The sequence below is a fragment of the Arachis hypogaea genome, chromosome 3, assembly GCF_003086295.3.
Source record: "Arachis hypogaea cultivar Tifrunner chromosome 3, arahy.Tifrunner.gnm2.J5K5, whole genome shotgun sequence".
Taxonomy (NCBI): Eukaryota; Viridiplantae; Streptophyta; class Magnoliopsida; order Fabales; family Fabaceae; genus Arachis; species Arachis hypogaea.
Window position 1 is genome coordinate 8,073,833 of NC_092038.1, and position 144,179 is coordinate 8,218,011.

Consider the following 144,179-nt stretch of genomic DNA (forward strand, 5'->3'; position numbering starts at 1 on the left):
CAACCATAATTTAAAAAAAAATCATTCAAACCGTAAAAACGCAAAAAAAAATGGTATAATTCAATTTCAAATTGAATAAAATGGTAAGAAAAAATTGAAATGAACCTATATCTTTTCTGGACATTAACAGGTCAGTATCTTGTATTAGTAATCGTATATTTGTCTGTAATTAGAATTCAAACAAAGAACTTTCTAACTTAATCCGTTGAAAAAAATGTATCTAACAGTAATAACAAATATAATTTTCACATTGAAGATTAGGACGCGGCTGCGCAAAAACAGAGTCACTTAATTAGGATTGAGGAATCAAAATTCAAAAGAAAGACCAACACCATGACTAATCACACTTGGTTTCTCATGGATGAATAAAATGAAAACACATTGTAAGTAACAGTGAAATTTTAGAGAATGAAAAACAAACTTTTGTTGGGTTTTGCTGACAACTACTTTAAGGAATTTTTATTTTAAGATTCAAGATAAATTCTTATTTTTCAAAGCATTCAGTGTTATTATTTTTTAAAAAATAAAACATAAAAAGATTTCACGAGATTAATTAGTAGAATTTTTTTTTTAGAATATTATTAATGAATACTCTAAAAGACATTTGTTAAGAATATTATAAATTAAAAAGTTTTCCAACAAAAAGTTATATATTTTAAAATTTTAATAATTAAATGTATTAGATCCTAGCAGGTTGGTCGAAATGACGGAGTGCATCTGATTTTATATGTGACAAAAAAGTGTCTTTAAAACTTAAAAGTAAATTCTATCGCACTGCTATAAGACTGGCTATGCTTTATGGTACGAAGTGTTGGGCGGCCAAAGAGGAGCACGAACATAAGAAAAATATAGCAGAGATGAAGATGTTGAGATGGATGAGTGATCATACGCGATTGGATAAAATAAGGAACGAAGATATAAGAGAGATAGTTGGAGTAGCACCCATTGTGAAAAAAATGATAGAATCGCGTCTCAGGTGGTTTGGACATGTGAGAAAAAGACCGACAGAACACCCAATCACAAGGGTGGATGAAATGGAAGATGGATAAGGGGTAAAAGGCAGAGAAAGACCTAAGAAGATTATCTATAAGATGGTCAAGTAATATCTACATGTAAACAATTTCTCTGTAGATATAATACATAACAGAACTCAATAATATCGTTTGATTTATATAACCGACCCTATCTAATGGAACAAGATTTTTTGTGGTTGTTTTTGAATTTTTACTCTACTAACAAGGCAAATACCTTCTTATTAATTAAACTAGTAGAGGACTTAAGAAATTAATGACGGATAGATTCTAAAGATAGTTTAACTCAACTTCGACAACTCAAGATTTTGGTTTATTTATTTTCTTCAAAATAATATAAAAAAATATAGTAAATTGTTGCAAATATATTAATTAAAACATACTTCCGATACAATCATGTTAGGTGAATATAAAAAATCATCCACCTAGAATATATATTAAAATAAAAATATCAGAATAAAGTTAATAAAATTTATTATTTTTTATCAATAATTAATTATTAATATTTAAAAATATAAATTAAAATATATATTGTTGAATTATTAAAATAAAAAAAATTGGATTAACGATAAAAAATAATGGTAAAAAACAGTAATCCTATCTATTTCCATAATCTTTGATTAGAGTTGGATACTGAATTCTCTTGCGGACTTTGGAAATTTGGTGTAATAAAAGTACAAAGGATTAGTTTCTGTGGATATATTATATAAATGTAAGAAGTTTCTATACGTATGACATTTGTTTGGTTGTTTTTCAATTAAATATGAATGCCTTGTTGTGTTTGTAATTATTAAAATATTCTCCATTTAAATATAAACAGAACAAATAGACTTCTACCAAATGTAAGAGAAAATTTTACACGTAGCTAGGTCGAAGATGAAGATTTGTGTGTATATATAAGGAGCAAAGGCAAATGGTTTGATCTTTCACTTAACTAGAGATATATATATATGGATTTACTTCTTTCAAGAGGAGTTAACAGTGCCATGATGAATGCTATATTGTTCCTATTTGGAATAATTTTATCCTTCCCTCAACTACAATTTACAGGTGATCTCATCAATACTGCTGCTTTATACATATATCTTTCTCTTCCTCTAATTTTTTTTTTCAATTGTCTGCGATATCTTTTAGTCCAATAAGTCAAGGATTAATTTATCATAAATCAAAATTTTATTTAAAAGTTTGTCGCCAATAAATTACTTTTCTTCCTCTAATTTAATCCTAGTTTAGTAGTTTATATCCCAAGGAAAAAATATTTACATTTGTATGTTTAGATTTTCATTTGAAAATTTTGTTATAGATAAAACTTTTCTCTCTTGTATACAAATCATAGTTAAAGTATTTGAAATGAAAGTAATTATAGAAGTACGTACAATTATATTAAGTATACAATAAAATCAATCATTAAAATCAGTTATCAATAAAAAAATTATATTATAATATAAAATACATATTAAAAATAAATTATATTATATGTGTATTTATATATAAATATATAATCACTAGTTTAGTGACTGATTTTTTATATATTAATAATAGTTTTGCTAAAAATAACTCATAATTGATGTCTCACTTTATTTTTGAAAGTGACCTAATTTAAAATTTGGTATTTGTTTATTTGGGGTGTATCTTGTTTCCTATTTATAAGTGAGTGTGATTGTTTAACTCTGTAAATATATAATCTGGAGTAAATTATCAATTTTTTTTTGTGTACACGGACAAATCTATTTATAAAAGAAATTAAAAATTATATTATAACTATAAAAAATAATTTTTGATGGGCAAAACTATTCCAATACTAAAAAATTTTCTAAAATTTTTAAACTACTCTACTTAATTACTTAACCTAATTTCAAATTTCTAATTCCTATCTCTGTGTATATACATGTATTATTTTATATATTTTTTATATATATTTTATATTTTAATATATATTTTATATATAAATAATTAATTTAATAAATAATTTTTTATATGCACGTAACATGATTGATTATGCAGAATACAGAAATAAAGCAACTTCTATTACCAATTTGACGTACTTATCAGTTGTATCACTCACAACATGCTCACATAATAATCACATAATTTTTGCTTAATTATGATTTATGATATGCAGAAGCACAAATAGGTGCATGCTATGGAAGAGATGGAAACAATCTACCACCTCAGCAACAAGTCATAAACTTATACAAATCAAAAGGAATCACAAGAATGCGAATATACGATCCAGATGAAGCAACACTCCAAGCTCTCAAAGGTTCAAACATAGAATTAATACTTGGTGTCCCCAATGACAAGATTCAATCCCTCACAGATTCTAAAACCGCCACAAATTGGGTCAACACAAATGTTAAACCATATTCACCAAGTGTCAATTTTAGGTACATTACTGTTGGCAATGAAATTGAACCTAGTGACCCTTTATCAAAAAATGTTGTCACAGCAATGCAGAACATTCAGAAAGCAATTAATTCGGCGAATTTACAAAACCAAATCAAAGTGTCAACAGCAATAAAAACAGATCTAGTAACAAATCCTTACCCACCTAATAAAGGTGTTTTTAGTGATCCTGCATTACCATATATAAAGCCAATTGTGAATTTCTTAGTTCAAAATGGTGCACCACTTCTTGTAAATGTGTACCCTTATTTTTCCTATGTTGGTAACGAAAAAAGCATCAGTCTTGAATATGCATTGTTTACTCAAAAAGGGAAAAATGATGCTGGGTACCAGAATTTGTTTGATGCAATATTGGATTCTGTTTATGCTGCTCTTGAGAAAGTGAATGCACCCAATTTGAAGATTGTTGTGTCTGAGAGTGGTTGGCCATCACAAGGGGGTGTTGGAGCTAGTGATCAAAATGCAGGAACTTATTATAAGAATTTGATTAATCATGTTAAGGGTGGAACTATAAAGAGGCCTAAGGGACCAATAGAGATTTATTTGTTTGCTATGTTTGATGAAGATGTGAAGAAAGGTGCTGAAACTGAGAAACACTTTGGTCTCTTTAGACCAGACAAATCTCCTAAGTACCAAATCACTTTCAATTGAAAGTTGAAACTGTTGCATGCATGTGATTGTACTTTGGTGCATTTGATTCTCTGTTTTTTGTAACTCTTATTTATTTAAAATTTTATATGTATACAAAACTAAGTTGCAAAATAAGGGTATTTTTGCCCACTTGGCTTTACCCAAATGATAAAAAACTCAGGTGTAGTTAAATTCATATGAAGTTGATAACTGAAAACTGTTTAATTTAACTGATTTGACTAAATTTTTATTTAATGGCTCTCAGTTATTAACTTCATGTGAAGTTGAGTGCACATGAATTTTCACTTTAATTATTATATTTTCTAAATACAAACACTTGGCCTCAATGTTTTTTATTTATTTATTTATTTTTTCCCTGCTGAACGAAAGAATCTTTCATTGCCTTCACGTTTTTAACTAAAATGGGAATAAAAATGATGAACAAAATTTTAGCAATAATTCATAGCATGCGATAAAAGAAAGCCTGTAATTCCCTATACTTTTCTTACTGATAATTATCAACAAGAGCTTCCTAAAGTCCTAATATAAATACACATTATTTTGCTGTCATAAGTAGCACACTTGGGGACAGAAACAGAGTCTGTATTGTTAACAGGTCATTTTGCATTGTAGTTATTTAACTTGAATATGATTTGTGATATGTTAGAAACTTTTTTAGATATTTAAGTCCAATCTAAAATTTATGAACTAATGAGCCTGTTAACAAATAAAAAATTAAAATTGAATTAAAAATTTAAATGAATCTAAAAATTATTAATGAGGTACAAATATTTTTTATATATTTATTAAAAAAATTTATAAACAGATAATAAATAAAAAGTAATAAAGTCTTTAGCCTTTTAACATGAGGTGTTGGCATGATAAAGTTGAAATGTATCCAAAGATGTGATATTAGGGCATGAAATTATTTTATCAAGACAGAATGGCCAAACCAAAGGCCCCTAATATTCTCAATACACATGTACAACTCTTCCTTTTGACAGGGATACATATGTATTATTTTGTTTTTAAAAATATAGAAAATACCGACTCATTTTTAAACACTCCTTGTTAACTACACAACTATTGTTATGTGTTATATGAAAGGTTGGGATTTAATTATTTTGATGGTTTTATAGTTCCGTTAAATTTTTAGTTAGATCTTTATATATTTTTTTAATTAAATCTTTTATATTATTTTTAATTTTATAATTAAATTATTTTTATATAAAAAATATTAAAATTAATAATTTTTTTTTCAAAATTTATGCGATTAAATATCTAATTAAGTTTATAATTATAAATATTTTTAATTTATAAAAAATATTCAATTAACTTTAACATTTTTTATATTAAAAAAAATTTAATTATAAAATTAAAAACAATGTAAAGACCTAATTAACAAATATATATATATATATATATATATATATATATATAAATCTAATTATACATTTGATAAAACTATACAAATTAACAGAATAATTAATAACATAATAATAATCAGGTTAATCATATTAAGATAGACTACATATATTTCTTAAAAAAAAACTAAAACTAAAAGCTATTTTAGTGTTTATGAAGAAGTTAAAAAAATTACTTCTCTTATAATAAAAATTTTTTTATCATTTTTTTTAAAATAAGCACTTTTAGAACTAAAAAACCAAACACAAAATAACTTATTTATAAGTTACTTTTAATATAAGCATTTATTGTTTAAGCTATTTTTTCAAAAGTAACTTAATTAAGTTTTTTATCCAAACTAGGCCTGAGTTATAGATAAAATGAATTATTATAATCGACAGTATAAATCTATCTTATTAATTTAGTGAGAAGTTAATTATATGAAAAATCGGATATTCTTAAAATGGATGGGAATAATGAATTTATATTAGTTAATAAGTGCCTTATCAAGTATTCCTAAAATATTTATTAAAGTGTTAAATATTAAAAAAATTGTATTAAGGAATATTATTATACTCTTAACTTACACTCTTTATTAAATCAATATCAATATGTCACATAATTCTTTTAATAAAATATTGTAGAAAAAAATTATATAATTAAAACTAATATTTTAAAAATATTTATAAAAACACTTGTATTTAAATAACTTGTGAAAAGATAAAATTAAAATTAGCGTATTTAAATATATAATGAGAATTTTAAATTTATAAAAAAAAAGAGAAAAAACTAATGAAAGGACTAATTTGGTGCATGACATTCAATTTCACGGACTAAAATGAGTCATTTGATGCAAAGTAAGGGAACTAATTTGGTGCACATGTAACAATGACATAGTGGATGACACGTGGACAAATAGTATTGCAACACGTGGCATAATCTGACATGTGACAAAATAGCATTGCGACACGTGGCATACACATCCACGTCAACATGCCACGTGTCGTTGACCGACACGTCATTATACCGTTACACGTGGCTAAACCATAAGGTAACACGTGTCACCAAATGTCCACATCAGCGCGTCGTTAACGAAAAACAGGTCAGGGACTACTATGGTACAATTTTTCTAATCTCAGGGACGTAATTAATGCAATTGGAATCTCAGAGACGATTTTGATGCACAAAATCAATCTCCAAGACCACTATAAAAATTTACTCAAAAAAAGTATCTTGATAGAGTACCTGTATGACTGCACTATGTATTCATTAATTTTAATTCTATTTATGTTTATGTTGTTTTTTATATCTTGAAGTACTCTTATTTATATGCGAGAAAGCTGACAGAAATGATATTCCATATATTGATAAGAAATAAGTGTTTGTATCGATGCTATTTTTAACCCTTCTGATTTTATAACTTGGAATATTAGTTTTTATTATGTGTATGATGGTTTTATATAAATATTTGAAATGTCATAAAAAATTGTATGTTCCTATGATGGTAATGAATTTCATTATGTTATAAAAGTGTTGAAGAAGTTTGAGTATGATATGATTTTTGTTTGCCATTTGATAACATCATGCTAAATTGTATTGAACTATTTGTACAGGTTACGCCAGAATTTGTGCATGCTTTGAACTGTTAAGTTTTTGAGTTAGAGATGTTATTTGAATTTTAAGGAGCAAACTCTTTTTTAATTTTCATATTTGATATTCGATCAATAGGATTATATGATTATATCTATTAACGTTGATAGATGTATGTTATTGATTAGAGTCTATGCACTGAAGATTCTCAGTTGATTTTGTTGCAACTCTTGTGATGTTGTAAATATTTTTCTCCAGCTAAATTTAAAATTATATATTGAATTTTTAAAAATTTTTTTAAAAAATTAAAATTTAAGTTTACCGTTAGATTTGTCATTGGTTAAATATGTCAATAACTATTAATTTAATTATTAATAATAAATGATGTATTACTATTGAATTTAACAGAAAAAAATTTGACGGTAACAAGCTCTAGAATTTTGCCAACTAAAAGTTTATATCCGCTGCTAAATTTGTTGGTAATTAGCTATGGACGAAAAAATCTGCCGATAAATAATTACCGATGAGGTTTATACCATCAAATTTATTCCGCCAATAAATCTGACGATATCCGACGATTTTCTTGTAGTGTGGGGTACCCACCACGGGAAGTCCATGAAACCAAATAGAAAAATTCAAGAAAAAATTATTCGACATTCAAGGAATGAAAATGATGACTCTTGATCCTAGAATCACAATTTGTAAACTTTGATTAAAAAATCTAATTCCCAAACTCATAAATCGGGGTAATAACTTACTAGCGATAGAAGTTATGGTCAAAGTTCAAACTTTATAAGAAAAGTAAGCAAAATAAAAAGTTATTCCACCTTAAAGGATGAGATATTTGGATTAAGATATGAAAAAAAAGACATACTAGACTTGAGGGTCTGTTCTAGAATATTTCTATAAGCCCAATACTAAGAACCGAGTTCAAGAGTATAAAAAGTTTTAAGAAATTAGTTTGATGATTAAGTATTCTTTGGGATTCCAAACCATATGTTACAAAGAGAACGTTAACTCCTCATAACTCATTCTAATGTCTAATAACTCAATTTTATGAGATTAATTGTTACATTTTAACTATCATTCTACTATTAAAGGAGAATGTTACAACAATAACTATATATAGACCTAAGAGCATCATAGAAAAGGAGACCACAATAAGACATCAAACATTTTATGATGAGAGTAGTTCATGAAAAGAGAAGCTCATAACATCATAACCTCGTAATATATGCACTACTCCAAATACATACACTAAGGTATGATTTCTAACTTAATTTCTCTTGTGACCCATGCTAACTTCAGCGTCGGAGTCCTTATAGGAACACTCCCCACCATCGGGACATTAGAAACTCGGAATAGGAGGATGACAATAATATCGTGTCTCCAACCTACTTTCTACAATTTTGTTCAGATAATTCCTAAATATGGAAGAGTAAAAACTCTTCTGAACAGAATAATAGAAGAAAACAAAGATATTACCGAAAATGAAAGAGCAATTGATATAATAATGATATTTTCTTTTAGTATATATATATTTTTTACTGTAAATAAGTTATGAAATAAAAAATAGGTAAAATAAATTTGAAAAGAATAAAATTGTGGTTTTTTAATAAATTGAAGAAATATTCACGATTATATAATTGATAGTGGGTATATAATTATTAGATAATAAAATACAAAAAAATATTAATAAAAATATTAGATTTGATATTAAAATAAAAAATATAAACAATGAATAAAAATATAAAATTTAAAATAAAAATATTTAAGATCAAGAAAAAAATAAGAAATTTTTTTTGGTAAACAACTATTCAAACATTAATATGACGATAAATTAAATTAAACGACATATATTTAAATTAATTAAATTAAATAATTGACATCATCAATTAATTATAATTGAATCAAATCAAATAAATAATTGATTATAATACTTTTAAAAATTATTAATCAAAATATATAAGATAAAAATTTAAAGCAAATTAAAACAAAATCAATTTATTTATTATAGTTAAATAAAATTATTAATATAATTAATTATTTATAATTAATATATTTATATAAAACATTAAGTAATTTAATATTTATTTCAATAAAATTAAATAAATAAATAATTAATTAACATATTTAAATAAATCAAATAAAATAAATAAAAATATCTTTAAAAATATGTGACGTCAGTTATGCTATTAATTGAAAATTTTGATTTTAATAATATATAATAGATATTGTAATACATTTTAATAAAATATTTTTAATCCAAGTAAATGAATTAAAAGTAAACATTTAATTAGAAACAAGAGAAGCACTACATTGTACATATGCATCTTACTATTTTTTCTTAAGGTTGTGCTAAATAATCAATACAATAAAGGGTGGAAATACTATTGTCATTATTGTGGTTGAAAGGAGAGTGATGGGGGGCGGCTAACATATTAAGGGTTGAACTTTGAACACGAGTATGGCCAAACGATAGCTATGGTGAGGACATATATGTATTGGTAATTTATATATAATATATTATAAAATACATATAATATATAAAACACTAAATATATTGTCATTAATTTTTAGCATGGATAAAACATATATTTTTATACTATTTGTATACTAAAATTAGTTATTAATATAAATTATATATTAAAATATAAATTATATATTTAAAATAAATTAAACTAATAATATATATATATATATGTACATAAATATATAGATAAATATATAATAATTAATTTAATGATTATATATATGTATAATTTTTTTTGTTGTTAAAATGATATTTAAAGATTTATACCACTTACAAAAATAATTCAAAAGATATGATTGAAAAATTTTAAAATTTTAAAACTTAACATTTATAACCATACGTTTGCTAGATACAAAAAATACTTATCATTTATAAAAAAAATTTATTACTTTTATCATATTTGAATCATTAAAAGTTTATTTATTATTAGTATTTTTAAAATTATTTTTGTTAGCCTTATAAATTTTTAGATACTGTATTTTGATAGTATATCCTTTTTATTAATATAAGTTGGCTGCTCCTTGTTTAACACGTATGCGACTATTCGCTATTCGACCTAGCTAGCTCCATCTAGCACAATTGATTAATTCATGCAATTATACAAAGCAGGTCGTTTCAATTAATTGACTGCGCTATAAGTGAACAAAATTGAGCTCCTTCAAGTTGAACAGAATGCCCTTCATCAATTCTCATATATTTGTTTCTTTGCTCCGTGATTGACGGTCACAAATTTTTTTTTTTAACGAAAATATTTAAAAGACAATAAAAATCAATTCTCATTACTGTTTGTTTAATTTGTGACGTACCCAACTTGTGTGGACTCTTTCCCACTTAGCCAGCTTGCATGCAAATATATATAGAGATAGAGAGATGATCAGAGGGATCAACTCAGAGCATTAAGTGTTTGTTTTAAGAATTGGTTTATATATCTTTCACATACAATCACGTAGAGATATATAATGGATAAAACCTCCATGACTGCTATATTCCTGCTTATTGGAATCTTTTCCTCCGTGCAATTTGCAGGTATATTAGTTTCTCACCCTCATTTACATTTTTATCTATGGTTTCTCAAATAATGTGGTCTATATATGACAAAATATGATGTGATACTACATTATTATGCGTTACAAAAATGGTATGTGAATATAAAAAATCAGTTATCAAATCAATTATTATATATTTAGATATAAATATATTGACCATATTACGTGTATATTAAAATTAATTAATTACTAAAATTAATCATCGGTATAAAATACATATTAAAATATAAATATATATTAAAAGTAAATTAAACTACACATGTATTTATATATAAATACATTAGTAGCTGATTTTAGTAGTTAATTTTAATATATAAATAACATTTTTGTAAAACTAATTCATTTTTTTGTATATTTTATATTTAAATATATATTTTATACAGATAATTAATTTAATAACTAAATTTTTGGATCAATTATCTCATTTTTAATTAAAATGAACATAAAACCCTTCTTTTTTCACATGTTTCGTATCTAATTGTATGTTATGAGTTTCAATTTTAGCGTTTTATTTGTATCAATTTTATTTTCAATAATTAAAATGCAGTTTAATTTTATTCTATGTGCTAATTCTGTCTATCAATGATAGTTTAACAAAAAAAAAAACATAAATAAAAATATAAGGGACTAAAATAATTAAGTTTTTAATTTAGAAAACAATTTTAAACTATGTTTAAATTTGTTTGAAAAATTGAAGTAAAAATTAATATAAGTTAAATATTAGATTTTAAATCAACCATTTCACCCTATTTGCCACCAATTTTAATGTGTCACTAAAAAACTGTCACAAATGAAAATCACACATTTTTCATTTTTGGGTTGCAGATGCACAAGTTGGAGTGTGTTATGGAAGAAATGGAGACAACCTACCAAGTCAGCAACAAGTGATAAACTTATACAAATCAAATGGAATAACAAGAATGCGCATATATGATCCAGATCAAGCAACCCTCCAAGCCCTCAAAGGTTCAAACATAGAATTAATCCTTGATGTCCCCAATGACAACCTTCAATCCCTCACTGATTCCACAACCGCCACTAATTGGGTCAACACAAATATCAAAGCCTTTTCAGATGTCAAATTCAAATACATAGCCGTTGGTAATGAAGTCGACCCTAGTGACTCTAACTCACAAAACATTCTCCCTGCAATGCAAAACATTCAGAATGCAATTAATTCCGCAAATTTACAAAGTCAAATCAAAGTCTCCACCGCAATTCAAACCGGCCTAGTAACGAATTCTTACCCGCCAAGCAACGGTGTTTTCACCGATTCAGCATCGAATTTCATCAAGCCAATCGTGAATTTCTTAGTCCAAAATGGTGCACCACTTCTTGTAAACGTGTACCCTTATTTTTCATATGCTCAAAACCAACAGAGCATTAGTATTCAGTATGCTCTGTTCACTCAACAAGGTAACAATGATGTTGGATACCAGAATCTGTTCGACGCAATACTCGATTCTGTTTACGCGGCGCTCGAGAAATTAGGCGCCAATAATTTGAACATTGTTGTGTCTGAGAGTGGGTGGCCATCAGCAGGGGGTGTTGCTGCTAGTGTTGATAATGCAGGAACTTATTATAAGAATTTGATTAATCATGTTAAGGGTGGAACTGTTAAGAGGCCTAATGGACCAATTGAGACTTATTTGTTTGCTATGTTTGATGAAGATTTGAAGACCGGTGATGAAACTGAGAAACATTTTGGTGTCTTTAATCCTGATCAGTCACCTAAGTATCAACTTAGTTTCAACTGAAGTAAAGACTCATATGTTGTCTTTATATGAAGTTGATATTTGAAAATTATTAGATAAATCAAATTATCTAACGATTCTCAAATATCAACTTTACGTGAAGACAAATAAACCGTTAATTTTTACCTTCGATTGAACATTGTGTTTTTGTTTGTGTTGTCTAGAACTACAATAAGGGTATAATAGTACTTGTGCCCATGGCAAAAACAGATCAATAATGTAATGTACTATATACAATTTGTAAACTTGCAATCCAATAAATACTAATAAAAACTATATATTGTTGTTATATGTTTCGAGTATTAGGCGTTCAAAGTATTTATTTTTTGATTAAACATAAAATGGTTGGTAAAAGTTATAAAATAAGTGATTAAACTCATCTTTAAGCTTGTTCTGTTTGTTTATAAGGCCTTTTCTCAAGTAAATAAACAATCTAGAAAATCCAAGATTAGGCCTCGAAGTGGATTTGAATTGAGACTACGTCAAGTTCTTTTGAAGCCCAACATTATGATCATCGATCGAGAAGCATTATTGGGGAAATGGATTCTCCATTTTTTTAACACTTGAGAGAATAAAGTGTGATCTCTCATCTTTAATTCTATAAGTGAGATCAAAAATAAATAAGAGAGAGAATAATGAATAGTTAGATTAAACACTTGACACCATCTGATTTTTTTGCCATTAGAGAGGATCCACTCTCAATTATTGGTGACTGTGGTGGCCAATTCATGAAAAATGTAAATTTTCCTGGCCATGTTTTCCAAAGTTATTACCTTTTGATTAACTTATTGATTGAGAAAATTAATAATATTCGTATAGAGTTTAATCTTATATCCAAGGTTTTCTGTAGATTTTGCAAGTGTGCCACCTTTTTTGTCTTGATTGTGCCACCTTCTTCTTGTCTAGTCTAATCTAATAATATATATGTCCTTTAATTTCAAGTATGTATGTATGTATGTATCTATGTATGTATGAACTTGTTCAATGAAGATGAAGTCTGAACGAAATCTTTCATACATCCTAAATCCCTAATCCACGCCACAATTTTGTTCTTTATCCTGATTTTAATCTATTGAAAAGACTCACATACATATTCAATCAGTGCATAGAGTGTATTCATTACAGAGGAAAAAAAAAGAAAAAAAGAAAAAGAGAAATTCACTTATTTGTTTTTTCTCATTCTATATATACTTAATTACTTATAATATGTATTGAAGTAAGCATCTTAAGCTATACATTTTTTTCTATGTATGTGTTATAACATGTCAATTTTTTTTGAATCATGTTCATTATTTAATTATTATATATGAATTTAGTTAATTAATTATTGAATAATGAATATTACTCAAAAGAATTGAGATGTTACATCTGCGTCTTTTTATTTTATTTTCTTGAATAGAATAGTTAACATCTAGATAGAGATCGAAGAGATTGGGTCCAAATAAAACCAGCTATGAGTCAATAAATTTTCCACATTTTGTTTGAAAATAACATCTTTTATACACATGTTTGCATTATTTTACTAATAATTAAGAGTGAAAATACCACTATTAATGATCGATTTGAAGAAAAAAATGGTACCTACACAGCCACCATAAGATTGAACTTTCAACATTAGCATACCCCGCATAATAGGGAAGATGTAACGTCTAAATTCTAATGTGTTAACGTGTCTTTGTATGCGACTATTCGACCTAGTACATATAAATGCAAAGGATGCATGTCAATTTAATTTGTTGACTACATAGCTAAGTGAACAAAATTAGTGACGTTTGAATTTGATTGCTTCCACATTGTGGCTAGTTTTAGTAGGTTGGAACTTGGAACATTTCAATTATTCCTTCGTGTTAGGCTGAATGACACAATGAACTACACTAATGGATGTGTTATATATTATTAGAATAATGTTAAGGAAAAAAATAATACAAATTTATCTTATTTAATTTAATATTCATATATATAATATTTATAATTATATATTTACTATATTTAAAATTACTTATTTATTTAATCAATAATTAAATAATATAAAATAAGAAAATAAATATATTTAAAAAAAACTCTCTTTAGTTCCGAATAAATTATGAGTTCCAAACATTTTCGTATTATTATTGCTTCCTAAGCAACTTATTAAAGTCATCGGTACTATACGGAACTATAGAATATAATAAATTTGGATATATCAATTCAAAGTGAGACATAAATTTAATTAGCATATAGTTTCCATGGAGTGATTGACGGGGCACTAAAATTAAAGTCTTTGGCATCTACTTATCCAAATCAATTCATGCCAACCCTTTGCCACCACCTTAGCCCTATATAGAGGTACGAATTTTGGAGCAAAAGAGACATATCGGAGTGTTGAGTTTGGTTTATAATTTTCATATAATACAATTAATGGATATAGAAATTTCAAGAAGAAGCATGGCTATCATATTGCTGCTTGTTGGAGCATTGTTCTCCACTTTAGTAGACTTCACAGGTCTGAAATAATTGTATTATTTGTATATTTTTTTCTGTTTTTAAACGTTAAATTAACTCTTTTTTTGTTCTATTAATGGTAGAAGAAAATACACAAGTAGTGTAGGTTAGGTTTTCAGAAAAGAAAAAGTACAAAAAATATAGTTTATATAATTTAAGAAAAAATATAGATAGATAATGAAAATACTAAACAATGTGAACAATAGATATATCGGATGTTCATTTCACTAAGTGTGCGAATGGTTATTCTAATATTAAAATTTAGGCAAATAATTTGGAGATATAATGTGTTTTGATTTAATTGGTAATTGTTCAGCATGTTGTTCAAAAAAATTATTAATTACCTAGTATAACCTATAATTTAATTATACATTTACTGTTAGTTGTTAATGAATGCAAAGAAATTAAATAACACACTCTAATATTGCGCTTTTTTTTGCTATGTATATAAAAAATCAATGACTAAATTAATTACTATGTATTTATATCTAAATATATATTATTTAATTTATTTTTAATATGTATTTTTATTTCAATATATATTATATATTGTTATTGATGATTTAATAACTAATTTTTAGTGTACGCTTATCATATACGACGCAACAGGTGCACAATCTGTGGGTGTATGCTATGGTGGAAATGGAAACAACTTACCAAGCAAGCAAGATGTGATAAATCTATACAAATCAAACAGAATAAGCAAAATGCGGTTATATTATCCAGATGAAGGAGCCCTTCAAGCTCTAAAAGGATCAAACATAGAAGTGATAATTGGTGTCCCCAATGACCAACTCCAATCCCTCACAAATGCAAACGCAGCCAATAATTGGGTCAACAAATACATTAAACCCTACTCCTCAGCCGTTAAGTTCAAGTACATCGCTGTAGGCAACGAAGTTCACCCAGGTAATAACCTTAGAATGTTAAGTTTGGACTTTGGATGACTAAGACTCAGTTTACCTAAATTTCTTAAATAAGTTCTTTTAAAAAATGGTAAACTTCTTAAATAAGTTCTTTTAAAAAATGAGATTAAAATATAAGGATTTTTATTAATAATAATTTTTAAATAAGTTATTTTGTATTTGGAAAGTTATTATAAAAGTCTTTGTTTTAAAATTGTGCATTAAATAGAAATGATAAAATAACTTTTGAAAATAGGAGAAGTCACATTTTTTAACTTTTTCAAAAGTTCTTAAATAACTTTTTGAAAAGTTAAAAGTTTATCTAAAAAATTGTACCAAACACTATTAATATAACTTTTTATAAGTAAAAAAAAAGTAGTTTTTTGTTGTTTTCCATACGGACCCTAAATAATTTTTACATATTTTAATATTTTTGGTGAATGTTGAAACCATTTATGCAACAGGTGATGGTGCAGCAGGATCTGTTCTACCAGCAATACAGAACATCCAAAGAGCAATTTCTTCAGCCAAATTACAAAAGCAAATCAAGGTATCCACAGCAATAGACACAACCCTTTTGGGAAACTCATACCCACCAAAAGATGGTGTTTTCAGTAACAATGCACTTTCATACATAAGACCCATCATTAACTTTCTATCAAGCAATGGTGCACCACTTCTTGCAAACATTTACCCATACTTTGCATATGTTAATAACCAACAAAGCATTGGTCTTGACTATGCATTATTCACAAAGCAAAGTCCAAATGAAGTTGGATACAAAAGCTTATTTGATGCACTTTTGGATTCTCTCTATGCTGCTCTTGAGAAAGTGAATGCACCTAATTTGAAGATTGTTGTGTCTGAGAGTGGTTGGCCGTCACAAGGAGGTGTTGGAGCTAGTGATCAAAATGCAGGAACTTATTATAAGAATTTGATTAATCATGCTAAGGGTGGGACCCCAAAGAGGCCTAATGGACCCATTGAGACTTATTTGTTTGCTATGTTTGATGAGAATCAGAAGCAAGGTGCTGAAATTGAGAGGCACTTTGGATTATTCAGACCTGATAAATCACCAAAATATGGCCAACTCAATTTCACTTGAAAATATATAGGTTGGGTAATGATTATAGATACAATAAATGGTACCTTGATGCACCTAATAAGGTTTTAGGCCAATAATAATGTGAATGGTGCCGCTTGTGATTACTCTGCAAATGTATGCTTGTCTCTACAAATAAAATTGAATAATATTTTAAATAAATCCAAGGAAAAATTAGCAAAAAATTTGTCTTTAATTACAAAGTTTAATTATTAAATTAGTCAAAATTTTATTTATTAAACAAATTAGTTTTTGTGTCAAATTTGTTAAAGAATCAGACAAATTAACTTTTATTATTATTATTATTATTATGTTTGGTATGGTAAAAATATTTAAAAATAGGACAATTTAAATAAATAAATCAAATTGATTTTGAATTTACGCAATTGCAACTTTCTAAAACAGGTTACATCTTTGTTCTGTTTTAAATCTATGTAAATTGCTACATGGTGTAGCGGTTTACAATTTGCACGTAATTCACTGTAGGATAGCGCGGATTACGTTAAAATTCGTGCAATGCAGAAATCGTTACAGGGTGTCACAGTTTCTGAAGGAACTGGGCCTTGCATAAACCGCTATAGGGTCTAGCGGTTTATGAAAAAACAAGGGTAGCATAATCCGTTGCATCCTATAGCAGATTATGTATACGTGGATTCTCTATATATACTAGGGGAAGGCAATTGTGAAGAAATAGAGTATCATTTTTACAATAGATAGTGAGGAGAGTTTCCTAACTTGTGCATTACTCTGAAAAAATTCAAAAAAAAGTAAAAGGCACGCTGTTAAGTTTACTGATAGAGAATCACCGAGTGTATTTATCCGGTCATCGAATACCTTGTCAGAGCTAAAAATTAGTATATTGTAAAAGTTTGGGGTGTGTGGGATCAAGGGGATAAAGAAGTTATTTTACAAGATCCCTATTGCTATTGTGTCAACTAGTGTGAAGTATGGTACATTTGTGATAGGGTCCGACGAAGATATGCAGGTTTTGTTTCTTTGTCAGCGAAGTTTTTTGAAAGCGAGAATACACGAGTTGTATACTAAGTTGGAAGTTGGTGTCGACAGTTTTAGGACATCAGCTCCGAATCCTCAATCGACTTCGTTGGGGGGTGCTTCTACCTTGATGCCTGTGGTTGCACCTGCTTGTCCTGGTTGAACCTCTATCTATTGCAGTTGGGATGGCTAGTTCACCTTGTCTAATTCCTGAATTTGCAGGTGAGGGCGAATCGGATCTAGTTGAAAATGCAATGTAAGAGAATGATTAGGATGAAGAACCTGTTGACATACTTGGAGACAGTGATAAAGATACTCGGAGCAATCCACTTATAAAGCATGACCCATCAAGTTTCGACACATAGCAGCAACATCCTTCACATTTCTCAACCTTGAACTTGGAAGCCATCGGCCAACAGCCGGACGTAGATTCTACCTTTGGGGGTCGAGGATTGCATGATTGAACTGCTCCTATGAAATTTCAAATTGGCCAATATTTCCAGAGTAAATAGAAGCAGTGTTGAGTGCAAAGAATTATAGCATCCGTCGTGAAGTTGAGTACAGAGTATTAGAGTCAGATCATCTTAAGTACCATGGGAGATGCAAGGAGTTCGATAAAAGATGCACGTGGTTGATTCGTATCACACTTCGGTAATAAAATGGTACCTGAAAAGTTAGAAGGTACAACGGACCTCACACTTGCTTGGCTACATCGATTTCAAGCAATCACTGGCAGCTTGATTATCATGTCATTTGTGCGAGGATCTTTCCGTTCGTTTGAGCCGATGATGCAGTTACAATAAAGGTATTGCAACAAACTATATAAGTAATCTATAGATTCAGGCCTACTTATAAGAAGGTTTGGCTGAAAAAGCAAAAGGCAATAGCACAGATCTATGAAGATTGGGAAGAGTCTTATGGTGAGTTTACGTTAATAACTTGAAACAAATAAATGATACACTCAGTGCATTAAACGATATCTGGATGCCAATGAAAAAGTAAAATCGTCAAACCTATGCGGTCTCAATGTGGGAAATCGCCAGAAGATCTAAGACTGTAGTAGTTGAAGAAGACCAGCCAAATTGGTGACATTTCTGTTGGCCACTCGACACATGCATCTATACAACCATGCCAATGCAGCTGAACTCCAGCTATAACTATCCATCTCGTCAAGCTTTGCCACAAATGGCAACCACCGAAGGTGAACTCGATTTGCACTCTTGTCACCAAACAGGTGGGTGAATAGCAGCATCATGATGTACGTACGTGCATATATGCGAACAGTATCATCACTTGCATCAGCTGGTAGAACCCAAAACCTTTCATGGAACTATGTGAAATGGACTGTCATCTGCTTGACTTTAGTTGGCGGTGGCAGCTCACTGAATAACTTCTGAAATCCCTCCCAAACTGGTCTGCCATTCTCCATATAGTAATCGAAATCACTGAGGTACCCACTAACGGCTTTTCCATTTACGGGCAACCCCAGCTAATACGCCACATCCTGTAGCGTGATGGTGTACTCTCTTAATAGCATGTGAAACGTGTACATCTCAAGATGCTACCTCTTAATAAATGCGCTTACCATAGGTTCATCCAACCAGCCTAACCAAGTGATACAAACTAGACTTTTTCAAATAAGGTATGATTTGCTCATGCAGAGGCATATTCTGTTGCCTTCGAAAGTTATACATACACCTACTTAACGGCATCATATGATAAAAATAACCATATCCTAATTAAATCGATTCTAACACTTACAAGCCTAAACTATAAATTATTACTAAAAATATCTTAATATAGTGCAAAAACTACATAGCTGTTATCTATCAAATTTGTTAGGAGTGAGAATAAAAAATATAAAAATTTTAATATATTAAAACCTAATCAATAAATTACTGATAAAAAATACTAATCTTGTTTGATTTTGAATAACAAAGGCACGTTTTTCTCACAGTAAAATAATCGCTATCATACTTGATTAGAAACAGAAATTAAATTCAAGATACTAAAACTTATCTGATTCTTGTTAATTTTTAATTAATATACATTAATTAAATATTTAATTTAATTTTCTTAAAATTGTATGCTAAAAATTTTATAAGTTTAATTTTAATAAAGTAGAAAAATAAATATGGCCGTCTAAATAAAAATATAGAACGAATGCTAATGTATTTTAAAAGGGTTAAATACGATTTTGGTTCCTAAGATATAAAGTTAATGTGCAATTTTTGAATTTTTAAGTCTAAATTTTGAATTTTAAATCTTAAATTATAAATAGTAAATTATAAATCTTAAATTCTATATTTTAATTCTTATACCCTAAATACTAGATTTTATATTCTAAATTCTAATACTTAGAAGAAAACAAAATAACCTCTTCATTGATGCATTCGACAATGTGAACAACGCCGTTGAGCCGGTACAAGCAATTTTCGTCCGTCATGGTCCCAGTCTCCTCATCGCTCTCTCAAACCACAATTTTCTCTCTCAAACCAAATGTTTCATCTCTTTACCAAATGAAGAATCCGTTGTTGGTTATTGCGGTTTTATAGTCAAGTTACACATAAACCGCAATACCCTCTAGCGAATTAGGGTAGCCATTGTTTCTTCATAAACTGCTGGACTTTATAGCGGTTTATGCATTGTTAAATTTGTTCAAAAACTGCAACATCCTGTAACCGCTTTTGCATTGCAAGAATTTTAACGTAATCCGCGCTATCTTATAGTGGATTACATATATTTAAAACAGGACAAAGATATAACCTACTTCAAAAAATTATAATTGTGTAAATTCAAAACCAATTTGATTTATTTATGTAATTTGTTCTTAAAAATATAAGTATAAACATCTTACTTTATATTTATAAATAAAAAAATCATATATTTTTAGTTTTGAAAAGTTAAAAGTATTTTAAAAACATATAAAGAAGAGATCCTTCAAACTTTAAAGTTAGTTTATATTTATCAAATTAAAAAATTTAATATAATTTTATATATTAATAAATATTTATATTTATTTTTAATTAATTATTAATTAATATCAAATTCCATTCCCCATCAAAATTTTCCGTCAATATATATCTATTCTAGTAATTTCAAAGGTGGTCTTTTTACATTCATTTGATTTAACAAAAAATTTCATAACAATACTCTATCGATATTCGATATAGAGAAAATAGAGTCTATCTCAATAAATTGTTCACATCTTTTATTATGCTTTTCTTCTCAATTATTTTTATGAAAAATATTACGTAAACAATCATGCATAAATTAATATTTAATATTTTTTTAGTTAAAATTTATCAATAATTTTAATATTTTATTTCATATTTTTTTAGAAATTATTATTATTATTATTATTATTTTATATATTTCAATGAATCAATCATCAATAATTTTAATTCTATAATAAATTACATTATGACTTCAAACTTATTAATTTAGTGTCAGTGTGGATATTTCTCTCTTTTTAACTATTTTAAAAAAAAGTAATATGTAATCAATATGTAAATTAACCTTTAATGAATAATTATGTTAAAATTTATTAATAATTTTAATATTTTATTTTATATTTTATTTTTGTAAATCAATAATTACAATATTTTATTTTATATTTTTTAAAAAATTATCACAATTTTTTTGATATTCTGTAAATATTATATATAATATTTTATTTTTCTATTTGTGAACGTAAATTTTTAAAACTAAAATATTGACTTGATATGTATGTTGATGCTATTTTTATAAAATATATATTTTATATCACATATTTTTCATAATTACTTTTATTTTATATATAAAATCAACGCGACATATATTAATATAGATATTTGTGAATCTTAATATAGTTAATATTTAATATATTAGGTAACAAATATATTTCTATAAAGATTATGTGGAGAGATCCAAGTTTTAGTAATCCTGCCAAATGGTGATTCAACATAGATTCTATATTTTAAAACCAAGTTAATTTTGGAGTAACTTTGTGATAATGAAACCAACCAGCAAAATAGAAACTGTTTTGATATTACTCCTTTACTTTCAAAAACTCATATCCTTTAAGACAAAAATATTATCCATTTAGAGATGGAGCCTCGACTGCTATCAGATTTTGTTCTTCAATCAGACTTGAAGTGAGAATAATAATGAATTTTTTATATTTTGCCCCTTTCCTATTTTCTTATAAAGTTGTCCTACAAGAAAAAGACCATAGCAATAGCATCGAGAAGTTTTTGTATCAACCAATCGCACTTTTGTTACTTGACCAACCATCAGGAGAAGCAAATACAACCGGTACACTAATTAATAAATTGATGAAATATATTTCCATAAAGATTATATGGATTATATATTGAATATTAACTATATTAAAATTCACAAATATCTATATTCACAAATATTCAATATATATATACCACGTGGTATGTTAAAAATTATGTGGAAGATGTCTAGAGTTATTAGATCTATTTTAGTTTCCTGTTTGTCCCTTTGGCAATAAAAGAAAAAAATGTTGTGAATCTTAAAATTTATGTCAATGATATATTTTGCATAAATTATTAATGAATCTCATAGTAATTATTAACTAATTTATCAAATACATTTTTGATAAGTTTGAAAAACTCTAATTTAAATTGATGATGATTAAATATTATTAACAGCAAAATTATTAATTTATTAAAGTATGTTAATTATAATAATTTTTGCTGTGCAATTTTCTTTATGGGCCGAACAGAAAAGAACAAATTTAAACAAAGCCCATTAGAAGAATTTTCTTTCGGTCTAGATGTTAAATTATTGAGATCATGGTGGCCAAAACAGTGTTATTATTAATTGGGCCAGCAATTGTGATAACAAGCCCAATTAAAGGTCTTGGTATGAGACCAAAAATGTTTGGTCCGAAATTAAAAGGAAATGGGGCACAATATTATTTTATTCACTTAAAAGAAACCCATTCCTTTGATTATGTGATGCATGCTTCAACGGATATCACCTTTATTCCTTGATAGAATCCAAATTTTATTAAATGGAGTTATTGCAGACCTTGAAACAATGAGAGAGAAATTGATTTGATGGGAATCATTATGATTAATGCTGTACGCTACTCAAAGCAAGGGAAGTAAAAGCAACCCTTCAATATGTTACATTTCATTTAATTGCTTTTACTTTAACTTCACATTCTCTCTCATCTCTTTCTCTCTTCTCTTTCGGTCATGTCACAGCAACCATGGAAGCTACATTAAGCTACACTCACCGAAAAAAAGAAGCTGCATGCATCAAGACCATCAAGTTAATGATGGCAAGAAAAAAAAACCAAAAGTATGCAGTGGCTGAGATAATCACCAAATGTAGTAAGATTTGGTGAGGTAATCTCGGATCCTTCATACTCAAAAGAAAGAAGAAGATTCGGCCAGCAAGGAAGAGATTCTTGGAGGCATGGCTTGTCTCTGATTCTGATCAACCACCACAGGAAGTAGTTAGAGTGGCGAAGTGATGGAAGAGGCAGAGATTGGAGCAGATGAAGCCATCATCATCATGAAGCATCAAGGGCCAGAAATCCATCTTGGAGAGGAAGCCAAGGATGGAGCGCTCGGATTGATGAAGAGTGATGACCAAGGAAGGACTAGAGGTATTTGCATGTTGGTTTTTGCATGAGTTTCCTCTTCTCTCTCGATGGCCGAACCGGTTTTGTTTTGAAGGAAAAGAAGCTAAGCTCAATTTTGTGTTTCAACTGTGAAGGCTTCACTTCTCTATAAAAGGAGTGAACAGTCATGGTTTGATTCAAGGAAAGAAAGTGAGAGTGCAAGGCACAGAAGTCTCATAGCTACCTAAGCTTACAGATTTTTTTCTCCTTCAATGTATTCTGTTTTGTAATTTTTCTGTTTAATTTTGTCATGTCTTGAGTCTCATAGAAAAAGACAAACAATGAGGTTTGTATGAAAAAGCCATAGAGCGGAAAAAGACAGAGAGTGCAGAATTAAAAGAAAAAGCCATAGATGTCTTAGAGTTCTTTTGTTCATCTATGTTGTGTTTCATGATTCTGTGGGAATCCCCTTGTAAGTTGGGTTAGCACTTTACAATTTGTAATCTAGAAGATTATAGTAAAATTCCATCATGTTTGTGATGGAGACTGGATGTAGGTTGCACTGCACTTAGCAGCTGAACCAGGATATATCTGGGTGTAATCTTTTCTCTCTCCTACTCCATTTCTGTTTCTACTGCATAGGAGCTAAAAATAAAAAATGTCACGTACCAAGTGACGAGACAAAATGAAAAAGTCTCGTGACTAGGGACGAGATAAAAACAGAAAAGTTTCCTCTAAGTTCAGCAAGTATTAGCAAGCAGAAAAAGGGGGCTAAGATTCAACCCCCTTCTCTTAGCCACTGAAACCATCAATTTTTTTAATAAATATAATGTTCAAAATTAAACACTACAAGAAAATTACGAATATCGGTAAATTTACTAAAAAATCTATTGATAATTTATTTATTATCGAATTTAACAGCAAAATAAATTAAATTTGATGGTATAAATTTTATTAGTAGTTGTTTGTCAACAAATTTTTTTTTGTTCATCACTAGTTACCAGCGAATATAAACTTTGAACTGGCAAAATTCTAAAACTTGTGATCATCGAATTTTCTCTCTATAAATCCATGCTAAACTTAAATTTTAATTTTTTTAGATTTTTTTTAAAAATTAATACCAAATTAAGTCCATCATAATTCAAAAATAATAATCCTCCATCGTAATACAAAAAAGTAAAACATAATCATTCGTCATAATATAAAAATAATCCATAATAATATAAGATTAATATTAGAATACGAGATTAACTCCAATCTCTTTTTTTTTTTATAATTGAATACTCTAAGAACATCCAAACAATTTAAACACTTACATCAAAAGCAACAAATACCATATAAAACAGATCAACCAAAACAAAAATAATCATAAATGTATTCTTATCCTATTCAATTCATTAAACAAAGGAGACAAGTATATATATATATATATATATATATATATATATATATATATATATATATATATATATATATATATATATATATATAATAGATCAACCAAAACAAGATAATTACAAATATATCCTTATCTTATTCAATTTATTAAACAAAGAAAACAAGTAGCAGTATATATAAATATGACAATTAAACAAAAAATTAAACAAATTTTAAATTTCAGACAAAAAAATTCAACAATAAGTACATAAATAATTGAATAAATAGAGATACAAATTCAGAAAATTAATAATTTTAAAAAGATTTTAAACAATTGAACAAACTCTAAATTATCAAATGTTGAAAAAAATAATTAAAAAAAACTAATCAAAGAAAGAAACTTAGTATAGAAGGTGACGACTGACGGAAGGATATCGTGACGAGTTAGCAATGACGAAGTTGCTGGATGTGCTTGAAATGCTACATGGCTCTAAACCTGATTACTACTCTATGTTAAAGATCTTTAGATGTGCTTGCTATCTTCACATCTAACCTCTCAATAAACACAAAATGAATTATCGATTTGAATTATGCTTATTTTTAGGCTATACTCCACAGTCAAGAGGTTTTAAATATCAAAATAAACAAGAAAAGATCATAGTGTTAGAAATGTTATTTTTGATGAAAATTTGTTTCCACCATATTCTACTATGTTTGATAATTGCATTAATTCTACTAACTCCTCTGTTTCATGTAACTCAGAATTATATATCCTGAATTACATAGCGCATATTCCAAAATTAGATGCCTCCCTTCCTCCTACTTGGTTTAAATCCAACCAATTCTACTTCTATTTTTCAAACCTCTAATCAGAATTCTCACCTTTCTACCTCTACAAATACTTCTCCTCATCCAAATTCAATTGTATTCACAAACTTCACCAACTCATACTACTTCCACATCTTTACCTCCTTCCACCATTCCCATACGTACCTGCTCATGAAACCCAATTACCAGCAATAACTCAGATTCGAAAATCTCAGAACACCCACCCTATGCATACTAGATCCAAAATTGGCAAACTCAAACCAAGAATTTTAGCTACTACTCTTTCCAAAATAGACTTACTTAACAATGTTCCAAGAAATATACCTCAAGCTATTAACTGTTTACACTGGTATAAGGCCATGTAGGAGGAGTAATGCATTAATGAAAAATCAGACATCGCATTTAGTTCATCCCCCATTGCCATTAAACGAGTTTCCGATAATACTATCAAGAAGCAAGGGTGCACATGATCCGACCCGATCCGAAGATTCAGCCAGGCTCTGAATATTTTTAGGCACTAATTTGGTATAATTTTATCAGGTCTATGACTAGATAAGGGTCTCAAAATTAGATCTGATCATTATTTCAAATCGAGTCCGGATCAAAGCGAACCTGATTTCACCTGATCCATGTGCATCCTAAAGGAACTAAAAAAAGTATATATGTTTTAAATTAATTTTAATATTATGTTATATTAATTATAAATTTATTATTTTATTTTTAATCACACTTGTTGAATTAGAAAATAGATCAAAAAAGCATCAAATTAGAATTTATGAACAAATTCAAATTTAAATATGGATATCAACTTTTCGATAACAAATTTCTTCTTTACAAATAAGCGCATTAACATCCCTATCAAAAAGTATAAAGGTTATTTAGTAGCAAAGGGATGCCACCAAATTGAGGGATTGAACTACTCCAAGATTTTTAGCCCGATCATTCACCCTACTACACTATTTGAGTTATATTTTCTATTGCAATTTTTAAGGGATAGATTTTGCGTCAGTTTGATTTCAATAACGCAGTTTTTAATGAAAACTTGCATAAAAATGTCTATATATCATAACCACAGGTTTTATCTCTTCAGATTCTTCTCTTGTATGTAAATTAGACAAGGCGATCTATAGCTTGAAACAAGTACCTCGTGCTTGGTTTAATAAATTACACACTACTCTTTATAATTTTGGTTTTCATAACACTAAATCAGATTCATCCTTGTTAGATTTACTATTCATTCTACTATATCTTTATTAGCTTATGTAGATGATATAGTAATTATAGGAGACAATAATGATGAAGGATTTGGAAACTTTACGTAATTTTCTGAGATTAAAATTTAATTTTCTATCTAATGAATGGTGATCTTTTGATCTCCATATCTCACAAGCTGAGTACATTAATGATTTATTACGTAGGATTCTAAATTTTTAAAAATTAAATAATTAGTTATTTATGAATGGTCATTATATTATATTAAGATTTTATTTTAAAAAATTATTTTTAACAAAAATAATTAAATAAAATTTTTAAATTTTTAAAATATAATTTAATTATGATGTATTCTATTAATTTGAATTACTTATTAAAAAATATTTTAATAGATAAAATTTAAATTAATTTTTATAAATGTTATTATTATTATTATTACTACTTATTATCATTATTATATTATTATTATTTCCTTATTTAATCTGTATTTGGCGAAGGCCATAAAGAAACCAAAGAAAAGAAGCAAGGTGGATTTTATAATAAACAAACGATTTCTGACGATTTTTTTTCGATAGTTCGGTCAAAAAATTTTTCTAAAATTTTCATTGATTTTGATTTCGTACGGAAGTAGAATTTTGGTAATTTTATAATAATGAAATGTGAATGTTGATTTTGTTGATTATTGTTTGAGTTTGAATGAGTTTATGTTAAATTATTGTTGTTGCTTGTGATTTGTTGGTTTGGCTATGAGGAATAATTCAGTTGTGATTGTTTTAATCATTTTGGGACTATTGTGATGTGGTATTTTGAAAAAATTGGCAAGATTTGACGACCGAGAGATTAAATTAAAAGCTGTGAAAAATCGGTAACCGAAGAACTCGAAAAACGAATTTAAAATCAAGTATATATTTTGAAAGATCACAAGAAAAGATTTTAGTTTTAAAAGAGTATTTTTCACCAATACAAATATTATTTTTGAATATGAAAATGTAGTTTGATAAAAGATCGGGATTAAAAGATAATAATTATATAAGCATTGGGGGTATTTTGAGTAAATAGGATATTTTATAGGAGTTTAGAATTATTTCTAGAGATATAAAATTAATTAGTAACTTTTCTAAATATGAAATTAAAATTAATAATTTTATAAAATATTGGATTAAAAAGTAAAATATTTAAAATCTTGAGGTTGGAATATAATTTCTAAAAGCTTACAGAATAGAACGTTAATAAACAAATTTTGATATAAAAATAATAATGTTAATACTCCTTGATTATTATACTAGCATTAATTGTATCAATATAATATATTAGTATTTTATTTAAAAATATTATTTTATTTATGATATATAAAAAGGGTAAGCAGAGAACTGTCCTAAAAGTTTTAGAAAGACAAATCTAAACTAAGAATCTTTGATTTTCTTTCTATAAGACACGTAGAGAAAGGCGAGGGAATAATGCGAAAAATAATTTATATTATGGAATGATAAGAAAGAAAAGAAAGAAAGAAAGAAAGAACAAAAAGAAAATGAGATAAGCATAGATATGGTGGTGAGTCTACCGAGATTTGCTTTCCAGAGATACATCGACCAATCTAGAAGATGGTCGCACCTATAAGACAGAGATTGCTTACAGAGGTTATGTTTGTATACATCGGCTCAAGAGAGTTGCACCTATAAGACAGAAATTGCTTACAGAGATTATGGCACTCGAAGCCAAACTCAGACAAAGGTTGTTGGATTAAGTAGGAATATAATTTAATAAATAATAGAGAATAAAATAATTAAAAGAACAAATTAAAAGAAACTAAAGGAATCTCTACCACAGGAGAGCAGAGCACAGAAAAGAAAAGAATGTATTAATTGAAAAGATCTCTGCCACAGGAGAGCACAGGACAAAGATAAAGAAAAAGCTTTAAAAGACGGTCTGCCACAGGAGAGAAGATGCGACCTTGTTTGAGCCTTAGTGCCAAATGTATAGTGGAGACGCCCACACACTGAGAACTGTTTTCCAGATGTAAGCATTTTGAAATACATTTAAAAGTCACACTATATGCGGCTTGGCCGTAAGACTTATATGCACATTGTATGTATCTGGAAAATCATATCTGGGACTTGTGCTCGGGTAATGTCGGGAGCGGGTAGGCAACCGACACATGAGCTCATGGCCTGCGATAGGAATAGACATGCATCATACTTGTTTGCGCATATTTGTTTGTGAGTGTGTTTTCTATGATTGTGTGTGCTTGTGACTGGATTCTATGTTGAATTGAATTGTATTTGTTGACTGTTATTGTTGACCAAATATATACCAATGAATATAACTATACACCCCGACTCTACTAAAAACTCTCCAGTTCTTACCCTCTATTTCCACCCCCTTCAACTGCAGGTGCGAAGGTTTAGTGCGGAGTTACAGGAGTATAGAAGATTACATTTATACGTTAAGTTGTTAGATTTTATTTTTTCCCTGGTCATTTATTATTTTGGTTTTAGAGGGGTAGAATTTGTATTTGAGAATCTTTGAATAAGTCTATGTATTTAATGCTATGTGAATATATATTTTTGTGATTAAGAGGTTTAAAGTCATTATTTTTAATCATCTCTGAAAATACACAGCAAGAAACCAAGTTATAAATGGGAAAAGAAATCAACAAGAAACAAACAAAGCAACACAGAAAAGAAATCGACCACTACCCAACTCAGCTCGGAGAAGTGAAGGATCTCCTACAAATTTCTTGGTATCAAGATGGAGAGGCTGCCCCAGTTCTCTTCCAACACAGTTACAAGGGCTTGTTCAACCTCATCCAACATCTCCCAGAAATATTCGCGAATGTTCAATATTAAATAAAGATAGTATATAATAGAAAAGTTTAGAGGTAAATAGCGCTCAGATTTTTAATACGATCATAAGCTACTAAAAATTAGGGTGTTACATGTTAAATAAAGCTACTATGTGTAATTCTAATACTATGCCTACCCCTATGATGCCTTCTTCAAAATTGACTCTAGAAGGCATTGATCTGTTTGAAGATCCTACATTGTACATATTAATTGTAGGTGATCTTTATTATGTTACTCTCACTCACCTGAAATCCCATATCCAATGAATCAGGTTAGTCAATTCATGCACCAACCACATCATGGAGTACACAAAATGTTTTGATTTTTGGCTCTTAGCCTTTGCAGATGTTAACTGGACCATAAATATTGATGATCGATAATCTACAAGTGATTACTATATTTTCTTGGATAATTATTCAATTTTTCAGAGTAGCCTCAAGCAACAAACTATAAACAGGTCTTCAATAGAAGCAGAGAATATCGTTGTTTGGCTGATATGACAACAAAACTTGTGTGGATTCAGAAGCTTTTGGAAAAAATTTGAGTTCACTCACCCATTGCATCCACCATCTTCTACGACAATCTTGGAGCTGTACTTTTAGTCGAGAATCCTATTCTTCACAGTAGAAATAAGCATTTTGAAGTGAACCTCCACTTTATTTTTGATCGTATTTTTAAAGGCCACTCTCATGTTGTTCATATTTTTTCTCATGCACAAATTGCTGACATTTTTACAAAAATTCTACCAGCTACCTTATACAATAAATTTATGTCCAAACTAAAGGTGTTTTAAAAAATTCCTCTTTAGTTCGAGGAAGGTGTAAAGAAAGGGCTCAATTTTTTTGATATGGTGGTTTTGTGTGTGCTTTCTCCGGATATGGAGGCATTGGGGTGCAATACAAGGATGTGGGGCAGCTTTTTCATTACTTTTGGGCCAACAACTCGGACCGTCCGAGTTGTTTGAATTTCAATTTTGGCACAGCAAATCGGTAGGTCCGATTTGTGAATGAAGAGATGCTGTAAATCCAGATGAAGTAAATCGTAGGGTCCGAGTTGATAGAGGAAAAAAAAATTTTTTTGTTGGCTTAAATATATTTTCTAATAACAATAATAATTAACTTTCTAAGAACGATAATTACAATTAACTACGAATAAAGTAGCACACTTTTAAAAATTAATAATAACCATTCGGTTTTTATTTATTTATTCCAGTTTGCAAGGCCACAATAATATTTAATGTTCTAATAATTATAAATAATTAAATATTTATCAAATTTTAAAAAAAAAAAATTATACAAAAATTAATAACAATTCCGTTAACATTTTGTACTTTATTTTCTACATATTTTCATATTTTCCCTTCTTTCAAAATTATAATAATTATAATAAAAAAATTTAAAAAAATAAAAATAAACTATTGCGTTTTTCTTTTAAACTGCAACATAGCCCCGTCCAACAATGTTCATACCATCAACACACTAACAATAATAATAATGAACATACTAACAGTAATTATTTTTCTCCGAAAATCATGAAAAATTTAAAGAAAATTATTAGAAATAGTCCTAACCATTCTATGCCTAATTCTAAGTTCAGATCTTAACAATAATAACAATAATTAAATTTTAACAATAATATTTATAATAATAAAATTTAAAAAAAAAATAAACTTACATACAGAATGACTAAGATAGTGCATTATATGAAGTTCAGAGCGATCAACATCTTTAGATTTATTTTTTTTTGGCATTTTGTTTTCTTCTTCACCATGCAAACCCACCAGCAGCAGAAGAAGAAAGCACAACTATAGAGTTTTGAGGTTCAAAATGAAAGCTGAATGAAATAACTCGGATGGTGGGTGAGACTCCTTAATGCATCCATCACTTTTGTCTGTGGGGCAACTTCTTGGGGAGCTACAACTGCTCGACGCGTGGCCACCATGCAACAAAACGGACCATCCGTTTTCTCGGCACCAAATCGGACCCTCGGTTTTGCGAAATTATTGTCGCACGGTCCGATTTCTGAAAGGCCTGACACCACATCCTTGTTAATCCCTCCCGGTTCCCATAACCCAGTAAAGCACACCCGTTTGATCCATATAGAAATTAAAAAGTGTAAAGAATACAAGTGTATTAAAAGTCACTTAAGATGTATAAATTGTAGGCTTTATCTCAATTGTGAAAAACTCAAATAAAAAATCTAATAATAGATTAAGGCTGTGTTAGGTTTAGCATTAGAAAGAAAAGAAGCACGTTTGAATGTATTGAACGTCTCTTTTTTATGTTTGGATGCTTTTTATGCTTTAAACGCCAAATTAATTTTACATTCTTAATGTGTATTTATAAAAAGTAGGAAATTGTAGCTTCTGTATTTAGAAAATTATGCTAGGATTGAATTTATTTTTTCTTATCAATTTTATCTTTTATTTTCTTGCTTATAGTCTCTTTTAATACTCAAATATTTAAATATATAATTATATTTTTTTATGAAATTTTTATTTTTGACTTTGTATAAAAAAATTTATTTTTTGTTTGACTTTGTTAAAATTTGTAAGTATAATTTTTGTATATTAATTTATTATTATAATTTTGTTATAATACAAATTATTGATTCCATTAAAAAGAGCAAAGTAAATAAAAAACTAATTATAATTAATAATAAAATCATTAATGATTAAAATTTATAGTTTAAAATAATAGTAAATAAAAGAATACTGAAAATACTAAAAAGATTATAAGTAATATAATTTAATAAAATATATTTTCATATATTTTTTATATATTATTTTTACTTTTGAAATAAAAATATATTTTATCAATTTTTATATGTTATTTTTATTTTAATAAGTAAATATTAATTTTATTATAAAATTAATTAATAAAGTCTATTTAAATATCTAAATTAAAATAGTAGAATAATATAAAAAATTTATTTAAGTTGATGTCTATTTTAATAATTTTTTATCTAAAAATAATTTTAAATAGTATAATCCAAACAACATTTATTTTATTATAATCTATTTTAATATAAAAAATACCAAATATAAATTATTTTAACACAAATTTATTTTTTATCAAAATTAAATTTATAAAATTAATTTTATACAAACTTCCGTTTATAAACTATAATCTAAACCGACACTAAATTTTTCAAATCATCTCTCTTTACGTCTCTGATTTTTGCCAGGTGTCTCTGCTCAGTTATACTCTTTGAACTATTCTCACAATAGTTTTATAGAAAAGTCCAAACAAGTGGAGCTAATGGGTTGCAAATTCCCTGCTTGGAACAAGATGGGCATAAGAAGTTGTGGATAAAACAGATTTTGTTGATCATGATGTTTTGTTTACTTTAGGCTTACTAACATGCCAAAAATGGCCTCAACGTAATAACTAGCCATTAAATAATATCTTAGCCACACCATAAAACATACCATCCTGGTAGTATTAATATTGTAATTAATTATTGTTTCATATGAAGTTTAGTCATTTAAAATAAAATAGAAATTTAGTGAATGTTTATGAATACTTTATATTTCGATATGTTATTATTATTATTATTAGAATCATTAGAATATTTGTATATTTATTAGTATGATATTCTTAGTAATTATATATATTATGTATTTATTTTTTTCTTTATTTTTTTATTTTTTCATTGTCTATAACTAAGTTGTTTTATATTCCATTTTCATACAACAAAGATACAAACCATTCTCTCTAATCTTTTCATAATTCATATGTTCTTCAAGAGTAACGTAACAATGCTTTTCATGATTTTCTTTGGATTTTTATTGTTCATTGGACTGGAATTTACAGGTTTATAATTAAATTGATATTTACATTTATCTATTTGATAAATTTTTTTATGTTATTTATGTGTTTAAATATTTTTCATTGATGTCTTGATATTAATGTATATATATGTAGGGCGGAGCTAGAATGAAATTTGGGAAGGGACCAAAGTTTAATTTTTCAATACAAAGAGATTAAAAAAAATTAAAGAAAAAACTAAACCAAAATTTATACATTATTTATAGAAAAAAAAAATCTAAAATTCAGGGTCATTGTCCCTTTTATCATATGAGAGGCTCTGCCCCTATATACCCTATATATGGACTATATATTAATTATATCACTATTGTTTGTTTTATTTTTTCTAACTAGATCCATAGATACAAAATAATTTTGATATAATTATAATATTCCACTTATTCAATAACTCAATGTTCACAAGGTTTTTTATTTAAATGATTTTGATACAATTAATACTCCAGTTAATTAGTGTACTATCAAGTAAAGTTTTAATGTAAATGATCCTATATCTATGTTATATATTCATTCTTTTGGAATCACTAATAATTTCTAATTCAATTTGATATGATGTAGCTGCACAATCCCCTGGAGTATGTTATGGAATGATTGCTGGCAACTTACCATCAAAGAAAGAAACCATTGATTTATACAAATCATTTGGAATTACTAGAATGCGTATATACTTTCCAGAAGCCGAAGTCTTTGAAGCCCTAAAAGGTTCAAACATAGAGTTAACAGTAGATGTTGCAAAAGAATCTCTTCAAGCTATTTCTTCTAATCCTAATGCAGCAAAGGATTGGGTCAACATAAATATTGTACCCTATTCAAAAGACATCAAATTCAGATACATCACGGTTGGCAATGAAATTCACCCTGGTGATGTTGAAGCACAATACGTTTTTTCCGGCATGCAAAACATTCATGATGCACTTGCATCGTTCAATTTAGGCCAAATTAAAGCTTCCACTGCAATTGATTCAAGCCTACTTGGAAAATCATACCCACCTAGTGATGGAGCTTTCAGTGATGCTGCTAATGCTTACATGCAAAAGATTATTAATTTCTTGGTGCCAAATGGGTCACCACTTCTTGCTAATATATATCCCTATTTTGCTTATGCTAATAATAAAAAAGATATACCATTAGAATATGCTCTTTTTACTCAACAAGGTAAGAATGATGTTGGGTACCAGAATTTGTTTGATGCTATGCTGGATTCAACGTATGCTGCTTTGGAGAAAATAGGTGCAAATAATTTGCAAATTGTTGTGTCTGAGAGTGGCTGGCCAAGTTTTGGTGGAGTTGGAACTTCAATTCAAAATGCAGGTGCTTACTATCAAAATTTGATTAATCATGTTAAGAGTGGGACTGGAACCCCAAAGAGACCCAATCAACCTATAGAGGTTTATTTGTTTGCTATGTATGACGAGAATCAGAAGCCAGGTGCAGAAACTGAGAGGCATTTTGGGCTTTTACATGCTGATAAATCACGCAAATTTCCACTTAATTTCAAGTGAACTAATTATTATATATCAGGTCTTCATCATATGTATATATATATTATGAAATAAATGTTTAGGTGATCCTAGCAATCTAAGCAAAAACGAGAATATTGTGAGTTGTCTCTATGTAATATACTAATATGTATCAGTTTCAATCTGAATGAATAATTCAATAAAGGATCATGTTTATGCTTGTAATAATTTATTATGTTATAAACTATAATTTAAACCGACACTAAGTTTTTCAAATCATCTCTCTTTGCGTCTCTGATTTTTGCCCGGTGTGTGTGCTCAGTTATACTATTTGAACTATTCTCACAAATAATTTTATAGAAAAGTCCAAACAAGTGGAGCTAATGGGTTGCAAATTCCCTGCTTAGAACAAATTCGGAATGGAAAAGTATAGGTAACTAACAATATTTTTGAACAATGTGTGAATAATATGAATTAATAGGGTTAAAAGAGTAAATTTAAATTAGTAGCATTAAATTAGAATGAAATATATCTTTATTTGATTGGTGGTTATTCATGTTGTTCAAAATAATTATTGTCCCTAGCATTCCTCGTTCGGAATAAGAAGTTGCCGATAAATCAGGTTTTGATGATCAATAATGTTTTGTTTACTTTAGGCTTACTAACATGCCAAAAATGGCCTCAACTTAATAACTAGCCATTAAATAATAAAACAAAAACATACAATCCTGCCATCCTGGTATTAATATTGTAATTAATTATTGTTTTATATGAAGTTTAGTCATTTAAAATAAAATAGAAATTTAGTGAATGTTTATGAATATTTTATATTTTGATATGTTGTTATTATTATTATTATTATTATTATTATTATTATTATTATTATTATTATTATTATTATTATTATTATTATAATATTCTTAGTCATAGTTGTCAGAACCGAACCGGTGATCGAACCGGTAAGGTCACTGGATTACTAGATTACTGGTTCAACCGGTGGGTTACTGGTCGAACCGGTTAACCCGGTATAATTAAGTAATTATGTAAAATTTAATTATTTTTCTTTATTATAAGTACTTTTATTTTGTTTTTATAAAAATAATAATTATTTTTAAATTTTAATACTTTATTAATTAATTTATATTTATTGTATTATTGTATTATTATAAATAAAAACTTACATACAGTTAATTTTCATGTGAAGTTGGTATTTAAAAACAGTTAGATGATTTGACAAGTTTAACTAAATATCATCTAACGATTTTCAATTATTAACTTCATACAAAGATAATTGCATGTGAGTCTTTACCTATTATTATATGCTACAATTATTTATTGAAAAAATAATATTAATAGATATCATATAATCATAAAAAGAAAAAATAAATTATGGTTAATAATTTTTTTATCTTTTTAATATATATATATATATATATTAATAAAATTTATAGTTAAATAAAATATAATTGATTTAAAAATGAGTGACTTTAAAATTAAAATTAATTGAATATAAGTAAAATAAAAAATTGCTATATGTATTCATTAAAAATAATATTAATATATTATATAATTATGAAAATAAAAAATAAGTGAGTTTATAATTATTGTTAAATAAAAATATAATTAATTTAAAAATGAGTGAGTTTATAACTAAAATTAAAATAAAATAAATAAAAGTAAACTATTTGATGGAAGATATCTGTATATATTATAATTTGCATATATATTAATGAAAATCAACACAGCTCAGCGGCAAGGAGAGGTTTCTATCTTCCAGTAGACAGAGGTTCAAACCCCATATCACACATTTTGGATAATTTGCCTTTCAAACGGTTCGATCAGACCGGTCTTACCGAGTTTGACCGGTTCTCACCGGTTTACTCCGAGTTTGATCGATTCGTTTCGGTTTTATACCTTGTACGGTCCAAATATCAAATTGGACCAGTACTAGATCCGGTTCATCAGTTTTTCGGTCGAACTAGTCGGTCCGGTCCGGTTCGGTTCTGCTAACTATGTTCTTAGTAATTATATATTACGTATTTATTTATTTTTTTTATTGTCTATAACTAAGTTGTTTTATATTCCATTTCCACGCAACAAAGATACAAACCATTCTCTCTAGTCTTTTCATAATTCATATGTTCTTTAAGAGTAACGTAACAATGCTTTTCATGATTTTCCTTGGATTTTTATTGTCCATTGAATTGGAATTTACAAGTTTATAATTAAATTGATATTTACATTTATCTATTTAATAATATTTTTTATGTTATTTATGTATTTAAATATTTTTCATCAATTGTCTTTATAATAATACGAAGCTTAAACTAATTTTATCAATATTATTAATGTATATATATGTAGGGCGGAGCTAGAATGAAATTTGGAGAGGGACCAAAGTTTAATTTTTCAATACAAAGAGATTAAAAAAAATTAAAGAAAAAACTAAACCAAAATTTATACATAATTTATGAAAAAAAAATCTAAAATTCAGGGTCATTGTCCCCTTTATCATATGAGAGGCTCTGCCCCTATATATGTACTATATATTAATTATATCACTATTGTTTGTTTTATTTTTTTTCTAACTAGATCCATAGATGCAAAATAATTTTGATATAATTAGTATTCCACTTATTCAATAACTCGATGTTCACAAGGTTTTTTATTTAAATGATTTTGATACAATTAGTACTCCAGTTAATTAGTGTACTATCAAGTAAGGTTTAATGTAAATTATCCTATATTTATGTTATATTATTCATTCTTTTGGAATCACTAATAATTTCTAATTTAATTTGATATGGTAGCTGCACAATCCCCTGGAGTATGTTATGGAATGATTCCTGGCAACTTACCATCAAAGAAAGAAACCATTGATTTATACAAATCAAATGGAATCACTAGGATGCGTATATACTTTCCACCGAAGTCTTTGAAGCCCTAAAAGGTTCAAACATAGAGTTAATAGTAGATGTTGCAAAGGAATCTCTTCAAGCTATTTCTTCTGATCCTAATGCAGCAAAGGATTGGATCAACACAAATATTGTACCCTATTCAAAAAATATCAAATTCAGATACATCACGGTTGGCAATGAAATTCACCCTGGTGATGTTGAAGCACAATACGTTTTTTCCGGCATGCAAAACATTCATGATGCACTTGCATCATCCAATTTAGGCCAAATTAAAGCGTCCACTGCAATTGATTCAAGCCTACTTGGAAAATCATACCCACCTAGTGATGGAGCTTTCAGTGACGCTGCTAATGCTTACATGCAAAAAACTATTAATTTCTTGGTGCCAAATGGGTCACCACTTCTTGCTAATATATATTCCTATTTTGCTTATGCTAATAATAAAAAAGATATACCATTAGAATATGCTCTTTTTACTCAACAAGGTAAGAATGATGTTGGGTACCAGAATTTATTTGATGCTATGCTGGATTCAACGTATGCTGCTTTGGAGAAAATAGGTGCAAATAATTTGCAAATTGTTGTGTCTGAGAGTGGCTGGCCAAGTTTTGGGGGAGTTGGAGCTTCAATTCAAAATGCAGGTACTTACTATCAAAATTTGATTAATCATGTTAAGGGTGGGACTGGGACCCCAAAGAGACCCAATGGACCTATAGAGACTTATTTGTTTGCTATGTACGATGAGAATCAGAAGCCAGGTGCAGAAACTGAGAGGCATTTTGGTCTTTATCATGCTGATAAATCAGGCAAATTCAACCTTAATTTCAAGTGAACTAATTATTAGTACTACTAATACCTAATAATAGTTCCACTTTCATCCCTTTAATAAATGTTTAGGTGATCCTCCGTTTCAATCTGAATGAATAATTCAATAAAGGATAATGTTTATGTTTGTAATAATTTATGATGCTATTTTTATGGATGCTATTTTTTTTTTAATATTTAGTTTGCTATCTTCCATATCCATCACTAAAAATTTGACACTTTTAATATGGTACCACCTATGTATTTTCTCAAATAAAGTGCTTCATTTTTATTTTTTTGAAAACAACAAACTCTTTTCATAACTTATTATGATTGTATTTTGTAAAGTTGCATAAAATTTTTTACGCTGGTCAATTAGTTGCTGCATATATAAGGTGTGATTCGAATTTTCGAACACTTGCATAAAAATGTTAATAACCATAAGACCCATGACGAGAGAGAAATCGTAGGTTAGGAATTTTCACAAAATAATTTTGTTAAAGTATAGATCCAAACCAACAATTAACCCTCAATCAAAGTTTAATTTGTTTGTCACAAGTGCAAACCAATAATAATAACCGAGAGTATTAGATCTCAGATCGTCTCTCAAAGGAATTACAGTGAGGTATACATGTTATCAGTTATGAGGTTCAAGTATAGTTATCAGAACCGAACCGGTAATCAACCCGGTCATACGACCGGGTCACCGAGTTACTGGTTCAACCGATGGATCACTGATTCATCCGGTTAACCCGTTCATAACTAAAAAATATTAAGATTTTATGAATAAAATTAAAATAATGTCTTAAAAATTAAAATATAAATCTTTACAAACATTAATAATTCAATATCAATTTTTAAACATAACTAATGATGTAAAAGAAGATAACATATTAGTCTTTAATACAAAATACTGTTTTAATTTAAATTAACAAAGACGAGTGAAAGATAACATAATCGGTAAATCCACAATTTGTTTACAATGACCCCAAGCAGGATTAATCTTCTCTCTATTATTATAAACTCTATGATTGTCACAAATACTAAAAATAAGAAAGGGCTAGGTGTCCATGCCACCAACCAACTCCCGAAAGAAAAACAAGAGCTTCCCCGATAAACCAGTAGAACTTATCCCTGGGGACCAAGAACAAGCTCCAAAGAAGAGGAAGGACTTCTCGCAATCTTAGGTACAATGGCTAATTAGAAAGCATTTCCATTCGAGCAAAAGAAACACAGCAACACACAACAACTAATGATAATCAACAACCACCAAAGTTCACTAATGATAATCAACAATGAATTTAACTATTCAATCAAAGTTCACTAAAATTTTCTCAGGTTCAACAAAAACTCTAAAAAATCATACAACAGCAACAATTGCCAGATTCAACAATAATTCTAACCAAAATTTACATCAAACCAGAGAAAGAACAGAAAGAACAGCAACAACAACTCTAAAAAATCAACATTCAACAAACAGAAAGAATAGCAAAAACTCTAAAATTTGCTCAGGTTCACCAAAATTAACATCGAATCAGCGAAAGAACAGTAGCAACAACTCTAAAAAACTAACATTTAACAAATCGAAAGAACAGCAACAACTCTAAAATTTGCTCAGATTCACCAAAATTAGCATCGAATCAGAGAAAGAACAGCAACAACAACTCTAAAAAAAAACCAACATTCAACAAACAGAAAAAATAGCAACAACTCTAAAATTTGCTCAGGTTCACCAAAATTAGCATCAAACCAGAGAAATAACAGCAACAACTCTAAAAACTAAATAAAACAGCAAAAATTCATTTTCAACAACCACCAGATTCACCGAAATCAACATTGAACTAGAGAAAGAATAGGGTCGAAAACTGGAGCTCGCCTGGTAGAGAAGACGACGACCACCACCACTAGAGGGAGCAGATACTGCTTCACTGGTTTCAACGAAGCGAATGCAGGGTCACAGACTCACGGTGAGAGATCGAGAGAGCGATGAGGTGAGAGACCCAGAGACTGAAAGTGACGAGTTGACAACGCCGAGGGAGTGACGAACTGACGATGAAGGGAGAGACGAGGTGAGGGTGAGGGGTTGCCGGTAGAGGTGTTCGCGGTGCGGTTTGGTTCCATTTTTTAGGGAAAAGTCATCTGATCCAATAGTGTAATTAAACTGCGGTTTGGTTTGGTTCGATTTTTTTATCGAAGCCATCCGAACCAAACCAAACCAATTAAAATCGGTTTGGTTTGGTTCAATTTTTTCGGTTTTTGAATCAATTAACAAAAATACATCACGATTAGCAACGCTTTGGGCAAGGCTAATGAGTGATGGCCCCTTCACTATAATCCGTACCAGTCAAATCAGAGAACCTGGAAAGGTAGCAAGAGTAAGATTAATAACACATGCAATGCAACACAAAAAAAACCAGATATCTCTCAGAAACCAATAGACAGAACTTCCAAGTACTTATAAGTGTACCTTCCTTCAAAAAAAAGCATATAATAGTATATACATTTCCATGCCACCTTTATGTAGCAACTTTCTTTGTTTACTTGAATATATCTTTGTTTTTCATGATTTTCACATATTCACACCTTGCTTTTGATGCTATAGAACTCTCATTTAATTAGCAATTAAATATATTTGTGTATGAACAAATTTATATGGCACAATATTCACATGCCTTCCGATTTCCAACAATACACATTTTGTTATAATAAATAGTAATTCAGAAATTTGCTAACTTTTACAAAGTCTTTCTTTTCTCTTTTTTTTATATAAAAGAATTATACAGCATATATTACTAAAAGTGCAGAACATCCTAAGAAATACCATACCCTTGTTTAGCTAATTCTTGGAGAAGCAAACCATTGCCTGTCCCAATGTCAATTACACTCCAACTAGACAAAACTTTATTTCCTAATTCACTAGCTTCAGCTTTGACATCATCAACATGATTTGGTATGCAGCCTTGAGAGATGTCAACGCACAAGACTTTTGTCCAAGATGCAACTACTTTCATCACATCAGCCCCAAACCTGCACATGCAAAATAAAGGCAGAAAAAATAAATGAAAGTTAAACAAGTCATAATGTTCATCATTATAGATAGCGCAACAATGTATCACTACCAAAAATTGCCCATAACAACAATGTTCACCACTGCCTAGAAGTTCTCTTAACCAAATTAACCAACTCACAACAATAAATCAATAACCAGTAATGAATCAATAACCAACAAGACAGCAACAATACCAAATTACCAAGTCAGCAATAAATCAATAAACAGCAATGATCAAGAATAAAGTGAACAAAATCTGAACAATAAACTGATGGCCCTAAATTGAATAAGAAATCCATAACAAGGAAGACCAAATTACCAACATAAACTGAACAATAAACCATTAACCAGCATTCCAGTAATACCAAATTATCAAGAATAAAGTGAACAAAAACTAAACAGTAAACTGATAACCCTAAACTGAACAAGAAATCAATAACAAGCAAGACCAAATTACCAACATAAACTGAAAACCAAACCGAACCATAGAGAAAATAGCAAAACAATTTTTTTTTGTTTTTTCGGTTTTCGGTTTGTTCGGTTCTCGATTTTTCGATTCGGTTCATCGGTTTAGTTCGGTCCGGATCGGTTTTGAACACCCCTAGTTGTCGACGTTGAGATCGAGAGAGTGATGAGGTGAGGGTGAGGGGATGCTGGCGCAGAGCTCAAGAGAGTGACCAGGTGAGGGTGAGGGACTGCCCGCTGCCGACGCCGAGCTCGAGAGAGTAGAGACAGAGAGACGAGGGCTTCAGAGGGGGTAGTTCCACTCTGAGATGCCAGGGAGTTAGGGTTCATTCAAAGAGGAGGTGGGGTGGGTCTGAAACGATGTCGTTTCAGGGAAGAAAAAATAAAAAAATATAATAAACATGACCCGGACCGGGTTGGTCACCGGGTTCGCATGAAATCCGTCGGGTCAAACCGGGTTCGACCGGGTCTATTGCGTGAATGGTTCAACGAGTGGCTCGGTCCGACCAGGTGACCAGGTTTCCGGTTGAACCGTCTGGGTCGAGCCAGGTTTGATAACTATGGGTTCAAGGGGGATGGTTTACAAGTAAGAAGACAAGAATTTAAATGACAACAAAGTAAATCAAACAACTAAAGATAATAAATGCTAAAGAGGCATTCATGGCAAGGATTGAGAATCAATGTTTTCTATCCTAATCATTAATTATAACACAATAATTAACAAGAGATAAACCTATTATGTTATCTTCACATCGGAAGAAAGTCAAATATGCCTAGTTAACCCCAATCCATAAGTAATTTTAATGGAAACAAGATTAACTAACAACCCTAGATCACCAATTCAAATTGGGTATTAATGACTCAAGATTACCAAGCTCCTCTTTCCAAGCCAAAAATGCTCAAAATCTACTCTAAAACTAACCGTGCATAAAAAGAAAAGCATATTAAATTGCAAGAAATAATAAAATCTAGAACTACCAAATGCAAGAAAATAATAGTAACAACTCAATTAAGCAACAAGGAAACACAAAACATCAAATTGCATTAAAAGAAATTGAAATCAATAAGAGTTCATAACATAAAAATGACAAAAGGAAAATTAACAATGTAAACTAAGAGAATAAAAATGTAAGAACAAGAGAATGCAAGGAAAACTAATTGAAAACAAGAATTAAACCCTAAATCTAAGAGAGATTAACCTAAATCTACCTTAATTATATTCTAGAGAGAAGAGGGAGCTTCTCTCTCTAGAAAACTACCCTAAAATATGTTTCTAACCTAATCTAATTGCTCCCCCTTCATCCTTCTTGAATTTGGCCTCTAATACTTCATAAATGAGTTGGATTTGGGCTGAAAGAGCTCAGAAATTGCCCCCAGCGTATTTTGTTTAATGAGGTCACGTGACAAACGTCATGCACGCGTACACGTCGTCATGACACCAAATCCTCATTTCTTCATGAATTCTCCACTTTGCATGCTTTTTTTTCACTTCTTGAATCCAATCCTTGCCTCTTAAGCCTGAAATTACTATCAAACACATCAAGGCATCGAATAGAATTAAAGAGAATTAAAATAAGCAAATTAAGTGCCTAAAAAGCATGTTTTCACTCTTAAGCACAAATTAGGAAAAATTCACAAAACCATACTATTTCATTGAATAAATGTGAGAAAAGTTGATAAAACCCTCTAAATTCAACACAAGATAAACCCTAAAGATGGGGTTTGTCAACCTCCCCACACTTAAACCAAGCATGTCCTCATACTAAACCAAGAAAGATACAAGAAGGGGTATCAACATTTATTCAATGCAAGTAAACTATCTATATGGAACCTATCTACATGCATGCAAGTACTTGGTCAAAATAAGAGAATTCCCAAGAAAGCATGTATAAACATAAGGGCTAAAGCAATCACAATCAATCAAATCCATAATTGAATTGAGTTATTGAAAGGAGTTTACAAACTTTCAAGATAAGTGATGATCATGGGTGAAAGCATGTAATTGAGCAATCGAACCCCTCATCGGATGTGTATACGCTCTAGTCACTCAAGTGTATGGGGTTGATTCACTCAATTCTCCTCTAATCATGCTTTCTAAAATTTGTTTTTCATCTAACAATCAACAATTATTCAATGTATACATACAAATATCACGAGGACTTATCCATAGGTTGTAATGGGGATAGGGTCAAGGTAAGGATATATATGGTTATTAAGTGAGCTTGAATTTTGAATCTTTGATTAACCTAAGCTCTTACCAAACAGATATAACAACCTATACAATTCTAATACAACCTAACTACCCATTCTTCACTTTTTCACACACTCATGCATTCTTTTCAACCATAACACATATGCATTGTTATTATTACTTTACTTTGGGATATTTTGTCCCCTTTTTATTGCTTTCTTTTTTCTTTTTTTCTTTTTCTTTTCCTTTTTTTTATTTTATTTTTTTCTTTTTTTCACAATAAAATATATACAAAAGTATCAACGCATATGGTTTAAACATTTAATGCATGAGTATGTACCCAATTCTCAAAATTTTCAATGAAAATACAAAAAATACACTTTTATCTCAACCAATGTTCCCAAGCTTTCTCACACTTGAATGATACACACGCTCACTAGTCTAAGCTAATCAAAGATCCAAACAAGGGACATTTATTATTTTTCACTTAGGGGTGGTGATGTGCTAAAATTAAGAATAAAAGAGAACTAAAATAAGGTCAAAATTGGTTAGTAATAGTAGATAAAATGGTAAGGCCATTTGGGTAAGTGAGCTTCAATGAAATAAAGGCCTGAATCATATAAATGCATTCATATACCAAATAATGGACATAAAAAATCAAACAAATCAAATACTACAATTATAGAAAGAGAATAATACACACAAGAAGGAAAATAGTAGTTATATGATGTAACCACATAATTAGACTCAAAAACTCACAAGTTTATGTGTTCTTAGCTCAAAAACAGGTTCCACAATATATAATTCAAGCAAATTCAATGAAAATTTTTTCGGGAAAGTGAATGCACCTAATTTGAAGATTGTTGTGTCTGAGAGTGGTTGGCCATCACAAGGTGTTGGAGCTAGTGATCAAAATGTAGGAACTTATTATAAGAATTTGATTAATCATGCTAATTTGGTACATCTACAATGATGACATAGTGGATGACATGTGGACGAATACTATTGTGATATATGACACAAACTGACACGTGGCCAAATAGTATTGTGACACATGGTACAACCATCCACATCAACAAGCCATGTATCACTGGTCAACACATCATTATACCATTACACGAGGATAAACCATAGAGTGACACGTGTCACTAACAGTTCAAATCATCAAACCAAGTCATCACGCCGTTAACGAAAAATGGTCAGGGACTAACATGGTGCACTTTTGTCAATCTTAGAAAAGTAATTGGTGCAAATGGAATCTCAAAGACGATTTTAGTGCACGATAACATTTAGATGCTTCTTGAAGAAATTTGACTTCACTCACCCATTGAATCCACCATCTTCTACGACAATCTTGGATTGGAGTTGTACTTCTAGCCGAGAATCCTGTCCTTCATAGTAGGAGTAAGTATTTTGACGTGGACCTCCACTTTATTCGTGATCGTGTTTCTAAAAGCCAGTTTTATGTTGTTCATATTCCTTCTCATGTACAAATTACTGATATTTTTACAAAAGCTCTACTAGCTACCTTGTTCAATGAATTTATGTTCGAACTAAGGATGTTTTCAAAAACCCCCTTTAGTTGAGGGGGTGTAGAAAATACAAATGTATTAGAAGTCACTTAAGGTATATAAATAGCTAGGATGTTTTCTAAATTATCTCTCTTTGCATCTTTGTTCTCTATGAAGTGCCTCTACTAAGTTATACTCTTTGAACTATTCTCACAATAATTTCATAGGAAAGTCCAAACAAGTGGAGGTGTATCGTGTAATCCCTCAAGAGTTATACAGCATAGCTGCGAAAGCCTCCACTTCTGCTAGATTGGCTTTTTTCTGCCTTATCTTCTGTCTATGTGAGGCCGCTCGAGTCTGCATTGATCGAGACACCCTTATTGACGTCGACAGGCCGATCACTAGGAGGGGTATGGAGTATGCGAAGGAGTAAGCCCGAGCACCGCCTCAGGCGCCATTTCCCTCCTCGGCCAGAGCAGCCTGAGATGCCTCAGGGATATTACTTCCCTCCACTAGGATCAGTTGATAGCATCTATTGGGCAGCTGACATCCTCCATTGATCAGTTGAAGTTGGACCATGAGGGCCACTCTGCTCTCCTCTAGCAGCTAGTGGAGGAGAAACAGAGTTAAAGGTGGGATATGAATGAGCCGAGGCATCATTTTGGATCTTGGAGAGGTTTTCCAAGAGGGAGCGGCCACCATGACGAGACGAATGTGGTTGAGTTTCTTTATCTACTATTTATTCTATTTTGTATTTTTTTAATTATTATGTCTTATTTTCTGCTAGCTATTTAAATCCTTTGCATGATTAGTAGTATCTTTAGTTTTTCTAGTTTAGTTAATTAATTTAGTAATTTATGCTTATTTTGAAAAAATATCTCATGTATTACTCACTGAACTTGAAAAATCAAAAGAAAAACAAAAGAAGTAGTATAATGTATGAGACTTGAGTCATATATTCTGAGTTGTCTTATTTACTTTGATGTGGTGGTATTATATGTGATTCTGAATGTATGAATTTAATAGTGCATAATCGACATTGAAGTTAAGAGTGTTGATTCCTGAGGTACAAGAAATTGATCCTTGAAGCAAAACAAACAGCAAAAAGAGAATAAAAAGCAAGGTCCAAGGCTCTGAGCATCAATGGCTAGGAAGGTCAAATATGATTAAAAGCTCAAAGAGTTGTTTTCCTAACCATATGCTTGTGGTGTGAATGTGTCAAGTAATCCTTGAGACAGAGCATTAAGAGTCGAAACCAAGTGCAAATACAGAGTATGCCAAAGGCTCTGAGCACCACTGACTGAAGAAATAAAAAGAAAGATTAAAACTCAAAGAGTTCCCCAGTCAAGTGCATGTGGTATTTTTGTGTCAAATAAAGTTTGAGACAAAATATTTAGAGTCACGGCTAGGCTCAAGGTATAAAGCACCAAAGAAAAGATAAGAAAGAGTTGTATTCAAGGATTAACCAAAGGTTAAAGAAGAAGAGAAGCCATAATATCATCCGAGTACAAGTTCTAAAGGACATTGACATTTTTGAGCTTCAAAGGATAGTGAGATGCCAAAACTACTCAAAATCACAGTGTCATTAACCCCACTCAGTAAATGGACAAGAGCTTAAGTGAAAACTCAATTCTTAGTCAACTTGACTTCTCAGTTCTATATTGTTTTTAGTTGTTTGAGGAAAAGCAATAGTTCAAGTTTGGTGTTGTGATGCGTGAGCATCTTTTCTTTATTTTCTATTTATTTTAGATATGAATTTATTGAGTTTTAATTTGATTTTAATGTTTGAAGCCTATTTGGATGCTACTTTGAGTTGCTTTAGTGTTTTAATTATTTCAGGTGAAGCTTGGTTCGGTTTTTCAGAATTCGTGTTCAAGAAAAGAGAAGAATTTTGAATCTGCTAAGTTGGCGCTAAACATTGCATCTAGCATTTAGTGCCCAAGGGCTTTGGAACATGTGCAACTATTCTGCCAAGTTGACGCTAAACGCGGACCTGAGTGTTTAGCTCCAGGAGCCTTGTGATTCGTGCTAAGCCTCTGCATCATAGGCGCTAAACGCCGGCTCATAGGGCGCTAAACACCGAACCTGACGTTTAGTGCCAGGAAGTCAGAAACAAATTAGGAGCCACTGCCACCTGGGGAGCTAAACGTCGATTCTAGCGTTTAGCGCCAATCATGCAGATCAACCTCACCCAAATGAGCATTTTTAGTTGGATTTTTCTTTTAATTATTATATTTTATTTTGTTCTAAGTATTTCTATTCCCAAACACAATATTTTGGGCTTTAGTAATTATTAATTTATTTTATTTTCAAATTAAAATTAGGTTAGATATAAAATGAAAAAGATTTAGCCCTTTGGACTCTTTCGATCTCTTCTCTTTGACTTCATTTCGCACTTTACATACTTTCAAATCCTAGTTTTCTCTGAGTCATGAGCAATTAAACCTCCTTGGTTAAGGTTAGGAGCTATGTTTATTCTATGGATTGATACTATTGCCACTCTATTTTAATTAATGTATTGATTTAATTTCAAGAATTTCTTTCGTTCTTCATCTCATGAATTTGAGTATATTGGAAAATAACTCTCATTCTACATGAATTCTTATTGATTCTTGAAAAAGTTATCTTACTTGAATACTAGCTTGAAAGTAAATTTCTCCTAAACCACTAATTGCTTGGACTTAACAGAATACGTGACATATAATCCTCTTATATGTGGGTAATTAGGATTTTTGTAGCTAATAAACTAGAATTGAACCTAACCCTCTAATCTATATTAAGTAACCAAGAAATTGGCGGTTGATTATTTTAGAGGAAACTAATTCATTGAGGAATTAGGGTTTAGTTTATTACAGTTTGCTATGAAATAAATCATGCATGATTAAAATAATTGGTAAGAAATATAAATCCAGAAAAATAAATATCTCTGAAACCTTAACTGTTCTCTCACATATTTTTCACAACCCGTTTATTGTTTGCTTTCCGAACTCTTGAATCACTGTTTAATGTTTTTGAACCATAAAACATGATTTTTTGCTTGCCCGACTAAGTGGGTCGTTCGACTATTGTTTCTTCGTACATTAATCCTCATGGAATCGACCCTCATTCACCTGAGGTATTATTTGGTGCAAGCCGATGCAATTGTCGGTTAGTTTGTAGACTTTGAATTTCGCACCAACAATTCTGCCAGGTTTATGGCAGACCAGCTCATGTTGCTCTTAATTGCTTTATTTTCGGTTTGATCCCAACTATCAAGGTTTCAATCAGTCCAGTAATCCTTCATCATCTTCTAATTTTCAACCTAATAAACCTCCTCCACCTTCTGCTGCTTTCCATCAACCACAATCCTACCTTGTAACTCCTTCTACAGCTTTTGATGCTTCCTGATATGCAGATTCCGGAGCTAGTCACCATTTGACTCATGTTAGCTCGAGCTTGATTTCTACATCATAATACACTGGTCCTGATCAACTCTTTCTTGCAAATGGTTCAAGTATTGGTATAAATCAAGTTGGTAAATCTTTTCTATCTGATTCTGATAATAAAAATATTTTTGTGTTGAAGAATTTAATATACAAAAAATTGTTAAAAACTTGATAAGTGTCTCTTAATTTTATCTACATAATGGAGTTTATTTTGAATTTCACCCATTTCACTGTCTTATCAAATCTCAGAAATCCAAGCAAGTTCTCCTTCAAGGAATGCTTAAGAATGGTCCATATGATTTTGACAGTCTTAGGATTCATAGGCCTTTACACAATGATTCTGATTTTCATTCTTTTTTAGCTATATGTAAGACAAATCTTGATCTATGACATGAGAGGCTTGGACACCCTTCATCTACTATAGTTTAAACTATCCTTATTCACTGTAAAATTCCCTTCAATGCAAATAAAAATGATAATGATTCTTTTGTGTATGAAGCTTGTTGCAAGAGAAAAATGCATACTTTGCCTTTCTATAATTCTGAAACAGTGTAGGAATTGTCTCTCCAATTAGTGTATATTGAATTATTGATGTCTAGGCCCTGCCCCAACTCAATCAAGATCAGACTTTAGGAATTATACGAGTTTGTTTGATGATGCTCATACAAGATATTGCTGTCTATATTTGTTAACCTCCAAGACACAAGTTTTTGAAAATTTTAAGCAATACAAGTGCGTCAAGGAAAAACAAACTGGTCAATTTATTAAATCTATTCAAACTGACAATGCTAGAGAATTTTTATCCTCTAAATTTAGAACTTTGTTACAATCACTTGGTATATCTCATAGACTAGCTTGTCCTCAGCAAGGAGTCATTGAGAGGAAGCATAAGCACATCACTGAGATGGGCCTGACACTCCTTGCTACTACAAAAATGCCATTTAGTTATTGAGAAGATGCTGTTTTTTATTGCTGCATTCTTAACTAACAGACTTTTTGCAAAATTGTTAAAATCGAAATCACCTTTTGAAATATACCTGATTACTCTATGTTAAAGATTTTTGGATGTGCTTGCTATCCTTACATCAGACCTCTCGATAAACACAAAATGGATTATCGATTTGAATTATGCTTATTTTTAGGCTATGCTCCACAATCAAGAGGTTTTAAATGTCAAAATAAACAGGGAAAGATCATAGTTGCCAGAAATGTTGTTTTTGATGAAAATTTGTTTCCATATTCTACTATGTTTGATAATTGCATTAATTATACTAACTCTTCTATTTCATGTAACTCAGAATTAGATACCCTCAATTTAATACCTCATATTCCAGAATTAGATGCCTCCCTTCCTCCTACTACTAATACCTCACTTGGTTTAAATCCAACTAACTCTACTTCTATTTTTCAAACCTCTAATCAGAATTCTCATCTTTCCACCTCTACAGATTCTTTTCTTGTAAGTAAATTAGACAATGCCATCTATGGCTTAAAACAAGCACCTCGTACTTGGTTTAATAAATTACACACTACTTTTCACAATTTTGATTTTCATAACACTAAATCAGATTCATCATTATTTGTTAGATTTACTGCTCATTCTACTATATTTTTATTAGCTTATGTAGATGATATAGTAATTACAGGAGACAATAATGATGAAATACAAACTCTTATCCATCAATTGCATTCCTTATTCTCTTTAAAGGATCTAGAAACTTTACGTTATTTTCTGGGATCAGAATTTAATTTTTTATCTAATGGTGATCTCCATATATCACAAATTAAGTACATTAATGACTTGCTAAATAAAGCTGCTATGTCTAATTCTAATACTAGGCCTACTCCTATGATGCCTTCTTCAAAATTGACTCTACAAGGCACTGATTTGTTTGAAGATCTTACATTGTACAGATTAATTGTAGGTGGTCTTCAGTATTTTAGAATCGGGTTAGTCAATTCATGCACCAACCACATGAACACCACTGGAAACTGTCAAGAGAATTCTTTGGTATCTAACAACAGGTATGAAACATCATGGAATAGTGATGCACGAAAACTTGTCTCTCAACGAATTTTCTTCGGCAAGTATACCGAATTGTCGTCAAGTAAAAACTCACAATAGAGTGAGGTCGAATCCCACATGAATTGATTGGTTGAGCAACTTTAATTAGAGAAGTGTTCTAGTTGAACTAAGCAGATTTGGATTTAGAATTGCAGAAAATTAAATGGCGAAAAAAGTAAATTGCAAGGAATATAAATGACGGAAAGTAAATGGCTGAATATAAATGGCAATAAGTAAATTGCAGTAAAATAAATGGGAGTGGAGTGATTAAGCATAAAAGTAAATAACATAATGTAAAGAGAATGGGAAGATCAGATATAGGGAGTTCATTGGACTTAGGAGATGTTGTATTTTCCGGATCAAGTTCATTCTCACCTCTTCCTCAATTAATGCATTTATTGATCTCCTTGAAAATTTTAGGTGATTGAATCCCAATTTCTTGACAATTCAATCTCTCTAAGCATGAACAATTGTCCAATTCCTTGATCTAATTGCTCATGGGAAGAGATGAAGTGTGGTCACTGATTATACCACATGTATTTCCAAATCAAAGTATTAGTAGGATTATATATCACTATATCCATCCAAACCCCAATCCGATCCAACATGAGAAAACATTTCTAGCATGATCTTCTCATTCTTCTTCCAAAGTTCAGAGGAGATCCAATTATGAATAGCTTCTCTTCCAAGACAACTACCCAATTGGATGAAGATCAAAAGCTTTCTAGCAAAATCAAAAGAAAAGGAAGAAGAAGAAGAATGAAAACTATTATTGATCCATTGAATTATAACAAAGCTCCCTAACCCAATGAAAAGGTGTAACATCCCAACTTTTTTAATCAAGTCATTTTTTAATAACTAATTAATTAATTAATTAATTAAAATGGTAATGATTTAAGATTTGAATTTAAAATTTAAACATATGAAAACACTAGTGGTAGTAAATCTCTAACCGACAATAAACAACCTTTTAAAATATAGCCATAATTAATTCTACATTTATTAGATTTGAATGATATTTAGTTATATAAAAAGATAAAAATTCTAGCTCTATTCCTTAAGTTGAATAAGTTCAGTATAAAATTAAATTCAAATTAAATTAGGTAGATAAATCGGTTACAAGTTCATAGTAGAAAATTGCGCTCTTATCAGCCAGCCTAATATACTAACAGTATTTCTAGAATATCTCAAGCTGTGGTTATTCGATTGACTTGGTTTAAAATTATTTTTAAAACTAATTCAATTCTTTATAAATTTGTATCTAATAGCTATTTCCAAATTCCAAACGCAGAAAATGTTATAGGGCTCACAAAGTGACGATTCAGATTTAAGAATTCACGTAAATGCCTCCTAACATAATCTTCACATATCTAAGAGCTATTTAATCCGTCCTTTCTCATTCTATCCCTTTTTTTATACAAAACATTCTAGTATACACAAAGTCTAGCTATGGAATAAGTCTCCCTTCACTAACAAACCGCATCTATTTGCATCGGAATACCTATCGGAACTTTACTCGAGATAGAGGGTTTTATGCTAATTTTATATGTCATATGTTAAATGTTTTTGGATATAGATGTTAGCATTATATGATATAATATCTCTTTCCTTCATACGCATTATGCATTATAATAACAATCTTATGTGCATTAAAGAACTGAGGGAATGATCCTTCGGTAAGGAAGGTGACCCCCAAAGACAAGATAATCGAGATGATCCTTCGATAAAGGAAGGTGATCGAATTAAGATGATCGTTCGGTAAGGGAAGGTGATCGGCAAACTTTTGGGAACCTTTGGTAAGGAAAGGAAACTCCCATTAATTTTATATAATAAGATATCTTTGTTGATATAACTCTTTTCTTGTGTATGTCTAAATAACTTTGATTGTAAATTGAATTAAGGGAATGATCCTTTGGTAAGGGAAGGTGACCCCCAAAGACAAGATGTCGATATGATCTTTCGGTTAGGGAAGGTGATCGATCGAGATGATCCTTCGATAAGGGAAGGTGATCGACAAAACTTTTGGGATAAGAACCTTCGGTAAGGGAATGGGACTCCCACTTTTTATACCGGTTTGAGCTCAATACCTTCCATAAAAGTTACGAGAAAAAGTAATGAAAAGTACAATGAAAAGTGTGATCATGATTGTTCTTTTATCCTTTTTTAATTTATGATTATGTTTATTATTGCATTTAAAGATTCTTCTTTTATCCAAAGTTCCTTTTTGTATGATGTATGATATTGTTTAAGATCTTTATTTTATTCAGATCTATTCTGTTTGACTTATCTATAGCAATGTTACTATTCTTCTCTTATTTATTATTTATTTTGCCTTATTTTATGGCCGATGAGAACATCAAACTAAGGTTTATGAGTTTACATGCTTTAACGCTATAGGCATTTTGTATGCATCACACATGTCATAATATAAGTAGATGAGAAGTATCTAAAAGTCACACCACTCCGACTAACAAAGACTTTTGAAAATAATAATTGAACAACATTGCATCAATCACTGTTTTTATTTTAAAACTCGGAGTGGCTGGGGATGGATACGATGACACCATATAGATAAACTATTGAGAAACTTTTGTTTCTCACCCTCTCTCCGTACCATCTTTAGGAACGATGCAGTACAAAGCAATACACTGCTCAGTTGAGGTGAAAGGACAAGTGCACTAGTGGGAGCAAGCTATTGAAAACGTAGATACAAAACAGCGTTTACCTTAAGAAGGAAGAATATACGATTGTTTTAGCCATAGTTATACAAATTAAGAGAATTAGGACTTTCTGTGTGTCTTGTTTTATTTTATTGAGTGATTGCAAATTGTAACTATGATGTTTCTTGTTATAATTATTTGGTATGAGTAAAACTTGTCATTGTTATGCCTTCATAGTTTAGCATCCCCGTTTTTCCATGTTAGAATTTTTAGATCTACTTATATATTTCAACTAGTAACTATTCTAATAAAAACTAGTTATTTAATATTTTTATATATAAATTATTTTATATTTGTTTTAAAAGAAAAATTTTGCAAGATTTTTGAATATCAGCTACTAAATATAACCCAGATAAAGCTTAACTCAATTTAAAAGCATTAGGGTGTTACATTTTGGTATAGAGTCATTTGATCCCATAGGACTATATTCTATTATTATCATTTAGTTATAATTAGTGTTATACAATGAAATCTTTTCCATGTGATATGTGATCATCTAATAGTTAAGGTTGATGTACCCCTAAATATTTTTGTTTGAGACTTATTGGTTATTGCCATAACTATTTGATCAAAATGTGCATATGTTAAAGGTCAAAACATAGATTGTTTAAGAACATCCTACTCATACTTAAAACATAGCAAAATGCACATGAGACATTCTCAAAATATATATATATTTAAAAAATAATAGAAAATTATGTTTTATTAGCTTTTTATATATGTTTGACATGCATCATGTTCTATTTTATTATTTATCATCTATGTTGTTGTATGATGCCCTGTTATCTTTATGGCATTATTCATTTCTTTTCTTTTTTTACATACATACAATATGTTCATCATCCAAATTTTCATATGTGCAAATTCATTTTTTTTAAGGTCTTTTACCGAGAGTACTTGGATGTCTTTGCGTTTTCTTTATTGATATTATTCTTATAATTGTTACCACTATTTTACAAGCCATTTAAGTCAAGAGTATGTGCACTTTTATGAAATCCATTCAATTATTTAATATGTCTCACTTTTATTATATTTCTTAAAAATGTGATATTACACAATCTTTTTATTTATATCATTTATATTACTATTACTATCTCTTTAATTAGAGGGAAGGAGAAAATGTGGAGTAATTGACTTGCATGTTAAAAGAAATTAATTATCTTTAACTTTTTTTTAACTCTGCTTATCATGCCTTTGGTTAGCTTGATTTGACATTAACTTCCTTGATTAGCTTTTCCTTTATTCTTGTTTGGTGCTTGAATGAAAAAAAAAGGATGAACTCGTCTCTCTTGTCTAACCAACGCTTGTTTAGCATCAACCTTGGCTCCCACGTTGGTTTCTCCTTCTCTTCACCAACGTTTGAGGCAACATTGGTGAGCCAACTTTGGCCACCAATGTTGCTTCCTTTTGCTTCTTTCCATGGCCTTTTTTTGTTGCTTGTTTGCTTTCTCTTCTTTAGCTTCTTTTCCACCTATCATCAATCAAACATTTGCATCAAAGTTTACTATAATTCATCACAAGATATTTACATCATTCAATCATCAAGCAAAATTTGCATAAAATCTTATGAAAAGTACATAAACAATTTTTATTGAATCATGGGATGCATGCAATTTTTATCCAAATACTTACTTATAGCTCAAGAAAGTGCAAAAATCTAATGAAAACAAAAGAATAAGGCTTGTGAAACTAGTCTAAGATGCCTCGACATCAAATACAATTGACAAAAGTGTTCTAATTTTTTGCTCTTTGCCTTTGCAGATGCTGGCTGAGCCACAGATATTGATGATCGATGATCTACAATTCTACGACAATTTTAGAGTTGTACTTCTAGCCAAGAATCCTATCTCTTACCGTATGAATAAGCATTTTGAAGTGGACCTCCACTTTTTTCGTGATCATGTTTCTAAAGGCCAATTTTATGTTGTTTATATTCTCTCTCATACACAAATTGCTAACATTTTTACAAAAACTCTACCAGCTGCCTTATTCAATGAATTTATGTCCAAGCCAAGGGTGTTTTCAAAAAATCCCTTTAGTTTGAAGGGGTGAAGAAAATATAAATGTATTAGAAATCACTTAGGGTGTATAAATAGCTAGGTTTCAACTCAATTGTAAAGAATCCAAATAGAAAATCTAATAACAGATTCTGTTTTTTACATTTATCTCTCTTTGCATCTCTATGCAAGTTGCCTCTGCTCAGTTTACTCTTTGAACTATTCTCACGATAGTTTCATAGGAAAGTCTAAACAAGTGGAGCTAATGGATTGCAAACTCGCTGTTTGGAATAAATTGGGCATAAGAAGTTGTCGATAAAATAGGTTATGTTGATCATAATGTTTTGTTTATTTTAGACTGACAAACATGCAAAATGGCCTCAACGTCATAACTAGCAATTAAATAATATCTTATCCACACCATAAAGCATACCATATTGGTATTAATATTGTAATTAATTATTGTTTCATATGGAGTTTAGTCATTGAAACATATAGAAATTTAGTGATTGTTTATGATTATTTTACATTTTGATATGGTATTATTATTATTATTAGAATCATTAGAAGATTCGTATATTTATTAGTAAGATATTCGTATTAGTTATATATATTACATTTGACTCGCTGGCTTGGGTGGTAACTTAAATCAGATATGTTTTTAGAGTGGTGGGGTGGTACCATTTCAACATTCAAGTCATATTAGGAATGTAAAACATATGTAAGAGAACTTTAGCTTTCTTTATATAGTTCGAATTTGTTATCTTATCTTATCTTATCTTATTTTATCTTATTAACTAAAATAAGAAAAATGTTGTATTTGTTAGGAATTTATGATTAGTAAACCAATTTGAATCGCAGTATTGACCTGGAGCCGGGTAACCGGGTCGTAACTACTCAATTGGAAATCAGAATCAAAACACCTATAAATAACTTTTGCTTTATATTACATTTTTCACCCAACAAAGATACAAATCATTCTCTCTAATCTTTTCGTAACATGTTCTTAAAGAGCACCGTAAATATGCTTTTCATGTTTTTTCTTGGACTTTTATTGTCCATTGGACTGGAATTTATAGGTTTATAATTGAATTGATATTTATGTTTATTTATTTTATAATTTGATGGAGTAATTTATAATAATATAAAGCTTAAATTAATTTTATCAATATTATTAATGTATATATATATATATATATATATATATTAATTATATCACTATTGTTTGTTTTAATTCTTTTAATTAGATCTATTGATACAAAATAATTTTGATACAATTAGTATTCAGCTTATTCAATAACTCAATTTTCACAAATTTTTTATTTAAATAGTTTTGATAAAATTAGTACTCCAGTTAATAAGTGTACTCTCAAGTAAAGTTTGAATGTAAATTATCTTATATTTATGTTATACCATTCATTCTTTTGGAATCGCTAATAACTTCTAATTTAATTTGATATGATAGCTGCACAGTCCCCTGAGCCAGGAATATGCTATGGAGTGAACGGTAACAATCTACCATCAAAGAAAGAAACCATTGATATATTCAAATCAAATGGAATCACTAAGATACGTATATACTTTCCTGATGCTGAAGCCTTGGAAGCTCTAAGAGGTTCAAACATAGAGTTAACAGCAGATGTTGCAAAGGAATCTCTTCAAGCTATTTCTTCAGATCCTAATGCAGCAAAGGATTGGGTCAACACAAATATTGTACCCTATTCACAAGACGTCAGATTCAAATACATCACACTTGGTAATGAAATTCACCCTGGTGATGTTGAAGCACAATACATTTTATCTGGCATGCAAAACATTCATAATGCACTTGCATCATCCAATTTAGGTCAAATTAAAGTCTCCACTGCAATTGATTTAAGCCTACTTGGAAATTCATACCCACCTAGTGATGGAGCTTTCAGTGAAGCTGCTACTGCTTACATGCAACAAATTGTTAATTTCTTAGTCCCAAATGGGTCACCACTTCTTGCTAATATATATTCCTATTTTGCTTATGCTAGTGATCAAGTAAATATACCATTAGAATATGCTCTTTTTACTCAACAAGGTAACAATGCTGTTGGGTACCAGAATTTGTTTGATGCTATGCTGGATTCAACGTATGCTGCTTTGGAGAAAATAGGTGCAAATAATTTACAAATTGTTGTGTCTGAGAGTGGCTGGCCAAGTTCTGGTGGAGTTGGAGCTTCAATTCAAAATGGAGGTGCTTACTATCAAAATTTGATTAACCATGTTAAGAGTGGGACTGGGACCCCAAAGAGACCCAATCAACCTATAGAGACTTATTTGTTTGCTATGTGGGATGAGAATCTGAAGCCAGGTGCAGAAACTGAGAGGCATTTTGGGCTTTTACATGCTGATAAATCACGCAAATACGAACTTCATTTTCACGGGAACTAATTATTATATATCAGGTCTTCATCATATGTATATATATTAGGAAATAAATGTTTAGATGATCCTAGCAATCTAAGCAAAAAGGGAGAATATTATGAGTTGTCTCTATGTAATATACAAATATGTATCAGTTTCAATCTGAATGAATAATTCAATAAAAGATAGTGTTTATGTTTGTAATAATTTATTATGTTATTTTTATGGATGCTTTTTTTTCTTAATATTTAGTTTGCTATCTTCCATATCCATCACTTAAAATTTGACACTAATAATACGATACCACCTACGTATTTTCTCAAATAAACTGCTTCATTTTTATTTATATTCTTTTGAAGACAACAAACATTTATTATCATTGTATTTTGTATAGTTGCAAAATTACTAATTATTTAATTGGGATCGGGTTTTATCATTAAAGAGATGAGGAGCCATTTATGAGTTTTGGGCCTCCAATTGGGCCCAATAAATACAGCTGGCTTTATGAGCAGCCCAAATAACTTGAGACCCAAAAAAGTGAAAAACATTTTCGGGCATAAGAGTTCCTTTTCACATCTCACTCTGTTCTTCCTCTGTCTATAAAGAATTTTTAGTCTGTTTTCCTTTTTTTTTTTCTTGTCTTTTTTTAAACCTAAATTATTTTCTTGTGTATGATATTGGTCATATTTATCTCAAATTTAAATAAATAATTACCACCGTGTGTTTTTTTAGTTTTTACTCATCCATATAAATATATTCCATATTTCAATTAGAATAATGCTTCCAAATTAAAGGGGGTAACATTGACACCCCTCTTTTATCATACAAGAAACTGTAAGAAGCAGCATATGTTAAACTTAAATTAGACACACATATATATATATATATATATATATATATATATATATATATATATATATATATATATATATATATATATTCATAACTTTATTTATAATACTGTAAAGTAGTTGGTTCATGTTAATATATTACTAACTGATTTTCAAGGGTGGCATATAATATTATAGTTAATTTGATTCCTTTGATGATTTCTGAGCTAAAATTGCATTGTACTCATCTCTGAGAGTATTATATTTCTTGCTTAATGCATTGAAACTTCCCATTTTCTCCTCTGTTAGCTCCCTCCTCTTCTTTTCCAATCGACTCTTTGTCATTTCAATTTGTCTCTTCAGTTCTTGGATTTTCATGTTTTTCTCTTCATGCTCTTTCTGCAATGCTTCCAACTCTGATGTCTTTCTTCCTATTTTATAATATTACGTATCACAATGAAAATATACATTAAATAAAACCCTTCATTAGACCAACTAATAATAGAATATTTGTAAAAAAAAAAAAGAAATTATCATTAATTAATTAATTAAATACCTGTGGCCAAACTATTTGAACTACTACCTTCCATAGCTTTCTGCCTTCCCAGCTGCTGCAAAACACAACATTCCTATCTCATGTAACATAATTCATCTGCTGTTGTTTAAAATATTTAAAAAAAAAAAAGAAATAGCAGTTCTTGCTCCTTAGTCAAAGAGCAATGCTAAGAAATGATTAATACTTGATAATTATTGATAGTCAACTTATTATCAAAGGGGATTAAGCTTTGATTTCTTTATTACTCATGAGAATATAAAAATATTATAAGAACTCAAAAGTTGAGTGAAAAAATAAAAAAAAAATTCTAGAAATGTGCATAAAGAAGTGATGTGTCAAGACTTCAAGGGTGGAGTGAGACGTGTAACTTCCCATAGACTTCATTTTGTCTTCACTTGGAGAGACAACACCACAGAAACTGAGTTTTCAAGAATACACAACTCAGTTTTAAACAAAGATATTCACAGAAAAAGGAGATCATACAAGGTTACAACAAAACCATGAAAAAAATTAAAAAGAAAAAAGAAAAACATATGGAAAGAAAGACAGTTCCAGTGAACATTTGTGTCCAATTTTTCTTTTTTTTCCATTCTAAATGTTAAAAAGAGGAAACTAATGAAATCCATCAAAAAGCAAAGAAACTTGGACAACCCATTTTTTCTTCTATGATGAATGAATGAATAAAGCAGTAAATTCTGACCAAAGAAACAAATAATAACATAAACAAGGAGTTTTCTTTTCTTACCCCAAACCCTGCACTTTGTCTTCAATTCACACTTCGCAAAACGCATCAGTAATGGTTATGGTTATGGTGGCCCCTCTTCATCTATCTGCTAGTAACTCAAGGTTTTGTAAACTATATATAACTATAAGCCAAATGAAATGACATAAGCCTTGGACCCTTATCTTGAATTTGCATAATAACAATTACCAAAAAAAATAAATAATAAAAGTTTATAACTTTTTGTGTAATTTTATTCTGCATACCAAATAAAAAATGTGATTGATGCCACTTGTCTAGTGCCATAGATAGATATAGTAGCTAGCTTGCAAAAATTCAATCTTTATGAAAAGCTTTGGGAATGATGGTTGTGGTTGTGGTGGCACATGAATCTATGAATAGACTCTACGTCACTCACACATACACACACTATGAGTGTAACATAGAAATAAGTAACAATTATGTTTTCTCTGAGGACCAATAATCTTTGCTATTTCAGGGAAACTAAATTCCTAAGGTAGAGTTCAGTACAGAGATTTATTGGAGATTGTTGATGTGATAACTTTCTCTGTGCTTTTCTTGTCACATCAATGCACATCACAAACTCACTGTACTATGACATTGGAATCAGGTTATTTTTTATATAAATCTGTGTAATGTGGTTCCTTACACAGGCCTAGTTTTTTATTTTCTAGCATGCCATCTTTGTAAACTTTGACTCAATAGCATGAGGGGACCTATCTTCATAACCCCACATTTGAAGGCACAGAGGAAAAGGATTTGGTTGTTGAGATTATAATTATTATGCTTCTTGGATTTAGCACAAATATTTTTCAAAAAAAAATATTATTAATAAAATTTTAAATTTTTTTAATAGATATATTAAAATTTTAAATTTTATATATTTAAAAGTTAATTCATACTCCACATATAATTTTTTATGTTATATATTTATATAATTTTTAAAGAATTATATTACTAAAATAAAAGTGATATTATCTATTTTCTAAAAAAGAGATAAAAATTAGTTTTTAATATTTTATTTTATATTTATTAAAATAAAATATTTTTTAAAATTTATTAATAATAATTTTAACATGTACTTAAATGTTAACTAAATCTTATTTGTCTTAATTTTAAAATTATATTTTGTAGATAATTTAAACCTTCAATCAATGAATTGTTAGTCAATCATTATTATTTTAATAAAATATCAAATGTCGAGACGTGTTGAACAATAATGTAATATATTATGAAAAAGTTTTTAAATATATATCTAAAATATCGATATTTTAATAATTTTAATTATTAATTTTAATTAATATATTATATATATATCTTTTATAATTAAAATTAACGATTAAAATTATTAAAATATTTATATATCTGATACACTTAAAAATTTCTTCATACTATATATTGACGGTAAAATGGTATCAAACAAGCAATCACACTTCATGCGAATGTGTCTTTTAATACCGTACATAAAATACACTAATAATAGGCCTTTGCCCATAAAAGCATAGTTATTAACATTATACGGGATCCAGTTGAATTAGAGCTGCTAGTTCAACCAAAAACCCAATAAAATCCACCACATCACCTCTTGATTTAAATCAAACAAATAATTAATAGTAATTTTTAGGAGTTACAAAACGGATTGAATTGGTTAGGTCGACCTACTAAATCTGTTAAAAAATAGATCGGACTAAGATTTGGAGTCCGTCAAAATACAAAAAATCTGCCAAATCTGCACTATCAAATTGGCGGATTTTGACGGGACAGAGTGTGTCAATATGTCGAGTCAAAGATTTTTATTTTTATTTTTTATTAAATAAAAAAGTGATTATATTATAAAATTAATAATTATAAAATTTGCAAACACTTCTTTTATTTTTATTTTTTTAATTATTAACTTTATTTATTTTATTTTAAAATTTCATATATTTGCTCAAATTATATGACTTATTTTTTAAAATAAAAATGGTTCTATTAACAAATATTATTTTGAACAATTTTATTGAAATAAAAAAATTAAAAAAAAGATAATGAAAAAAATATATTATAATTTAACTTTTTTTGTATTTAATTTTTTAGTTAATTTTAGTAAATTTTATTTTTCAAAAAAAAGTCAAGTGGGCTAAATCGTCAATTCGCCAATCCGCCATAAAGTAGAACGGATTAACATTTTGAATCTATTTTAGTTGGCAGGATGGGTCGGCCTGCCCCGTTTACGAATCGGACATTGACGAAGCGGAACGGTCCACTTTATCACCTCTAATAAATTTTTATATGAATTTATTTTTATATAAAAATAATAAATAAAATTTATTTTATAATAATTTAGTTAAATATATTAAATAATTTAATAAATTTTATTTGTCCTCTTTAACAAGTTCAGTCACCACAATCAATTTGGTCCCCTTTGATCAAATTTAGGCCAAAATGGCCAATTTGAATTGAACTCCTTTCCAATTCTCAGACCATGTCAATATGTGAGATTTTTTATTTAAATTAAATAATTTATTGATATATATCAACTCTAGAATAATTATTTAAATAAATAACATATTACATTTCGAATACTGTAAATTCAACATGAATATAAACGTATTTTAAATACGAGCTATAACGCGTGAAAAATATACGATATAGATCAATAAACATTTGAGATACATTCAAAAACTTATTTAAAAGATCCAGTTAGAAGACGAATCAGAGTAGCAGCACCGAAATACGTGCACATATAATTTTAGATAAATTTTAAATTAGACTAAATTTAAAAATAATTTTAAATTTATATTTTTGAATAAAAATTAATTAAATTAATAAATAAAAATTAAATAAATATTATTAAAATCATAATAAATTATACTAATTTTAAAATATTAAAATTAATGGACAGTTAAAATTTAAAATTATTAAGTGTTAATTCAGTCCTACTCCAAATCATTAATACCTAGAATTAAATCAAAATTAATAACCACTTTTAGTAATCACTTCTAATTCCAATTATCTATTACTCCCAACCTTTAATCCATGTTGGAGACGTTAGTTAATCAGATAAAATAAATATTTATATTAAAGATTTTGATAAATAATATATTTAATTTATTTAAATAAAAAAATTCTTACTTATATGATTAATTAAATACAACATTTAAAAATATAATTTATTAATATTAAAATATAATTTAAAAAATAATTATTTTATTTAAATCGATTTAAAAAATAAAAAAATAATATATTTTGTTACTATTATTAATACGTGTGCGATTTTAAATTACTAATTTTAAATTAGTAGAGACACAATTCACATCGACGTGTGCCCTAGATATATCCATATAAAAAATTTAATCCTAAAATATAAAAATATTTATAAATAATTTAGATCCATTTATAAAACAAAAATAGTCTACTAATTGTTTATTAATTTTAATATTTTTAAAATTAGTATAGTTTATTATTATTTAAATAGTATTTATTTAGTTTTTATTTATTAATTTAAAATTATTTTTAAATTTGGGTGCTATGACTCTTATTTCTGTTATGAACAAATCAGTTTTTGAACTGATGTCAGATGTTTAATACCCGTTTCTCGATTTACAATGTACTCCGAATGTACTCTGGGAATTCTCCACACGTCAACGTCCGAGAAGTAATAAATAGCAGAGAAATAAACTACATGCTATTGTTGGAGATTGAACCTGGTTCCTTAGAATTGAGACACTCTTTGCTACCACTGACTATATCCAAAACATGCGACACTCATTGGTTGAATCCAAGACATAATACATTGACTGGAAAGACTATATTTTGAGTTTAATAACTATACATAAAACTAATATGATAATATTATAAAAATATAACAAATGAAAAAATATTATATTCAGTTTTTTTGTTTATTATATAAAAATGTTGCATCGTGATTCGCAGTTTATATAAATAAAGATATAAACAAAATATAAATTACTATAAGAAATAGCAATTGACAAGAAGAATAAACTAATAAACTACGATAGAAAATGAAGTTTAATAAGAAAAACCTAATTCTGTAGCAGTTTACTAATAAAAATTGTTCTGTAAAAACTAATTTTAGACATATTTTAATGTAGAATAATCGAATACCATATCTAATAAAGACAAGATTTAAAAAACTAAAAAGTATAAAGTTTACGATAAATAGCCTTTGAACATTTTTATTCATTCATCAAATACATTCATGGATTTTCAAATCATTATATAACATAAGTTTGGGATATATGGAAATAATAGAATCAAATGGGTAAAAAAAATTATTTTACAAGACCTTGACTTTTATTATGTCGTCGGTATATATTTATAATAGAGTTGATAAAGATTTACAAATTCTTTTTATTGTGGGAGAAGTTTTCCGAGAATGAGAACCATGATTTGTATTCAAAGTTGGAAGATGCTATCATCAAAGATCAACTCTAAATGCTTAATCGACTGGCTTGGAAAACCTCAAGTTTAATGTCTATGGTTGCACCAACTATAGCGTTGGTTGTATTTCCAACCTTTGCAATTGATTTAAATTGCGACAATAGGATGCATGTGTTATAAGAGATAATCGTTCTTTTGGCAAGCTAGCGATTGTGATGGCTGGTTCTCTTTACATGATTTTTGATGATGCAGAAGATTGAGAACTAGATCGGGTTAAAACTGCAATGCGTTAAGATTATTCGAACGAGAAGGATGTCGAGATAGTTAGTACAGTGATGAGGATAGAAGGAGCAATCCATGTATACAATATGATTCATTAAGTTCCGGCACATAGTTATACCTGCCACACTTTTTCGTCCTAAATTTGGATGTGATTGCACAACAACTGAACTTTGAGTATGGTTTTGGAGCCGCAGTTTGAACGATACAAATCATCCACTGACATTTCAGATTGGACAATCATTCTAAAATAAAGAAAAAGTTGTGAGTTGTGCTTATTATCAAGAGTTATAACATTCTTCGTGTAGTGGAGTGTTGGAGCCAGCTATCTTAAATATCATGAAAAGTGCAAAAAATTTGAAAAAAGGCTACAATTTGTTGACTCGGATCTCAATTCAGCAAAAAATGGTACTAGGAGGTTAGGAAATATAACGGACTTCACGCTTGTTTTGCCACGTTGATATCAAGTAGCTGAACCCTAGCTCTACTTGCCCATTTCAATCTAGCTTTGCCACAAATGGCAACTACTGAAGATGAACCCGATTTTCATTCTTGTCACCGAACAACTGAGTTAAAAATAATATTATAATGTAAGTCCGAGAGTATATATGCATTGTCTTTAATAGCATCGGTTGGAAGCACTTTGAACCTTTCATAGAATCACATGAAGTAGACTGTCATCTGCTTGAACTTATTCAGTGATGAAAGTTTACCTATTAGCTCCTTAAACCATTTCCATGTTAGCTTTTCACCCGGCATGAATTATAGGAAGTTCAGGAGGCACTCGTTGATTGCTTCGCAATCAATTGGCAACCCCAGGTGGTATATTGCGTCCTATAAAATAATTATGCACTCTCCGAATAATATATAGAAAGTAACGTCTCAATACGCCACTTCTTGATGAATGCACTAGTCAAAGACTCATCCATTCTAAACCAATAATAGTTCACTATTATCCACAATCTTCAAATATAAGATGATTTGATCGTAAAGAAATATGTTTTGTTATCTTCTAATATTAAATATACACTTAGTTAACTGTATTACAAAATAAAATGTTAGACACGGATCATATTTTAATCAAAATTTTAACAATAATAAATTAAACAACTAACGATTTCCAATTTTTATAAATTAAAGTTGGTAAATGCCGCTTATTTTTCGCTCCTAATATAATATTAATAATCTTTCCATTCTGCTTAAAATGGTGTGAACGAAAACTAGTAGCCAACAAAACTAGCATATCTAACAATATTTAATTTCAATTAATTAATTCTAATTTTGCCCTTTGTGCAAATTAAATTAGAGTTTCATTCTTATTTCAATTTATGTCTCCTATTTTGCACCAAACAGAATACTGAGATTTGTTTCAATCCCTGCCTCTCAGTCTCTGTCTCTCAGTCTCAATTTTTTTGTCTCTGTCTCTCCACCAAACGCTACGTTAATGAACTTTGTGAATATCACTATAAATCTACTTTTAAACAATAATAGTACTAACTTTGATATTTCCAACAGCATGGACAACATTGTTAAGTCGGTATACATAAATTTCTTCTTCATTCATGATCTCATCCTTGCATGATCCTTGCGGCGCGCTCTAGAAAAATCTTTAAAATTAAATTTTGAAAACCATCCAAATGAAGATTCCGTAGCCAGCTATTGCAACCTCTTCATGACACGCGGCTATCCATAGCCATCTCTTTACACATTTTTTTCCTCATAAACTGTGATTGCTTATGGCAAATTCACTTCCCTAATTTTTGTATTAATCATGGTTGGTTAAAATGGTTCACTACCCATAGTTTATTTTCTTTCGGAACCCAAGATAGGTTAAAGAGTTTTATGGTATTTTTTACTATGATTGTCAACGGCTAGTAGCAGTTAATATAGAAATTAATAAACCACACCGACTCATAGTGATTCATATAGTTAGAGTTAATCCAGCATCTAAATGTAACCAATTCCTATTTATTGTATTCGGGTAATTTTCAACATCATTCTGTTTAATTATGTCATTTGCCCTTTTAATACTATGCATAAAACTAATTGGTCAGATATCAAATTCTAATTTCTTTTTTTGAAAAAGAAAATGTCCTCTTATTTGACTGACCTTGGTGTGAAGAAGCATATAATAGAAGAATATTTCAGTTTTTGGTAACATAAATTAAAATTGGTAATTCTGACTGCAACGCAGCTGATTCGGAGTAATTTAACTTTGAAAATTAAGGTCAGTTTAGGAAACACAAAAAAAAAAATTTTGACTTATAAAAATTTATATTAATAGTATTTGGTACAATTTTTTAGATAAATTTTTAACTTTTTAAAAAATTATTTAAAATTTTTTAAAAAAATTAAAAAATATAACTTCTTCTATTTTCAAAAGCTATTTTATCACTCTTATTTAATGCATAATTTTAAAATAAAGACTTCTATAATAACTTTTCAAACACAAAATAATTTATTTAAAAGTTGTTATTAATAAAAATCTTTATATTTTAAACTCCTTTTTTAAAAGACTTATTTAAAAAGTTTAGCCAAACTACCCCTGGTATATAACTTAACAAGTTAGGAACGCACAACTTTATTAAGGAAATCTTGAGACTTGTGGACAATTTATTTATTTTTTCCTTCCCTGAAATTGAAAGGATTTTAAAAGGAAAAAAAAAAGAAAAGAAAAAGAAAAAATGAAACCTGAAGTATGAGCCCTTTTTTTAAAGCTCAACTTGAGTATTAGGGTGTGTTTTATTTTGGAAAGTCATTTTTCTTGTTAAATGTGAGCATATTCATGTGGTGACTTATAAGCATTCAATACATATTAACATTAGTTCAACTTTCAAAATATTTGGGGAAAAAAGAAAATAGACTATCCTATTTCCAACACATCTCAAATATTTTGCTTCCTTTGACTAAAACATTTACATTAACTAGTCTAAGTTACGATGCTACTATTTTTTAAAACTAAAACGTTTGACCCTAGTCTACTGTGGTTTAAGCATGTTTTTTCCTTTAATGATCATTGTTACCTCATTTCAAAATTAAAGAAACAGTAGCACTGGCCATTAATCAAGCCGAACCCACTCCAAATCCATTAATGATGGATTAGTGGAAGTAAAAATGGTGGAAACCATCATAAAAATTAAAAAAAAACGCAGGCTTCCTTATGGGCCGCCCATTACCTCAACTTGGGCTAACTTAAATCCTCTCAATAAATCGGAGCCCAAAGTGCCTGTGTTTCTGACAAAAAAGAGCCAGTGTCGTTTTTTATATATTTATTATAGTTTTCTGGTTTGCATTATCATAATTTGTACAAGTGATCATTTAGTACCAAAACCCCAAAAATTTTATCATTAAACTAGCGTCTTTTATATATATATATATAAAGATGAATAAAGCGTTAAGAATTAACTGGGCTAAAATTAGAGGGGATTTTGTATTATTTGGTCTAATCAAGTACCAAAATTCAGCGACTTTGCAAGTGTAAATTTTTATATATATTCAATTCTAGTGAAATAAACTCATCTTTAAACATTTCTTACTAAAATTTAAAACGATAACTTGCTAATCAGGTTAATCATATTTCTTTTTCAAATTGTTAAAATAGGTTACATAAAACTTAACTACTACTTTAGTTGTTTTCTAAAGATAAGTTGTTTTCTAAAAAATACTGTACTTTGTACTTTAGTATTAGCATTTGCCACCAAAACAATACAATTTTTCCCCAACATTTTCACAACCCTAAAATTTAAATAAGCATAATTATAGTGACATGAAAAAAACACTTATCAAGTGATAAGTAATTATAAACATTCAAATAGCCTAAAGACATTCTTTGATCTTAATATAATGTAATACAATAGATAATAATCCAAATTGAAGTTATCAGAAAAAGTGAAGTAAAATAAAAATAGAAGCAATGATGGCAGCAACATGTGAAAGGACACTTTTTTATAAGGCTGCAATGATGCATAAAAATTTAATAAAGTAAATGGCAGGACACACACAAGGGTGTTGTATGATCCATAAAATAGAACAAACATTTCAATTGAAAGAGTTGATAATTGAAAGTGAAAGGAGTGTGATGAGGCCCATGGTACTAATTGTTCTTGTTATGTCAGCACCATGTGACCGCAGTTTACTACTATCCCCCACATGTGACCTCACACTATAAGACAAACTAGTACTTATACAATAATACAAACAACAATATATTTGGATTGAATTGGATTCCCTTTCAACCTTCACCAGAAAAAAAGATAACTTTTTAATGTACTAACAACAAATTAGCCACGAGATTTTTTTCCCACACCTTCATGCATATGCTCTAGAATAATCCAACTCTGTATCTCATCAAATTAAGGTAACAACTCACCGGCTGTACATTTTATGCCAAGTTAGATTGTTAAAAATGATTAAATTTATATATTAAATTATTTAACAACTTTTAGTTTTTAATTTTATATAAAATTAACCGTGAAAAATTATTTTATAATCTTTAATTATTAATTTTATATAAATACAACAACACGTAAAATTTTACCAAAAATTAATTTATACTGACAAAGATATAATTATTTATGTATCTCTATAAAGTTAATTTTTTGAGAAGAATAGTGTTTCAAAACTTTTATCACAAAAAAAAATTAAAATTCAGTGCTTGTTAGATAAAAAAAATAGCATAAAATAAATTAAAAAAATATAGAAAAATTCAAACAAACTCAAAAAACAACTTACTTGAATGGACATGATATAGATATCATAATTTATGTATCTTCTATAAACTTAAAATTTTGGGAAAAAATAATATTGTGGCATACACCATCAAGTTAACTTGGGGATTGATATAGTATGTATTAACTTCTTTAAGCAACTAATGAGAAAAATATCATTTTTGCAAAATTACATGTTTGACATAGGGGATGTATAAATAAATGTACATAAAAAAATATTGGACATGATATAAGCTATACCATTATTGATATCCTGACTTGCCTCTGTGACCTATATTGATTGCATGTTCATATCAAAAAATAATAATAGTAATGGAATCAAAGTTGGGTCAGTAGGCACAGGTACACCACTAGCAACCCTTAAAAAGAGGACATAATAATGACACAAGAGGACTGGAATTGTAACAGCATATTTTCTACTCAGATTTCAACTTAGTGTCTTTGAGTATAATCAGTGGTGTATCAAGATTTTGTTGTGATTCCCCTGCTAGGCAACTTTTAATCTACCGAAACATTTGCATAATTGGAACAAAATGAGATATGAAAGTATCAAAAGAGTTGTCTATTTATTATACATTAAGGTAAAAATCTATAGTACTTTGTTGTGCCTCAGTTTAGTGCAAAAAGAAAAAAAATAGAGAAAAAAGATAATTACTTTTATAAAGTGATATATGTCTGTCCTAGTAGTATCAAATATTGTATTTCTTGCTGTTAGGATCTAATCTTTTTTAACCTAGGTGTATTTGCATATACATCTAGAGTATTCATCCTTCTGTATGCTTCTACAAATCTGCATGGAAACATACCAGCAAAGAAAAAAAAAATGAAATTTATTAGAGGGATTATTAATTCATTACTATACTACATTAAAAGCATGTTTTTTGATATGATTCTTTCATTTGAAAAGAAATTTTTAAAAAAATGAAGAGAAAGTTAGAATCTCTTGCTTACCTCTAATAAAGTTATCACAATGCCACTTCTATATTTATTTATTACCTACAATTCAAAACCAAGATATGCAGAACTAAGATCCTAAAAAGAGAGTATGTGTTAACTTGCCATCATAAAACTATAACCAGAAGTACCTTAGATTTGGTGAATATTAATGAGAAGCCATGTCGCTTAAAGCGCTTTTTGGTTCTAACTTGATCTGAGATGATGAGCATGTGGAGAACACGGCACTCTCGTTGACCTCGGCCAATGAAGAGAAGTCTGCCGGATCATCCCTGGTTGCTTTTGTTGGCGAAGTAAAGAGGCTATCCGGAAGGGCATGCTCGATGCTGCACCATAGTTCACAACCATGATAAGCGCAATGACACAATATAACAATGTCAACAAGAATATGATCAGATGTCAAAATGTATACCTATTTTGAACATCTATGGTTTCATCCTGAGAGCCGTCCTTTCCGTTCCTGCTGCAGTTATCATGGATTCTAGCCAAATCAACTTCTTGCTGTTGCGGAACAGCAGCAGCTGAAGCCATGGCCGTAGAAACAAGGTTGCCGGTGAATCCTGCAACATGTAGTAAATTAAGAAATATTTAACCTGCTTCAATGGAAGTTTATATGGAGCCAGTGTCAATTGACCAACCTGTCATATCTTCTCTAATGCTATCGGAATAAAGCCTTGGACTGCTAATATGACCTTGAAGTTGAGATGACGGCAAAGTGGCGCCGAAAGAGAGACTTCGCTGGTGATGGCAAAGGTGATTATTCTTAAAGTCCGGAAGGTGTAGATTCATCAGCCTTCTTTCCTGGAGTTCAATGGCTTGCTGAAAGTCAACCTGCTCCTCCAATTTTCTTCTCAGCAAGATCTCCTGCGGATTATACAACATTCGTGCTCCTGCAGAGAAACAGATCCAATACAATTCAAAATGGAAACCATCCGTCGCATTTACAGCTTCCAAAAACATTGTAACTTCCTTTAAGTATGCTACTTCTAGAGCCAAAGTAGATTAAAACAGTTGAAACAACAGATTGCATTACCAAGACGGAAATCATGAGGGGCTTTAAATTCAAGTTCGGAGGGGCTCAAACATGGCGAGAGTTCTACCCTCTCTATATGTGGTGGTTGATGTTGTCTCCTGCATGCACCAATCACAATAAGATAGATTGTGGCAGAAGGAAGATATGAACTTAACAAAAGACTGCAAGCTGACATACTTCTCAACAATTTTTCCCTTCTCCTTGTAGGGCTTGACAAGTACACGGGAATCGCAGATGAAATGGGGATTCCCTTTGGATAATATGAGTCTCACTGTCTCCGAATAGACAAATGTAACAAACCCAAACATTCGCTTTTGCTGGTAAGGAATCCTCACATCATGCACGGGTCCAAATTTGCTGCAAAAGGAAAAAAGTAGATATTGCAATAAAATTCCTAACTTCAAACATGAATGTAGATACATACATATGTATCCATGCATGCATGCATTTACATCTATATGAATATATGAAGACACAATAAATGCTTGCATGCAGATAGACTAAATAATATTACAAGTAATTATCAAGTTAGAGAAACATACGGTCAATTGAGATCACGGTTCCAAAGCCGCTAAGGAAAATAGTCAACAAACAGAATGTATACTAGAATGAGGTGGCATTGTCCTTAACCTTTTGATGAAAAAGTAGATCCCACCACTTCTTATTATACAACCATCACCATGATTTCGGGCAAAGATTATTGTTACATTTATTTTGGCTATGCAGCACTTTTGATAATGGCTCAAAAATTAGTTATCGCCTATTAAGTATTAACACATATATTATTGTTCCAATGAAACAAAGCGAGCTCTCTAACACTACAATAACAAAGTCAACATACAAATAAAGTTAATTTTCCTTTAAAATAAAAAAGTGGTCGCACAATTTATTATATAATTATATATCAATAACATGATTTTTGACAAAGATTACAGTTATACTTTTCCTAGCTTATATAGCACTTCTCTTCCTCTAATGGTTCAAAGTTAATTCTCATTTGTTGACACATATATAATGCTTCCGGTAAAATGACATAGAGTCCACTACATTGCAAGGAATAGAGTCAACAAACAATTAATGAAACAACACATAATTGTTTTCAGCTGTTATCATTTTCATATTGCAATTACAATGAAATCAGCCCGAAAAGGGGGGGAGGGGGGGGGGGGATGCATCCATCCATCATTCTCAACCAATTATGATACCCATGACTAACGTAAACAAGGGCATTAAACTCATACCATACATAAAGTTTTCAGCTGAGTATCACATAATTCTTAGGTTTAGCAGTAATGACAAAACCACAACAATTGGGTTTAAGTTAGCTGACTGTAGATTGATGAACGGCAAACCAAGAAACCCGAAATCAGTGAGCAAGTATCAAGGATAGCAAAAGAGACAAACATAATCAAAGTTGTGTTAAAACCATTAAATAGTGGTGTGCTAACTGAGAACGGTAAACCTGGATAATCAATGCAGTATCCGAGAACATACTTAAATTGCGCCAATCAGAAAATCTGATCATAACAATGCAATCTAATCAACACCAATGCAACAATGAATGCATCATGTGGCGAAACCATTCTTTTGAATAATATCCTAAACAATCTTCCTAACTACAGTTCAACTAATGCAAATTATGAAATGGAAGCACCGCGGCAGCATGTTTTACCTGAAGTATTCTGAAACATCTTCATCTTTAAATGTGCTTTCCGCCGGAAACGTTAAATAAATCTGCCTCGAAGGAGAATTAGGCCTTTCAGCCGATGCAATACCTAGAATGTCAATGCTCTCCTGCCTGTACCTGGCAAACCTGTTAAATTCTTCCGCCGTCATGACTGCTGCTGCAGCAGCTGCCCTGAAATATATCACAAGATCAAACAAAGTATCACTGTGTTAGTACTATAGACTTTTCAATTGAACAAGTTAATAATTACAACTACAGATGTAGTCTTTCTTACTACACACTTAAGAAAAAAAAAGGTGGAAACAAAGGTGGAAACTCACATGCAGATATATTCTTGTGAAGTTGTTGATAGTTAAAAACCATTAGACGACAATTTAGTCCAACATGTCAATCATCTAAGAGTTCTCAACAAATCAACTTCACACAAAATCCAACTCAAATTATAGTCTTTTCAATTGAACAAGTTAATAATTACAACTAAAGATGTAGTTTCTATTACTACACACTAAGAAAAATGTATTGAATTTTTTAACTTAATAGTTCTAGAAAAACCTTTGTGGATCATTCCTTCGCAGCATGGAAAAGTTAATGTATTTGTCCATTGGGGTTGGCGCAGCACCAGCAGACATGAGCTGAGAAGCAGCCATTAATCTTTGATGGTGTGCAGCCTTCAAACTCATAAGAGCCTCATGCTCTTCCATAGTTGGAGAATCAACAATGGCAGCGTTGTCCACAGCATCATGATGATGAACAAAGTTGCAGTTGGTTCCATTTTTGCAGAACCCTCTTGCAAAGTAAAGACATGGTTTGTACCCAATTCCCACTTCTTCATCAGGCACCCCAAAGAACGCGTCACTAGCAGAGTAACTCCTCCTATGGAAGAAGTGGCCATCACCATTGTTGTTGACAGCACCATGACCCAAATCAAGCCTAATTGGATCCACAGCATCCTCATTATCCTTATTATTATTCAGTGACTCGTTGAGAAAAGAAAGGTAATCACCCATTTCATGCTCATCAACAAAAGAGTCACCAGCACCATCACTCCTCACACGAGGTGAAAGTGAAAGTTTAGATTTTGACACAGACCCACCATAGATACTGTCACGAGAGACTGAAAAACTTGAATTTGGACTAATGGGGTTGTTTGGTAACCCAGGAAGTAGGTTGTTACCAGCACTGAAGCGTGAAAAGGGGTTGTTGCTGCTGCTGTTGTTGTTTGGGGTGGTAGCAGGAGAAGTAGTGGGGTGTCTTGGTGGTAAATGGTTGTTGAGAATGGTGTTAGAAGGTGAAGAAGGTGAAGAAGAAGAGAGTCCCAAGTGGGTTTTGATTCTGAGAACGAGGTTATGAAGGACATAGTCAGGGGTTGAAGCCAAGCGAACAAGGTCAGGTTCTTGAAGGTTGAAAAGAATGTGACCAATGATCTTTGATGCATTCTCAGGGTCAAGCTTGTTGATTCTGGCCACCACAACATTCGTGGCTTCAAAACTACCCATAATCGTATAATCGAAGATTAAAAAAGATATCTTTTGGTTTTTGTTGTTGAAGAGAGACTAAAAAAGAAAGAAGAGAGACGGTAGAAGAAGCGGTGGTGAGTGGTGAGTGTGGGAGTGTGTTGATGTTGGTGAGCGAAGAACAAGAAACAAGAGTGTGTGTCGTTATGCGATGTTTTGTTGTTGCTGCCACTTGACACAGTACACAACACACTTTCTCTCTCTCTCCATCTATGCAACTATGTCATTTCACTGTTCTCTTCTCTCTCCTATTTTAAGTGTTTTGAGTTCAGAATTGAGATCCAGCTTTGAAGTTAGAAGGATAAGCGTCAACACAACACACACCCCAATTCCCATAGATTCTTGATCCATGAGCCTATTTTTGGTGCCAGAGAGAGAACAACCAAACCAATAAAAAAGGAAAAATATATCATTCTTGCCATGGTAAGTGGTAACTAATTCTAATTTTGAGTTTTGCTAATACGGCTTTTCTAAACATATATTTTAAAAATACGAATTTAACTTTTAAAAATATAATAATAGAAAATTTTTAATATTTTTAATGTATTTAATGTATTGATAATGAAAACATAAAAAAAAATTAATTTTTGTAATCATTTTTATAAAATATTTTATATGCTTAACTTATTTAATATTTATTAATTATTATAAAAATTAATTAATATCAAATAAAATAAATTTAATTTTTTTGTCTCTTTTTATTATTCCTCCTCTCTTTTTGTTTGTGCAATTCACCTTCTTGTCCTTTTTTATTATTATTTTTTTTCATTTCTCCTTCTTCTTCCATGATACTCTCATTAATTCATTATGTAAAGTAAACTTATTTCTTTTTTACTTGTTTGATTTTTCACTTTTTTCCCCTTTTCTCCTTCACATTTTCTTCTATTTCTATGACCTTTCGTAACCAATTTATGGTTTTCCAAATTTGATTAGATTTCATTCTTCTTTTCTAAGGTATACAAGATTTTCATTTCTCTATTTAACAAGGTAATTTAACATCATTTTGATTCTAGTGCTGGATTACTAGGTTTTTTTTTATTCTCGGATTTGGAAATGCAAAAAATTGAACATATTATAATTTTCTTGAAATTTGTTAAATTTGATCATAAATGTCGTTCTTGTTCGAAGTTTGATTATAATTGTGAGTATAAAGTGTGATTTAAATTCAATGGTTTGATTTTAGGTCATTATTTTTCAATTGAGAATTTTTCGTTTGAACTTAAAAATTTTAATTGAAAATAATTTTTTCCCGAGAATTATTTATGTGATCAAGAACATTTTTTTTTGTTCTAGTCACTTTATTAATGCTAAAAAGCATATTATCATAATTAGAACCAACTTGAATAGGTCCACAAGTAATTTTTTTAAATTTTTAATTTATAAAAAATTATAGCATTAATATTTAATATAATTTTTAAAATTAAATTATAATTTTTTAAAAAAATATTTTAGTGTTTATAAAAAAGTTAAAAAATAACTTTTTTTATAATAATTTTTTTTTATCATTCTTCTCTTAAAATAACTATTTTTAAAATTAAAAAACAAAATACAAAATAAATGTTGTAATAAGGTTGCTTATATATAGATGTCCATTTTTAAGGAAAAATGAATTTAATAACATTGAAAACATAATATTCTATACATATATAAATAGGAACTTAACTCTCAGTGAATAACACAAAAAAATAAAAAATAATTCTCTCTTTTTTTACGTTACAACTTTACTAAATACTTCGCTCTCTCCCTCTTTATATATATATGTATACTACAACATATAATATTAATAAATATATGAATCACTTCTATTATAGTATTATAGTGAGATAATAATATTGGTGAATATTAATATTAAAATCTTCTATTTACACTTATTTATTTTATATTTATATTCTCTTCCTTATTTATTTATTTTATAATAATAACTTATTTATAAACTATTTTTAATATAAGTATTTATTGTTTAGACTTTTTTTAAAAAAAACTTAATTAAATTATTTACCCAAACTGGACTTGATCAATGAATTAAATTTTAACTTATGCTCATCTAATTTTAAAAATAATTCGAATTCAAATATGATATATGATAAATAAAGGTTTAATTATTCTCTTGGTCTTTATAGTTTTACTAATTTATAATTAAATCTCTATATTTTTTTCTTTTCAATTAGGTTCTTACACTACTTTTAATTTTATAATTAGGACATTTTTATGTCAAAAATATTAAAATTAACGAAATATTCTTAGAAAAAAATATGTGGTCAAAGATCTAATTAGGTTCTTAATTGTGAATATCTTTAATTTGCAAAGAAATATTTAGTTAACTCTAATATTTTTTACACTAAGAAAGACTTACTTACAAAATTAAAATCAGTATAGAGATCCAATTGAAAAGAAAAAAATTTATAAAAATTTAATTATAAATTTAATAAAATTATAGGACCATCACAATAATTAAATTATAAATAAAAATATTTTGCTAATACATACGTGACGTAAAATTATATTTTAAAAGTATCGCAAATAAAAATATTTTACAAGAATGATTTCTCGGAACGGTCATCGAACTCGACAGTTTTAAGATTGGGCCATCCTCACGGCTCAAAGACGGATCAATATCTTCCAATATCTTGACCCAACATTCGAATTCGAATACCTCCCTTATCTTAACCAGATAAGACAAGATGAGATAACTACCACTAGCTATATAAAGGGGAGCCAGAGGCCCCCATTAGGTACATTACTCATTCCACACACCTTATACCTCTCATATCCATTATGACTTAGGCATCGGAGTGTCTTTGCATGTACCACCCCCCGCCGCTGCAAGAAGACAATCCGACAACCGCCTCGACTCACAAGTCTCTGATCCACCTCACAACCTGTACCAGAGACTTCTAGTACATTGGTGCCGTCTGTGGGGACTGCAAAGTCATAGCGACATGACGGAGAACCTCGAGGAGTAACCCTTAAACTCACTCACTTGATTTCTTGCTTGTACTTGAGAGGAAAAAGGAACAATGTTTTTCAACTTGCAATCACCTTCTTAGTGATAACACTCTTTATATACCTTTGCCCTACTCCAATGGCGAAATCCAAAGCCCCGCCTCCCTTTAGTGGGACACCTCCACTTCTTGGACCCTCTCATCCACCACTCCCTCATCTCTCAAAGCGCTATGGCCCCATGTTCTCCCTCTACTTCGGTTCCATGCCCATCATGGTTGCCTATTCTCCTGAACTCTTCAAGCTCTTCCTCAAACCTGTGAAGCCCAACACCCGAACACAGGGATAGCATTCCTTCCATCCATGGGAGGATAACAAACACCGTGCATCGCCAACCGACCCCAATCCAGCAGCAACAAAAGAAGGACAAACATGTCGCCTACTGAAGTTTGAGCGCCCGACGGCCTAGGAGAGAAACCAGTCGAGATAATCGAAGAGCTATGCCTTAGAGTGCAAAACCTTGAGGGCCGAGTTACTTCTAAGGAACGATACCATTCCAAACACGCAAGCCAAGCAACCTCTAGAATCTGGTCGCACCGAGAGGCCAGACACGAATGGTTCCCTGAAGAACGACACAGAAAATAACGCGACTGGAGCAAATCTAGAGATCCGGAGCGCCGACGCAACGAGGATGATCGAAGGCACAGTCAGGAGGCCAAGCGAATAAGAAACGAGTACATGATAATGGGAGCTACCTCATTCACTGAGAAAATCCTGAAGGCCAAACTCCCTAAAGGTTTTGACAAACCCATCAACATGAAGTATGACGGCACCAAGGATCTCTAGGAACACCTAATGGCATTCGAGGCCAAGATGAACCTGGAAGGAGCCGCCGATGCGGTCCAATGCAGGGCCTTTCTGATAACCATAGCTGGCCATGCGATCAAATGGTTCAACGGCCTCCCGAACAGTTCCATAGCCAGCTTCGACAACGTCTCCAGAAAGTTTATGGCCTAGTTCACCACTAGAATCATTGAAGCAAAGCACCCAATCAGCCTACTTAGAATTACCCAAAGACAAGACAAATCTTTAAGGAATTACCTCGACGGGTTCAACGATGAGTTCCTAACAGTCGATGGATTCACAGACTCAATAACTAGTCTCTGTCTAACCAATGGACCCATGAATGAAGACTTCCGAAAGTACCTTACTATCAAACCAGTCTAGACCATGCACGAAATCCAAATTGTTGTGAAGGAATACATAAACGATGAAGAGGTAAGCCAAGTCGTGGCCGCCAACAAATGGGAGCTCGGCATCCGAAAGAGACCAGAAATAACACCTCAAATCCGTAAACACCAACCGACCACTCAAGGCAGGAAAGTTCTCAAACTACACCCCTACCTGTTCCTATCATGGAGATCTACCACCAAATAGCGAAACGAGGCATTCTCCCAAAGGCACGACAACTGAAGGAATGAACAAGCGGTAACAAAAGCATGTACTGTGACTACCACCAAGGATACGGGCATAAAATCCAAGATTATTTCGACTTAAAAGATGCCCTCGAACAAGCCATCCGAGATGACAAACTCCCCAAGTTTGCCAAACTCACGAGAACACAGAGGATGCAACCCGAGGACGATATAACAGGCACCCCAAGAAAGTTCAGAAATCGACCCCACCATACTTGTAAACGTCATCACCAGAAAGGATGCACCGAAAAAGTCAAAATCAGCACTAATAAAGGATCTCAAAGTCCTAGCCGCAAGAAACCAACCACTAATCTCTTCGGTTCCAGCAGTGATCACATTTTTCCCCAATGACCGCCAACACGGCACCTCAGCAAAAGATGCCTCATTCATCATATTGGCAAAAGTTGGGACTGAACTTGTGAAAAGAATACTAGTCGACACCAGAGCTGATTCCAACATCCTCTTTAGAGGAGCTTCGACAAACTGGATCTCCGAAATGAAAATCTGGAAACCCGACAACTTCCTCAAATCGGATGGTTCCATAGTGTTACCACTAACCATCGGAACTGGAAACCAAAGGAAGACCATCCTCTCTGAGTTCGTGGTTCTCAAGGACTCCACTACCTACAACATCATCCTCGGAAGAAAGATGATCAACGACCTATCCACTATCATCTTCACCAAGTTCCTAATCATGAAATTCCAGGCTGATAATAGCACCATCGAAATGATACACGAGGATCGAGAACGCGGTAGAGTGCGACAACACCAGCATGAACCTCCACAAGAGATTCCGAGATGTAGAAGGCATCTTCCTCGCCAACCTTGATGCACGCCAAGACCCCAGCCAATGTAGAACCATGGGAGAAAATGATAAAAAAGCAGAGCGGGACCTCGCAGACGAGGTCAGGAGCATAGCATACATATTGGAGCGAGCTCTAAAATAGAGAATAAGCCTAAGGTACAATTGCAGCATGGTACGATGAGACTTCGAACTAGGAGACCTCATCTTACGACGAAACGACATCGGTCCCCCCATTTTCAGAGAAGGAAAGCTCATGCTCAATTGAGAAGGTGACGAGCGGATAATTTATACGCTTTTTGGCATTATTTTTACATAGTTTTTAGTATGTTTTAATTAATTTTTAGTCTATTTTTATTCATTTTAAGCAAAATTCACATTTCTTGACTTTACTATGAGTTTGTGTGTTTTTCTGTGATTTCATGTATTTTCTGGCTAAAATTGAAGGACCTGAGCATAAATCTGATTCAGAGGCTGACAAAGGACTGCTGATGTTGTTGGATTCTGACCTCCCTGCACTCGAAATGGATTTTTTGGAGCTAAAGAAGTCCAAATGGCACGCTCTTAATTGCGTTGGAAAGTAGACATCCAGGGCTTTCCAGAAATATATAATAGTCCATACTTTGCCCGAGTTTAGACGACGCAAACTGGCGTTTAACGCTAGCTTTCTGCCCTATTCTGGCGTTAAACACCAGAAACAAGTTGCAAAGCAGAGTTAAACGCCAGAAACAAGTTACAAACTGACGCTTAACTCCAAGGAAGACCTCTACATGTGAAAGTTTCAATACTCAGCCCAAGCAAACACCAAGTGGGTTCGAAAGTAGATTTATGCATCAGTTACCTATTTCTGTAACCCTAGTAACTAGTTTAGTATAAATAGAACTTTTTACTATTGTATTCAGGGTCTTTGACCAGATCTTTGATCAGTTTTATGTTAGTCCTTAGACATGGGGGCTGGTCTCACGGCCATGCCTACCTTATTTTCACTTATATATTTTCAACGATGGAGTTTCTACATACCATAGATTAAGGTGTGGAGCTCTGCTGTTTCCCGAGTATTAATGCAAAGTACTATTGTTCTTCTATTCAATTCATGCTTATTCTTATTCTAAGATATTCATCCGCACACAAGAACATGATGAATGTGATGATTATGTGAAACTCATCACCATTCTCACTTATGAATGCGTGATTGACAACCACTTCCGTTCTACATGAAAATAAGCTTGAATGTATATCTCTTGGGTTTCCAATCAACGGTTTACATCGACTTTCCTCTGACAATGGGGCATCTGAATCCGAGATCAGAACTTTCGTGGTAATAGGCTAGAATCAATTGGCAGCATTCTTGAGATCCGGAAAGTCTAAACCTTGTATGTGGTATTCCGAGTAGGATCTGAGATGGGATGACTGTGACGATCTTCAAACTCGCGACTGTAGGGCGTGGTAACAGATACAAAAGGATAGTAAATCCTATTCCTACACGATCGAGAACCAACAGCTGATTAGCCATACGATATCTATGAATGGTATTTTTCATCCAAGATAAGAAATCCGACAGTTGATTAGCCGTACAGAAACCGTAGAGGACCATTTTCACTGAGAGGACGAGAAGTAGCCATTGACAACGGTGACACCCAACATACAGCTTGCCATAGAAAGGAGTATGAAGGATTGGATGAAGGCAGTAAGAAAGCAGAGATTCAAAATGAATGAGGCATCTCATACGCTTATCTGAAATTCCCACCAATGAATTACATAAGTATCTCTATCTTCATTTTATGTTTATTTATCTTTTAATTATCAAAACTCTATAACCATTTGAATCCGCCTGACTGAGATTTACAAGGTGACCATAGCTTGCTTCAAGCCGACAATCTCCGTGGGATCGACCCTTACTCACATAAGGTTTATTACTTAGACGACCCAATACACTTGCTGGTTAGTTGTGCGAAGTTGTGAAAAAGAGTTGAGATTACAATTGTGCGTACCAAGTTATTGGCGCCATTGAGATCACAATTTCGTGCACCAGAAGGTCTTTACCGAATCAAGACAGTAACCGAAAAAAGAGCCCACGGGCTCGAAAGACTAGACGGGACCAAGCTCCCGAGATCTTGAATTGCCACCAACTTTTGTTGCTACTATACGTAGAAACATCCTTCCAAAGCAACAATATCGAGGTCGTTTAAGACTATCTCTTTACCCTTTATTTTTTTTCTTTTTCACTTTCATTTATTGCTTAAGTTGTTTAAATGTATATTTTCTTACCGGGCACTCTTTCCTACCCACATCGGGAGGTTTTTACGAGGTTCAAACCTCAAATGAAAATTATTTTTTCAAAAGCATTGTCCCGTCCGACGGCACGAACTAAACGTGGTTACCCCCGGGGATTAATCACCCCGAGACCAACAAAATAGATATACAAATAACAAAACAATAAACGGCTACCCGGGGATCGATCACCCTGAAGCCAACAAAACAGATATCCAAATAAGTAAACGGCTACTCAGGAATCGATCACTTCGAGGCTAATAAAACGGATATCCAAATAACAAAAAGCGGCAACCCAGGGATTGATCACCCTGAGGCCAACAAAACGGATATCCAAATAACAAAATGGATATCGAAATAAGTAAACGGCTAGCCGGGGATCACCCCAAGGCCAATGAAACAGATATCCAAATAACAAAACGGATATCCAAATATAAAAAGCAGTAACCCGGGGATTCATCACCCCGAGCCCAACATAACGGATATCCAATTAATAAAACGGATATCCAAATAAGTAAACGGCTACACAGAGATCGATCATCCTGAGGCCAAAAAAACGGATATCCAAATAAAAAATGGATATCTAGATAAATAAACGGCTACCCAGGATCAATCACTCCGAGGCTAACAAAACGAATATCCAAATAACAAAAAGGATATCCAAATAAGTAAACGGATATCCGGAGATCGATCACCTGGAGGCTAACAAAACTGATATCCAAATAACAAAATAGATATCCAAATAGTAAAAAACGGTGGCCCGGGGATCGATCACCCCGAGACCAACAAAACGGATATCCTAATAACAAAAAACAGTGACCCGGTGATCAATCATTCATGAAGCCTACAAAGTGGATATCCAAATAAGTTAAACGGCTACCCCTAGAAATCGATAATCTCCAAGGCCAACAAAATGGATATCCAAATAAATTAAATAAGCAAAGTATTGAAATCAGCCCACCAAGTGGCCTACGGCCCAAGAAGGCCACACAAAACAAGCATGAGCTAACGATTTTCCAACTCGTGGAAAGCCAAACTCACTAACATCCTGGCAATCAACGCAGAATGATGTCACTCCCTTTCCAGGCCCCTCACAGCATCCCGATAATAGAAAGCCAAACTCGTCAACAAAAGCGACGTTAAAATCTAAGCTAATGACTTTCCAACTCGCGGAAAGCAGAACTCACCAACATCTCGCCAATTGGCGCAGGATAACGTCACGTCCTTTCCAGACCCTTCACAGCCTCCCGAACTACATAGAACTGGGATTCCCAACAACTCAGCATTGAGACCAAGCAAGCATACTCTCATGCTCTGGGGGCAACGGTTCTGGACCCAATCTTTGGGTTCATCCTCGAAACGGTCACTGAACTCGCCAATTCTAAGATTGGGCCATCCTCACGACCCAAAGACGGATCAATAACTTTCAATATCTTGACCCGACATTCGAATTCGAATACCTCCCTTATCTTAGCCAGGTAAGATAAGATGAGATAATTACCACTAGCTATATAAAGGGGAGTCAGAGGTCTCCTCAGGTACGTTATTTGTTCTACACACCTTGTACCTCTCAGATTCATGCTGACTTGGGTATCGAAGTGTCTTTGCAGGTACCACTCCCTGCCACTGCAAAAAGACGATCCAACAACCGCCTCAACTCGCAAGTCGCAAGTCCCCGATCCACCTCACAACCCGTACCAGAAACTTCTAATACAATTAGAAATATGATTCTTTTGTTTTTTTTTAATATATCAAATGCATACAAAAATAAAAAAATATATGATTGTATCCTTAAAATATGTGTTTAATATATAAATAAAATTGGCTTGACCACTAGTATTTAAAGCAAGGGATACACAAACTAACAATAAGCAACATTTTTCATTCTCCATGACCATGAGCGTGCTTCATATTTGTGCATCTTAATCTCGATAAATACTCCAATATCGATGAGTAGCAAATTTGTTTTTGTTAAAAAAAAACATTGTTTTCAATTCATTATAGTAATATTTAGGACAATTTACATAAATAAATTGTTACACCTTTAAAATTACGTAAATGCATTGTTTTCAAAATAAAGACACAAATACATTATTTCATATATTTATAGAAATCGCTACTGGCAGTAGCGGTTTACATAAACACATAATCTGCTGCTGCCAGTCGCGGATTACATTCAAATGTAGCAGCACATAAACCGTTAGAGTCTGTCGCGATTTCTGTTTGTTTGAGGTTGGTCATAAACCGAAACTGGCAATAGCAGTTTATGTGAATTGGGACACGTGTATAAACCGCTGGAAGCAGCAGCGGTTTACGTTGTTGAGAAAAAAAGAAATGAGTATACATTTTTTGCAATCATATAATTTATAATTTATACAGATACAAAATGAAGTAATTTTTTTAAAAAAAATGCATGCTTTAGTGAATTTTTAACTAAAAATAAATTATTTTATCATTCATGAGTTTTAGAAGGAATGAAGATAAAAAAAATTAGTCTTAGTTTATATATTTTAGTATTCTGTGAGTACTCACTCTTTGATTTGCTATTTAGTCTCATTTTAATAATAAATACAAATAAAAAATTATTACATGCATATTTATATTTTTTATTTTATTCATCAAAATTCGGATGCTATCACTATTATTTATCTAATCAATCAACTATAAAATACAAATAGTTTTTATTTTTTGATATAAGACAACAAAGTTGCACAAATAAAAAAAATTTATTTAGCTATAACCTCAAATGCAAATCAGTACCAAAGAACACAACCCATGTTCCAAACTTTCCGAATCTCCTTTGAATGGTTGATATAAATAAAAGAGAATGAAGTAATTTTTTAAGAAAAAAATATACGCTTTAGTGAACTTTTGGCTAAAAATAAATTATTTTATTATTTATAAATTTTAAAAGAGATGAGAATAAAAAAAATTAGTCTTAGTTTATATAATTTAATACTTTGAGTACTGTATTTTTTTATTTGTAATTTGGTCTCACTTCTAATAATAAATACAAATAAAAAATTTATTGCATACATATTTATATTTTTTAAATTATATTGTGAAATGATAAATTAAATTTTTTTATCTAAAAAAAATTATAAAACAAAAAATTAATGGTATATACTATTTAAATAATATCATAAATAATTAATGGTATATACTATTTAAAATGAGACTAAATAGCAAATCAAAGAGTGAGTACTCACAGAGTACTAAAATATATAAATTAAGACTAATTTTCTTTTTTTTTATTTTCATTCTTTCTAAAACTCATGAATGATAAAATAATTTATTTTTAATAAAAAATTTACTAAAGCATACATTTTTTTTTTAAAATTACTTCATTTTTTATCTATATAAATTATATGATTGCAAAAAATATATACTTGTTTCTTTCTCTCTCAACGTAAACCGCTACTGCTTCCAGCGGTTTACACACGTTCCAATTCACGTACAGTAGCGGTTTATGACCAACACCAAACAAACAAAAACCGCGAGAGGCTCTAGCGGTTTCTATGCTGCTACATTTGAATAATCCGCGACTGGTAGCAGCGGATTCTGTGTTTATGTAAACTGTTACTGGCAGCAGCGGTTTCTATAAATATATGAAACAATGTATTTGCATCTTCATTTTGAAAATAATGCATTTGCATAATTTTAAAGATGTAACAATTTATTTATGTAAATTGCCCTAATATTTAACCTAAAAATTTATTGTTTTCAAAATCTTATAAACTAAAACATTCAAGGGTAAAAAAAAAATCTAATATGCATCATAAAAGAAGATTGATTTATCACCACAAACATACATTTTAGGAAAGATAGAAAAGAAAAAAAAAGGCTAACACGTATTAAATTCTTAAATTCTAACACTGCTTTAACTTCTTAAACTCTTTGACAAAAAACATTTTTGACATATTCATATCAAATGCTAAAATTAATCAAAATACTGAAAATGTAACTTTTCAGTTTTTGAGAATTGAGATGTTAAAAAGAATATTCACCATAAAAAAAGACATAATGAATAATATTTGCTTCTCAAAAAATATATAATTTCAAACTTTTCATTTCTACAAACTATTCAAATTATAAGATTATACCATCATTATTTTATAATGTGAAAGAAAGTTGTTCAAATCACAGATAGAAGTTTTTGAATGTCCGAAAATTTTTTAAAAGTGTGTTTAGATAAATTATTTGGAGAAGGGAATGTATTTTTTACGAGTATTTTAAATCCTTTAACTTAAAATGCTTTGTTTGGATATTAGTAGAAAAAATTTTAACAATTATAATAATTTTTATTGGAGTATTTTGTTTAGTTTAAATAAATTTAAAAAATTCAAAAAATTTTCATTAGAAAGAATTCTCATATTGCTTATTAAATTTGACTGATAAAAAAATTGAAATCAAAATTAGCACATAAAAAAGTATAGAAAATAATGATAATTGTGAATAATGTGAATAATAAATTAAAAAAGAAAGGTAAAATAAAAAAATCAGATCATTAATTAATTATTTAATATCAGATTTTAAAATTTGAAAAATTAGGATCGACGACATTTAAACGGATTCACACTACGTACAGTTATTCCTAATCTCACCATAAGTTCCAATACACGTCCAAAATTCGCCGTCATCGTTCTCCAGTCCTCACCTTGCGCCGTTGCATTCCTGCCGGCCGTACCGACGCCGTCGCAGGCTCCATCGACACCGCCGAAGCCTCATCTGGCACCATTGTCCCTCCGTAACAAAGGCATATCCCACTGCCTGGCTATGCGTTGCCCAGCCCCACTAACATGACGGACCAACAAAGCTTCAACAATTTATTGTATTGAACCTTGAATCAAACTGCGGACGAAGAGGCAAACACGCCCATGGGTGCAAAGAAGTTTGCCATAAAGGAAGATGCAATATCCATATTCCAAAATCTTTATTGTCTTGCTTAGTGAACGCTGGATTTGTCGCTGGAAGATTGTAGAAGCTGTTTGGATGGTTTGATCAACTTGAACCTTCCTCAATGCTGTGCTGGAAAGCACGTGACCACTGGAGGTGCACTGATCTTTCACCGCCACGGAAGGGAACCGCCTACTGTCATTCTCATCGGTGGCCACCACCGGTAGTTGTCGAACTATTGAAGGAGCAAAAGCAGTATTAATCGTTGCATTGTTTTCAACACAACCTTTCAGCGATGGCCAGTTCGAGATGGTCATTTAATAAGTATAAGGATGATTATTTTAATTCTTATTTAGATGATTATTTTGATTGGATTTGATTTAGTTATATAGAATTAAAATATGATGGATGTTCAATTCATTAGGTATGCAGATAATTATTTTTATCATTAAGTGAATGGTTATTTTCACTAGGGATGAACGACGCCGGTGACAGTATTGAATGAATGAAGAAATGAGTTTCTTAAGTCATTCGCAGTTCATTATAATAATGGTAACAAGTTAGAGTTTGACAATTAAACCATACTCTAAGGGTTAACCAAGAGCTGGAAAGATGGAAGGAATTATACTTTGTTCTTCTAAGGTTCTTAGTAAAAATATATTACTTCATACTATCGGGTCGTTGAGGAGTGTTGCTAGATGCCAACCTTGATTAGTAAATTTAGTATGACTAATTTACTACCCGCTTAGTATTGAACCTATGGGTCACACACTAACGAGTGTTCTAATTTTTGCTGTAGAATTATTTAATTATTATTTTGATTTGATCAAATAAATAATTATATTAATTCAAATAGAATTTTATTATATTTTTTGCTAGCACCAAGAATATAATAATAATATGATAATTGAAAATATTAAATGAGATTTGAAAATAATTAGTTATTTTATTTCTGAATTTGAATTCTAAATTTAGATGAGATCCTAACTGATTCTGTTTCAAATTGAGTTTTGATATGATTCATAAATAGAATTTCAAGATATGATTTGAATTGAGATTCAAATTTAAAATCAATAACAAATCTCATACTATATATATATGTACGTCAAGAGTACAGGAAATACAAGAGAATAACAAGAGTTTTATTCCTTTACCTCTATACGCATAAACGTATGTAAGCCTGATTCTTAGAGAAGAATTTTATGGTGTGAAAAAAGTTGTAAAGAGGTTCTCAATTTAAATCAGATATCAATTGGTCAAAGAGTTGACAGCAAAGGTTGATCTCGGTGTGGATACGCATAGAGTCTTCATAGTTCGTACAGTCGAAGAATAAAGTTTTTACTAAAGCATCTAAAGGTATTTAGACTGATCTATATTATATATTGTTTATTGGAATAAAATTTAAGCACAAAATAGATCTTTAGGATTACTTTCTTTTCTTCAACTGCGTGTTATGAACACATGATAATCCTTCAAATATGTGGTAAGCCAAACAGCGACAACAAGGAGGAGTCCGACGGCGCCGTTCATTTCCGGTATGGAAGAGAGCAACGCTGATGAGAGTCCTTGTTAACGAACCAGCGGTGATGAAGACGATTCTGACTGCGACGATGGGAACTGGTTGGCGACCAAGCGATGATGACAACAGTAGAAAATTTGGGGAAAAAACTGGTGCTTTAGTAAATTATGATATAATTAATGGTTAAAATTTTTGAATGACCGAATGAAATTTTTTGTTGGATAATTTGGATAGAGTTTTTCTTTTATTTTTATTGGACCAAACTTTCAATTTATTATTTATATTGTTCAAATTCTTCGTTGTCGATTTAGCATAGCCTTACCACATATTATTTCTTTCATATTCTCTTGTTGCATATACAAATAATGTACTTTAAGATACTATATCCAAAATATTCTAAAAGTATTATTTATTACTCTAGACCCATAGAGTTAAATATTTTTTGGTAGTTAATGTTTATGTTGGTACATATAAATAACATAATTATTTTAGTGCCTATAAATTTTGATGTTTCAAAATAATATCATAAGTAATAAAAGAGTCAAATTCGGTTTAATTTAACTCATATAAAAAGATTTAATCTAACTATCATATAATATTTATGAGATTTGTCCTGTCTTTTTTTTGTTTTCAGGACAAAAAAAAATCATTCATAGATGAGATAAAATCACGTTTATAAATAACACATAGATATGTTACATTTAGATTTAAATAATAAAATTAAATATTATTGAACTATAGGATGGGAATTTAAAACAAATATGAATATATTTTTAACTTGAATTTTTTTTATAGACGAGAGCCTTCTCATAATGTATATTTGAAACTTTTCAAAATCTGTCAAATTTGCAATCGACCACACTATCAACAGAAGGGGAGGGATGAAAACAACAATATTTTTTTTTTAAATAACCTACTGAAAATTTTATTGATATGATCATATTAAAGTCTATGCCAAACAAAAACACCAGCAAAAACTTTAAGAGAAACTAAAAAGAAGAAAAAAAAAGAGAGGAATGACTCAGACAATATTTTTTTGTTTAAATTGTTATCGAGCAAATTAGATGGTCAAATTTGTTAAAAGGAAAAAAAAGAATGAAATCCGAGGAATCGATTTCATAAGGAAAAAGGTTTTATACATATCAATGGACCATATTTGTGTATTATAAAATTTTAAAAAATTTAAATATACAACCTTTTGGATAAAATTTGTCTATTAATTTTTTTAAATTAAAATGATAAATTTGTTGGTCCGATTTATGAAATTTATGAATTGTTAAAAACCAATACTTCAATAATACTGCAAAACACATTATGTCTAATATAAAAATAAAAAAGTGAAAATATGTCTTCTAGTTCTCCTAAAAACAGCTTGTTTTATAAAGGACAAGAAACTTTTAATTTTGTAAAGATTTCAAGCGAATAAGCTATATATTATTATTTTATAGTATTGACATGTAAGGACTAATGAGAGCCAAACATTTTATGTAGTGATCAACAATAGATCATGATAATTACGTCTAAGAATATATCATCAAAGAATATAACGATGAAAAAGAATCTATAAATATGTCAAATTAAATTACCCTACAATGATTTAATGTTTAGTTATCTATCTATACAATATGTGAGAAGTTATTTAATGTTTATTTATCTGTCTATACTTATATATATATATATATATATATATATATATATATATATATAACATAAATAAACATAAATATAAAGAAAATTTTATAGTCGCCAATTCTAATGTGTTATATATCTACAAATAAAAGATTTGGTTAACTATGGATCAATTGAGAGGGTTTATGTGTGTGAATGTCATAGAAATAATGTTAAAGTGGTTATTATGAGAAACTGAATTTCAGAATTTTTAAATTATAAATTTTACCTATTCTCTCTAATTAACAACGGAGTTATAGTTATTTTTGTATCATTAATTATACTTTTATATGTATACATTTATATTTATTATAATTATATTAGGTGTATACTAATATTAATTATTAATATAAAATATATATTAAAATAAATTAATTATATATATATTTATATATTAATATATAATAATTAATTTTAATGTATAAATAACATTATTGTATTTATTATAAAAAAGATTTTTTTTAATAATTTTGGTGTTTGTTTTGTTTTTGTTTTTGTTTTCTCTCTTTCTTTGTTTTTTCTTATTTTTTACTATATTTTGTATTTTGTTTTAAAAAGGAGAACTACTATTTAATATCATAAATGTATCATTTTAAATTAATTAATAAAAGTATAATTTATAAAGCATGGGACAAAAAATAGTTTAATAATAAAAAGAGTATAATGTAAGACACATATTGAAATTACTATTATTATAAATTTTTTAAAATTTTATTATAATAAATATATTAAGAATTTATTTATAAAAAAATTAAACTAGTAATTATAAACATACACTATAAGAAATTATCGGAATAGCAACTGATTTAGCGACCGATTTGGGTGGTCGTTAAAACCATAGTCGCTAATCAGAAAATAGCAACTAACTTTGGTCGCTAACATCAGCGACCGATTTTAGTGACCGATTTGTTAACAAGGCCACCAAACCCTCACCAAAGAGTATCGGTCCTAAATCGGTCGCTAACAAAATCTGTCGCTAAATTATGACCAACTTTTTTGTCATTAAATCGGTCTCTGAGTAAATCGGTCGCTAAATAGCGACCAACTTTTCAGTCGCTAAATCGGTTGCTAATTTGCAACTAGTGTTTCGGTCTCCAATTCGTGACCGTTATTTCTAAATCAGTTGTTAATTTGTGGCCAACGTTTCCATCTCTAATTCAGTCGCTACGTGTGGACTTGTATTTTAGCAACCAACATTTCAGTCGCTAATTAGCAACCAAGTATTTTAGTGACCAAATTTCATTTTTACTAAATTTCTACATTTAGGCCATCAAATATTGAAAAACTATCAACACAAAACTTACACCTTAACATATAAAAGTAAACAACACTTAAACAATAACCAAAATAACATAACACTTAAATAATAACCAAAATAACTCATCAATTCAATATCATACACAACAATAATAAGTAAAAAACACTCTCAAATTACTAATTACATCATTTAAAATCTATTAACTAACTAGCATTACAACTACAATAAAATAATCACTCTTCAGACGTTCGTTCACTATCTTCATTTTTGCGTAGCCTGTTCTATAACATTCTTAATTTCATCACTGAGAAATATTTTCTTCAGATTTAATTATCATTAATCTAACAACAAATAAAAGTTTAGTGTAGTTTTCACATCCAGACCATAAAGGCTTTTTTGATGCATGCAGCAAGTCATAGAATATCTTAGCATCAGTGTTTGGAGACTCCTCATCCTCAGAATCACCGTGACCTTCAAACTCAAATCCAGTAAAAGTTTTATAAATCAGCTCTTTCGTCCTATTAGGGTGTGCACTACTCCCAGCTTCCTCTTCATAAATATCACATAATTTGAGCTTAAAACCAACTTTGTTAGGCAAAAAATTTGTTAGTCTCTATCCTATTACAACCTCCCCCCTTCTTTTCCCTCCTCCCGTGGTTTATCTCTTTTTTCTCCTTCAAATTGTTTCCCTCCGATTCAAGGGACATGGGGCCTAAATCTAGTTTGTTAACTAAAAAATAATTAAATAAATATTCCATCTTAATGTATTTAATGCAACAATATTATTGGATTAAAAAACTTATTATCGCCATTCATTGAATGTTTAAATAGTGAAATGAAACATTACTCCAGTACATTACTAGAATATCTAAATAATGAAGTAGAATAATTATATTACTCACTCCACTCTCTATTCATGCATTCCATCTTATTCTATAATGTTCTATTCCATCACTTACCCCCAATCAAAACAAGATCTCAAGTATAAAAGGGTGTTAGATCCAAGTTTAAGGTTGTGCTCACCCAATTCATTTTTATTAGGGACATAGAACAGTCTATAACATCAAAAACTACCTACTTGAAAACGCTAGAAGCCTACGAGACGTATGAAGTGATTTACTTTGGCAACAGTTCCTGCATCATATAAAAAAGTAATCGCGACTGAGGATGCACCGGAGACATCGCCGACGACGATGAGCCAGTGCTACTGGAACCGCTGCTTCACTGCTGGCCGTATATCGGACTAGCAGTTCTCCTCCGATCCATTAGTTGAAGCTATGTATAGTAGAGTAGGGAGCTAGATTTTCTTTACGGAGGATTTTCTTGAGAAAATCAAAGGAAAAGTCTTGTGTGTTTCTGGTTTGAGTCGTGCACGGCTAGTGTAAGCACAAACGACGCTGTTTCTTTCTGAAAAAAGTTCGCTGGAGAGAAAGTAAAGAGAATAAGTACATGTCTCTTTTTCTCTTTCTTCAAAGAGAGTCAGAGCGGTTCGTTTCTTTGTTTTTATCTTCAAGCAAATCGTTAATAGAGAGAGGTTTCTCACTTTCGTGGCATGCGAAACCGTGTCGTCTAAGGTAAAGACGCTGACGAGACCTCAGGAGACGGCAGCAAAGAAGACGACAATGGCACTTGGAGACGACAATGATATCTGATTGGAGAAGATGAGAATGGTGGGGTGAGTTAGGGATAGTAAGGTAATTCAAATAATATTTTTTTTTTAATTTAGCTACCGCTTTTGTGACTGATTAGTTTATAAAATCGATCGCTAATTTAAAAATTAGTAACCGATTTATTGACCATAATTTTAGCAACCGAATTAGCAACCAACCACGTTATTTTATTTACCTATAGATCGGTTGTAAAATCAGTCGCTAACTTAAAAAATAGCGACCGATTTTGTGACCAAGAGTCCCAAGGACATTTCTTCCTTTATTTTGGTTGCTGAATCGGTCACTAAATTAAAAAATAATACCAATTTTAGCGACCGTTTATATTCTAGTTGTACAAAACTAATCAGTCGCTAATTCAGTGGCTATTAGTGACTGATTATGTTAGTCACTGAAATCAGTCACTAACTTAACAATTAGCAACCGATTTAGCAACCAGTAATTTAGCGACTGAATTAGCGACCAAACAAATGTTCACCCTATTTCACTATCAGTTGCAAAATTGGTCGCTAAAATAAAAAATAGCGACCACTTTTGTGACCAATAGTTCCAAAGACATTTCTTTTCGTTTTGGTTGCTAAATCGGTCGCTAAATAAAAAAATAGCGACCAATTTTAGTGACAAGCTTTATTCTGGTTCTATTAAAGCCTTATTGGTCGCTAATTAGGTTGCTATTAGTGACCGATTTTGTTAGTCGTTAAAATCGGTCGCTGAATGTAATTTAGCGACCGATTTAGTGACCAACATTTTTTTGGTCCTGGAAATTCCATATCGGTCGCTAAATCAGTCACTGTTAGCAACCAATTTTTTCGGTCGCTGAAATCGGTCGCTATTATGGTACTTTCTTATAGTGTTTTTGTGAGTCGAGATTGAGCTTGGTCTAGCTCGACTCAACTCGGCTCACTTCCAGCCCTAGTTATATGTACGCTTTTTTAACATTATTGTCGTCATTTTTTTATTTGATTTATTATTTTTTTCTTCTCATCTTTATTATTACTATTATCATCATTTTTTTCTTTTTTTTCATTTTCTTAGTTGATTCATAGCATAAAAATTTTGGTACACTATACAAAAATTTTAGTACACAGTTCAAAAATTTTAGAAGATCACATTTTTAGAACATTGACATTCAATTAATAAAATACATACAATATAAAAATTTTGGTACAGCATAGAATTTTTTATATACAATACAAAAATTTTAGTGCACAACACATAATTTTTGAAGGATTATGTGTCCAAAATATTAACATTCAATCCATAAAATACATACAGTACATAAATTTTAGTATACAATACATAAATTTTGTTATTGTTGAGTCTAGTTTAAATTTGGGCTAATATACGATGACAAACATTATTTGGGTAAAAGTCCAAAGTTAGTTTAATATGTGTGTTAAGTGATGCAGGCCCAACCAAATGCTACTTAAGCCCATGCTTATGTTGCTTTAGCATCTTAGCTTACCACAGCTCCTACATTCAGACCCATTATTTCCATCACAGCCAAAAGAACGCAGCTCATTTATTCCTTAGTGTTTCAAGAAAATTAAACAAGCCCAAAGCTCCTCATCATAACACCGTTCAGTAAATACAAGGCTATGTGTCTGCTAAATGAAAAGTGAGAACAGCTGGAATAAAAAGGGAACAACAACAATGGAAAGACAGGTGTGACTCTGGAAAAGCAAGAAGGACACAAGGGCATCTCCACTATCCCAAGAACATCAGCAGAGCAACATTCGGATCATGGGTGAGCAAAATATAAACTTGCAAAGAGCAGAAGCAGCAAGGAAAAATGAAGCAAAATGAAAAAGGAGTGCATGCCAAGGAAGAAAGAAAAGCAAAGGACAACGGATGTGGTGGACGGGTTCCTCAACCAGTAGAGGTAGTGGAGTAAAATAAAAAAGGACTGCATGTCAGCTGAGATAGCTCCAACGGACAAGCTGGTACAAGAAATGGAAGAGGCAAAATTGAAGGGAAGCTGAAGACATATAAGAAGCCTCATTCCAACATTTGAAGGGAAGAAAAAGAAGAGCAAAAATTCAGAGCATCATCTCAACTATTGAGCTGAAATCTTTTTCTTCTACTCAAGCTAAATTTTTTATTTTCATTGTTATGGCTGTCTTGTGTCATTTTCTGTGTTGAGAAAAAGGCTAAACATGTGAGTTGTAAAAGCCAAGAGAGAAAAGGCAAAAGTGATGCAAAAAGAGCCATTGAATTCATGTGTAATTGAGTTGTTGAACTAGGATTAGTTTTCCTTGCCAAGTTGGGTTAGCACTTGGTGAGTTTGAATCTATCTAGATTCCCCTTCCAAGTTGGGACAGCACTTTGGGTTGCTAAGCTTTAGTGAAAAAAACTTAAAGGTAGATGCTAGTTGAATTAGGGAGTAATTCAATAGTATTGGTGAATGTAATTACCATAGTTGTGGTGGAGACTGAACGTAGGATTCATTGCACTAAGAATCCGAACTATGATACATGCTGATTTTTTTCTCTTCTTCCCTTCTCTTTTTCTGTTCTGCACATGAGACAAAACGAAAAAATCTCCTACAATTTATGTTTCTGCGAAAACAGAATTTGAAAAGCTAAATTAGTGCAAACTTGATTCAACCTTCCTTTTCAAGTTCAATCAATACCATCAGTTATATAACACAAAAATTTTAATGTATAAAACATAAATTTTTTAAAAATTATATGTCTAAAATATTGATTCATACAATTAACAAAAATACGTTCACAATAAAATTTGTATACAAATTTTTATATTATATAAAAATAATTTTATATTATATCAATAAATTTATATTATGTATAAAAATTACTAATAAATTTTTGTACTCTTTAACAAAAATTTATGTGTCGAACAGAAAAAAAAAAAACATGCACATATTTTTTAGACATATACGTATAATGTCACCGAATCAAATTAACAACATTACAAAGTACTTATTTTGTTAGTTTGTAGTTTAGTTCGACTCGCCTAGTTTCTTGAAGGAAAAAAATATTAGATAAATCGCTAAACAATTGCAATGGTAAATTTTTAGGTCCGACAAAATGATAAATCATATCCAACATTTCAATTATCCTATAACCTATAAGTCTAGTCTAGTATTTTAATTATTCAGTAATCTAGTTAGCATTTTTTCAAGGATGTTACTTAGCCTTTATCTTCCTTAAGGACCTGTATATTATTACAAAATTTTACAAAGACCTACCTATCCTATTGCACCAATCTTTTAATTTATAGAGGTGAAAACCTTTATTTTTTGCTTTTTATTAAATTTTAGCATATTCATATATAACCTCCATGTTTATTTTATAGACAACCGAACATAAAGTTCAGACAAAAATTATTTTAAAAAATATCATTCCAATAAAACTTACATGAAAACATAAAAAAAATACACAAAAAAAACATCTCAAATGAAATTTATGTTAATATCAATCTATTTGTATAAATATTCGTTTTTTGAAATGACGGATATTTCAATTATTTAGTCTATTACAACGTTTTCTAATAGATAACACTAAATTTTTTATAGAGTGCAATTTGATGATTTCTAAAGACAGAAATTTATTGTTACTTTAGAATCCACTTCCATACAAATATTCATATATTTAAGATTTAGGATCAAGTTCAAACCCAACAAAATATTTTAGAACTATGCTAGAGTCACTGTACAGCTACTTAGATTCGCACTGTAATTAGAGGTGAGTGTACGGACCAACTTGGTCCATTTAGCCCAAACCACAATGGATTATATATTAACAGACCGAGTCGAACTAACTCGTAATATGTATGGGCTGTTTTAAGAGAGGTATGTGTCAGCACTGCGTTGGTCCGCGAATTTGCGGGCCAGCAAAATTTTTTTGTCTCTTTTTTTTTTTTGCATTGCTATTATCCAATTTATGAGTTAGGACTAAAAACCTGACAAGAAAATAGAAAAAGGCACAAATTCTACACAACAATCAATTGATATTTATGTCAATTTTAGGTTTACTAAAAAATTAAAGAATAAATATTGAGGTGGAAAAAATAAATTTTAAATGAGTTGTTAGTTTTTAGTCCATATAAATATATTTTTATTAATATTATATACACTTAAAGTAAACTAATGAGTTGGTCCATTAAACCACGGGTCTAATCTGTTTACCTAATGAATTAAATGGTGCAGATTAAAAAACTATTAAAAATGCGAATAAAAAAATACTGATTCAAGTGGTGCGAATTGCGAATTAAAAGAGTTGACCTATGGATCATGATTCGTATATCCAACTCTAATTGTAACAAGCCAAGAACTTATTTTCATGATCTCTTAATATACCATCACAAAACGCCCGATCTTTCTTTGTAATGGAGCCATCGAAATTTATTTTAATGAAAGGAGGGTTTAGGAGATCCAACAGAATTTTTTTCAGCAAAATACTAAATTCTTTTTCTTATTCGAGCTATCTCCTCATGTAGTCATGTGTTGAGTTATACTCTTTTGCTAATTGCACTACCAAATTATGAATCTTATCTTTATCTACTACATTGTTCCTCTCAAAAAGCTACAAAGGATGTGGAGTAAAGACTCTGAAGAAGAACCACAAATCGAACAAGTATTCTCTTAGATCATGTGTCTGCCGTAAGCTCAAATCTCATTTGTCAAAAGAGTTTCATTAGCAACTAGCCAAAGAAATATGTACAATTTTTAAGAGACTTTAACTTTTTAAATTATCAAAAATAAACCAGTCTTAAAATTTTCAAGGGATTTAAGTAGAAAAAATACACTGATTTAAACTAAATTCACCATTATATAATATATATAATTTCACAACCATATAAATAAATTTATAATTTCTAAATACATAAAAAATTATATTTTTTATATTGACAAACATTAAACTCTTTATAATTATAAATATCTAATAAACATAATTATAAACCAAGTTTTCATCTAAACATAATTATAAATATTGTCTCCAAAGTAATATAAACATAATCCAAATCACTCAATTTTTATCTTCATACTCTTGTAAGTTGGGTTGGGAGAAGTTATATTTTGGCCAAAAAATTACAAAAATACCTCATTGCCAAAAAATACTAATTCCGGCGGAAAATCCTTCCCGCCCCGCCAAGGTCTGCGATTTAAGCGGTGCGGCTTAGGCGAAATTTTGCTCTTTAGCGGTCTCAATTTTTCAGCTCGACCCGCCTTGTTTGACGGGTTACGCGGGTCGGCCCGGCAGATTTAGATTCGTTTCTCACCCCTATGTGCGACTCCATCTAAACGGTAGATTCGATTCGGGTCGTCTTCTATGATGATAGGTTGCGTCGTTTTCTCTGGATTTGGTGGGATATGGGTAGTGAAATGTAATTCGAATGAGGTAAATTCAAATTATATAGACAATGCACATATAAATCTAAATAGGCCAATTAAATTTATATAGAGCTCAGGGTCACATATAAATCAAATTAGGTTGGTTAGATTTAGTATAGGATAAATCGAAACTACCTCATTCGATTTATTAAGCACAAAAACTATTGACTAATTCAATCAATGCTAATTCGAATTACTATGAGTTTGTGAAATCGTATGCTAATAAAATTTAATTCACCTAATTCAATTTACCTCATATATATATATATAAATCGAATTTATCTAATTCAATTTATGCCAATCTCAATATCACTTTAATAAATTTAATCATTCTAATTTGAATTATTGTTAAAAATTGTAATTCGAATTTCCCTAATTTAATTTACATACAAATATGCTTTGAGTGATGCACATTTAATTTTTATTTTAGGTGGTACAGGTAATATTTTGATGCCATTAATTTATGTAGGTAATTTACCCCTAATTTTATTAAATTTAAGGAAAGTTCTACTTTGGTGACACCAAATTTGCCACTTCTTACCAGCGACACGTGTCTAGGAAGCATGTTATGTCTGCGTCAGTCTTACTGTTCCCTGCAGAGTGGGCCAGCGTTTACAGAAGATTGTAGCAGCGGATTAAGCATGTTAATTATTTGTTAATGAAATGATAAAATCAGCCCAAATCGTAGTGTTGTGGGGGCTGGTCCGTGGGGTTTTTTTTTTTTTTTTCTGTGTGGGTTGTAAGAGTTGTAAGGTGGGTTAGGTAATTCATGTTTTGTCCAATTGATTCAGGAACTTGAAGAGAGTTAGCTTGATCGAAAAATTGAACAGCGATATGATAAATAAATGGACAATAAATATTGAATACTCATTGTGTGACAAAAACGTTGTATAGGTTATAAAGATTAAGGTTCAGTTTTGGTAAATAATTTAATTAATTAAAAAAATAATTTAAATAATAAATATTTATATTAAAAATAATTTATAAATAAATTATTTGATATTTTTTAATTTTAAAAGTATTTATTTTAAAAAATATAATAAAAAATTTTTTATTATAAAAAAGTCATTTTTTTAAATTTGTTCATAAGTACTTAAATAACTTTTTAAAAAATTATAATTTTTTAAAAATTACATTAAATATTAATATTATTACTTTTTATAAGTTAAAAACTTAAAAAAATAAATTTTGAAATTTTTTAAATAAACTTTAAGTATTGGAGGTAAATCATTTTTATGAAATGATAACAGTTAATTAGTTGTTATATTCTTATTGCAAATTATTCATCTATATATCCCAATTTCTATATTTATTTTTTTTTTGGTGTCTTCCCAATTTATATACAAGTAAATGGCAGTAACGCATTACTACTTTTTTTTTTTTTAATTGAAATGCACTTAAATTCCAATAGGACAAATTGATTAACTTGTTCTTAAAAAAAAAAAAAAAACAAATCGTAGCGACTGAAAATGGTTTGAAAATAAATGGAAATGTTTTGGAGTCTCTAGCTCTCTGCGATTGAAGCTTTTATTAACCTGGATTTGCTCTTAAGCCAACCACTGCCATGCGATTTAAGAAACATAATAAAAATAGTAAAATTTATATCTATTTTATAAGAATTAAAAAATAAAATACAAACTCCTCCATGATATGAGAGGAAAATAATTTTTCTTATTTATTCCTCAATTACTATTATAAATATAATGTTTTATCACTTAACATTTTTTTTTCACATAATTCTTTTATTCCTAATTAAAAAATATACGACGGAAAATTATAAAAATTGCTAAAAAAAATGTTAGTAATAAAAATAGAAATTTAACTAATATTAATTTAAATATAGGAAAAAAAGCAGACTTTGATAATTTAATATTTTTAAATTAAATTCTTATAGTAGCTGATGAGATTTACTATCTTTATTATTTTAGTCTTTTAAATTTATTATAACAGTCTCCAAAATTTAGTCTAAATCTTTTCAGTGTTGAGTTAACAAATACAATGTCGAGTTAGTTTTAATTTGTCACGCTAGATATAAGGTAAAATAATATTTATTTATTTTGATGCTTAAATAAGACAAAAATAATATAATTTGACTGTGTTAGACAATAAGATTATAAGAGAAGACAAAATAATTTGTACATTATATATTTTTTTTTGTTTTTTATTTTGCCTTATTTAAATGCCAAAACTAAATAACGTCATTTAATTTTGTATTTAAAGTGATAATTTAGAACTAATTCAGCATTTTATTTGTAAGTTTAATTCTAAAAAAATCTAAAAATTAATATGATATCTAAAACTAAATTTAATAAACTAAAATAATAAAAATGATGAATGTTAGGGACTATTTACAAATTTAGTGGCATTTCTAATTTTTCAGAAATCACAATAGTGAGAGAAAGAAGAGCTAAGATGATATCCAATTGGGATGAAATGTGGGACCAGCTACTTCTAAGCACCAATAACTTTTTTTTCTATCTGCTTTCATATCATATCATTGCTTTCATGCACTGCATCACTTCACTCTCTCTCTCTCTCTCTCTCTCTCTCTCTCTGTGACATGGAGACACTTCTTTCATCATCAGCGTTGGCGCTTCCATGTCTCAAAACCTCTAAATGCCGCCGCACCGCCATGCTTCGCGTTAGGGCCTCTGTAGCCATTGACCAACACACTCACCAGACCACCTCCAACCTCGCACTCCTCAGAATTGGAACCAGAGGAAGGTACGCACTTCGATCTCCTTCCAACTATTGCTATATATCTGTTATCATTATGAAGACTCATTGAGCATTAGGTGTTTGTGATTATGTCACAAAGGATACCATAATGTCCCTGTGCTGCTTTCATGCTTTAACCAAGTCTTTACATTCTGCGCTTCTTTTTTCCTTTTTGATTCTACGGAAACCACACTTCACTCAACACCACCATCCATTGAAAGAAAATTAATAGAAAGTAAAAAATGAGATAGTGGACATTGTAGCTTTTAATTAAGTTGACTTTATGCTTTCAAGTTTAGACTTTTGGGGAATTTCAGGCTTGAAGGTAAATCTGTCTCACCATGCTTTTTCTTTTGTTATGAAATACTTGTGTGTACTCTTTATCTGATTAGGATCATAGGCTTGCTAAATGACTATGCTTTTACAAATGTTCTTGAATTTATATGTTTATTTGGGTTTTGTTTATAATTATGTTATGTTTAGAGCAGTCCACTGGCTCTAGCTCAGGCATATGAGACCAGAGACAAACTCATGTCATCACATCCGGAGCTAGCGGAAGAAGGAGCCATTCAGATTGTAGTAATTAAGACAACTGGTGACAAAATACTATCACAACCGCTTGCAGACATAGGTGGGAAGGGCCTGTTTACCAAAGAAATAGATGAGGCACTGATAAACGGCGACATTGACATTGCTGTCCACTCAATGAAAGATGTTCCTACTTATTTACCTGATAAAACAATTTTGCCTTGCAACCTTCCACGTGAGGATGTAAGAGATGCATTTATATCATTGAGTGCAAGTTCACTAGCCGATCTACCTGCTGGAAGTGTTGTTGGTACTGCTTCACTCAGACGAAAGTCGCAGATACTCCATAGATATCCATCTCTTAGTGTAAGTCGTCATGATCATATCCTCAAGTATTTCTCATTGGCATTGGCGTCCCCCTGCACGGGCGGGCATTCTTTTATTTTCTCATAATTCTAACCAGAAAATTATGATTTCTCATGCATTTCCTTAGAGAGAGACTGGGCATTAGTATCACCAATTCATCATCACTGCTGTTTTCTTGTGATGTGGTGGCATTAAACTGAGAAGCATATATAGGAGGCATTCAATTTTTTTTATAAGAATTGATATTTTGATTATAGCCAAAGGGTAGATTTTGTTGAACTGCAATGAATCTGGGGTTTAGATGATATCGAGCTTAAAAATCATACTGTGTGTAAGGGTGAAACTATCAAGGGAAATTAAGAGAGAGAAGTGTGATGTGTATTTCACGTAAATGAACCAAAATCAGTCTCAATTACAAGTATAGACTAAGCAATATAGTGAACAAAGCAATTAAACAAGGAAACAGCAAAAGAAGGAAGCTATGCAAGGTAGAGGAAGAATGAGGCTTCAAGTACTCTGCTGCCAGCACATATACCTGGAGAATTATGAAAATAGAGAAGAATGAGAAAAGGAAATGAGAGAAAGGAATGAGAATCTCAGAGAAGAAGAATGTCAGGGAAAAGGTATGTACCAGAATCTGCTAGCTAACGTAGCCTTCCAGTCTCCTATTAGTAGCTCTCTCCGTTGCACTTCTCTTTGGCCCCACAATTTGCGGATCACACGCCAGCTGTCCATATTGTGTAACTAACTCCTTTTCTAATGATGCATGGCCAGCCTCTTTGTCCCCTTTTGCTTTTCTGTCCCAATTCCCAAACACTGTGCTATGGGACGAATATAAAATTGGGGACTGTTGGAACATACTGTAGTTATTTTCTTATATGGACGGCATCAATTTTCTGATCGAAACATGTAACGGAATCATAATGTTTCAACTAAGCATATATTGGTTTTTAACCTTAAATGGCTACTGGTTTAGTAGTGTACGATGTCATGGTTGAGGTCTCAATGGGCATTCATTGTCTCTTCTTAAGTATCTGGCAATTTCCTATGTCTTCCACATGTATGGATGCCGTGGTGTTTATGGCATTCCTTTTTCTGTTTCATATCATATAATTGTTTTTATTTGTTGGTTCATTTGTTGTCAGTTCTCTAGACCACTGATTGATTCTTCTTGTTTCTAATTTACATGTAATTTTTTGTCTCAGGTTCAGGATAACTTCCGCGGCAATGTCCAAACAAGGCTGAGAAGACTCAGTGAGGGTGTTGTCCAAGCTACACTATTGGCAGTTGCTGGACTCAAACGATTAAATATGACAGAAAATGTGACTTCAACCCTATCAATTGATGACATGCTTCCAGCAGTTGCCCAAGGCGCAATCGGAATAGCCTGTAGAAGTGACGATGACAAAATGGTGAGTGTTTCATTATATCGAATGCTCTGTCCACTCATCAAACTTGTCGAAAAATGTCTTGTTCTTTTATAAATACATGTTATCATCTATCAAGAAACATTAAGCCGTAAGATCATGGAAGTTTTGTACTTGATGCAATTGCAGATTTACTAATTTTAAGTCTCCCTATATTTTCAATTTTCTGGCTGATGTAGGCCGAATACCTTGCTTCGCTGAATCATGAAGAAACAAGGCTAGCAGTTTCATGTGAAAGAGCCTTCCTTGAGACTCTAGATGGATCTTGCCGCACTCCTATAGCAGGTTATGCTTGCAGAAACGAAGATGGAAATTGCTTGTTTAGAGGACTAGTTGCTTCACCAGATGGAACCCGTGGTATGAACATCACTATAAGATTTACATAATTTGACTTCATCTAGTTACTATAACCTTGGAAAGTTGTCAAATGCCAATTACCATTCATGAAGGTTGCTCATAATTCTGAATCTTTTCTTCTGTTTTTTTGGCAGTGCTTGAAACATCAAGGATTGGTGCATATGCTGTTGAAGATATGATGAAGATGGGTAAGGATGCTGGGGAGGAGCTTCTTTCTAGAGCTGGACCTGGCTTTTTCAGTAGTTAGGTATCTATATTAACAGGTTTATAGAGTGTGTAGGTAAGATAGGTTGCATTGGCCAGCCTTTTCTCTAAGGTGGCTTCATCCAAGGTTTAAGGTTATTTATTTGACCCGTTTAGTTGTAAAGATTTGAGAAGTGAGCCTCTAACGAGGGTCGTGTTGTGACTTGTGTCTTGTGTATTTTCACGAGATTGGAAAAAGCCAAATTTTGTAATGAGGATTGTGTGGAAGCAAGAATATCAAATATTACAATAATTCATATTGTCATTTTTATCTTGATAATATTATTTTTTTTTGCTATAAATTTATACAAATATAATACAATAAAATCATGTGAAAAATAACATTATAAAAGATAAGAATGACATGATCATTTTTTTAATTTCTATTCCAAGATAAATAAAAGTTGATGAGAAATGATATTTTTGTAGATATTCTTAAACATCTTAATTATTATATTAAATAAAGGAAAAAATGATATACGATTAACAAATGTCTTTACTAATATCAATGTCTAATCCTTAAAAAAAAAAATCAACTTTTTATTTATTTAAGTTGTCAAAACCAAAATAATTTTCACTCGCATTTATAAGATCAAAGTAATTAAATACACATTAAAATACGATAAAAATTCAAGTTAATAGCCGAGACCGAGAATATTTAATTTAACAAATTTGATTAAATTTTCGGCTTAACAAATTTCGAGGTTTTTTGTTTGTTTGGATGTCATTAAATATTTATTAGGGTGTTATTAAATCGATAAAAAAATATTTTTTAATAAAAATATATTTTTATTTTTTAGTATATTTGACAAATTTTTAATAATAAAAATAAAAACACTTGAAAAATTAAAAAATATTTTTTTGAAAAGTTACAATTTATATTTTTAAAAAAAAATTCTCAAAAAAAATATTTTTCACATAATAAATAAACAAAAAAATAATTTTTATCTTATTTTATCTAAATATAATTAATAAATAAAAAAATTCTTTAAACATAAAATGACTTTTATTTTTGTAAAAAATCTTTAAAAAAAAGATTATTATAAAAAAGATATTTTTTATTTTTTAGTATATTTGATAAATTTTTAATAATAAAAATAAAAATATTTTTTTAAAAAATTACATTTTACATCTTTTTTCTTAAAAAAAATATTTTTTATATAATAAATATTTTTATCTTATTTTATTCAAATAATTGATAAATAATTTTTTTATATAAAATATTCAAATATAAAATTTTTATTTTTTTAAAGAAATTATTAAAAAAATATTTTCTGAAAAAGTCGTCCAAACAACCCTTTATATGTAAAATTTGGAAGTGACACTTGGACGCTAGATTGATCCATAACCATCCCATTCTGTTGCTGAATTTTCCCCTTTCCTCTTCCTTCTCCGCGTGCAGATTCCTCTGGTCTTCCTCTCACAGTAAGTCTCTCTTGGCCACTGACATTGAACTCTTCATTGGTTTTCTATTTTGCTTATACCTTTTGCCCAAAGATTCCATCTTTGTTAACTGTTTTCCCAAAATCGCAGTGCAGTTCTGTGGGGGAGAAACTTTGTCGTTTTGGAACAGCCAATGGCGATTGCGTTATTGTGGCTCTGGAACCTGCAAAACCTCTGGCCTTTCTCTGCATTAAGGACCAACGACCTTCGAGATTCGAAGAAATTGGTAAGCAAGCTGTCTGTACCTGAGCACACAAAGCAATTCGTTTTCGCGTTCCGTGATCCCAAAACCCAAACCCTAGTTTATGTTCTTTCGGCGTTGAACTTGTCTAAGCTATCGGCAATTGATGCACAGTTCCTTATTAGGGAAATTAGGCCTGATGCTGTTGTTGTTCAAGGGGGTCGTTCCTCTTTTCCTGAGATTCTTGAATCTGAGGGAGATGTTGAGGTTGACAAGGCACTCCCTACTTCACCATTTGGGGTAATCAAACAGTGTTTTGTTGAAAAGATTGGTAAGGAACAATATGAGAGTGTTGCAGGGAATTTTGTGATGAAGGAAATCTTTGGGACCAGTTTTCATGGCCACTTATTGGCCGCCAAGAAGGCGGCTGACGACGTAGGTTCAGCATTTGTTGTGATCGAGTCGGGTTTAGGTAGCTCTATTGATAATTCTAATATCGGTGGTGGTGTTGATGCTGGAAGCCATTTTAATGGTTTTGTTAGCAGTTTGGTTCCTCAACAACCAGGTGTTGTTACTCTAGCTCCAGTTACTTTGAATAGGTTTTCTCTGAGTAATGATGCCAAGGCGCAGATGGCAAAGGTTTTATCGGTTGTTATGGATCCACCATTACTTAGGACCTCTGGTTCCAATTCAGAGGTTGGTTCAGGGGAAATTCAGGCAAGTAGTAGTTATGAGGTCCCAGCCTTTGCCAGGTCTATCTATCCATTCCTTGAAGACTTGCATAATATATTTGACAACATTCCATCAATTGGGAGGGCGTTAGCACATGCACAAAAGATGCTATTGGATGTAAACAGAGGTGAGGCGCTTGACGCAAGAACTGTTTCCGAGGTTCATAGATTTAGAATTGCAGTTGAGGGGATTAGAGTATCTCTAAATAAGAGCGGTTTGGCTCCAACTAACAGCAAAGTCGATCCCAGGTCTCAAAAGATTGATTTCTCAGAGCTTTCAGTTGACGAGAAGTCGGATGTGCTCTTTGCACATGCTATCCGTAGTCAGGCTGATAAGTTTAAGACCGTTGTTGCAGTAGTAGATGCTGGCTCCTTAGGAGGTCTTAGGAAGCATTGGGATACTCCTCTTCCCGATGAAGTCAAAGAGCTGGTTGGAGATCTAACAATAAATTCTGGAGTTGAACGGGTGTCTCTGAATTATAGCAACAAGAAACGCTTGTTACCAGAGAATCCTATGATGGCAGTAGGGGCAGGAGCAACAGCTGTTTTAGGTGCTTCATCCTTGACCAAAGTAGTTCCTGCATCAACTCTCATGAAGGTTGCTACCTTCAAAGTTCCGGCTTCAATCAAAGTCGTTGTCAGTTATACACACAAGGCTCTGGGTTTTTCCCTGGGCCCATCTAAAGTTGTTGCATCTTCCGGTGCTAAAACTTCCAGTATCATGAAGGCAGCTGGATCTGCCGAGAAGATTCGAGCTATTGCTCACAGTGTTATAGCCTCGGCTGAAAGAACCAGTATCTCGGTTATGAGAACGGCCTTCTTCGAAATAATGAGAAAGCGAAAGATACAGCCTGTTGGGTTTTTGCCTTGGGCTACATTCGTAGGGAGCATTGGAGCATGTTCAGGCTTACTTATGTGTGGGGATGGGATCGAGTGCGCTGTTGAATCTGTCCCTGCAGCACACTCAATTGCTAGTTTGGGTCGTGGGATTCAACATTTACGCGAAGCATCAAAAGCAGTGATGCTAGCAGAAGGAACCAGAATCCAGAATTCAATTGAATCTTTAAGAAACAGAATAAGGGATCGATAGAGAGGGAGTGTACATATATTTTGTTCTGAAATTTTGATTGTTCAGGAAATTGTTATGTACATATATTTTGTTCTTAGGCAGATTAGTTTTATATGAATCATACAAATACCAACACAGGACTTTGTTTAACCCCCTAACTACTGTTGGCTTAAGGTTGAAGGAAATTTACTAGCCTCTTTGTTCATAATGGTAACTCTTTGCAGATTATGTGATTCACATGTCATTTACATAAATTGTGAAAGAGAAATGATATGGTGATTCACATTCATTCATACTTTAATTCATACAAAAGAAAACAATAAATTACAAGGTGGTGTATTATATTTCTTAGTTTGTCTATGTCATTTTTGTCCTTTCTTGATGAGTTAAAGCATAAATTTAAGTGAGTATGGTGAGTCTTCTATGGTTGATACTTCTGTGAATATGGCCATACGGATAAAGTTTTACTCTTGTTAGTTACTGTTACCTCCATTTCTACCAAAACATTTACCGTTACAATTTTCTTTTCTTGGTTGATGATGTATCAAAAGGAAGAATTCTCAGCCAATGGACGTGGCTGACCTTTATCTCCCACTATGCAAAAGAATCAGGAGAATCTCTTGAAAACAATTATCAAAAAGAAGTAGGGTCTATTAAGAACTTAATAATACTATAAATAAACCCCACTTTTGGTTTGGTGAAATTTAATTGGTCTTGTTGCAACTTTCATAGAAACTCACAATTTCCATAATAAATGATAAACAACTAGATGTATCTCACGTGGCATAGAACAACAGCTTCATATAAAGAAGCCTATGATCATGATGAACAATTTGCACGTTCTCTTCATGTATAAGGAAAAGGAGTGGTGGTCTACTATGATATCATGCGGGGACATAAATTTATGAAACAAGTATAATTTAATATGTTTGACTTACATTTTGTGTATTTTTAGATTAATATGTACAGATATATTATTAATCTAATCTAATAATGAAATATAACCGTGACAAATAAGTGCGAACTTGATGTCTCTAAAACATTTTTTTAACTTAGTGTCGTGCAAGTTATGCACAATGTGATAGTAGAAACACATTACATACGCAACATTTGATATCAACTAACTATTGATTGTGACATAACTAGTTTCTTAAACTGCAACTAGTCTCTCGGTACTATTGTTATTTCTAATTATGATATGAGCTGACATTTTATGGCATTAGAAAGAGTTGTGTACAATTGCAGAAAGATGTGGCTAAATCCAGCATTATAGCTGCTATTACAGTTAAATTATGGACCACAATTTAAAACTAATCTATAAGAAGACTATAACTTAAAAATAAGTGCAACTAGCCGGCTCAACCTCTTTTCTTTTCATATAGAGTGTGTGTGGTTGTGGTGTAATTATTATTTTGTTATTTAGATTTCATTCTCATGACAATCAAATATACTTAGGAGGAAGGTGATAATTGAAATTCAAATGATGGTATTTTGATTTCTTGCAATCAAATTTGTTTGGGAATAGTTTTTCAAACTTTGAATTAAATATGGAAATATGATATTCCTATTTTAAAAATTTTAGGAATTATTTATAATTCCCCCAACCACACACACTCATAAAATAATAAATTCAAAGGGAATTTACGATGTTATGGATACGGATGTCAATGGAATAGAATGGGTCGCATTGGGAATCACCTTATTCCTCATTTTTAAATTCTAAAATTTTGTTTGTTTCTATTTTGATCTCTATTATGAGAATTAAAATATTACATTTTTTTATTTTTCGTCTTTGTAGAATTGTAGTTCATGGGATTTTTTGGTATATATATATTATGTCTGGGCTTGACTTTGTAGGTAGAACCTAGAGCTTGATATTTTGTATTCTGGGTATTGTATTTCTCATATTCTTTTCTTTTATCTGGTTTTCATATTTTCGAGTGTGTTGAACTTTTTTTTTACGGTTTTACTTCAATTTTCTTTCAAGGCTCTTATTTACAAATTTTTTTAACTATACCTAGGTATATATACATTTTTTATTTTTAAAAATCGTAATACCTTTTCATCTCTGCCTATATAAAAAAAATAAAAAATACAATACATTAATACAATATACAATTTAATTAGATTTATTTATATATGATATATAGAAATGTTAAAAAATCTTATTAAGAATTATACTTAAGAATAATTTAAACATTTTATATATTTCAAAAATCTCGCATAATAAAACTGATATTTCAATCATATTCCCTGACAAAATAGAAATGTGAATACAAATTGTCACTAATTAATAAAATTATAAATAATAGATCAAGCTCTTTTAAAATATAAAAATCGATTGAATAAAAAAAAGTAAGAATTTAATCAACTTTAAATTAGAAGTTTAAATTTAATGTTAATTTTTTACTTTATTATTTTACAAAACTTGTGGCTTTAGAAAATGTGTGAGAAATTATTTATCACCGCTAGTACATGCCTACCACTTCTGATTTCTGAATGGTGATGCATTCCATGTCCCTTTCATCTTTAAAGACAATTAATGGTATCTGAGCTAAGCCATCTAACTCAGTACCTCTCACTTTCACAAACCCCATTTGATATGAAATTTGCATTTTCCATTATTTAGTGAAGTCAATATATTGGTAGAATTATATTGAGCTTCATAATTTCGAGGCTTCTTGTTATGGTGATCCAAGTTCCAATGGAACCCATACATTCTTCCCAAGTAGTTGTAGCATCATGATCAAAGTCATGCAAAGAATCTTGACTGTTGCCAAATAAGTCGTCAGAGTTTGGTAAGATTAAATTTATAATCACCATTTTTTATGTACAAATATAAATAAAGTAGATGGAGTTGGTTAAGCTAAGGTGTGAAACTCACTAAGTGAATTAACCGCTTATTATAGGTCAAAGTTATTAACAAATAAACAAAAAGTATAATTTTATTTTTCTCAATTATTCCATTATTATATAAGAATATATATTTGATATTTATAAAAAAATAATTATAATATTATAAAAATTATTTAATTATTCTATACTATGATAGATTTGATTATTTGAATGAATGATTATTTTATTTGTATAAATATATGAGTTTAATTTTAATATACCGATAATATAATTATTTTTATTGGTATGATAGTAATTTGATACACGTCTATAATTGGTATATTTTACCATTGCATCAAAATTAAATTATATATATATATATAATAATTTTTCAGAACAACATCTAATATAAAAGAGTGATATTATGAGCCAGAAAAGATTGAAGGGTCAAGAAAACCAACCAAGAAAGGTGATGGAGAAAGAAGCTATCTACACCTGATTGCAAAGGTTTTTTGTACTTGCATACTTGTACTTATAATCTAAAAAATAGTATCTGATACTAACTTCTACTTGATGTTTCTTCATGGAGCCCCACAAACCTACCCTTCTCTTCATCACTTCACAACCCCAATCTCTTATTCACAACTCAAATTATGAGTTCTTCTCCTTAGATTAGATGGCATGACAAAACAAGAGAATTTTCTTTTATCAGGTATTAGAAGTCTTTGAGCAGATAGATGATCAGAGACATTTATCATCCATGGCCCCATATGGGGTAGTAGATTATGGTAGATACCTTACCCCATATGGTACAAACTATACAAACCAATAACCAAACAAGTCCAAAGAATTTTTTTATGACTTTCTATTTTCATTTGAGATTTGCTTTATTTCTTTCTCTCTTTTTTATCAGGATCCCTATTTTATTATTATTATGCCACCATGTCAGTGTTTCATATAATATATGGCATCTGGATACTCTTCTCTGAAAGGTGCTGTATAGTTGAGGTTACTGCTTCATGCTGCCCTTATTATCAATTCTTCAAACAAAGCAATAAGAGATTTGTGCAGAAAACTGATAGGTTTTGGAAGTTCAATGAACAAGCTGATAGATGGGTTGAAGTTGTGTTTCCTTATGATGATCATCTGGTATCTGAATTCAGCAACAAAGAAGGAGGATTGAAGGAAGAACAGCATGAATTGTTTGATGCTAAGCCCTTGGATGTGGTTTTGCCACTGAGGAAGAGAATTTCATTGACCAGAATGTCAGATACATCTATTTGGGTCACTGGGGAAAGTGGTTCTATATATGAGAGGTTTTGGAATGGACTTGAATGGGTTATTGCCCCTCATGACTTGCCAATAGCATCCGGCCGCGCAACCGCGGTATTCATCATCAATCACATAATTCTTGCTGCTTCTGAAGCAGGAAATCTCTATCAGGTTACACCTTATAAGTATCATTAGTTTGTAAGGCCGTGTTTGGATATTGTCTCAGGACACAAATACAGATATGTTGAGGGACAAAAACCTATTTAGACTAAAAGGATAGACTTAAATATCTTTGTCCTAAGACATAAGGACAGTGGGGACATATTTTATCCGTCTTTATTATCTCAGTATCTCTGTATTTTGTGTCCGGGGACAGTTATCAATTGTTCATTGTTTGTTTCGGATTCATATCACACAATTACATGCATATATAGCTTAGCAAGTATTTAATTCAAGGACACTAGTATGATTTGATTCTGCACTTTAAATTGGTGTTATGTTAGTTGTTGGAACTGCAACAGTGCCTATTGCCTCTTGAGTTAACAGATTATGTTTTGGTTTTAGCAGATGCATGTGCAATTTGGTGAAACCTCACAAACAGTTTGGTTGGATGTCACACCTACACTCAATCAAATCACAAATAATGATTCAAAGAAAAATCCTTTGGTGTTAATAAAGTCTGGAATTGTGTCACATGATAGGCAGTGAGTAAACATAATAATACCTTCTTTGTTCTTAGATTGATTTAACCATGTATAATTCAAGCATATGCTGAATTTAGATTTTGTTGTTGGGACAGGAGAATTTATTTCTGCACAAGGAATGGAACACTGTTAGAACTTCTTGGGGTTGAGCCTCTAAGGTAAAACTCAAGTTTTGGAGCAAATATATTAGTGTTAAAGAAGTTAATCGTCTGCAAATATCATTAAGTTCGCTTCTATTCCGCGACATATATAGAGCAGATGGACAAATCATGGCCAACCAGCTGGAGCAAATGTAGCAGCAATAGCTGAAGTTGCTTCTGTAAGAGAAGTAGTGTATACCATAAGGTGAAGTTAAGATGTGGTGTTCTTTTTTTAAGGTGCAAATTGCCATCCTAATTCTATAAGTATTAAATATCATTGTTCACCTTGTTGTGTTAATGTAGTTCTGCTGGAGATCTTTATGAATATGATGAAAAATCAAAACCATCATGGAAGAAGCACATATGGAAAGAAAGGACAGCACAATTCGCGCCTTTAGTACCATCTAAAGGGTGCACTCTAAGCGGACTGAGTGGTGATTATTCTGAATCTCTGTTTCTTCTAAACAAGGTACTTTTAGTTAGTTCACTAGAATTTCATTAAGTTCCAATTGGATTTTGAGATGGACAACTTGGAAAAATGTTGAATTTCAACTTCGCTCCCTCGAATTAAATTCTGTCTGCCATGGACAGCATGTTCTAAAAATGTCTGATAATTGTATATAGGAGGGTGATTTGGTAGAGAGGAGACTGCATCAGAGGAAGTGGAAATGGATGGTCCATGGAAGTCCACCACATCAAAATTTGACATCCATTACGCCGGCTCTACATGACGAATCAAGTGAAACTTTCTTTTCCTTGTTCTTCACCAGTGCAGTTGGATCAGTCTTTGAATATCAAATGCCAAAACAATTAGGTTAGTCATCCAGTTATGCTACAAATTATTTAACTTAATGCATATGAACTTCAAAACTTTAGCATAATATCTCCTAATGAATAAAATCATTCATGTATTAACTAGAGAGGTTTCAACCTGAATACTACTTTCTAGACACTAAATTCTCACATGAACACACATGCACAGGTACAACTAATCGATTTCCAGGAAGTTGGGAAAATCATCAGCACCCTTTACATGCTAAAGTAGCAAGAGGTATAATTGGCTTGCCATTACAAGCTGGCAGGATACTGTTTCCACTAGATGATGGTAGACTTGCAGAATTACATCTACTAGGACTAGGCGGCGAAAGTTCAGGACCAGCTTTACCACAAAACTTTAGAAGGAAAGCATCAACTAAATATGTTTGGTCGATATTAGATGTTCCAGAGAGCGAAGGATGGAATGCAGAATATTGCACAGAAGAACGTGGCCCCAGAAATTGCCTTGCAGGACTAAAAGATGAATCAGTGGATTCTGGAACAAGTTCAGTAACAGGTAGGAGAAAGCAAAGCCAGACACAGAATTACTACTTATCGCTGGGCACTTCATTAGGCGAATCGACTAAATCTACAGAAGATTATAATCTCCCTGATGGCTGGACTAGTAGTAACTTCCGGCTTCGGTTGATGTATGAAGGAAAGTCATTTTTCTTCATAACAAATGATGGATTAGTGTTTGAACACATTTGTATTGAGAATGTTTGGGTGTGGCTGAAGCATGAGAGTTCTACAGCTATAGAAGGTATAGTGGGAAACTATAATGGAAGCTTGTTCATGGTTGATACATTTGGGAGTGTGCTTCTTAGAGAATGGCATGAAAATGAGATAGCATGGAGGAATTGCAGTGCTATGAGGAAAGGAAAGAGTGTTATTGGAGGCCAACCATGGGATAGATTTCCAGCTAAATCAAGGAAGGTTACAACAGAAGATGCACTCTTCTTTGTGAGTAAAAATGGAAGATTACTGCAGTTCATGGTAGGTTAACAGTAGTTAATAAAAGAATTATGCACTTTGAGTAGTTAATAACTCCTTTCCCTTAAGTTTTTCGCTTTGTAATTCTAATTAATTCTAATGAAATCAATTAAATACTCATATTCATGATCAACTTCATATCTTTCATTATACACAGGTTTTCATGAGGAAGTTTAAATGGAAAGATTGCAAACATCCTCCAAATGCTAAAGTTGCATGCATTGTAGACCAGGAATTGTTCAGGGAAAACATAGTATTCGTCACAGGAAGAAACGGTCGCCTATATCAGTATAACAAAGTGACTGATTTGTGGCATGAGCATTACCAATCTCAGCATTTGATTCTATCACAGTTTCCTGGAACAGTTATTAGACCATCACAGAAATCGCTCTCAGGCTCACTCTTCATGCTTTCAGTAGAAGGTGGCCTTGTTGAGTACCAATGGAATGCATGGAATGGATGGAACTGGATAGAACATGGAACACCCGATAAAGGCGCGAAACTAGTTGGTTCAACTGGTCCTAGCTTTGAGGGTACTCAACTACTTTTGATTGGTTCAGATGGAAAAGTGTACCTGAGATACATGGACAAAAATGGTGCATGGAAGTGGAAGGACTTTGGTTTCCCTTCAATGGGAAGTGAAATGGTTGAGGCGAATCGACCAAGACAAAGTGGACTCAATGATGGGAAGGTAGTTTGCAATGATGAATATTCTATGCATGGCTTGAAGAAAGATCAGAACAACCTTTCTGATCAAAAGTCTAAATGTGATCCTAAGGTAAAGTATAATCTACATTTACTGATTGAACAAAAAAACATAGATAGAGCATTGATTTTGAGTCTGATTCAACACAGGTTTCATCTACAAGACCAATTCCATTTTCTGAAGGTTCTGTTATATTTGAGCTCAGAGATGGCAGGGTAAGAAACTTTTATCTCATGGGAAAAAAAAAATTACAGTATAATCACCTTATTCATTATGTATAAAGCAACAAGCAAATGCTTTTTAGAAATGGCTATTTTTCTATTTCAATGCTTATTATGAAAATTTTTACCAATGCTGAAATCGCTCTCTCCGTTTCCTTTTATCTGTGACTATAACAATGACAGATAAAAGAAAACGGAGGGAGTTCATTTAATATATGGCTGACGAGTGATGACACGACTAATGGCAGTTGGCAGAACTACAGCTTGTGGAGGAGACAGATTGGGTTTGGTCAAGGACCATTGGAACTCCAGCCAGTTCATGCTTAGAAAATTATTGGATCACTGTGGCATCCTCATAATATTGAAAGAAAAAGGTGAATGTTATGCTAACAAATATGAAAGAAATAGTGAGTAGTGACACTATTATGCTAACAAAAATGGTGAAAGAAAAGGTACTAGTTAGCAACACTTGAAGATGAAGTAGCTATTTCCTTTAAGAGGCTGAATAGGTAGTGTTAGTATTTGAGGTACAATACAAAGCCCTGTGGAGATGAGCTATGATAGCTTACTTGTAACATAGATGTAAAAGGAAAATAATAATATATATTTGTACAGCCAAAATAGTACATTGAATAAGAGCATGCACAAAACAATCCTTTCATTGTATATAATCTATCAATGCTACAAAGAAATTCTCTATTTTAACTGTCTCATTTAAACTCTCTTTAGGTAGCGTATTACCATTAAAAAATTTCAAAAATATAAAAGAATGAAATTTTGTATAACTTTAAATTATAAAAAAGTAAAATATATTTTTTGTCCTTAAAATTTTTTAAATTTTGTAAAAAATTTAAAAAATATTCTTAAATTTTATTTTGTTTTAATTTTATTCTAAAAATTTTTAATTTGCATCAAATGTATTTGCATCAAATGTACCTCTGATAACTATATTTTTTTTAAAAATTAGAAACTAATTTAATAATAGTACTTGACAATTAGGAGCTAGTAACATAACTTTGTATTTGACTTACTTGTGTTTTTTTTGTAACTTAAAAGAAAATAAACAACAACTAAGAAAGAAAAAATAAACAAGAAACTGTTTAAGAAAGGCAGTCCCGCGGAATAACTCCTTTCAAGACAATGGAAGCTTCACTTGGAGAGAAAGGGTTCTCATTGCAGTCTTTGCTATGCATATCTCAAGATCAACCAGAGATCAACACGCCATTTCCAAGACATGATATCTTGAATTTTGAACACCAAAGGATCAATAAACTTAGAGCAATCTTGTAAATTATTGACAATAGTTAAAGTCTCTACACAGTCTGTCTCACATATAATGTCTCTTTGTCTCGAGTCCCATGCTAAAGACTTACTTGTGTTTAAAGCAATGTTCTAAAAACCGGATCGAACCGGTCGGTCGAACCAGTTCAACTAAAAACCGGCAAAAAACGGTCCGGTCCAATATATAAAACCACAAAATTAAAAACCGCTCAAAAACTGCTGAATCGGCCTGTTACCGGCAGGTCGGACCGGACTGGAACCTGGCCGGTTTACTAAAAACGACGTCGTTTCCTTCCTTGAAAGGGAAAAATCCACGCGTTATCCTTATCCCCAATCCCCCCCCCTTCTTCAACTCCTTCCTTCAGGCAAAGAGCAAATTGCCCTAGCCTCCCCCAATGAAAGCAAACACTAGCCTCCACCAATAGTTGTCCCCGTCTGTCGGAGTGAGAGACTGCTGCCGCCGTCTGTCGCACTCAAGAACTTCCGTCTTCGTTCTCTCGGGCCTCTCGCCGGATCCTCCACGTCGGGTGCTCGCATCTCGCCATTCTCCTCTGTGCTCGGCTGCTCGCGCCTCCCTTCGCCAGTGAGTGCTCGAGCTGTGCGTGTAGGTTGCTGCTCGTTGTCCGTGGTTGTCTCTGCTCGATTCTGCCTCCCAGTCTCACTCGAGTCTCGTCTCAGTCACTGGCATCTCGTGGTTCGTCTGTCTCGTCGCCGGCGGCAGAAGCAACTCGTGGGGGTGTCTCTTGCTTCGTCGCCTTCCGTGGGGTGGTCGCCGACTCGCCGTCGACCGTTGGTGAGTCCCTGCACCATCGCTTCCCTCTCTCTTTTTCAGATTTTTCTTCTCCCTGTATTTTTGCATGTTGCTGAATTGCTAATCAAATTTGCCTTGTTGCTAATCTAAATGTTGCTGTAAATTGGGACTTTACTTGGATTTGTTAAATTTGTTGCTGTAACTTGAATTTGTTGCTTCTCAGTCACAGAATCAGAACAGAATACTCAGTCAGTGCTTGGTTGATTGGGTTGAAAACTGTTGAATCTTTTCACTGTTCCTTCAGTACTTTTTGTTGTTGTTAATCATTGTGATGAGCTTTATTAAAATTGGGTTGAAAACTGTTGAATCTTTTTTCATTTTTCATTGTTCTTAACTTCTGTTCTTATTAAAAAATTTGTAATTGGTGATCTTTTGATTTATTATATGCTTCATGTTTTTAATTTCACTCTACTTCTAGGCTTTGAAATCAGTTTATGATAACTGTGATGCAATTATTTTGTTGGATAACTGATGTAATTATTGAGTTCAAGAGATTGAGTTTTTGATTTGCAAGGTGATTTTTGCTTGATTTTTTATTTAATTTGGTAATGGTGTTTATGATTGGGGTTATCTGGTTTTCATTCTTTTTGAATTTGGTAACAGTGTGATTACTTGTTGCTGTTTGTAATGTTTGTTGCTGAATGATGATTGTTCTTTCTTGCCTCTGTTTAGTAATGTTTATTGAAATTTTGTACTTTTTCAATGCATATTTGTATGTGTTATTAGTCAAAGTCATGTCAAGGCCATGCAAATTAATTCAATGTAGTTAAGCATTGCTTGCCTAGTCCAGTATGTATGCTCTCTGGTTCCCTAGAGTAAACATTTTGCGAATTCATGAATATTATAATGTTTCTTAGAGACAAATTCACAGGGGGAGCATTGTATAATCTCATGTTAACAACAGAGACAAAAACTCACCTCACTACACTATATAATCATGCATCTAAGCTCATATCTATTTCCAGTTAGTTTGTAGTTTTGTACTATACGTGATTTGTACATATCATTGTAAAAGAAAAAATAACACTGGTTACAATTGTTTGTTGAAAATGTGCATGATAGAATACCTATCTTTTATTGCTTTTAAATTGTTGCTCTAAGTTGAATTTGTTGCTGAATATCACTTAACTAAATCTTCTATTGTTCTAATTCTTTTATTTCTTTTGTCCCTGCATTCCCCTCTTCTATCTTTTTCAATTTTTCCTTTTCCCATGTCCCTGTCAATTTGTTGTTGTAAATCATTACTGAACCATCTTTGTTGCTGTATTGAGTCAAATTTATTGTTGTATTGAGTTGAATTATTGCTGTATTGAGCTAAATTTATTGTTGCTGTTGAATTTAATTTGTTGCTGTAAATCATCTTTTGAACTATATTTTTTGTGCTGAAAATCATCGGTGAGTTGAATTTGTTGTTGAAAATCGTCACCAAGATGAATTTATTACCGTAAGAATAGATAGTTTCTGTATAGAGAGACTCATAGTCTTAGTCTTAGCCTTTAATTGTAATAATAAGAGTTGATTTAATATTGAGTATTGAGAATTACACAGGCAATATTGGACTATTTGTATAATGGCATTTGATGGATTGATTTATAAATTAGTTGCATTTATGTTTTTGATTAGTTTGTTAATCATTAGTTTACTGAGTGTGTTATGTTTTGCTTTCTTTTTTATTTACTATTTTGCATTAGTGATTAATTTATTATCTATGTTTATATAGTTAGTTATGTGACTTATTATATCTACAAATTGATACTTTATTATTATTAATATGTTTGTAAAGACATTTATTTTAACTTTTGATTTTTTTTTATAATTTTATATTTTTATTTAATTATGACGGGGTCAATTGGGTGAATTTGTGATCCACCGGTTGAATCAGTGATCCGGTGATCTAGTCGTATGACCGGAATAATTACCGGATTTTGATAACCAATGGTAAAAAGTTTATAAGATGAGAGACCCATTAATTTGACATTTTAATGTTTTGAATTGAATTTGGTGTCATTTCATTTTATGTTCTCTTACTCGATTTTTTCTCAAAGTCTTTTCGGTGATCGAGATAATTTCATTTGTACAATTTCTATTTTATATTTTTTATTGTATAAAAGAATTATTTATTTCTCTTATTTTTTATCAATTATTTTAATACTAAAAATAAAAATAAAAGCCGTTAAAAAATTATACAAATATATAATATTTTTCTTATTTGGGATTAGGATTCTATTTCATGAATTAAGTTAGAGAAGTTTTTTAGAAAAATAACTTAATTCAAAAGTAAAATTTGATATTCACGTCCTAAATAATTACATAATGTATTTTTTTTCTTTTTTCTTTGTTCACCAAGAATAATTAAATGTAAAATCACAATTAGGAGTTTTAATTCATCCTCGTAATACTTAAAAGATTTTTTGAATATATATAAAATTTTTTGAAAGAATCGAAAAGATAAAAAAATTTGAATTTTTTTTTGAAAAAAAAAATTAGAACTCCTAATTAATAATTATTGTTGTCCAATACATATTATTTAAGGATCTTACTAATACTTGTCTTAAAGATATATTTTAATGATATCATAAAATTATTTTATTAAAAATTATTAATTTTTTTTTATTATCATTTAAAATGTGAGCTTATTTATATTCAAAACTCCTAATTATTTTTCTTAAACATATTATTGTTGCTCAATATACAATTAAACAATGAACAAACAGAAAAATAGTCATATTCATTTTTAAAAAATCATTTATTTTTTAAATTGGTTTTTGAAATTTTTTTTTTATAAAATATTCGCCTTTCAAAAATTTTATATTAGTCTATTATTTATGTTGCTAAATGCTAACAATGTCAAAATTCACTGATGTAATACGCTAGATAAAATCAAACTACAATACACACTTGACGATTATAAATTTATGTAATTAGATTAAATTAACTCTAAATTTAAGAAACTTTTAATTTGTGGTTGATTTTATAATTTTATAAATTTATTATGTTAGCAGTTAATTAAATATATATATATATATATATATATATATATATATATATATATATATATATATATATATATATATATATATATATATATATATATATATATATACTATGATGATATTTAATATAGAATAATAATATATATAAGTCTTTTCATTAATTAAATTTAACTAAATTGATCTAATATAACAAAAATCAGTATAACTAACATTGTTTTAAGTTTTATTACTTAATTTTGTTGTGCAGTTAGATTTAGTTTATAAAAAAATTTAAATGTATAGTATTACTTTTTAATATGCTATATCATGTTATCAACAAACTTTAATGAAAGTGATGAAAAGATTTAAAATCTTTAGAATTTGTCCAGAAATTATTTAATATCATTTAATATGAGAAAAAAATTTATTTTTTTAAAAAAATTATTTCTAATATATTAAATTATTAATAAAATAGAATTTAAATTTAAAGAGTAGGTGAGTAGATTTGGAAATTAGATTCTTTTTAGTTTGGTATATAAATAAAAAATAAGAATTAAAATTCTTAAAAAAATTTAAATCATTTAGTTTTTATGATTTTAAAATAAAAAAAATTTAATTGTCGAGTGAATTTTAATTCATAACTTTTTAAATTCTTAAAGAATAAATTTAATTAAAAAAATTTGGTGATCAATTATTCAATTTAGTAATTTACAAAACGAGTGAACTTTTCGAGGAATGAATACTGAATCGATCATCTTCACTTCTCTCCCTCTTCTTCATTTGACCGACTTAACTTAGATCCCTCTGCAACTTTCTGGGCGCGTCCCAATATTTATTTCCCTCCCAAAACCCTAACTTTTCATCATTTACAGACACCCTCTACCTCCTTATCATCAATCAACTTACCGCGTACCGCCGCCTGACCTCTCTTTTTCAGCTTCCCCAACTACAAATTGTTGATCATGTCGGAAAAATTCTCGGCGGCGCTTCGGATTGGGGACCTCAACGATTTCATAGCGCCGTCTCAGGCATGCATAGTATCGCTCAAGGGCTTGAAAGCAAACGCCAACAAGCCCGATTCCGAGGTAACTTCCGCAACTCACTTTTCAATCCTCTTCTTGTTATAGAAAGAAAATAAGTGTTCTTTTGTTAAGAAAGAGCTCTTTTTTATATTCAGCTGAAACTTTCATTGTTTGTTTTTTGGTCTTTATTCATATATAATTTTCGCTATTGGTGTGACTGTAGGTTTTAGTTGGCAGAAACAAGCAAGTTCAGTCAGAGCCTGTTAAGATTTCTCTAAAGGATTGTTTGGCATGCAGGTTTGTCCTCTCTTAACATTCAGCGAGTGTGAAGTGATTTTTTTTAGTATTATTATTACTTTTTTTTCCCATGACCTTGGACATCTAGCGAACTTTCACTAGGAAAACAATGAAAAGTACAGTAGTTGATGGTTGAATTTAGACCTTTCATGACATTTTTGTTCTGTCAGTAATATTATGATTGTGATAGGGCTGTATTGGGATTTCGGACTACGGGATTATGGAATGATCAGATCACTTTGCATCAAGATGAAAACATTCTATGAATTATGAGAGAACTGATATACAAAGACATAGTATTTTGTTGTTGGAGATATAACCGTACCATTCATGCTTAGGAGTCTTAATCGTATAATATAGCTTAAGGAGAGTTGGTATTTGAATTTATGTTGAAGCATTTATTCGTTTTGGCTCTTAGAACATAATGCAATAAAGGGTGTATTGGATGAAACTATTTTAGAAATTACTTCTAAGACACTAGTCCAAGTTGTTCTTTATATCAAAAGCAACTCTTTCCAAATTCTCGAAAAAGTCAAAAATTGCAAGTCTGAGAATCAGAACATCCTTAAAAACCCAATGATCAGAATTCCACAATGCCTAAGCAATTTATTTATTATCCAAACAAAACCCTTAGCACCATAAAGAAGACTTCGATCTTCTATAAAGAATTCATTAAAGCTGAAATTTATATAGAAGGATTAGATATTAGCTGTCTAAAATAGACTTATGGGGAAATATCCTGAAGGTTCTGAAGGCCAAACATGAGAATCTGGGTTACACCAAGGGGAAGTTTTATGACTGACCATCCAAGATACCTAATGTCAATAGATCATACGTGTGGTTATTTTTTAGCATTAAAAAAATAACATATTCTCCTATGTTTATGGGATGGTTAATAAGGCCAATATGGCTTACATAATGAGTTTTTCTGACAATACAGTGGTTGTGTGACATCTGCGGAGACAGTTATGCTGGAGAAACAAAGTTTGGATGAGTTCTTATCTAATATTAACAAAGGAAAAGCAGTGATTATGTCTGTTTCTCCCCAGTCAAGGGCCTCCCTTGCAGCTCATTTTGGCATTTCTCCCCTTCAGGTGATGCTTTAGATATTTGCTTTTAGTCTATGAATTGAAGTCTATGAATTATGTGGCTATGCCATTATTTAAAAAACCATTTTGAATTCTAGCCTCCTACATTCAGTTTCTATGAATTCTAGCTTGTTTGGTTTATCTTTGTACCAGACTGCTTTTCTCTTATTCTTTTACTCATGGTTTAAATGTGAAATATTTGCTATTACAGGTTTTCAAGAAGCTGACAAGATTTTTCAAATCATTGGGAGTGAAGGCAATTTTCGATACAAGTTGCAGTAGAGATTTAACCCTTATTGAATCTTGTATGGAGTTCATGTCAAGGTACAAACAGAGTCAACTGTCTGATGATGAGAAGAATAAGTCGAGCCTACCTATGATTGCTTCTGCATGCCCAGGTATATAAATTTAACTCTTTATTAGTTTTGGTAATGGCTACATTTAAGGCCTGGTTGTTTAATCTAATTAAACGAGACCAATACAGACTTCTAAGAATTACATAAATATTTGTGAAAAGACTAAAAGTTTGAGAGCATTTCCTATAAGCTAAACAAAGTACCTTATGTAATAGACTCTTACTGAAAACTATATGATAAAAAAACACTCCTTTTTCTTATCTCAACCAAATGCACTCGAAAACTGTCTCAAGCACATACACCTGGATGCTGGACAAAACGATATTGTGATTTGTGAAAGTACTTGGCTTATATTTAATATTACCTGGAGAAGTATTGAAGAAATATTGGATTTGCAATTGTTTTTGGTACTGAATTTGGAAATAGGAACTTTAACTGGGATCTTAAGTTATTAATTCTGTCAATTTTCTGTGTCTTGATCACAAAAAAAAATGAAAAATGGCTTCTTTCTTTAGTTACTAGTGGCTTTATGGTATTGCATTCGGAGTTTGAGATAAGGAAGGGGGAACTGAAAATTTTACTTTCAAAGTATTTAGAATAGGTTTTAGTGAGGATTCAAGTAGGAGGGAGAAATGCTAACTGATTGCTGTGATGTGAACATATGTTTTCAGGTTGGATATGCTATGCAGAGAAGCAACTTGGGTCGTTTGTTTTACCAAATATTTCAAAAGTAAAGAGTCCACAACAAACAATTGGAGCCATCATAAAACACTATTTATGCCAAGATATGGGGCTTAGGTAGGGTGTTCACTCAACATAATAAAGTTTCTACTGATGAAAACTGAAAAGGTCCCCTGTTATTTTTATGATAATATATGATGTCTTAAATTTTTTTTGTCATGCTGAAAAAGAAGCCAACTTTTCCAGTTATCTATGTAGTGAAATGCTTGGAAATTTTTTAACAGGCCTGAAGAAATTTACCACGTCACTGTTATGCCTTGTTATGATAAAAAGCTTGAGGCTGCTAGGGATGACTTTGTTTTCCAACCGGAGTCCCATGATGAAGGGAGTGGGAATGAAGATAACATGATGACAGAGGTCGATTCGGTACTCACAACAGGAGAAGTTTTGGAATTGATTCAGGTTAGTATTCTCCATGCATCTCATCAGTTTTGTGAATTCATTCACTTCTATCTAATGGTTTGTGAATAATTTTCTGCTCTGTTTTTATTTTGCAGTTAAAAGAAGTTGATTTTCAAAGCTTAGAAGAATCTCCTTTGGATAGACCGTAAGAAACTAAAAACTGCCTCTATCTTTTAGTTTCTTGTGTTTGTGAAATAGTTTAGATCTGATGCACTTTCATGCAGGTTGACAAATATTAATGAAGAAGGTTACCTTTATGGGGTCCGTGGAAGCTCTGGGGGTTATGCAGAAACAATTTTCCGATATGCCGCTAGAACTTTTTTTGGAAGACAGATTGATGGCCCTCTGAATTTTAGAAATATACGGAATTCAGATTTTCAGGAACTTACACTTGAGGCAAGTTTTCTTGTGAAAATATTTATATAGCTTTTTTTGTTATGCTCGAGTATATGAAGGTTGTCAAAGTATTTAAGATATTGCATATTCATGCATAATAACAATTTATGGAATATATAGTGATATAAATTGTTTTCCAATGTCTATATAGGTGGAGGGGAAAACAGTGTTGAGATTTGCTCTCTGTTATGGTTTCCGGAACCTGCAAAATGTTGTCAGAAAAGTTAAAACTGGTAAATGTGACTATCATTTCCTGGAGATCATGGCATGCCCTTCAGGTATTGCATTTTTCCTTTCCATCTCAAATGTTTTTTGATGGAGCCTTTTATTTATATGCTGATTTAACATGCTACTGATTTTAAGCAGGTTGCTTGAATGGCGGAGGTCAAATTAAACCAAAGAAAGGGCAATCTCCCAAAGAATTGAGCCAGTTGTTGGAAACTATTTACATAGAAAATGTAAGAACTGTTGCAAACTTGCCGTTAGTTTTCATGAATGATATAATTGTGGGGCATTGTAATTTAAGTTTTTTCTGCATTTTTCTCCTTACAACATTTCTGAATCAGTGAATGACTAAATTTCTGTATATGCTAGGTTCATGTAGCAGAACCATTCGATAACCCCATCGTAAGAGGCTTATATGACAAGTGGCTTGAGCAGCCTGGCTCCGATAAAGCCAAGAGACACCTTTACACGCAGTACCATCCCGTCGAGAAAAGCATTACCTCTCAATTGCATAATTGGTGAGAAAATTTCAGAAGTGAAGTTTGAACAGAAATGGGGTTGAAAGGATCAGAACCTTTTTCCCAGTAATTTTCTTCAATTAATCTTGTGGTATCAGAAGGGTTAATGGGTCATCATCATCCAATTTTGGTAGTGGGCAGTTTTTTTTTCTCATGTATATATAGTTTACACCCTCCATAGTGCTGAGTTTTGTATTGTATACCCTTCATCTCAAGTCTTAACCCAATTAGATTGTAAATGGAAAAATCACTCAGATATCTGTTTAGTTTTTTTCCCTTGGAGCCACTATTATTTGTGGGATTCAGGTTTGTCAATAATTTCAATGTGTAGATAACTAAACAGTAAACACACTGTTTTGTGTGTTGTTCCAACTTCCAACAGATATCCCGGTTCATTCCATGTACTAACTTCTAATGACAGTTGAGTTTAGTAAGGAAGCAAGTAAATCTTGACTATAGAGTCGAATAAGAGGCTATGGGGTTATGTACTAACTTCTGACTAAGAAGATTAATGTATTTATAAATAAAAAATTAAATAATAAAATTTTTAATTATTATTTTTATATGAAAAGTTTAGTTTTTTTTATTAATAATTAATTTTAACATTCGTTATTTAAAATTTAAAATAATTTAATATGTATATTTTTATATTTAATTAGGTGTTAAGTTTGTTACACAAATAAAATAATTAATTTTTATATTTGTTATTTAAAAATAATATTTTTTCTCTCTATATATAAATATAATTAGATATTAGTATAAAAAAATTATATGGACAGTTATAAAATTAACTCAAAACTAATTCTTTTTTTAAACAATTAAATCTTGATTCTAACTTTTAATTATAACATTAGTATTTTCTTCAAATTATATGTAATAAATATTTGAAAGAAGAGAAATCAAAATATAGATTAAAAAGATAAGCTGGTAAAAATTTAAAACTAAATAAAAAATTAAAAAAATGTATATAATAATAATAATATTTTTTATTTGAATTATATTATTTTGTTTTCTGTAGAACAGAAAAGTAGAAAAAATAGAGAATGGGAGAAAAGAAAGAGAAAGATAAAGATGAAAAGTGAGAGTGAGAGTGAGAGTTTGTTAACTTTGAAAGAAAAACTTTTATTTTAATTATAATAAAAAATATCGGATGGCATATTTTTATTTGTCAAATTATTAATATAAAATATAAATTTTATATAGAGTAAAAATAGTAGAGAGAAATAGAAAAATAGAGACAGGTAGATCAGAAAATTTAGGAAATGAGTTTATTAATTTTGGAAAAACCATTCAATTTTTTAGCGATTTTTTATTTTAGAGCCGAGATGCTAAACGAAGTCGTTTTGGCTTAAAAAAAAAAAAGAGAAAACGAGTAAAAATGGAACGAAGCCCTAATCAGTTTCCCCTCTCCAGATTCCAGAAACCACAGCCATAAGTGAAGCCCACCGCCATCGCCATCGCCTCTGCATCCCGCCGCCACCGCATCCCGCCGCCACCGCAGCCCCACCGCGTCGCATATCGCCGAGCTCCCCTTCTGTGTGTTCGCCGATGTCGCGTCCTCTGTCGTCGCCGTTGCTCGCCTTTCATGTTATCCTCCCCGTAAGCGTAAACGGTAAACCCATCTCCTCTCCTCTCTTCTCTGAAGACTGAAAGTGAACCATAGAAGCCACCGCAGCGACAGTTTTGAGCACTGCAGCCCCACAGCCCCACCGCGTCTCTGTAATTGCCGACCTCGCCTTCTCTGTGTTCGGCTATTCGCCGGTGTCGCGTCTTCCATCGCTCGCGTTCCTCCTCGCCGACCTCAGCCTTCTCTGTGTTAATCGGTAAGCACTGATTAGCCATCTCCTCGGCGTCTGCTTGCTGGTTTAGTGTTCAGGCATTTAGCACTTGATTAATTGGATTTTCTGAGATTATTGTCTGCTGATTTATCATTTATTTGTTATTTCTGATTTTCTGTGTGTTGAATAGTGATTTGGTTTGGGGGGAGATATGGCTTCTGGGGCCATTGTGTCGAACCTTAATTATTCTTAATTTTAGTGTTTTAGCTGTCCAAATTGGTTGTTGGTGTTGTTGTCAGTCTGTATTCTGGTTCATTTCATTCACTTATCCATGTTTTGTGGTATTTCCCTTTCATCTCCAACACAGACCTGTTTCTATTACTCAATTTCACCATTTGGTGTCTTTTTCTTTTTCCTTGTCATTGTTTCTTTTCTTTGCATATGTCCTTTCGTGCTTTGATTCAATTTACCTTTTATTGCAACATCAATCATTACATACATCAGAAATAACAAATAAATGGTAATTATGATTTTTGATAAGATACCTTTGATTAGTTGAAAACTTGTTTGTTAATGTTTCTTGTGATAGTAGAACATTATGTGTTTGTTATTATTTGCGTTTTGGTTGTTTTTCGTTATAAACTTCTCTGTTTGAAGTCATTTTATGAACTTCTAATATTAAATTATGGATAATTTATGGTATGAAATTGTGAAATTTTGAATTTTATTAAGGTAGAAATTATTAAATTTATATATTCAAAATTATATATAAATTTTTTAATAATTTTATTTAATATTTAATTAAACCGGTTAAACTTCGGTTAAATCCCGGTCGAACTATTGAACTATTGAACCAGTGACCTTACCGGTTTATTGACCGGTCTGGTTCTCGCAACCTTGCTCTCATGATCACATTTTCACATAAAAATAGTATTGTAGACCATTAGATGAATTGGTATATTTGACTAAATATGTTTAATTAACCATCTAAGAAATATCATATTCATATGAAGATGTCATTATGTGAGTATTTTTCTATTTTTTATTCTTTGTTATTTTTTTTATAGTAAGACTAATTTTTACACTCTCAAACTTACTACTTAATAAATTTCTTGCATAAAACTTCCTTGAAATTTTGAAATCAGACAGAAAATTTGAAACAAGACCTTGTTTGCCAGCATCATTCGCTAACTCATCCGGATTTAGATACCCACAAATTATATGCCATATCATTTACAAATTGTGCACATTAATAACATTGACCACAAAATTTGGTTTTCTTACTTTTCTTCTTTCCTTTGATTAAAAATTTTTTCCCTCTAAAAGACCTTTAATTTATTAATAATCTGGCAAAATCAAGGTTCTGAGAACCGGACTGGTCATCGAACCGCTCTAGTCATTGGTTTATTAGTCCAACCGATTTAACCGGTAGTTCAACCGAAAAAATCGTTTTAGAATAAAATAATAAATAAATTATAAATAAACTTCCTAAAATATAATTATAGTCTAATATAAATCTTAAAATATCTTCGAAATTTAAAACACCACATAAAATATCATCAACCAAATCCATATTATCTTATCAAAATACAAACTCAAAAATTAAATAGTAAAAAAACATATCTAAATATTATATCCCAACATCATGATTTATCAATCATCAAAATCCGCAAGAACTTGTTGTAAATTTGTTTCGGTGGATTAGGATTAGGATTTGCAGCATCATTCGAAATAGGAGGATTGACAAACAAGTTATTATTCACAGATGCATTATTATCAGCAGTTGCTTCTTGATTAATACTATTATCCATAACTGAAATTAATAAAAGTTTTATTAATTAAAACAAAATTAAAGACCAGCCACAGCACAATGAAAAATCAAAAAATTATCAACATGACCATATCTAAATTCTGCCACCAACATTCAGCAACAAACAAAGCCAGGAAAACCAACAATAATTAGGAGCCAGCAACTACAAATCAAAGCAAAACCAGCAACTACAAAACAAAGAAGTATCCATAACCAGATACGAAATTAAAGACCAGCCACAACACATTGAAAAATAAAAAAATTTCCAACATGACCATATCTAAATTCTGCCACCAACATTCAGCAACAAACAAAGCCAGCAATAATTAGGAGCCAGCAACTACAAATCAAAGCAAAACTAGTAACTACAAAACAAAAAAGTATCCATAACCAGATACGAAATTAAAGACCAGTCACAACACATTGAAAAAAAATTACCAATATGACCATATCTAAATTCTGCCACTAACATTCAGCAACAAACAAAGCCAGCAATAATTAGGAGCCAACAACTAGAAATCAAAGCAAAACCAGCAACTACAAAACAAAGAAGTACCCATAACCGTATACGAAATTAAAGATCAGCCACAACACATTGAAAAATAAAAAAATTACCAATATGACCATATCTAAATTCTGCCACCAACATTCAGCAATAAACAAAGCCAGCAAAACCAGCAATAATTAGGAGCCAGCAACTAGAAATCAAAGCAAAACCAGCAACTACAAAACAAAGAAGTATCCATAACCAGATACAAAATTAAAGACCAGCCACAGCACATTGAAAAATAAAAAAATTATCAACATGACCATATTTAAATTCTGCCACCAACATTCTGCAACAAGCAAAGCTAGCAATACCAGCAATAATTAGGAGCCAGCAACTACAAATCAAAGCAAAACCAGCAACTACAAAACAAAGAAGTATCCATAACCAGATACGAAATTAAAGACCAGCCACAGTACATTGAAAAATCAAAAAATTATCAAGATGACCATATCTAAATTTTGCCACCAGCATTCAGCAACGCAACAAATAAAGCCAGCAAAACCAGCAATAATTAGGAACCAGCAACTACAAATTAAAGCAAAACCAGCAACTACAAACCAAAGTCATTAACAAATGTGAACAAAAAAATTAGGAGTCATCAGTAATCAGTAAACTAGTAGAAGTGTAAAATACTAGCAAACGAGCAATTAGAAAACACTAAACAGAGTAACAATAAATTTAAAAACAGAGAAAACACTAAAACAGTAACCTGGGTAATTAGTTAATTACAGATCCATCAACAAATACATTCAGAACCAAACTTCAACCCAAGACCGAAGAAGAAGAATTGAAGAAAAACGGAAAAAAAATTAAAGAAGGCCGAAGAAGATCGAAGAACAACAACTTCAGAGCTTCAAAGTTCAAACCAAGAACAAGACTAAACATTCAGTGAAGAACTTCAGAGCTTCAAAGTTCAAACCAAGAACAAGACTAAACATTCAGTGAAGAACTGAAGATGAAGACGAGAAGCCACTAACCTGGGTTCCGTGCCGAGAAGCCGGCGAAGATGAAGGCGACGTGCCGATCTACTGGGTTCCAGACACGGAGAAGAGGAAGAAGCGGCGGAGCTGAGGACCTGGGGGCGGCAGCGGCGCTAAGGATCCGAGAATGGCGACGACAATGAAGGGCTAGGGTTTTTGATTTTTCCTTTCTTCAGAATTCTCCAGTAGTGACGAATGTTGGGGGAAGAAGAGGGGGGTTGGGTCTCGAATGCAAATGCATTCGCTTCTGTTTTCTTTTTTTTCCAAATAAAAAACGAACGTCGTTTTATCTGAACCGGTCAGCTACCGGTCCAGTCCAACCGTCTGGTTCTCGATCGGTTCTTCACTGAATGTTTAGTCTTGTTCTTGGTTTGAACTTTGAAGATCTGAAGTTGTTGTTCTTCGAACTTCTTCTTCGGCCTTCTTCAATTTTTGTTCCGTTTTTCTTCAATTCTTCTTCTTCAGACTTGGGTTGAAGTTTGGTTCTGAATGTATTTGTTGATGGATCTGTAATTAACTAATTACCCAGGTTAGTGTTTTAGTGTTTTCTCTGTTTTAGTGTTTTCTCTATTTTCAAATTTATTGTTACTCTGTTTAGTGTTTTCTAATTGCTCGTTTGCTAGTATTTTACACTTCTACTAGTTTACTGATTGCTGATGGCTCCTAATTTTTTTGTTCACATTTGCTAATGGCTTTGATTTGTAGTTGCTGGTTTTACTTTGATTTGTAGTTGCTGGCTCCTAATTATTGCTGGTTTTGCTAGCTTTGTTTGTTGCTGAATGCCGGTGGCAGAATTTAGATATGGTCATGTTGATAATTTTTTTATTTTTCAATGTGCTGTGGCTGGTCTTTAATTTCGTATCTGGTTATGGATACTTCTTTGTTTTGTAGTTGCTGGTTTTGCTTTGATTTGTAGTTGCTGGCTCCTAATTATTGCTGGTTTTGCTAGCTTTTTTTGTTGTTAAATGTTGGTGGCAGAATTTAGATATGGTCATGTTGATAATTTTTTTATTTTTTAATGTGCTGTGGCTGGTCTTTAATTTTGTATCTGGTTATGGATACTTCTTTGTTTTGTAGTTGCTGGTTTTGCTTTGATTTGTAGCTGGTTTTGCTTTGATTTGTAGTTGCTGGCTCCTAATTATTGCTGGTTTTGCTGGCTTTATTTGTTGCTGAATGTTGTGGCTGGTCTTTAATTTCGTATCTGGTTATGGATACTTCTTTGTTTTGTAGTTGCTGGTTTTGCTTTGATTTGTAGTTGTTGGCTCCTAATTATTGCTGGCTTTGTTTGTTGCTGAATGTTGGTGGCAGAATTTAGATATGGTCATGTTGGTAATTTTTTTATTTTTCAATGTGTTGTGGCTGGTCTTTAATTTCGTATCTGGTTATGGATACTTCTTTGTTTTGTAGTTGCTGGCTCCTAATTATTGCTGGTTTTGCTGGCTTTGTTTGTTGCTGAATGTTGGTGGTAGAATTTAGATATGGTCATGTTGATAATTTTTTGATTTTTCATTGTGCTGTGGCTGGTCTTTAATTTGTTTTAATTAATAAAACTTTTATTAATTTCAGTTATGGATAATAGTATTAATCAAGAAGCAACTGCTGATAATAATGCATTTGTGAATAATAACTTGTCTGTCAATCTTCCTATTTTGAATGATGCTACAAATCCTAATCCTAATCCACCGAAGCAAATTTACAACAAGTTCTTGCAGATTTTTATGATTGATAAATCATGATGTTGGGATATAATATTTAAATATATTTTTTTACTATTTAATTTTTGAGTTTGTATTTTGATAAGATCATATGGATTTGGTTGATAAAATTTCAGGTTTAGTGTTATTAGGGATTACTTGCTGCTGATGAAATTTTAAGTTTAGTGTAATTAGGGATTACTTGTTGCTGTTGTGTAATGTTTGTTGCTGAATGCTAAAAATAGAAATCAAATCAAATGCTGTTTTATATTTTCAAATGGCTGTTGTTAACTTTTGTGCATAAAGATGTTGGTCGTTCCAAGTTTTCAAAGTCCCTTTCTGTACCTGGGAGAAATTTTGTTATTGTAAGATCCATCTCCTTTTCTACCCGTAGTGAACAGGATCGGCTAGATACAAATGATGATAATGTTTGAAAATATTGTATGTTGATAATAGACAAAATGACAGCCACTTTTATGAGTACGAGTATATTACACTGCTGGGATATTTTACTTAGTTCCTGAGTGGTTGTCTTGTTAGTAACATTTTAGTTAGAGTGCCATTTTATTAGCTTATTGTCACTTTAAATCTTCTACAAAATAGTTTAACACACTAAAACAAGTTTTTCATGTTGACATTTAATATTTAAATATTTTTTTTTACTATTTAACTTTTGAATTTGTAGTTTGATAAGATCATATGGATTTGGTTGATAATATTTCATGTAGTATTTTAAATTTGGAAGATATTTTAAGTTTTATATTAGACTATAATTATATTTTAGGATATTTATTTATAATTTATTTATTATTCTATTTTAAAATAGTTTTTTCAGTTGAGCCACCGATTGAACCGGTTAGACCAATAAACCAGTGACTAGAACGGTTTGATAACCGGTCCGGTTTTTTGAACCTTGCTAAAAACAGTAAAAAGGAGTAATAATAAAGTTTGCTTCTTTTATGTAGAGAGAGAGAGAGAGAGAGAGAGAATCATGGCGCAACATGATGACCTCAGCGCGCCACCACGGCCGCTGCCACCGTCTCCATCTCCCACTAAGACCGATCCGCGTACAATTCACGCACGGGCTATAAAATCAGTTGCAACCGACAATGCGACATTCAACAATCTGGTAACGCTTTACTCGAAATTGGAGAGTTTGGCGTCCTACTTTGTCCGCGTGTTCAGCCAAATCCGGAGTCCCAACGTTGTGTCATGGACCGCACTTGTCTCCTCCCACTCCAATACCCTCCTCGCCCTCCGTTACTTCGTTTCCATGCTTCGCCACCCAACACTCCCCAACAATCGCACCCTTGCCTCCCTCTTCCGCACCTCAGCTGCACTCTCTGCCCTCCCCTTTGCCCTTTCCCTCCACTCCCTCTCTCTCAAGCTCGCCCTTTCCAGTGATCCTTTTGCCGGTTCTGCGCTACTCAGTTTTTACTTCAAGTGCCGTATGCCGCACCACGCACACAAGGTATTCGATGAAATACCTGATAGAGATAGTGTTTGTTATTCCGCTATGATCGTGGGTCTAGCTCAGAATTCCCGCTCTGTGGATGCGCTTCTGGTTTTGGCTGACATGAGGCATCGTGGTTTTGCATCCACAAAGCATAGCGTTTCGGGGGGTCTGCGTGCTGCTGCTGAGCTGGCAGCATTGGAGCAGCGTAGAATGATACACGGGCATGCGGTTGTTGCTGGGTTTGATTCAAATGTGGTGGTGGGCAGTGCTCTGGTTGATGGTTATGGTAAAGCTGGCGTTGTTGAGAATGCAAGGCAGGTTTTTTAGGAAAATTTGGCTTGGATGAATTTAGTGGGTTGGAATGCTATGATGGCCGGTTATGCCCAGCAAGGAGATCATAAATCTACTTCCGAACTGTTTGATTCAATGGAATGCCAAGGACTGGTGCCGGATGAGTATAGTTTTCTGGCAATGTTGACAGCACTCTATAATGCTGGAATGTTTCTTGAGGCTGATCAGTGGCTGACAAGGATGAAAGTGGATTATGGTTTACAGCCAACTCTGGTGCATTATACTTGCTTGGTATGTGCAATGGCCCGTGCTGGGCACTTGAAACAGGCAGAGAGGGTAGCATTGACAATGCCATATGAGCCAGATGCTGCAGTTTGGCGAGCCTTGTTGTCAGCTTGTGCTTTTCATGGTGAAGCCGATAAGGCTTGGTCTATGGCCAGGAGGGTTTTGGAACTTGAACCGCTTGATGACTCGGCTTATGTTATTGTTGCCAATGTGTTGTCAGCTGCAGGAAGGTGGGATGATGTTGCAGAATTGAGGAAAATGTTGAGAGATCGGAGGGTGAAGAAACAAGGAGGGAGGAGTTGGGTTGAAATTCAGGGAAAAGTACATGTTTTTGCAGCAGGGGACTGGAAGCATGAGAGATCCGCGGAAATTTATCGCAAGTTACAAGAGATCATGGAGGAGATTGAGAAATTGGGATATGTTCCAATTTGGGATGAGTTGTTGCACAATGTGGAAGAAGAAAGGAGAAAGGAGGCTCTTTGGCATCACAGCGAGAAGTTGGCAGTGGCATTTGGTGTGTTATGTGGGTCTGCACCACCAGGAAAGCCATTGAGAATTGTGAAGAATTTGAAGATTTGTAAGGATTGTCATGAAGCTTTTAAGTATATGACCAGAATTTTAGAGAGGAAAATTATTGGGAGGGATGTTAACAGATACCACAGATTTGTTGATGGTAATTGTACTTGTAGAGACATATGGTAGCACCTAAGATGAATACATGCCCAAATTAATCTCCTAAAGATCACTTATTTTATAATAAGATTTGTCATTTAAAAGATTTTAAGTTACTCATTTTAGTTTTTCCGTCACTTTCATTGCTAATAACGTCAAAATTTGTTGATATGACAGGTTATGTAACACCACAACACACATTTAGTAGTCCTAATTGACAGCTAAGTTTATGAAATTAAATAAAATCAATCCCAAATTAAGGGATTCCAATGCCTCAAGTTCTCTCCTTAATCTGGCAAAATGATGAGAGTATCCACCTAAAAATATAGTTATCAAATTTGGTTCGATTCGGGCAGTTTGACCAAAAACCTGCTCACCTGGTTATTTGGCCAGGCCAAAGCCACTCGTTGGACCGCTCATGTTTCAGACCCGGACCGGATCATTTTTTTTTTGGGGATAAAAATGGAAACGACGTCGTTTCCAAGCCAATCCATAATGCCCTAATTCTGAAGTGCAGTGATCACCCACGACCAAGCCTCAACGTCTCTCTTCTCTGGGGTCTCTTTCGAGCCACTCTCTCCCTCAAGCTCTCTCACGCCATTCTTGTCTCCGGTGTCTCACTTCTCTCTCGGTCTAGCAGTCACCGTTTCAGACTCAAGCTCGTCGCGCTGTGTCCTCACCGTCTCAAGCTCAGTCGCCGCCGTTCTACGCTCGCTTCGACGGCGGCAGAATCAGACGGAACTAGCATCTGGTCCCTCGGGTGGTGGTCGTTGTCGTCTTCTTGCTTCCGCCGTCAGTTCAGTTGGTCAGCTTCCTTCCTTCGCCGTCAGTTGGTCCGTGGCAGGTGCTGAGGTGAGCTTCCTTCGGCCCTGTTATTTCTTTTTCAATTTTAATTGCTGTATATCATCACTACACCTCGAATTTGTTGCTGAAAGTTGAATTTGTTGCTGAAATAATGATATAGTTATTTTTTTTTGTTGCTATAAATCATATTTGTAGGTAAAGTTTTTGTTGCTGAAAATTATCCTTGTTGATTTGTTGTTGAAAATTATCAATGAGCCGAATTTGTTGCTGAATATATTGCTCAGCAAATTTTTTCGTTGCTGGAAAACATGTTGAATTGATGAAGCATTTTATTGTGACAGATGAGTATGATAGAATACCTATCTTTTATTGCTTTTAAATTGTTGCTCTAAGTTGAATTTGTTGCTGAATATCACTTAACTAAATCTTCTATTGTTCTAATTCTTTTATTTCTTTTGTCCCTGCATTCCCCTCTTCTATCTTTTTCAATTTTTCCTTTTCCCTTGTCCCTGTCAATTTGTTGTTGGAAATCATTACTGAACCATCTTTTGTTGCTGTATTGAGTCAAATTTATTGTTGTATTGAGTTGAATAATTGCTGTATTGAGCTAAATTTATTGTTGCAGTTGAGTTTAATTTGTTGCTGTAAATCATCTTTTGAACTATATTTTTTGTGCTGAAAATCATCGGTGAGTTGAATTTGTTGTTGAAAATCGTCACCAAGATGAATTTATTACCGTAAGAATAGATAGTTTCTGTATAGAGAGACTCATAGTCTTAGTCTTAGCCTTTAATTGTAATAATAAGAGTTGATTTAATATTGAGTATTGAGAATTACACAGGCAATATTGGACTGTTTGTATAATGGCATTTGATGGATTGATTTATAAATTAGTTGCATTTATGTTTTTGATTAGTTTGTTAATCATTAATTTACTGAGTGTGTTATGTTTTGCTTTTTTTTTTATTTACTATTTTGCATTAGTGATTAACAGGTACATAACTCAGGAGATTATCATGCCAAAGGAAAATATGCAAGAATAAGGTAATGCCAAACAAAACAACCACAGTGGCACATTCCAAGCTCAGTTTGGTGTTGCAGCAAAAATTACATTAAGGTGCATAATCAAATCAAAAAATTAAATCAAAAATTTCATTCAGGCATTTCATCAGGCAGGTTATGTGCAGAATATAGAAACAGCAGTCACAGTTCAATCACAGCAGCATTCAATCCAGAAAAATCCAAAATACTCAGCCAGTCAACAACAACATTCAAACCAGAAAACAGAAGTCAGCTAACCTAAAGCCTCCTAGTGACTCGAACAAAAATCCAGAACAGAATTAAAAGGAAGTAAAATAAGGCAGTAAAAAGGGAACAGGGCAGGGAGCATGGGGGTAGAACCTGTGTTGCAGAAGAAGAATGGGGGAAGGAAGATGAAGGCGAGGTGGAGAGGGATGCAGCGGCACAGAGGTCCGTCGCTGAGGATGAAAGCTTGAAAGTTGAAACAGAGAAGATGAAACAGAGGATTCACTCACCTGGGTGCTGACGAAGCTAAGACCAGCGACGACGAAGGGAGAGGCCAGCGAAGACGAAGCGGCGGTGCTGAGGAGCAGGCGATGGCGATGGCATCCTGAGGACCACGGGGACGCTGGGAGCCTGGGAATGCTTCAGAAGGGGCTAGGCTGAGATGAATGAACGGGCGAACTGGGGAAGAGACCACGCGATGGTGGTGGCAGTCACGACCAGCAAACCCCGCGACGGCAGTGGCGACTGGGCTGGGGTTTTCGAATGCTTCAGAAGGGGCTAGGGTTCATCGTTCACGCCTAGAATCTGGAGTGAGACTGAGATGAATGAACGGAAGAAGAGAGCACGCGACGGCGGTGGCGGTCACGACCTGCAAACCCCGGCGACGGCAGTGGCGACTGGGCTTGGGTTTTCGAATGCTTCAGAGGGCTAGGGTAGGGTGTGAGAGTAAGAGACAGTGAGAGTGTGAGACTGCGATTTGGGTGTTGATTTTCACTTCTTCTTTGCTTGAGGACAAGCAAACTTTTAAGTTTGGTGTTGACGCTTCGCTTAAGGGTTTTCTATTTATTCTTATGGCACCAAAAGGGAGGCGAATCATCTTCACTAAAGAGCACAACCTGAAAAATAAAGCGACCGCTAGGATAACTAAGGTGGTTGAGTTCTTTTCATATTTTTTATTCCTCCCCTCTTTTTCTATGTTATATTCCGGCTTTTTGCTATTTTACTTTGTTTGTTGCATGATCTTTTATTAGTTAGAATCCTAGGACTAGTTTAGTTTTCTTTTAATTGCTTTAATTCTGAAAAGATGTTTCATATACCACTCACTGAACTTGAATCTAAAAAGAAAAGAAAAAAAAGTGATGTATTGCATGAGAAATTGAGTTAATTTTTAAAAGTAGTCTTATTTACTTAAATGTGGTGGTATTAATTGTAATTCTGAATCCATGACATGAACAGTGCATATTTTTATAGTGAAGTTTATGAATGTTAAAATTGTTGGATCTTGAAAGAATGATGAAAAAAAAAAGAGAAATGTTATTGATAATCTGAAAAATCATAAAATTGATTTTTGAAGGAAGAAAAAGCAGTGAAAAATACGAAGCTTGCGAAAAAAATTATATATAAAATAAAGAAAAAAAAGCAAGCAGAAAAAGCCAAGAACCTTTTAAACTAAAAGACAAAGGGTAAAAAGGATCCAAGGCTTTGAGCATTAATGGATAAGAGGGCCCAAAGGAATAAAACCCTGGCCTAAGCGGCTAAATTAAGCTGTCCTTAACCATGTGCTTGTAGCGTGAAGGTGTCAAGTGAAAAGCTTGAGACTGAGCGGTTAAAGTCGTGATCCAAAGTAAAAAGAGTGTGCTTAAGAACTCTGGGCACCTTTAACTGGGGACTCTAGCAAAGCTGAGTCACAATCTGAAAAGGTTCACCCAATTATGTGTCTGTGGCATTTATGTATCCGGTGGTAATACTGGAAAACAAAATGCTTAGGGTCACAGCCAAGACTCATAAAGTAGCTGTGTTCAAGAATCAACATACTTTACTAGGAGAATCAATAACACTATCTGAATTCTGAGTTCCTATGGATGCCAATCATTCTGAACTTCAAAGAATAAAATGAAATGCCAAAACTATTCAGGATTTGCAGTTGTAAACCCCACTATAAGAAGAGACATGAGCTTAATCGATGACGCGAACGCGTGGACTGGAATCTGCACAAATGACGCAAACGTGTGGACGACGCGGACGCGTCACATGCGCGATCTGCAAAAATACAGAAAATGCTGGGGCGATTTTTGGGCTGTTTCGACCCAGTTTCCATCCCAGAAAACACAGATTAGAGCTGCAGAATGGACAAATCAAGTGGTCCCCACCCATCAACTGAAGACTTGTTAATTAATTCAAATTTTAAATTCAAATCTTATCTTTTAGGAAAAGATATTATCTTAATTTTAGATATTAGATTTTAAATTAATTAGGATTAGTTATAAATAGAGGAGACTTCTCTTCTATTGAACACAATTCCATTAAGAAGAATTCCATTAGAGGGATTCCATTAGGGAATTCTATACAAATTTACATTCTACATTCCATGAGCAACTAAACTTCCAATGTTAAGGTTAGGAGCTCTGTCTATTTGTATGGATTGATTTTATTACTTTTTCTATTTTAATTTATGTTTTGGATTCATATTTAAGAATTGTTTTCATTCTTTATCTTATGAATTTGGGTGGAACGGAAGTATCACCCTCTTTCTATTTGAGTTCTTGTAAAACTTGGAAAAGCTCTTTACTTGAACAACAGGTAGAAAACAATTTTTCCTAAATTTTAATTATCTGGATTTAATAGGATACGTGACATATAATCTTTTTATTTTTGGGTAATTAGAGTTTTTGTGGCATATAAACTGGAATTTGATCATGTACCTTCTAATTGGAATTAATTGACCAAGGAATTGGCAGTTAATGAATATTAGAGGAGACTAGGAAGGTCTAAGGAATTAGGGTCTAGTCACATATAGTTTGCGATAAATTAAATCCTACAAAATTAAAATAGTTAGTAAAAAAAGTTAATCCGGAAAAATAGATAACTCTGAAGCCTTAACTATTTTCTCCATATTTTCTTTCCAATTTATTTACTTGCCTTTCTTCAATATTCTTTATATTGTTTAATGTTTTTTTATATTGCATCCAAACACTCTTTTCTGCTTGCCTAACTAATCCTATCAAACATTATTCTTGCTTAGTCCATCAATCCTCGTGGGATCGAGCCTTACTTACGTAAGGTATTACTTGGTATGACCCGGTGCACTTGCCGGTTAGTAAGTGTGGGTTGTAAAATTCCGCACCAACTGGACCGCATGCATTGCTGGTTCGCGGTTAAACCGGTCGGACCGGCCGGTTTTCAGAACCTTGATCTCCATAGTGGTCCCCGAGATTGACGCCGTGCACCAAAATCGTCCATGAGATTCCAATTGCACCAATTACGTCATTGAGATTGGAAAAATTGCACCATAGTAGTCCCTAACCCATTTTCCATTAACGATGCACTGACGTGGCTTGATGACGTGGACCTTTGGTGACACGTGTCACCTCATGATTTGGCAACGTGTAACGGTATGATGACGTGTCGATCAACAACACGTGGCATGCTGACATGGATGTGTATGCCACGTGTCACAATGCTATTTTGCCACGTGTCGCAATGTTATTTGTCCACGTGTCATCCACTATGTCATCGTTACATGTGCACCAAATTGGTCCCTTACTTGGCATCAAATGACCCATTTTAGTCCATGGAATTGAATGTCATGCACCAAATTAGTCACTTCATCAGTTTTTTTCTTATTTTTTTATAAATTTAAAATTCTTAATATTTTTTATACACTAATTTTAATTATATTTTCTATTATACATATTTTATAATAAATTTTTTAATTAATAATGTTAACTTGTATCATTAGAGTACATGTTAACTAAAACCAAAACTTTATTACTGCCTCTTGTATTTATTTGTATTTGTTTTAATATTGTTCAAATCATGGTTACAACAAGTACTTATATTGATTAATAGTGTAATATACTAATATATGAAAAAACTGCCTAACTAAGTTATAGATAAAATAAATTATTATAATCGACAGTATAAATCCATCTTATTAATTTAGTGAGAAGTTAATTATATGGGAAATCAGACATTTTTAAAATGGATGGGAATAATGAATTTATATTAGTTAATAAGTGTCTTATCAAGTATTCCTAAAATATTTATTGAAGTGTTAACTATTAAAAAAATTGTATTAAGGAATATTATTATAGTCTTAACTTCTTACACTCTTTATTAAATCAATATCAATATGTCACATAATTATTTTAATAAAATATTGTAGAAAAAATTGTATAATTAAAACTAATATTTTAAAAATATTTTATAAAAACACTTATATTTAAATAACTTTTAAAAAGATAAAATGAAAATTAGTGTATTTAAATATATAATGAGAATTTTAAATTTATAAAAAAATGAGAAAAAACTGATGAATGGACTAATTTTGTGCACGGCATTCAATTTCAGGGACTAAAATGAGTCATTTGATGCAAAGTAGGGGACCAATTTGGTGCACATGTAACGATGACATAGTGGATGACACGTGGACAAATAGCATTGTGACACGTGGCATACCCATCCATGTCAGCATGCCACGTGTCGTTGACCGACACGTCATCATACCGTTACATGTGGCCAAACCATGAGGTGACATGTGTCACCAAAGGTCCACGACATCAAGCCACGTCAACGCATCGTTAACGGAAAACGGATCAGGGACTACTACTATAGTACAATTTTTCCAATCTCAAGGACGTAATTAATGCAATTAGAATCTCAGGAACAAATTTAATGCATGGCGTCAATCTCGGGGACCACTATGGAAATTTACTCAACAAATATGTTATATGAACATAATAATTGTTACCAATTAACTATTGCATAGGAATACATATTTAAATTTTATGAAAAAATTGATATTATATTATAAAGAAATTTGGTTACTCTGCTATAAAATTTTTATTTTTCTATTATGTTATATTTGATTATTCTGATGATAGATTATTTTATGAAAAAATTATATATAATAAACAATTATAATAAATGTACACTAAAATTAGTTATCAAAATCAGTTATTAGTATATATTGTTCAGTTGGTCAGTTTCTGAACGGTTCGGGGGTTACTTCTGGGTGTAAGGTGGGTTCCAGCCTTAGTCTGGATCTAGGGTGAGAGAGGCGGGTACATACGACTTCCCAAACTCTTCGTGCGGTGTGGGGGTGCCACCTGCAAGGACACTCCGACGCTCAAGTCAAGAAAATGTGCAGGCGGCATGAGAGCAAGGGATATGGTGACGTACCTTGGGGGAGGGGTAGGACCCTCCCCTTATATATCCTGTCAATAGGGCGGGCCCCACAAGAGCGGGCCTCCTTCCAGGAAGCTTCTCTACAGCTGGTAGCAGGGGTGCGTGTCCGGGTCGCAGGCCAAACGAGTTATGCGCGCCAACCCGACCGCGCAGATTGGGTTGTCCGCGAGCCGGGTCGGCCAAGGTGCCAGCTGAGCTGGGCCGTAACATATATAAAATGCATATTAAAATATAAAATACACATTAAAAATGAGTTAAATTATATATGTGTTTATATATAAATATATAATAACTGATTTTAGTATATAAATAATATTCTTATATAATAAAATATATATTATTACAAAATAAATTAATGATTGACTTTTATTGTGAATAAAGATAAGTGAATTAGTTATTTCTGTTGATCAAGTGTATCAAAACAAAAAGGTAGATTGCTACTATTATTTTAGTAAAAGATATGGATGTCCATGACTTCTTTTACAATATGGGCGGTTTATTTTTCTTTGTATATATATAAATAGGATAGTATAGTATGAGATAAGTGACATACACGATATCAATATAAAATACTTCTCTCTTTGTATAAATGTACGCTGCAACATATAATATTAGTAAATATTAATATTAGAGTTTTTTATTTATACTTAATTATTTTGTATTTATTTTATCTTTTTTATTTATTTATTTTACAACACGTTATTAGCACAAGACTCTGATCAAAATTTAAGAAGTCTCCGGTAATAAATTTTTATTGGAAAAACTACCATTTGTAACCATGAACTTTACGAACGCTGACAAAAGTACCCATGGAAGAAGAAAAGTGACCTTGTACCCATGAAAGGCTGGATCCGTCTGTCGATAGTACCCGAACGTCATTAAAACGTTAGCTCCGTTAAGTTAAAAGCCAACGTGGAACGTTAACTGCTTACCTGGCTTTTGAATTTTAATTTTAATTTTTTTTAAGAACTTTCCAAGTGGATATAGGAGAGAGAGAGAGAAACGTTAGATTCACTTCGCGCCATTCCATCTTCTTCCTCACCACCCTTATGCATGCCCTAGTAGAGTGAGAGACGCGAACCACGTACTGGAGCGACGCCACCAACCAAGCCGGCCAACCACCTCCGTCCGCCCAAAACACCACCGGCGACCAGCATCACCCAATCGTTCTTCCATTTTCTTCTCCTTTGCGCGTAGTTACTCTGTCTCAGCGCGAACAGCCCCTGCTCTGCATTTTCCAGTCCGGCGAGGAACCAAGGGCGGGGAACTTTTGTGCCGATGTGACCGCTGCTCCTCCACGTCGCCCAATTTCTTCATCCTTCCCTCTCATCAGCGCAGGTTCAATTCCCTTTCACTACTTCCCTGTCTTTCTTCTCTTTAATTTTGTTGCTTTTTCATTCCGTTTTAGTGACCTAGGTAGGTTAAGTTACATGATTTCTGTGTTTTATTGTTCACTTGTTTGCTGT

At 31.5% G+C, this 144,179-nt stretch overlaps 12 protein-coding genes, 3 long non-coding RNA genes and 1 pseudogene across 23 annotated transcripts in view; 13 read left to right on the plus strand and 3 right to left on the minus strand.

The window, feature by feature from the left end:
• The first annotated feature begins 1,864 nt into the window (after positions 1–1,864).
• On the plus strand, positions 1,865–4,263 carry LOC112789255 (glucan endo-1,3-beta-glucosidase). The gene is made up of 2 exons (XM_025831073.2): positions 1,865–2,081; positions 3,154–4,263. Exons 1-2 carry the CDS (start codon positions 1,982–1,984, stop codon positions 4,086–4,088), a joined length of 1,035 nt encoding a protein of 344 aa, XP_025686858.1. The 5' UTR covers positions 1,865–1,981; the 3' UTR covers positions 4,089–4,263.
• Positions 4,264–10,459: 6,196 nt separating this feature from the next.
• Positions 10,460–12,683, plus strand: LOC112789256 (glucan endo-1,3-beta-glucosidase-like). The gene is made up of 2 exons (XM_025831074.3): positions 10,460–10,620; positions 11,466–12,683. The coding sequence occupies exons 1-2, from the start codon at positions 10,554–10,556 to the stop codon at positions 12,395–12,397; spliced, it is 999 nt and encodes a 332-aa protein (XP_025686859.1). The 5' UTR covers positions 10,460–10,553; the 3' UTR covers positions 12,398–12,683.
• A 1,941-nt stretch (positions 12,684–14,624) lies between these two features.
• On the plus strand, positions 14,625–17,067 carry LOC112789257 (glucan endo-1,3-beta-glucosidase). The gene is made up of 3 exons (XM_025831075.3): positions 14,625–14,876; positions 15,485–15,784; positions 16,245–17,067. Exons 1-3 carry the CDS (start codon positions 14,792–14,794, stop codon positions 16,883–16,885), a joined length of 1,026 nt encoding a protein of 341 aa, XP_025686860.1. The 5' UTR covers positions 14,625–14,791; the 3' UTR covers positions 16,886–17,067.
• A 1,936-nt stretch (positions 17,068–19,003) lies between these two features.
• Positions 19,004–35,048, plus strand: LOC112772423 (glucan endo-1,3-beta-glucosidase-like). Its single transcript, XM_029297360.1, has 2 exons — positions 19,004–19,109; positions 34,105–35,048. Exons 1-2 carry the CDS (start codon positions 19,004–19,006, stop codon positions 35,046–35,048), a joined length of 1,050 nt encoding a protein of 349 aa, XP_029153193.1.
• A 2,011-nt stretch (positions 35,049–37,059) lies between these two features.
• On the plus strand, positions 37,060–38,756 carry LOC112772434 (glucan endo-1,3-beta-glucosidase-like; annotated as a pseudogene).
• Positions 38,757–57,175: 18,419 nt separating this feature from the next.
• LOC112772444 (glucan endo-1,3-beta-glucosidase-like) lies at positions 57,176–58,572 on the plus strand. The gene is made up of 2 exons (XM_025817388.1): positions 57,176–57,230; positions 57,617–58,572. Exons 1-2 carry the CDS (start codon positions 57,176–57,178, stop codon positions 58,570–58,572), a joined length of 1,011 nt encoding a protein of 336 aa, XP_025673173.1.
• Positions 58,573–59,329: 757 nt separating this feature from the next.
• LOC112769450 (uncharacterized) lies at positions 59,330–60,810 on the minus strand. Its single transcript, XR_003186541.2, has 3 exons — positions 60,677–60,810; positions 59,932–59,986; positions 59,330–59,806 (listed from the first exon to the last, which is right to left on the minus strand). It is a non-coding gene; the product is annotated as an uncharacterized lncRNA (long non-coding RNA).
• Positions 60,811–70,609: 9,799 nt separating this feature from the next.
• On the minus strand, positions 70,610–75,658 carry LOC112789258 (zinc finger CCCH domain-containing protein 55). The gene is made up of 9 exons (XM_072232304.1): positions 74,289–75,658; positions 73,722–73,907; positions 72,227–72,406; positions 72,050–72,147; positions 71,655–71,906; positions 71,429–71,576; positions 71,148–71,342; positions 71,014–71,058; positions 70,610–70,852 (listed from the first exon to the last, which is right to left on the minus strand). The coding sequence occupies exons 1-7, from the start codon at positions 75,230–75,232 to the stop codon at positions 71,165–71,167; spliced, it is 1,986 nt and encodes a 661-aa protein (XP_072088405.1). The 5' UTR covers positions 75,233–75,658; the 3' UTR covers positions 70,610–70,852; positions 71,014–71,058; positions 71,148–71,164.
• Positions 75,659–101,587: 25,929 nt separating this feature from the next.
• On the plus strand, positions 101,588–105,006 carry LOC112789259 (porphobilinogen deaminase, chloroplastic). 2 transcript variants are annotated; one of them, XM_025831077.3, is made up of 5 exons: positions 101,588–101,826; positions 102,309–102,714; positions 103,920–104,126; positions 104,321–104,498; positions 104,633–105,006. In XM_025831077.3, exons 1-5 carry the CDS (start codon positions 101,663–101,665, stop codon positions 104,743–104,745), a joined length of 1,068 nt encoding a protein of 355 aa, XP_025686862.1. In that variant the 5' UTR covers positions 101,588–101,662; the 3' UTR covers positions 104,746–105,006. The 2 variants fall into 2 exon arrangements, with proteins under 2 accessions (XP_025686862.1, XP_025686863.1); XM_025831078.3 differs by having other exon boundaries at positions 101,589–101,826; positions 102,304–102,714.
• Positions 105,007–106,090: 1,084 nt separating this feature from the next.
• LOC112789260 (uncharacterized) lies at positions 106,091–108,513 on the plus strand. Its single transcript, XM_025831080.2, has 2 exons — positions 106,091–106,166; positions 106,280–108,513. Exon 2 carries the CDS (start codon positions 106,318–106,320, stop codon positions 108,184–108,186), a length of 1,869 nt encoding a protein of 622 aa, XP_025686865.1. The 5' UTR covers positions 106,091–106,166; positions 106,280–106,317; the 3' UTR covers positions 108,187–108,513.
• A 2,888-nt stretch (positions 108,514–111,401) lies between these two features.
• Positions 111,402–116,551, plus strand: LOC112789261 (uncharacterized). 5 transcript variants are annotated; one of them, XM_072232319.1, is made up of 11 exons: positions 111,402–111,507; positions 112,072–112,443; positions 112,840–112,976; positions 113,072–113,134; positions 113,235–113,321; positions 113,420–113,585; positions 113,741–113,930; positions 114,099–114,928; positions 115,083–115,703; positions 115,781–115,846; positions 116,101–116,551. In XM_072232319.1, the coding sequence occupies exons 2-11, from the start codon at positions 112,264–112,266 to the stop codon at positions 116,209–116,211; spliced, it is 2,451 nt and encodes an 816-aa protein (XP_072088420.1). In that variant the 5' UTR covers positions 111,402–111,507; positions 112,072–112,263; the 3' UTR covers positions 116,212–116,551. The 5 variants fall into 5 exon arrangements, with proteins under 5 accessions (XP_072088420.1, XP_072088419.1, XP_072088416.1 ...); XM_072232318.1 differs by having other exon boundaries at positions 111,406–111,507; positions 116,036–116,551; XM_072232314.1 differs by having other exon boundaries at positions 111,409–111,507; positions 111,914–112,443; positions 116,036–116,551.
• An 897-nt stretch (positions 116,552–117,448) lies between these two features.
• Positions 117,449–126,399, plus strand: LOC112789262 (protein NAR1). Of its 2 annotated transcripts, none has more exons than XM_025831087.3 (12): positions 117,449–117,926; positions 121,854–122,001; positions 122,162–122,235; positions 123,176–123,329; positions 123,535–123,721; positions 124,351–124,477; positions 124,645–124,822; positions 124,918–124,967; positions 125,047–125,218; positions 125,370–125,496; positions 125,585–125,676; positions 125,813–126,399. In XM_025831087.3, the coding sequence occupies exons 2-12, from the start codon at positions 121,879–121,881 to the stop codon at positions 125,963–125,965; spliced, it is 1,437 nt and encodes a 478-aa protein (XP_025686872.1). In that variant the 5' UTR covers positions 117,449–117,926; positions 121,854–121,878; the 3' UTR covers positions 125,966–126,399. The 2 variants fall into 2 exon arrangements, with proteins under 2 accessions (XP_025686872.1, XP_025686871.1); XM_025831086.3 differs by having other exon boundaries at positions 117,478–117,926; positions 121,789–122,001.
• A 917-nt stretch (positions 126,400–127,316) lies between these two features.
• Positions 127,317–135,583, plus strand: LOC112772451 (pentatricopeptide repeat-containing protein At4g33170). Of its 2 annotated transcripts, none has more exons than XM_029295779.2 (2): positions 127,317–127,784; positions 133,741–135,583. In XM_029295779.2, the coding sequence occupies exon 2, from the start codon at positions 134,572–134,574 to the stop codon at positions 135,505–135,507; it is 936 nt and encodes a 311-aa protein (XP_029151612.2). In that variant the 5' UTR covers positions 127,317–127,784; positions 133,741–134,571; the 3' UTR covers positions 135,508–135,583. The 2 variants fall into 2 exon arrangements, with proteins under 2 accessions (XP_029151612.2, XP_072088421.1); XM_072232320.1 differs by having other exon boundaries at positions 127,662–127,784; positions 133,739–135,583.
• On the minus strand, positions 129,216–131,322 carry LOC140183707 (uncharacterized). The gene is made up of 2 exons (XR_011879488.1): positions 131,077–131,322; positions 129,216–129,552 (listed from the first exon to the last, which is right to left on the minus strand). It is a non-coding gene; the product is annotated as an uncharacterized lncRNA (long non-coding RNA).
• A 381-nt stretch (positions 135,584–135,964) lies between the features above and the next one.
• Positions 135,965–138,798, plus strand: LOC140173193 (uncharacterized). Of its 2 annotated transcripts, XR_011879487.1 has the most exons (3): positions 135,965–136,329; positions 137,276–137,398; positions 137,469–138,798. It is a non-coding gene; the product is annotated as an uncharacterized lncRNA (long non-coding RNA). The 2 variants fall into 2 exon arrangements; XR_011879486.1 differs by having other exon boundaries at positions 137,276–137,528.
• Positions 138,799–143,191: 4,393 nt separating this feature from the next.
• Positions 143,192–144,179, plus strand: part of LOC112789263 (uncharacterized) — a 6,274-nt gene continuing 5,286 nt past the window's right edge. Inside the window, exon 1 of the mRNA XM_029295778.2 lies at positions 143,192–144,179. This exon is cut by the window's right edge and continues 2,759 nt beyond it. The gene's annotated coding sequence lies outside the window, so the exon portion shown is untranslated.

Excerpts from the sequence above, each read along its gene's own strand:
- LOC112772451 (XM_029295779.2), top strand. The coding sequence starts at position 134,572 with ATGAATTTAGTGGGTTGGAATGCTATGATGGCCGGTTATGCCCAGCAA.
- LOC112789257 (XM_025831075.3), top strand. The coding sequence starts at position 14,792 with ATGGATATAGAAATTTCAAGAAGAAGCATGGCTATCATATTGCTGCTT. Across the intron at positions 14,877-15,484 it reads CACTTTAGTAGACTTCACAG|GTGCACAATCTGTGGGTGTA; the intron begins GTCTGAAATAAT and ends ACGACGCAACAG. Across the intron at positions 15,785-16,244 it reads AGGCAACGAAGTTCACCCAG|GTGATGGTGCAGCAGGATCT; the intron begins GTAATAACCTTA and ends TTTATGCAACAG.
- LOC112772444 (XM_025817388.1), top strand. The coding sequence starts at position 57,176 with ATGCTTTTCATGTTTTTTCTTGGACTTTTATTGTCCATTGGACTGGAA. Across the intron at positions 57,231-57,616 it reads CATTGGACTGGAATTTATAG|CTGCACAGTCCCCTGAGCCA; the intron begins GTTTATAATTGA and ends TTGATATGATAG.
- LOC112789258 (XM_072232304.1), bottom strand. The coding sequence starts at position 75,232 with ATGGGTAGTTTTGAAGCCACGAATGTTGTGGTGGCCAGAATCAACAAG. Across the intron at positions 71,907-72,049 it reads CCCTCATGATTTCCGTCTTG|GAGCACGAATGTTGTATAAT; the intron begins GTAATGCAATCT and ends GTTTCTCTGCAG. Across the intron at positions 71,343-71,428 it reads ACCATAGATGTTCAAAATAG|CATCGAGCATGCCCTTCCGG; the intron begins GTATACATTTTG and ends ACTATGGTGCAG.
- LOC112789260 (XM_025831080.2), top strand. The coding sequence starts at position 106,318 with ATGGCGATTGCGTTATTGTGGCTCTGGAACCTGCAAAACCTCTGGCCT.
- LOC112789261 (XM_072232314.1), top strand. The coding sequence starts at position 111,943 with ATGTCAGTGTTTCATATAATATATGGCATCTGGATACTCTTCTCTGAA. Across the intron at positions 113,322-113,419 it reads GAAGTAGTGTATACCATAAG|TTCTGCTGGAGATCTTTATG; the intron begins GTGAAGTTAAGA and ends GTGTTAATGTAG. Across the intron at positions 115,704-115,780 it reads AGTCTAAATGTGATCCTAAG|GTTTCATCTACAAGACCAAT; the intron begins GTAAAGTATAAT and ends GATTCAACACAG.
- LOC112772423 (XM_029297360.1), top strand. The coding sequence starts at position 19,004 with ATGCCAATGCAGCTGAACTCCAGCTATAACTATCCATCTCGTCAAGCT. Across the intron at positions 19,110-34,104 it reads GCACTCTTGTCACCAAACAG|CTGCACAATCCCCTGGAGTA; the intron begins GTGGGTGAATAG and ends GATATGATGTAG.
- LOC112789255 (XM_025831073.2), top strand. The coding sequence starts at position 1,982 with ATGGATTTACTTCTTTCAAGAGGAGTTAACAGTGCCATGATGAATGCT. Across the intron at positions 2,082-3,153 it reads CCCTCAACTACAATTTACAG|AAGCACAAATAGGTGCATGC; the intron begins GTGATCTCATCA and ends TATGATATGCAG.
- LOC112789259 (XM_025831077.3), top strand. The coding sequence starts at position 101,663 with ATGGAGACACTTCTTTCATCATCAGCGTTGGCGCTTCCATGTCTCAAA. Across the intron at positions 101,827-102,308 it reads AGAATTGGAACCAGAGGAAG|TCCACTGGCTCTAGCTCAGG; the intron begins GTACGCACTTCG and ends TGTTTAGAGCAG. Across the intron at positions 104,127-104,320 it reads GAAGTGACGATGACAAAATG|GCCGAATACCTTGCTTCGCT; the intron begins GTGAGTGTTTCA and ends TGGCTGATGTAG.
- LOC112789262 (XM_025831087.3), top strand. The coding sequence starts at position 121,879 with ATGTCGGAAAAATTCTCGGCGGCGCTTCGGATTGGGGACCTCAACGAT. Across the intron at positions 122,236-123,175 it reads AAGGATTGTTTGGCATGCAG|TGGTTGTGTGACATCTGCGG; the intron begins GTTTGTCCTCTC and ends CTGACAATACAG. Across the intron at positions 125,497-125,584 it reads GATCATGGCATGCCCTTCAG|GTTGCTTGAATGGCGGAGGT; the intron begins GTATTGCATTTT and ends GATTTTAAGCAG.
- LOC112789256 (XM_025831074.3), top strand. The coding sequence starts at position 10,554 with ATGGATAAAACCTCCATGACTGCTATATTCCTGCTTATTGGAATCTTT. Across the intron at positions 10,621-11,465 it reads TTCCTCCGTGCAATTTGCAG|ATGCACAAGTTGGAGTGTGT; the intron begins GTATATTAGTTT and ends TTTGGGTTGCAG.